Source organism: Salvia miltiorrhiza, chromosome 7 (genome assembly GCF_028751815.1).
Source record: "Salvia miltiorrhiza cultivar Shanhuang (shh) chromosome 7, IMPLAD_Smil_shh, whole genome shotgun sequence".
Classification (NCBI taxonomy): domain Eukaryota; kingdom Viridiplantae; phylum Streptophyta; class Magnoliopsida; order Lamiales; family Lamiaceae; genus Salvia; species Salvia miltiorrhiza.
Window position 1 is genome coordinate 23,166,283 of NC_080393.1, and position 117,109 is coordinate 23,283,391.

Below are 117,109 nucleotides of genomic sequence, written 5' to 3' on the forward strand. Positions count from 1 at the left end.
TTAACATGGTCTGTTTCCATTAAGATTCAGTTACCAGACTATTTAGATCGTCACAAAGCTTCTGTTTGATTGCTTCCTCATCCTGCACATCTTTCGCTGCTGCTTCCCAGGCCTAGTAATAAGCAGAATGTTTATCAGAGAGTACATAGAAAAATGGAACTGATCCATCTGAGACCTTCAAAAGAAAGAAATTTTATAAACTCCAATGTAGGAGAAAAAACAGATCTAATACATGAACTAGATTCCTTTAGATCAAGTAGATACTAAAAACAACATTTTAGGTGAAAAATGAACCCACTACTAAGCATAATACAAATACGGCACATTAAAAATATTATAATGTATTTTTCTGCCCCTTCACGAAGAATAGGACTGGGAAAAGGTGAAAAATCAAGTACAAAATTCTTCAACTTAATAAAACGCACATCATGAATAATGAGGTTATGAGAAGAAGAAATTGAGGTATGCTGACTACTTCTACTTCCCTCTCCAATAGCTGACAATAGAGTCAAAGAAAGAAAATCAGGTTTGTAGTTTACTTAATATTCTGAAGATACCTTTTAAGAAAGATTCCTAAGATACAAACTAGGTGACTAATGAGTAATGACAGCAGCTGAAGATATCTCTTCCCTCTCTCAAATGATCTTTGACTGTGTATTTTAATCTCATTCTTCCCAAGACCTGAGGGAAGACCTGAGGTCTTGGGTTCGAGTCGTCCATCGCGCGGTCTTTAAAATTTCTTTATTTACTTATTTAATTTATCAAAAAAAAAAGTAAATATGTATATTACTAATCAACTAGAAGTTGATAATGATACATCAAACAGATAGAAAGAATTCATTATGTCCCGTACTGTAATTCATAAAGTACATGAAGAAATATGTGATGTTCATGTCATGGACCTTGTAGTAAATATATATACATACAATGGATATATCACAAAGATCAGCTCCTTTATGGAAAGAAGTATACCTTTTTAGCTTGTTCTTCTTTCACCTTAGCCAAGCGAATTCTCTCTGTTGACATTTCTATTTTCTTCCGTAGGTGTTCAAGTGCTAAAAGAGTAAGACAAGAATGACATTATACTCTACAGAACGTGCAAAATTATTCTTAGTACTTGCTGACAAACACATACCAGCCTTCTTTGGACCGGCCGTAAGCTTCATTTCCATTGAGAGGTTCGCAAGTTCTCGTTCAACATCACGAATCTTAGAATAGTTTTCTTCAATGTACCTGAGTGGACATATGATACATTATTCACACACCTGATACATTGATATGGATATTTGCATGATGAGGTAACTGAGACAGGAAATGCTAATGATGAATCTGTCCGGTGTGAAAGGAAAACACATTATGTGTATACACATCTTTGAATCCTAATAACCTCCAATTGTAAATAAAAAGAGAAAGGATTTGCAATGGTAACTCAATTACAGCCAAGAACTGAAGCTTCCTCTGAATTCTTTTATGTGAATCATTATTGGTAGAAAAATAAGTACAATGGTTTCCTTATTGATATGGTAATCTAATCAAACTCTGGCATTCCAATAAACTTAGTTTGGGCGTCAAGAACTTCGAGAGTCGGCGAATCACACTCACTAGTCAAAGACTTTTCCTAAACATCACCTTTTCACACTCGTCAAAATATTTCGCTAAGAAACTTGAAGATCATGAATGCATCTGAACATTGCACGCCATGAAAGCATAATCAACAACTCCACTACTGAATTAAACACAAATAAATTATGCTAGACAGGACACTCTTGATAAGTTCATCACACACTCTCGGATCAGTACTACATTTGAATAAATACGTGATGCTGGCCAAGAGAATGACTTGACCATCAGAGTGTTCATTAATTTAAAACTTGAGATAAAATACAAACTTCACTAGGAGAAATTCACATCAAAGATCAGTAAATATAGAGAGAAATTAGTGGAGGGATGAGAAGCAAGCTAACGTACTTCCTCAACTGAAGCTGCTCTTCCTCAATTATCTGAAACCCAAAATTGAAAACAAAATAAGCAATCAAAACAGTAGTTGGTGATTTGAGGTGTCAGTGAGATCTAAACCAGAATTCCGGCACTATACCTTCTCGGTGTAAGCTATGATAGGAGATTCTCGGGCCAGGCCATCAGGCCCGATCTCCGGAAGCAAGATTGGAGCCGCATTGCTGTTCGGGCTGGGGTTCTGATTCGTTGACATGTCAAACAAATCTCAGCAATCCAACGCCCAAATGAAATAAATTCTTCAAGTGATGCTAGACGCACGTTGATTTTGGGGAAGCTGAATTACTTCCCAATTCTTCTGCGTGACGGAGATATTGCCGGCAGAAGTCAGGGTCACAGCATTGTGGTACAATCTCTTCTCTTTTTTTCTGTACAATCTGCCAAAGCACGATTTCTGGATGAAAATAATGTTCTCCAATTATATATATTTGCATATTGGCCCCCAATTTTTTTATCCATTCTCTTCTTTTTGTGGGATTCATTGACGTATAATAAAAGAAATAGCTTTCTTCAACCATATTCATTTATCTGCAGCAAGCTACGAACTGTAAAACTTCCAAGTTTTCGACATTCTGATTTGTCCGTTTAATCTTTACAAAGGTTTCTGTTTCCATACTTCAGAATCAAAGTACTTTTAGCTTTAAAAAATTATATGACGACCTAAAAGATTTTAATAAGTAAACTTTTAAAAAGAATTTACACACCCACGTAAATTAAGAGATTCCAACACTCAATTTATTAATTGGAGTGATGCTTTTTACATTTTACTAAACTTTTAAAAAGAATTTACACACCCACGTAAATTAAGAGATTCCAACACTCAATTTATTAATTGGAGTGGTGCTTTTTACATTTTACTAGCATTGCATTCCGTGCGATGGATGAAAAAATATTTTTAAATTTTATATTTATATAAAATTAATACTAATTCAATTATTATACTTACAAATATAATAAAAAAATTAATTTTAAATATATTTTAAATGAATATTGAAAAAATAAAAAAAATCACAATCATAAAATTTGATATTATGAAAAACAAAAACAAAAAAATAAGTTTAAAAAATTAAAAATTAAAGTATTAAATTGCGGTTTTATGTAAAAGAAAGAAAAATGAAAAAATTCCTTGAAAGCACAAAGGCGCAGACTAAGGTACCGGACTCAAAAAAGAGTTCGTAAAAAACAAAAAGTTAGCTACTCCAAAAACCTAAAAGGCTTCAGCACCCTAAACACACAACCACCTAATAATAAGGAAATTTCATGCTTGTGTGACGATCGTATTGTTGGCGATAGTATTCATAACCTGCATACTAGCACTTCTGTTATGATCAACAACAAAGTCCCTCGGCTTATAATCCATTTTCACCGCATTCCTGAGGTGACTTTTTATATTATCTTCCGGAGCCTGTGGAACACGCGGAGGCTCCATCCCCTTCAAAGGATGGCCCCATCGCTTAGGCATTGCAACGAGCATTTGCATGCCCTGACTAACTTGCTCTTCTAACCTACTAAGATGACTATCGAAATCTCCCGATGCAGAAGTGGACGGATCCTTGCCGTCCAGGCCAGCTGCCACATTAGTCTGGGCAACCTCCTCTCTCTTACCAGCCACAGCGATATGGTCGACCACACCACCAGCCACTTCGGCCACCATCGCTTCCTTTCTCACCAAATCCGTTTCCTGGGCCATATCGCCATTTGCTCCCAAAACCAAAGCATCAGAAGCATCATCAACGACAAATTCCTCATCCATCTTCTCTTCGCTATCCGACATAGTAACAACCTGCAATAGATCTGGCCCATAAGCATTCTCCACGGATCCCTCTTGCTCCAAACACCAACTTTGCTGCTGACCTTCGACAGTAGCATAAGGCTCTTACCGCGCCTCCTTCCCTGACTTCTTCACCTGCCTCTCTGCCGAACATCCCTCCTTTCTCGGAGATTGAGAATTTCCACCTTCCCTCCCCGCAGAATGCTCCGTCGGCACTTGATTCACCTCCCTTCCCTGCGTAATCAAAGAAATTTCATCCTCATTGAAGACAGCATTTGCTAAAGGGCCAAAAGCATTGGCGTTCGCGAAGACCGCCTCCACCCCTTTTCTTCTTTGATTCAAATCCTCCAGCTCCTTCAAAATATTCTCCTCTGCAGAAAAAGGTTTTCGCTGTTCAACCATAAGAGTTTCCCGGCCTGTTTCCTTAAAATTGTGATCAATAGGCTGCCAGTTTTTGCCTTTTAATCTAGGGGCAGCAAGCCCAACCCCTTTGATGTTGTTGGCTTTATTAGCATCAGTATAATTCATCTTCGGAACAACGTCCGTCGCTGTCACTTTGCATTTATTGCATTTATCCCTATTGTGCCCTGTAATCTTACAAAGAGAGTAATAGAGCGGCAGTTGCTCATAATAAAACTCAATGTAGAAAGAATTAGTACCACACCCAAGAGTCATCGATTCTTGAAGCGGTTGAGCCAAGTCTACCTCCACCAAAATCCGGGCAAAATGCCCAACTTCTTTATACGCCGAGGGGCTATCAAAACGTATCGGGAGACCTATTGTACGACCAATGGCAGCAAACACTTCCGGATGCCATAACTCAATCGGAAGATAATATAACCTGACCCAAACATGGCATAGAGAAGAGATTTCTTTGTAAGGGTCAAAGAATCGAACCCATTCCCTGATTCGGAGAGAGCCTTTGGATAATTCCCATCCAGCTCGTTGCTTCGCCAACGCCTTATCCTCAGCACATGTGAAAACAAGAGTGTAAAACCCTTTGGCCATAGGAATGAGAGACCAACTTTCCTTAACTTGCCAAAGCTGTTATAGTTCTTCTTTAAGGGCAAAAGGGCCGTTATAGGCTTGTCTCCCTTACGTAGCAATAATCTACCAATGAGAGCATGACTGCAATTTTTGACTTGTTTCTTATAGAAATCCATAGGAATATCAAGATTATAAGAGTCACCGATCTTCTCGGATTGCAAAGAAACAAATTTGGTTGCCAAAATATCTGGTTTACGTACCGCACGTGGCCGAACAATTGCAGAGTAAAAAGGCTTAAGCGCATTCTTATCAGCATCATCGATTTCCTGACGATTGTCAGTGGAAGAAGCCGCCACCCCTCTAACTGCGTGCGGTGAAGAACGATCGAAAACGAGGTTTCCGGTCAATCAGGGGACATAGTGCTAGGAATAGGCGTAATCGGCGAAGCCCCATGTGGCAGAAAATTAGACGACACCGGAGGCAAGTTCAGCCTGTCGCTGGCGACAGGTCCGCCGGAAACAAGCGACAGAGAAGCCATCAGTGAAGGCGGCGACCATCAAAGCTAGATGTAGGGTTTTCGCAGCTGTACATAGCGTCTTTCATCCTATAATAGCAAAAAAATAATTAAAATTAAAAATAAATTTATTCAATAAGATGAGAGAGGAGAGAGAAAAATATAAAACTTTAATATTTAAACAAATTTAATTTTTACATTTAAAATCAAATATTTTCATAAAATATATCATATTAAAGCTTTTATCGTGATCTTTAATTTGATATGCATATTAAATATTTTATAATTAATCGAATTCCAAAATTTTGGAAAGAAATGTAACAACAAATAAGATGTTAAAGAAAATGAAAATAAACAGAAAAATACATAGCTTAAACATAAACTTTCTATTTTATTACTAACTATAAAATTGCCACTCAATTTTGAAATTGATTTCAAATTGGAAACTCTCTTTTCAATATAGTATAGATTTATCAATCATTGATGAAGATAGTAATTCTCAAATTTCAGTTTTTTTTTAAAAAAAAAAAAAAAACTCATATTTCGGGTTAATAATTTTTGGCAGTCCATATAATTTATAAAATTAAATCTATATATCTATACATGAAACGCTTACGGATTGTTGAAAATAGTAACTTCAGTTTTCTATTTTTTAATCATTCCATTTTTGGAAATTAATTTGACTAAATAATATATTAAATAATCAATCATTAGCTATATTATTAATTGCCTTTAAAAAATTATATTATTAATTGATTGTTTATCTTTGATTGTATTTTTAATGGTTTTATTAATATCTCCATAAATTAAGTTAATTTGGTAGCATGATTAGTTCAATTGACAAATTCTTAAAATAATACCTTTAACTTTCCCAATTTTCACTATTCTTTTACTTGGAAATTATATATGTAGATGCTACAATTTAATTGTCGGTATTTTTACATCCAGTAGTAGTTAATAACATAAGTTAGAATAGCACAAATCATTACATCAAATTAATTTTAACAATGTATACACATGCCAGCTCCAATATAATTTTTAATAGAAGTTATTTATGTTATATATGTTGTATACATGTATAAACTATATAGTTCATATCATATATTAATTGATTAGCTATCTTTTTCATACTCTCAATTTCATTATTAGCTATTCATATTCAATATAATAATTCAATATCATCCCACAAATTACAGGTTAATTATTTGTAATAGTAAATTCAATTTTTTGTTATTTTTGTATTTCTATTATGAAAAAGCTCTTATTTTACATCTAATATAATTATTATTAATAACACAATTCTCAATTCTCAATTAAATAAATGACCGTGTGTGTGTATATATATATACTCCATGATTTTCGACAAATAGTTGTTTTTTCATATAGAGAGCATTTACTTTGGTTGTAAAATATTCTATTTTTCTCCATTTTTATCATATATTTACTAGAGATGAAAATATTGAAAAATGTTGTAAAATATTTTTACACTAGTATCAAAACATGTGAAAATGAGTGAAAAAGAGCTGCCCGAGAAAATATTCCACCTTACTTGGAGAAAATATCCCACCCTGCACGGAGAAAGTTTCTATCATTGTAAATATGTGAAAATTATGAAAAAATAGTAAATTCTTTCATTTTTCCATCAAAGTAAACGCAACCATAGAAATATATAATTACAATTGAACTGATTAAGAATAACATACTTTTTTCTCTCCAATAAATATTGCAAATTATCGGTGAACTATTCACTAGATTTCAATTTTTTTCTCTCTCTCTCTTTTAAACTATTGTATTAGTATCTCTCCAATGAAGAGCTGAATTCACCTATAAATCCCAATAAAAATCAATGTCTTACGGAATATATCTCTCCATGTTTTGTCTCAATCTAAATCATTCTCTCAAATCTGGGTTGCTCTTCATAATGTCGTCTGAGGTTCGATGACTGTCACGTTGCAATTGAAAAAAGTTTGATGCTTTGGCAGTAATCAAATTACCGAGAACCTGAATTCCAGCCTCACTAGCGGTGGGGGAATGAGAGATGCCTTCATAAAGGAAATGTATTCAACTTTTCTTCACTGCTAATACTACTTTATTTTATCGGCTTCGTTTACGCAGATTACATTAATTTTGTTTTTGTTGTACAATCAGTTAGATGTTATATTGGTATGGAATCTTTGAATTATCATTTGATTTCAAGATTTTTGTCATTTTCGTATGTAATTGTTTTGTTGTTTGAATTACAGTTTATGAAAAAAAATAAAATGGATCCTGTAAGGTTCTGTCAAACTATGTGTGATGATGAGTTTGGAGCTTGAAATGCAGAGAATAAGCTGAAAGTCTTTTCAAGGAGAAAAATGAGGGAATATGCTTGCTTGCAGCTGTTATAGTGTCAACTATAATATCAATTTAATTATTTGTGTTGCAGAAACTAAGCATATGAAATTATGTAGTACTATATATTTTCCCTTCAATGTTCTCAACAAAGCTATCTATTATATAATAGGATTAAGCCTTAACCTATGTGGCATATCTAAAATCTCACCATTTCAAAATTTACCATATATAATCTTCATCATTTATTAATTAATTAACTATTACATTCTATATAAAGATTCATTAATCATAATAAATATAATTAATAATAAATATATATATATATATATAATAATATTAACATTACATATAATCTAAATTAATAAATTTTATTATTTATTTTTTCTAGATAAAAATTATATTTATATGTCTGATAAGAAAAAAATAATTATCTCTAATTGAATGTTAGTGATTAGATGTATATTTGTTATTAATTTTATATTTCTCAATATCGTACATATTATATGTATATGTTGCAATATATTATATTGTGTGTGTATATATATATATATATATATAATATTTATATTCTTAATTTTCAATAAAATTAATTTTAAATTAAGTTTGAATTGAGACATGCACGTATATGTAAATTATAAACGGGTCCGGTCATTGATTTACATGTTTGTATAATAAGGCACAAATTCTATAAACTGATTAATTTAAGACAAAATCTTATTTTATGTCTATCAAAATAATTAAAATTTTATTTTTATTTTTTATAAAATAAATCCATACATTTTATTTATATAGGGAATAAAATTATATTTTTCATTTCTGCAAACTTTATTTGTTTCTGTTCGTCTAATAATAATAATAATAATAATAATAATAATAATAATCTATTCTATAATACGATTAGACCTTAGCCTATGTGGCAGGCCTCAAATTCTTTCTTTTCAATCTCAATCTCCAACATGGCATTTGAGAATCCAATCTATATATTCTCATTCTCACTTTTAAAACAAAAGTAACGCCTCCCTCTTCCTCACCCCATCGCCGTCTTCCCTGAATCCGGTCGGCGTCGTCTCCCCATTCACTGTCTCTCTCTTCTCTCAATCATTTTCTCTCTCTAAAGTCGATTGCACACTCAAATCGAGCCCTAATTTCCCCCTTAAACTTCTCGTCTCTCTCTCCCTCTAAATTCCGGCGTCGCCGCCGTCCTAAGGGCGGCGTTGCTCCGCCTAATCTCTGACTCCCTCTTCCATTCCTTAATTAGTTCGATTCTGTTTCCACTTCTTAAACCCATGAGAATTCTTCATTCGAAGCAGTAAATACAAGAGCCCTAAGATTTATTTTTCCTATAACCTGTTGTCGTTCCTTCTTCTAGACTCTGGCGAAATAGTCGCCGCTGAGCTTGCGGTTCGTCCGCCGCCGAGTCACCGCTGAGCCCTGGAGTTCGTCCACCGTGTCGTCGACCCCCACCCCACCGACGACTTCTCTATTTTGATACCTCCATTTCCGGATCTGCCGTGATTCTTCCTACACACCTATGGTAAGTATTAAATTAGTTTCCTAATTTAATAACACGTTTCACTATTTTAAATATAGAATGATTATTATTTTAGAAAGAACAAATTTTGGAAAGAATTTTAACAATGGAAACTTATAACCTAGATTTTTAGCAGAGTTGCCAGAGCAGAGCTGCCAGAGCCAGAGCTAACCAGAGCAGAACTTTCAGAGCAGAGGGCCAGAGCCAAGTTGCCAGAGTAGAGATGCCAGAGCCAGAGCTAGCCAGAGCAGAGTTGCCAGAGCAAAGCTTCCAGAGAAGAGCTGTCAGAGCAGAGTTGACATAGCAGAGCTTCCAGAGTAGAGCTACCAGAGCCAGAGCAAACCAGACAGAGCTTCCAGAGTAGAGATTCCAGAGCTAAGTCATTATAGTCAGAGCCAGAGCCAAGTCGCCAAATCCAGAGTCAGAGCTAAGTCATTAGAGTCAGAGCCAGAGCCAAATCGCCAGATTAGGCCTTAGTTAATTGCATACCTACATTTTTAATCCTCGATTTTCCGATATTTATAAGTTTTAATTGCATACCTAGATTTTTAGCTATAAATTCCTTAGTTAATAATGATTTACGCTTCATCGTGTTTTTTCAGCCAACACAAGGTACTTTTGTTCTTCCTTTGCTGTGTTTAGGGAGCAAAGCAAACCTTTTGCTGTGTAATTTTAGTGCTTCGTATTTGAATAAAATTTGTTTCTGACTTGTGAAAGATATGTTATAAGCCTTTCGACGGAATATGTAAATTACAGTTGATTGGGTCCATATAATACCATTTTGAGTTGCCAGAGTAAAGCTTCCAGAGCAGAGTTGCCATAGCAGAGCTTCTAGAGCAGAGTTGCCAGAGCCAAAGCTAACCAGAGCAGAGCTTCCGGAGCAGAGGGTCAGAGCCACGTTGCCAGAGCAGAGATGCCAGAGCCAGTGCTAACCAGAGCAGAGCTGACAGAGCCAGAGCTAACCAGAGCAGAGGGCCAGAGCCAAGTTGCCAGAGCAGAGATGCTAGAGCAGAGATTCCAGAGGCCAGAGCCAAGTCGCCAGAACCAGAGTCAGAGCTAAGCTATTGGAGCCAGAGCGCGGAGCCACACGCTAGAGACAATTCGCCAGAAGGCGGAGCTACTTAGCAGAGCGGAGCCAAAGAGTAGAAGTCTGCCCCAAGGAAGGAAATCCAGAGCTACTAGACAGAGCGGGATGATGAGAACAGAATCCAGCTCTGTAATTAGGGGACAACGACCTGACAAGTTATAATCTAATAATAGCCTTAATTAGTTTAATGGCGAGCATGCGGAATAGATGACTAGACGAATTTACTACTTTACCCCGACTGTAATGCCTATAAATACCTACGATGATGAAATAAAGCACACGCTCTCTCTTTTACTGCTTTAAGAACTCTTTTCTTTCCTTTCTCTCTAGAGTTTGAACTAATAAAATTACATATATAAATAAAATATCTAAATTGTTAGAGTTATGTTTGTTAGATAGTTGACAATTGGAGTCATGGTTGAATATAATTTCATATTTGATGATGCTCTCTCAAACTCTAGATGAGATGATGCTCAAAACTCTAGACGAGATGATGCTCTTTCAAGTTTTAGACGAGATTATTCTCTTTCAAGTTTCAGACAAGATGATGCTCAGAAGTTAGAGGTGATTTGTCAAGTTTGCGACGAGCTGGTGCCCACAACTTGGTTGGTCTTAAAACTCCAAATGATACGATGTTCGATAAATCAGTTATGGTCTTTTAAATATCACGCGAGATTATTTTCATAATTAGTTATGCTTTTAGAAGTTCGGAATTAGTTACGCGTTAACTTTTTATAAAATTTCATATGAAAACTAATGGGTATTTTTATGATCTCAACAAAATTAATAATTTAATTGCTAAAAGTTGTTGACATTAATATAATTTAAAATGTATTACTAATTTAATTTAATTTAATTAATTATATAAATAATTTACATAAAAGATTATTTTATATAATTATTATAAGAATAACATAAAATATACTATAAATTACAAGAAAATATTTACCCGTCGAATTTCGACGGGTAATACACTAGTGTATCCGTATGCGATTTTTTTTACAAGTTTAAATACTCAGTGAATGTTTTCAACAAATCTTTTGTCTGAAAAGTTTATATATATATATATATATATATATATATATATATATATATATATATATATCAAATTATGAGATAGTTATATATGCATCAAAATATGAATGAAATAGTTATATATACATATCGTTCCTACGAATAAATTGATGGCACGAAAGAGCCCGGAGAAGAGTGCATAGGTGCGGCTGACACGAAAGCGGACAGATTATATGTGGGAGGTGAAGGAGGCGGTCCAATGTTATTCGAAAAATATTGGTTGGCTTGGACAACGCAGGATGCAAAGCTACCGCCTGATGGGGATCGTGACGGGGAGTGAGAGAAATATTATGGACGAGTTAAGCGGCGGGCTACTGTGATGGCAGAGAACATGTCTGTAATAGACGTGTCGAAAATCTGATACAGGAGAGAGTCTTGGAGGCCCCTAAGGAACATGCCCACATATTCGAAATTTGGCAACTCAGGCAGTTGGGCGACCCGTGCTTCAAAATAGGCGATGTAGTCCTCCAGAGAATCATGTTGGTAAGTCTTGCGCAAAGCCTCATAGGCATTACTTGCAGGATTCTCACCAAAGCGATTAATCAAGGCATTGGAGAAGGATGCCCAAGAAATTATCGGTGAATAGTGCATGACCCATTGGGCCCAGAACTAGGAGACACCTGCCATAACCACAAGGGCAAATTTGACCTTGGTATCGATTGGCATTTCGTGTACCAGGAAATATTACTCGGCACAGGGGGATCCAAGATAAAGGATCGGAACCCTCAAAAGTTGGCAACTCCATCCGTGGAAAGATAAGACTGGGTGAACTAGGTGTATAACCTGAGGTGTCGTTGTTGGTGTTGGAAGAAGACAAACCCCCCGATGGATTGTGGGGAATTTGGCCAACAGCGTTGCGCACTATGCGTCAATGAAAGATTGAATCACCGAAGGGAGTGACTTTTGGAGATCAGCGACCGAGGATTTCAAGTCTGCGACATAGGTTTCTAACTCAGAGACAATGAACTCAAGTTGATCCACTCATTGCTCTCGCATCTGCATGGTCGGGAGTGGTAGGTCGGACTAATTGATAGAGCATAGTTGAAGAGAAAATAAAACGAAAATAATCAATAAAAACGAACTTCTCGAACGAGGTCGCAGGAAAAATCCTACCACATCGAGATGCCGTCAAACAATGAATTTTCTCCCATAAAACCCTAACTCTAGAAACAACTACTCTATCCATCCCACAAGAGTATATATGCATCACTTTTGGTGGCACACGTTTTAATAAAATATTATATGAGTGTATTGAAAGTTGAAAAAGTGATTCACTAGACTATAAAATAAGAGTAAGAAATAAGGAGTTAGTGGAGGGGTAGTGTTCAAAAATGGCAAATGCACACTCTTGTGGGACGTCCCAAAATATAAATAAGGGCATACTCTTATGGAAATGAGAGAGTATTTAATAGAATAAAATCCTAATACTCTGGCCCACATAGAAAGCCTTATTCAAAAAACTCAAATCTAACTAATTAATAAGTAGCAGCCTAATAAATAATAAAACCTAATAGGCGACCATGCCCTCTATCATGATTTTCGACCAAGTGGGAGTTAAGGAGATCAAGGGAGAACAAAAGGATTTAAAAGTGTGCTATCAAACTACTATGAAAACGAAAAACTTGTCCTTAGAGCAATTACAACAAGAAGCTATGTTTTCTTCGAAGATGAATATAGAGTATTAGTCAAGACAATCGATAGAACCAGAATGGACACTAGAATCACTCACCCATATCCTTCAAACCGATTCTACGGTTGGACATGAACACCGCGAATAACACTTCAAAGTGTTCTCAAGACATGAATCATCAGACATAGCATAATGATTGATCTGCATGAACGAATAGACCACGCAGCCTAAACGAAGAAGAGCTGGTGGAGATAGATGAAGTTCGTATTAACATGGACTTTCCAGACCACAAACATTGGATTGGAGCACAACTGTAGGGGGGAGGAATACACCTATAGGCTATTTTAAAAATCTGAAGGATCTCAATACTGAGATCAAAACGAAACTTTAATCACAAACACAAACACCTGTTTATTGAAAAGTGATTTGACCAAAACAGGATTGACGACTGATACTGAAAGACTCTTCAGTAAGGAGTTATCAGTTAAGTCACAAGAACTTAACTGATTCACGTAAAGGCTTCAGTCGAGTTTGATAAAAACAGAGATGTTATAAATCTTCCTGACTATCAGAGGATAGATCAGTCAGACTGATAACATACGCAGCGGAAATATTTTTGTTTCGCAATAGCCTTTGTTGAGCACGTTGTTAGTCTTAAATTTCTCTTTGAAATTAATCAGTATTCAGTTTATCAAAGGTAAGAACACAAGTAGGAAAGTAAAACTGAAAGCTGTAAATAACATAAAGATTTTTACGTGGTTCGGAAAACACTTCCTACATCCACGGTCGGTTGATCAGACCAACAACTTCACTCTGCAAGTGCTTACGGGTGCACTGCAAACCGATGCTAGTGCTTACGGGTGCACAGCAAACCGAATCGTGTGCTTGCGGGTGCACACAACCGAATCCGTGTGCTTGCGGGTGCACACAACCGAATCAACTGAAGATCCAATCTTCAGTACCAACACACCTTGTTGGATTTCTCACTCCTAGCACGAACTGTCACTAGGATCTCACGGAAACAGAGTACCTTCCTGAACTCTTTTGCAACTCAAACATTCGATTCTATCGGTCGAAGGGAGGTTTGAAATCTTGCCAACTAAACTTCAAAGAACAGGTTCTTTGGAGTTAGTTTTGACCTAGGCTCTGGGTAAACAGAGGTTTGCCTAAGGTCTAAGAGAATGTATGTAATCAGCAGTGACTGATTTTTGGCTCTGGGATTCTCTTCTTCGATTCAAGCTTTGGGAATTTGAGCTTTAGGCTGAGACGCAATTTTGGCAAAGCTTCAGCTTATGTTGTTGAATCGATGAAGATTGAAGTGATCCTCGAGCGCTACTTATAGGAGAAGTCTTGAATAGATCCGTTGGCGGAGAAGGTCTTCAAGATTTCTTCCGTTAGAGAGTAATTTGAACTTGGGCTGAGGCTTCAATCTTTGAGGTTCCTTGTTTGGTGAGAACGGCTATGTTGAAGAGCAGGAGATGCGGCGTCTCTGATAAAGTAGTCACCAAATAGGAATGACCTCTGCAGAGAAAGGATGATCCTGAGATCTCTGCATTTAATGCGGCTGTACTTTTGGGAGTACGTGGCTTCCTTTGAATGTTGGATATTCAGTCCGAGGAAGAATGTTTAACTGATACTTGACTTTAGTATCAGTTCGCTGATTCCACGTGGCATGCATTAAGTAATAAGTTCCAGATTGATTCTTCAACTGATACTTCAGTTGGCAACTTCAGTCTTCAGTCTTTAGTCCTCCGTTCTTCAGTCTTTAGTCTTCAGAACAGCAACTAAACTAGAAAAGAACTCTAACACTTGAGTTCGAACAGTTCTAGTCTATTACAAACAAAGCCTATGGATTTTGGTATCATCAAAACAATGATTAGGATATTCCATTAAGTTCCCAACAACAACTCAAACTGGAGCTGAGAGATAAGCTTATCAAGTTTCTATATGATTATTACGATTGTTTTGCTTGGTCCCATGAGGACATGACGGGGATTGACCCATATATTATTATTCACAAGTTACAGGTCGACCCGAATTACCCGTCAAGAAAGCAAAAACGAAGATAATTTGCACCAGAAAGGAACCAAGTCATTAATGATGAAGTTATGAAGCTCATAAAGAATAGGCTCGTTCTAAGAGTCTATTACCCTGAATGGCTCGTCAACGTAGTGGTAGTTAAGAAAAAGAATGGCAAGTGGCAGATGTGCATTGACTTCACAGACCTAAACAAGGTATGCCCGAAAGACTCGTTCTCGCTGCCACACATTGACATATTAGTAGATGCGACAACAGGCCACGAGTTGTTGAGTTTCATAGATACATACTCTGAATATCATCAAATCCGGATGCATCTTGATGACGACGAGAAGGCGACCTTTATGACCAATATAAGGTTGTACTTCTACAAATACATGCCATTCAGATTGAAGAATGCCAGAGCAACCTACCGCGACCTGATCAACCGAATATTTGCAGTCTGCTAAGATAAATAATGAAAAGCTACATCAACGACATGTTGACCAAGTTCATTCATACAAAGGGTCACATAAACCACGCGAGGGAGTATTTAGATTCTTTGAACTGCTGTAGAACATATCCTAGGGTTCGTTTACTAGGCTAGACAAGTAGTAGGAATAATTAGTAGTTTTGTATAATCTATTGATATGTCTTATTGTGTATTATGCTGCTATGTGCCCTATCTTATACTCCCTCCGTCCGCGATATCGTTTCCACATTGTGGACGGCGAGGGTTTTAAAAAAGTGGTAGATAGTAGTAGATAGTTGTGGATATTGTAGTGAGTGAAATTTGGGCTCCACAATAAAGGCACTTTTTGATGAAAATATAAAATTTAAGAGAATAAAGTGTTATGCGAACCCTACAACTATAAATGGAAGTGGAAACGATATCGCGGACATAGGGAGTATATAATCGGAAAACCACTTATTCTATGTGGCATTCTCAAATTCCACCATTTCAAAATCCCACAAATCTCATTCATTTGCAATGATTTACATATATATTCTCCATTATTTATTAACTAATCAACTATTATATTTCATATAAAGATGCATTTATCTTAATAAATATAATTAATAGTATATATATAATATTAACTTTACACTTAATTTAAATTAATAAATTTTATTATTTATTTTATTTAGATAAAAATTAGGTTTATATGTCTGATAAGAAAAAATATATATATAATTTATATACGGCAAATGGTTTTAATTGAACGTTCGTAACTAGATGTATGTTTGTATTAATTTTATGTTTCTCAAAGGTATATATATGAATGTTCTGCAATATGTTATAGTGTATGAATATATATATATATATATATATATAATATTTCCACCAATAATTATTAATACATCAACTTGTTACACACACATATATATATAATATATATGCACACACACACACTCATTGACAATATCTACCTAGCCCGAGGAAAATATATTTATCTTCTCAATTTTTAGGAAGATAAATTTTAAATTAGATTTGAATTGAGACATGTACGTTTATATAAATTATAAACGTGAACATGTCTGCATAGTAAGGCACATTTTTTATAAACTGATTACTTTAAAACAAAATCTTATTTTACGTATAACAAAATAATTAAACTTCTACTTTTATTTATAAAATATATCCATACATTTTATTTGTATCGTGAATAAAAATATATTTTTCACATCTAGAAGATTTATTTGTTCCAATTTCATCTATTACAATCAAAATTGGAATAATAATAATAATAATAATAATAATAATAATAATAATAAAATAATAATAATAATAATAATAATAATAATAATAATAACTATTATTATAAATAAATTATGAAATTTGTAATGCATAAATGAAGAATTTAGATAAAGTAGAATAGGGGATATAATGTTAAAATATATTTGAAATCTTTAATCCTGCATCAAACTTATAATAATCTCCATCGAGTGAAGAATTTATAAATCATCTCATCTCGCATTGATTTTTTGGTGAGATTTCACTTAAATAAAACTTATGTGAGAGGAAATTCTTACTCTCCAAACTAAAAATCTACATTTAATTGGCGAAATGATTGAGATTAATACAATTTGAATTGCTTTGTCAATTTAATTTGATAAAAATTATTTGGTTAAATAAATAATTTAATTAATTTAATTTTAAAAAATAAATTATTGTGATTAAATAAATTATTTCTTCAATTTAATTTGACCATAAAATAAAATATCTTATACAAATTTTTTAAAATAAAATTTGATTCAACAATGATTTTTTTATGAAAATTTACCAATTGAAATTCTAAATAAATTAATATAATTTGTATCCCACATCAATTTTCTTAAGCTTCAGACGAGATGATTCTCAAAACTTAGTTATGGTATTCAAAATTTCAAATAAGATGATGTTCACAAGTCAATTTTGTTCATTCAAACTCCAAACGAAATGATGTTCGAAACTCAGTTATGATATTTCAAGCTCCAAATGAAATAATGCACAAAAGTCTGTCATAATTTTTCAAACTCCATACAAGATGATATTTAAAAGTTAGTTATGATTTTACAAGCTCCTAATGATATAAGCTCACGAGTGATCTTTGATCTTTCAAGTTGCAAATGAAATGATATTCAAATTTCAGTTAAGATCTTTAAAGTCCCAGATAATGATGTTCGAAAGATTGATGCATAAAAGTTAGATATAATATTTCAAGATCTAGATGAGATGATGCTCAAATGTTTGGTACTCAAGAGTCAGATGTCGTCTTTCGAGCTTTAAATGATGATCTAGTCATATATGATTCAGATGACATGATGCTCAGATGACAGATGTTGTATTAACTTAATTCTTATTAGTCAATGTAAACAATTTGCATAAAACCAATAAAAATGTCGTTTATATACAATTGACAACAAATGTGGCTCATTAATCCCTCCATCATATATCCTCCATCAAATTTACATCTTTTTTCTTTTGATTTTTCTAAAATCTTCAATGCTACGTTAACTTTTTCCAAAACTTCATTAAATGAAAACTTATACTCTCTTCGTCCCTTAAAAATTTGCTGCAAGTAGTCATGTATAAAAATAGTGTTTAAAGGATTGTAATTGTAAAGATAGTGTGATCATATACAAAAATAAAAAATATTGAGATTGGGACAAACTTTTTGAGGATACCCTAAAAAGGAAATTGGAACATACTTTTTGGGGACGGGGGAGTATAAAAGGGTAAATCTATTATTCAAGTAAAAAAGTTAACATTTAATTAAGGAATATAGTTGAAATTAATAGAATTTGAACTCTATTGCCTCAAATTAAACAAATTTAAAAATAATTTATATATAAATAATTACATTATATAAAAATTATAGTATAATATAATTTAAAATAATTTCCGTCGAATTTCAATGGGTCACGTACTAGTTATTAATTTTATACCATTTTATATTTAATTGTAGTAATTTTATCTGAAGAACAAATTAGTGCATTCTTTGATAACATTTCACGCCTCTATCCCCTTGCTGATCCAAAAAACTAATGAAATATGTGACTGGCTTTATTTTAACAACAAATTTAAGATGAAGTAAAAGACGGGCTCTAACAACATTGAAGCTCCGAAACCTCAATCTGACCAAAACAATATATCTTCATCTAGATTCTTCTACTCACCAAAATTTCAGCAGCTCACATATGGAAAATTAAGTTCGTTTAGCATCAACAACTCTCGAGAAAGACTTCACATTCCGTGCTTCTTCTCAGGCAGAGATCCCTTCAATAATTTGTTCGATTTCGTGTTTTGTAGGCAGAGCAGGAATGGCGCCACTCTTTGTAACGGTGAGTGCACCACACGCATTCGCAAATAACAAAGCACGTCTCAGCCGCTTCTCGTCCTGTCAGGAGCAAAATAACCAGTCACAGATAGTCTTTAGCTAGCACAGCTTATGCGCATATAAGAACACTCTGTTACCTTCAAAAGATTCGAATCTGCAGCTAAACAATAAAGTATTGCACCAGTAAATGCATCACCAGCACCAGTTGTGTCAACAGCTTTGACTTTAACACCACAAACTCTTCCTTTGAATTGCTGTCAAGGAGTTTGCCTCAATCACACCATGATTGAATATATAATGCAGTTATTTCGAATTCGTGCAATATTTCAGCATGAAGACTTGGTAGTTACAATCATTTTTATATACATGGACTGAATGAAATATCTCAAACAAACCTTAGTGTAATATCTGCAGCCAGCCTTTCCTTCACTTACAAGCAAAAGACTTAGATTGGGATGAAAAAGCTTCTTCAACACCACATCATCGTCATTTGGATTATCACCTTCGGTCAGAAATGAGATTTCATCCTCGCTTATCTGTTATGTTCATATAATGTTATGGTGGGACGATTGAGCCTCTCAACTGGGACATAGATTCTAGGATTCACCTTGATGATATCCGCTTGATCCCATATAGCCATTATACTTTTTCGAGCAGCATCTTCTGAGGGCCACAATGCCATTCTCAGATTTGGGTCGTAAGACAGTAAACTACCGGATTTCTTGGCAATGCGCATGGCAGCAAGATGTGTTGATCTACATGGTTCATCAATCAAACTGATTGACCCGTAGTGAAAAATGGACGCCTGCATCAAATATTTGTAGCTCGGTGAACCATGCAAACTACAAAGCTGAGCAGACTCATTGCTAATCACATTGAGCTTTGAAAATTAAACCTTATTAACAAGATTCAGATCAAGCTCTTGCTCGTGGAAAAGCATGTCAGCGCTCGGATGGCGGTAGAACATGAACTCACGCTCGCCATCTGCTCTGAGTGTGACAAATGCCAGAGCAGTTCTTGCGTAGGGGTCAAATCGCACACCAGAATTGTCAACTTTGTTTTCTTTCAACATGTCAGAAAGCATTTGTCCAAAATCATCCTTGCCTACCTGGGAATGTTCTACTGATTTTCAGATGTGTATATAATGTGAAGTTTTGATAAGAAAAGTATTGTCCCATAATGTATAACATTCAGTGTGTAGAAATTTAAGTAATATAGCAAATAAAGCACTCGGAATTCAAATGGGATTATGAAGCAGAAAATGTGAAAGGCATTACAATGTAGAAAGCAATAGAAGGATGATTCATCAAAGCAATTAAGCTAATACATGATGAATGAAAGGACAGCAATGAGAAAATTGTGGCAGCAATTTGGACTCACTCCTCCTCCTGTGTGCTTTTCTTCCACTAACCAATAACAATACAGATTTATGTTTCTACTTTATGAAAGCATATGCATAGTTAAGGGTAACTTCTTATGTTAAGCATAGTGAAACACCAGCATGCGAAGACTTTGCTAATATCTCATCAAGTAAAGTTACAAATAAAGACAGCAAATAACAAGGCAGGCAATCTCATCATCTACAAAATACTTCAAAGATGTGGTCATTATTTCATATCCTATAACAGTTAATTAGCAGGAGCACAAACAGGTGATAAAAGAGAAGAAAAGAAGTATTTAAAGAAACATGAAAGACGAAGGGACAGAAAAGAAATGCACCTTTCCAATAAAAGCAGCAGATCCTCCTAATTTTGCTACACAAACAGCCACATTTGCAGGAGCACCACCTGGAGCTTTGTGAAAGGCAGGAGCTTCAGCAAGTGAAACTCCACCAACTGTAGGCACAAAATCTATCAACATCTCTCCGAAGCAAACAACAAGATGGCTCGTCTGAACTGAACCTTCACTGTTGATGGACAGTCTACTAATATCACCTACAAAGCATTGAACTAGTCACAACGATGTAGAGTAAGAGTGAACTGTATAGTTACAGCACACAACAAGAATGCATGCGAACTACTCAAGGCACAAGACAAGAAATTATACTCATAATCAGCTGACACATTGACCTTCCTTTTTCAGAAGCTACTCAAGGCAAAAGATAAGAAATGAACATGGTCCCATGGGAGAACTCAGAATCTCATTTATTGACAGGTATCCCAAAATCATAAACGACTCAAGTTTACCACATTAATGGCTATAAGCTTTGTGGTGCAACAAAACAGGAGCCAAAATTGCCCAATCTGAAATCACACCATAAAGTCATAAAGACAATCCAAGAAAGTTGATATATTGGTCAAGATTCAAGAAATAGAAACTAATTTAACTGGCATCTCATCTCATCCAACAATCAACCCCAGTTTTCAAGAAATCATGGCACAATTTTCTCATGTTTATACGAACTTACATTCAGTAAAATAACTACATCCGATCTTTGATCGAATCCCATCTCATCATCTAGAAATGCTACGCACAACTGTTTTTCTCTATAAACACAAAATCGGATCAATCATGCAAGCTAAGACCAATGAAAAAACAAGAACCTGAAATCGAATTTTCAGCCATGTCAAGCGGCTATTGCGGTTGGAGAAATAAGTGAACTTTGAGTGTATCGTCAGGACTTCACACACAAGCACGCTTCCAAATGAGAGACAGAAAGAGAGAGAGAGAGAGAGAGAGAGAGAGAGGTGCCTTGATGGCGTAATTAAAATCGAAAAATACAAAACAATTTTATTTTATCGGCTACGAGCGAGCGAGAATGAGTTCTTGAAGTTGGCAAGCGGGGAGAAAAATAGAAAAGAAAAGAAAGATAAACTTATATGTCGTGTGAAAAGGGCAACTCAGATCTCTAGATTCAATTCACCTTTCTTTTTCTTGGTAGCAATTCGGATTTTTAATTTGTTTTATTTATTGGGAGAGAAGGTGTGTGTTGAATGTCTTTCATTTTTTTTTTCAATATCAAGAATAATTTGGAGTAGATAATTTGATGTTTAAACTTGAGATATTTTGGACAGTAGATGCATCCATCGTGATTCATGAAAGAGCAAATTCCATTTTTGTTACACACCATGAATCCAAGTTGTGTGTGTTCTTTAAGACAAGGGATATTTTTTTATTTTTTAGTTGATATACATGAAAATTATATAAAACGTCAAAAATGAAAACAATCTAATTTTGTTCAACCAAGATCACTTTAAAACTAATTATAAAAATAAAAGAGGCAAAATTGGATATACCCTTTTTGAAAGATGAAACATAAAATGTACTCACTTTTTTTAAAACAATAAAATCTACCCACTTAGGACATTTTTACCTCTATGTGTAATTCGCGCATTGCTCACATTGCTCGACACTGAAGCGTCGAGCATTGAACTGTCGAGCATTGAACTGTCGAGCATCGAGCATGTCGAGCAATAGTTCAAATTGAACTATTGCTCGACGCTTCGACGCCTCGAGCATCGAGTGTCGAGCAATTAAGAACTGTCGAGCATGTCGAGCAATAGTTCAATTGAACTATTGCTCGACATTAAGTGGAGTGTCGAGCAATGTGAACTGTCGAGCACTGAACATTTTTGGCACAAATTCAAAAATCAAACTTCAGATCTTGGCACAATTTCAAAAATCAAACTTCAGATCGAAAATCGTGCGACTTCAGATCGAAAATCGTGCAGGTGGGGGAATCGGTAGAGAGTGAGAAGAAGAAGAAGGAGGAGGTTGCGCCTGCGATTTGGGGAGGAGTCGCGGCGAGGCTGCGGCGGAGGCGTGCGTGGGTGTGCTGGAGAGAAACGACGGCGCGCGACGGAGGCAGATCTGGGCGGCCACGGCGACGAGATCTGTGGCTGCGGCGATGGCGCCAGCGCGGCGGAGGCGGAGACACCCTGGAGGGCGGCGGAGGCGCTTTGAGAGAGAGAGAGATGGGGAGAGGCTGCAAGTTTTTTTGGGGGGAGAGGCTGCGATTTTTTTTTTTTTTTTTGAGAGATGATTTGTTTGGTATTTTCTTTTTGTTTTAAGGGTATCTTAGTCATTTCAACCTCAAAATGGGTACATTTTATATGTTTAATTTTGGATGGGTACATTTTATGTTTTATTTTTTAAATAGGCTAAAAAACACCATTAACCCAAAATAAAATCACTCGTATTCATATGGAATACTCAAGTTCATCCGTCCAAACAACCCAACAACGAATTTATTAGGATCCTAAAAGTTATTGGGGAATAAAAGAGGTCCACAACTTTGATACTTCCTATTCTTTTTCCTTGTATAGATCACAACCTTTTTCTATGTTCGAGAATTAGAGAAATATAAGCTTTTGTCTTTTTTCTGTTTTTTGGGGGAGAATATAAGCTATTCTATAGTTGCAGTTTAACAACAAAATATTTGGTACGTGTCATCTGATGCACTCATCTATATAATATAAACTAGTGCGTAATTCGTCGAAATTCGACGAAAAATTATTTTAAATTATTATTTAAATTAGATGATACTTCATCCATCTTCTAAAATTATGTATATCTTTCCTTTTTGATACGGCCCACATAATTATGCATACCCTATTTTTAGACACTACTTACATATAATTTTTACAATTTTACCTTTTTAACTTACACTATTTACTAATAATCTATTTAACAATACCTTCACTGTGGACCCTTTCTCCACTATCATTATTATAAACTTTCATGCATAATTTTGAGGGACGGGTGAGTATAATTTTTGTATAAATAATTATTTATATATAAATTATTTTTAAATTTATTTAATTTAAGGTAATATAGTTGAAATTATATTAATCTGAATCATATTCCGCAATTAAATGTTAATCTTTGTTAGAATAATAAATATTTTTTATATAAATTTTTATTTAATAATATTTTGGAAGAATGTCAATATTGAAGATTTTATTTCATGTGAGCGTCAACTCGTATGAACCACCCTGTAGGATCATATCATCATCTAAAGCCCGGAAGAAGACATCTAATGTTTGAACAACATCATCTCGTCTAGACCTTAAAATACAAAAAAAAAAATGAACTTTTGTTCGTCAATTTTTTTAACATCACTATCTGGAGGTTTAAAAATCAAATTTGACTTGTGAGATTCTAATATCACAACTAAACTTGTAAACATCATTTTGTATGGAACTTGAAAAAATCTTGACAAACTTTTATGCATTATTATCTTTAAATATTATATTGGGTTCCAAGAATCATCTCGTTTGAAGTTTGAAATAACAAATTTAACTTGTGAGTATCATCATTTAATTGAGTTTCGAGAATCATCTCGCTTGGAGCAATTCAAATTGTATTAGTCTCCATCATTCCGCCAATTAAATATAGATTTTTAATTTGGAAAGCAAGAGTTTCTTCTTGTATAAGTTTTATTTTAGTGAAACCTTATAAAAAAAATCAATGTGAAATGAGGTGATTTATAAATTCTTCACTCGATTGAAATTATTATAAATTTATTACATAATTAAAGATTTCTAATGTATTTTAACATCATATCCTCTATTGTTCTTTATCTAAATTCTTCATTTATGCATTACTAATTTCATAATTTATCTATCTATCTATTATTATTATTATTATTATTATTATTATTGGTGAAACTGAAACAAATAAAGTTTTTAGATATGAAAAATATATTTTTCTTCCCTATACAAATAAAATGTACGGATATATTTTATAAAAAATAAAAATAAAATTTTAATTATTTTGATAGACATAAAATAAGATTTTGTTTTAAAGTAATCAGGTTATAGAATTTGTGCCTTATTATTCAAACATGTAAATCAATGACCGAACCAGTTTATAATTTACATAAACGTGCATGTCTAAATTCAAACTCAATTTATTATTATTACTATTATTATTATTATTATTATTATTATTATTATTATTATTATTATTATTATTATTATTATTATTATTATTATTATTATTATTATTATTATTATTATCGAGATAAAATAAATAATAAAATTTATTAATTTAGATTATATATATATATATATATATATATATATATATATATATATATATATATAGGGAGAGGTTCAAGAAAGAACCATAAATAAAAGAAGACCAGAGAACCATTTTCAGCCATTCGATCATCAAGATCTACGGTGGATGCATCATCTTGTTGGATGAATGCAGATCCTGGGTTCGAATCCTGAAGGGAGCATTTTTTTTTATTTTTTTAGTGCATGAATTTTAACAGCGAATGCATTACTTTTTACAGTGGATGCATTAGATTTGATGGTTCTCCCGTTCTCACAAATAATGTAGTTCTCTCTAGAACCACACCCTATATATATATATATATACTCCATCCGTCCACGAAATGAGTACCCATTTGTGGACGGAACGAGTTTTAAGAAATGTATGGAGTGTAGTGTGAATAGTTTAAGGGTCCCACTTTTTGAGTGTATAAATTAAAGAGATGTGTGGGGTACACTTACCAAAAAGGGAAATGGGTACTCATTTCGTGGACGGACGAAAAAGGAAATATGGGTACTCATTTCGTGGACGGAGGGAGTATTTATTATTAATTATATTTATTAAGATTGATGAATCTTTATATGGAATGTAATAGTTAATTAATTAATAAATGATGAAGATTATATATGGTAAATTATTGAAATGGAACAATTCTAAGCATGCCACATAGGTTAAGGCTTAATCATATTATAAAGAAGATGTTAGATAGATTTATCTCTATTTCTATAGACTTTTCGAAGTCTATAGATTGTTTCATGTAATTGGTAAAACCTGCATACTGAATATTTTCACTCGAAAAATCACCTATTGTGTAGAGATCCCAAAACAGACGCATACACAAACAACAATAGTTAAAATATTTTCAAAGATCTGGAGTAATCTTGAATTCAAATCACTTTATACTCCCTCCGTCCCATAAAAACATGCACAGTATGGGACGACACAGATTTTAAGAAATCATGTAAACTATAATGTGAGTGGAGAAAATGTCTCATATTGACTATAAATGACCTATGCATGTTTTTATGGGACATACGAAAACTGAAAATTATGCATGTTTTTATGGAACAGATAGAGTATATTCTTTCAGGGAAAAGTAAAAATAGCATGCCTCAAATAAAGAAAACGAAATGAGTCATATGTAATTACACATTCTACGATTTCAACTATTTCTCCCATAGTCGCAGTTTCACGTATCCTTCAACACTGAAAAAAAGCAACGCTGCTCAGATTTTGATAGATATCAAGCAACCGACCAAGGTTGATATCTCTCTCTCTCTCTCACTCACTCACACACACACACACACTTCATCAAACAGTTGGGGGAACAGTCAGACTTCCCCTCAAATACACTGAGACAAACACGCTGAAGAAGAAATATGTAGGCAGTAATCGCATCCAGGTGCTCTAGAAACATCAACCACGTTGTGTAGCTCATACACTTCACAAAACGCGTAGGATTCCGCTTTTGTTGAATCTGAAATCTTTCTCAAATTATACAAGCTCTATATCAAACCCTTAAATTTCAATAAAGAAATCTTTCTTGACAGTCACACATAAAAATTCAAACCTAGAAGGAGTGGCATGTCGGCGGTGATGGGATGCCACAACAGCTGAGAGGTGGGGTGCGTCGCGGCAGAGGCAGAGATCGTGCGGCGCTTGCGCTGCACTGGTGGCCGTTGCGGGCTGCCGCTGCTCGACCGATAGAAAAGAGGGAGAGAGGCAGACAGCGGTGGAGAGAAGCTGAATGTGTCAAAATCTCTTACAAAGAGGTAAGATTTTTGGAGGGGATTTGTAGTCATATTAGGACATTAAGAATCCTATAAAATTCATGACATGATAGAATCGTACAAATTTTCAATATCACTAGATTTCGATGGATATTTAAGAGTTATAATTGAATACCAACCAATTTTTAAGAACTGGTTAAAATCTTAATTGAATATCTATAGATTTTTGAAATACAATTTTTTTTTTTTAATTCTCAATTGACTCTTAATTAGAGGTGCATTAGCATATAAATAAAAAATAAAATTAAAGAGATATTTTTTTTTGATTTGACGGCGAGATAATTATAATTATAATAATGAAATTGAAGGAAGTGAGGAACATCGTTGACGTGGGACAAGTGAGACGAAAACCACATAGTTCATGTGGCAGACCCTCAATAGCTCTCTAGATTTGCGAACCACATTGACTCCCTCTCCCCAATTTTCCTCTTCTTAAAAACCTCTAATTTTCAATCACCTTACTCCACTCCACCACCCTACACATCTTTCTCTCCTACATTTCACGGGAACAACACAAAAAGAATAAGTGCGCAAACTTCTGAACAAGTTTATTTCTTTTTACGCATCAGCCATGGCTTTGAACTCCATAGCTTCAAGGCCCTCCTCCTCTTTGTTATCAAGAAAATTGAGGAATTCTTCTGCAAATGATTCGGTTGTAGCCCATTCAGCTAGATTTCTCTGTTTCTTCAATCCCATTCCTCTTTTCTCCAACCTCTCTTTCAAGAATGCTTCACCATCACCAGTTTTGTCTGTCTCGGTTAAGGCGTCCTCTTCATCAACTTCTCCTTCCGCAACTGTCGCTCACTCCCAAGAACTCAAGGTTCATTTTCATTGCAAATTTACTTAAGCCATAGAGAGGGAGACTACGTCTGTCTCTGCGTGCTTATAGCCTTATATCGAAGTGGAGTGTCTGTATTTCACCTTAATTTGATTGATTTATTTATTTCAGATTAAGAGTGTGCCAACGCAGCCAATTGAGGGGCAGAAGACTGGTACAAGTGGGCTTCGGAAAAAGGTACGATCTTTGGGTGCTACATTGGCCAATCATGTTTGGAGACAATTGAATTTTGATTGTTTGATTTTTCCTGCTCTTAGGTGAAAGTGTTCATGCAAGAAAACTATCTCGCCAACTGGATTCAGGTCTGACAGTTTAAATACTGAAGTAGTGAAGTGAATGATAATCTGCTAGATTGGTGGTTTATGATGATAAAGCAAATGGACACATGCTTTGTGCTTGCTTCTAACGAGGGCTTTGTGTTTGATTGAAGGCATTGTTTGATTCATTGCCACCAGAGGATTACAAGAATGGAGTTTTGGTGTTAGGCGGTGATGGTAGATATTTCAACAAGGAGGCTGCACAGGTGTTCAAATTTAAGAATAATTAATATTTCACTAATATTGTGTATTGTTCCAAATGTTGATATTGCTCTAAATCTGAAACGCAGATAATTATCAAAATTGCTGCTGGCAATGGTGTTGGGAAAATCTTGGTTGGCAGGTGAGTTTTTTTCATTTGATTACTCTTAGTTCCCTGCATATGATATATTGTTTTTCCCTTTTTCCTTTTGTCTATTTTGTGAATTTCCAAACCATATATAAACCTCCAAATTTCACCTTAAGTTGTATTTTTCAATATCTCAAAGGCTGCTATTGCTTATCAACATTGCTGATCTCTATGCTCCAAGTGAAACTTTAACTGAGGTTGCCCTCCCTTGTAAACTTATGTAGTAAAAATATGTTTCATTTATCTCCATTTTCACTTGGACTCTGGCCCTATTGGAACTCTTTTGATTAGCTTCCACAATGATTATGTGTTTATGGAAAGCACTGTTGCTGATGATAATAAATAGGGAGTTGAATCTTGTACCTGCAGGAATGGTATACTGTCTACACCAGCTGTATCTGCTGTAATAAGGAAGAGAGAGGCAAGAATCACTCATCTCTTTGTCTGTGTTGTGTATGTTTATTCCTGTGTATGCTTTAGTTGCCAACCCTTATTAGCTCCACTTCTTTTGTTTATATAGGCTAATGGTGGTTTTATTATGAGTGCAAGCCACAATCCTGGTGGTCCTGAATATGATTGGGGTATCAAGGTATATTTTGATCTTAGTAATGAGGCACGAGCTTTGTTTGTATTTTTTCTTTTATCTTTTCCTGCTGCCAGTGGCTTTGCTTCGTGTCTCTCTTGAACCCTACATCATTATGTTCTACTAATTCATTATATTCTCTTGGTTCCTACCTTTTCAGTTTAATTACAGCAGTGGCCAACCTGCACCTGAGTCGATTACTGACAAGATCTATGGAAACACTCTTTCTGTATGTACAATGTATCTTATGCTTTATCTTTTCTTCTGTAGAGCTGTCTACACTATCTTGCTTTAATAAAAAAATGATTCTCTGTGTTAATGTCTGTAAGATATATATCCCTCCATATGTCCTAACAGTATGAATTATCTGTGTTGAAAATGCCTAAAGACAGATTTTGTAAAGCATATGACGGTAGTTGATTCTTTAGCAGACAGTAGTCAGTTCATGATAAAGAGGAATATTCTAGTTCATGTTAAAGAACTGATATTCAAACTGCATGACTAGCCAGTCTTTTTCCTTCTCTCTTCTCAAAGATTAAATCTGCGATGTCTTTCAGGTATACTACTGAAAAAACATTCTGTCAAGTAACTAACTTTTTATAAATGATGCTGAATATGTTGGGTTATTATAATCTTTAAAATAAAATCTTGGATTCAGACAAACAATTAATAAGCTTGGCACCCCTATTTGACATGCCTTAGTGTCCTGCAGATCTCTGAAATAAAAATAGCCGACATTCCAGACATCAATCTCTCTCAGCTCGGTGTAACAAACTGTGGACCTTTTAGTGTAGAGGTAGTTGATCCAGTAGCTGATTATTTGGAGCTTTTGGAGGTGAGCAGTCTAAATTTAAGTGCTTGAAACTTCATCTTTATCGCAATGACATTTTTTTCTATCTAGATCTGTTCCCATTCTACAAATTGAAAGTTTTCTACACAATTTGGATTGGTTTTGTTATTGGATGCAGTTTCAAGTTCATGATCTAAGATACAGAATGAAACTTCCTTCTCAACTCTAGAAGAATATTTATGAAACCCTAACATTTGTTTCTCTTTGATGGGAGTTCACGTTTTAACTTATTTTGCAGCATGTATTTGATTTTTCACTAATCAGGAGCCTTATATCACGGTCAGATTTCAGGTACATGAGTATCCTGCTTCACGATTATAATGCTTTTCGTTGATGCATTGTTCTAAATCGGTTTAGCTATTGCCACTTCTAGTTACTTTTCTTTATCTGTGTCCTATCACAAAAATAAATGGAAGAAGAAGAAGCAGAAGGTCCTTTTGCATTCAAATATTTTCCTGTTGTCAAAGAAAACTGTGAGGCATTTACATTGGAGGATTAGCCTTTGATAGATAAAAATAGTAAGGCTAATCCCTTGTTTACTTAGATGGGTTGAAACTTTGAGGAATTCCAAGGCCCTTGATAATTTCTTCATTTGAGCTAATTTTGCTTGATTAATGTGGTGGGATTGAAGATATCCTAGTAATGAGGATAAAAATACTCAATCATGCATCTTATCAATCATGAAATGTAAATGCCCCCTAAGTGTTATAAAGTGTGTAGCAGAGAGAAAATCAATATTTGCTAAATATAGGCTTCAGATTTCTCAAAGACTTGTTTGGGGCCACCCTGGGGAAAGATATTACTAATTCATTGAATTATCGGTGTCTTGTACTATGGTTCTTGGACATGGTATTGTTTCCCTAACTTAATTGAGAAACTCGTAAATTTTATAATCTTATCACATCTGATGAGATTTTAAAATAGTGTTTACTTCTAGAATCTTGATATGATGCTCTCCTTTTTAATTTGTAATTTCTGTCAACATTTGGGAAGTCTGTGGACATAGCTTCTTCAGCATATGCTGTCACTCGTATACTAGGTCCAGTAAATTACTATGTAATTATATATCTACATGTTTCTTATGTATTGTATCTCCTTTTGCCTCCTAGAACATTCTAAAATGTTCCATGCATTTATGATTTCTCTTACATTGTCTGTCTTGACGTCAACTGAAGAGGAATAACTCCTCATTCTACTCTTTTCAGGTTCATATTTGATGCCATGCATGCTGTCACTGGTGCTTATGCCAAACCAATTTTTGTGGACAAGCTGGGAGCTAGCCCGGTATGTTTGCTTATTTTTTTAAGGATCAAAATTAGCGAACAGTGCAAGATGGTTTCATTTCAAATCACTTCTCAATGTACAGGATTCCATTTTAAATGGGGAGCCTCTAGAAGATTTTGGACATGGCCATCCAGATCCTAATCTCACGTAAGAAGTATGTTATTGAGTAATCTCACATACTTCCAAAAATACTGATATTAGTTTGTTGATCTGGAATAGATATGCCAAGGAATTGGTCGACATAATGTATGGAGAGAACGGACCTGATTTTGGTGCTGCAAGTGATGGTATTTTTAGCTGCTTATTTCAAGCGTGTCAATTTTCATTGTAACAACAACATATTTAGTGAATACTAACAGCAGTAATGGTATTTATTTTTATAATTGTCTTGCCTTTTTTTTTTCTTTTTTCTTTTCAGGAGATGGTGATAGAAACATGGTTCTTGGGAGAGCATTTTTCGTGACTCCTTCAGATTCTGTTGCTATTATTGCTGCCAATGCGGAAAATGCCATCCCGTACTTCAAAACTGGCCCAAAGGTTTGAAAAGCATGAAGATTCTCCACATATATTTTCTCTTCAAAGAGCTTATATATCCCCAGCTTATATAATATAACAGGGTTTGGCTCGATCCATGCCGACTAGTGGTGCTCTGGATCGTGTAGCAGAGAAGTTAAACCTTCCCTTCTATGAGGTTCGATACTCTATAGTTCCTTGTAATGAGTTGTGGCTGATTTATCTTTTAACGAAGGGAAAAAATTCTTCTGCATCAATCATGATCTTAGGTGCCCACTGGTTGGAAATTTTTTGGAAACCTAATGGATGCAGGGAAATTGTCAATTTGTGGAGAAGAAAGTTTTGGAACTGGTTCTGACCACATCCGTGAGAAAGATGGTATCTGGTATGTGCATGCTCATTCACTCATAATATACAGAAATGTTGGAGATTTGCATGTTCATTGTGAAGCCAAATTTTCTTTGATTCCACATTTGTGATGTTTTTTGAGAAGATGAAGTTTGAATTGGTAAACCAAATTTTGCTTATTGACAGGGCTGTTTTAGCTTGGTTGTCGATACTTGCTTTTAGAAATAAGGACAAGAAACCTGGGGAGGAGTTGGTTTCTGTCTCAGATGTTGTGACTGAGCATTGGGCGACTTACGGGAGGAACTTCTTCTCTAGATATGACTACGAGGCAAGCCTTAGATACTCCTCTGCTTCGTTATCTCTCCTAATGCATTTTTTTTGCGGCAACTGAAATACCTTGTTCTTTGTGAGGACCTGCAACAGGAATGTGAGTCCGAAGGGGCTACTAAAATGATAGACTATCTTAGAGACTTGATTTCCAAAGGCAAAACCGGCGATGCATATGGTGAGTTTCAATCATTACCTAGTTGACCAGGAAGTTTCCTCTGTATCTAAATGAGTTATGTTATTGCAGGAGACTACGCTCTACAATTTGCAGACGACTTCACCTACACTGATCCTGTAAGTTGAACCTTACCTGAAATTAATTTTAATCTTAATTTTCGACTAAGGCTTATATTGGTAACACGATCTTCTTGTACTTCCTCAGGTAGATGGCAGTGTAGTTACCAAGCAAGGCGTCCGTTTTGTGTTCACTGATGGATCCAGGATTATATTTAGGTTATCGGTATGTGTCTTCTTTGATCTTGTGCTGAAACTAAGCTCTCTGTTTCAGTTTTCTACGCGTCGACATCAATTTCAGCTACCTTTTTTCCATTTATTTATGTGTACTAATATGATCACGCACAGGGTACCGGGTCTGCTGGTGCAACTGTTCGTATATATATTGAACAATTTGAGCCCGATTCATCTAAACACGACTTGGATGCACAAATAGCACTGAAACCTTTGATAGGTTCGATTTTGTTATTTTGTTACATCTTTGGTGCTTTTTTCAGAGTTTGTAATTATGTGCATGGTTATACATGTTAGATCTGGCTTTATCTACTTCAAAGCTCAAGGAGTTCACTGGAAGGGATCAGCCAACGGTCATCACATAGATCGGACGAAACAACAGCATTTGAGCATACCAGGTTGGGCAGTCATCATCCGAATGTCTGATCTATAAATTATTTAACTTAGTTTTTCTTTTCTTTTTCGTTTTATTATGCATCAAAATGTATAACTGCATATGCGAACTTGATTTGGAACTGAACTATAAAGTCCAAATAGAAAGAAAAAAAGTTACTAAATAAACAATGTTCCTGGTTGAGAAACTCTGTTCACAGGTTGATGCAAAATCGTCTTGCTCTTAGCATAGTTATACAAATCATGGATATGTATCTTTTGTGACACGTGTTTTACCCTTGTCCAGTAGCATGTTCTATATAAGCTATCACTCAAAGTAAACGGAAGCTCGTTCGTGTGTGCGGACATTCTTAGTATAGTTGAGGTGGATGTGATTGAGATTAGTAGTCCTTCTGCTCTGCTACAGGTGTTGATAATGATAGGAGTTGTATTCATGGATCGGAAAAAGATTTGGACATCTTTCTAAGGAGTGTGTGGGTGATGAGATGAGATGATTTGTGTGGAAGTAAGCAAGAAGATCACGTGAATATTCGCCACTTTTGGTTTGAACAGTTGGAAGTAAGAGTTTAGGCACACACTATCTTTGAGGTCATCTTCCATCTCAACAGATTAGTAATAGTAATTGTCCTTCATTTCTTAAATGATGGAAGACTATTAGGCTTATCCTTTCCTTTTTCTGTATAAACTTGTCATTTTCCATTACGAGGTTTGGTGGAGGCCTCAAATTTTGCTCATTTTGTATTTTGGTAAAGACTGTGAGAATAGAGAAAAGTTACAATTATTATTACGAAAAAATGGCATTGTCATGAAGAAAAGTGACATTTATTATTTTTATCCTCTAATTAAGGGGACATTTACATTTGTGGATTAACATTAATACATAAAATGGCAAGGTTAATCCTTGTTTACTAAAATAGATTAGAACTTTGATGTATATCTTAAGCTTTTGATAAAGATTATTTGAGCTAATTTTATTTGATTCATATTTATTGAAATGGTGGGTTCAGAGATTTTCTACTAACTAGGATAAAAATACTTATTTTTTATCAATCAAATGTAAATGCCCCTAAGGATGTGTTCTTTTTATGGAAAAGAGTGGAAAATATATATTTTCACTTTTTTTCACATGTCCTTTAGGTGTAACTTTTCCTAACTCGAATGAAAAAAATTACTCCCTTCGTCTCACTTTAATAGACACATTTTCTTTTTTGAGACGTCCTACTAGAATAGGCTTATTTTTCGTTTTGAATAAAAAAAGTGTACTTAATTGATGTGTATCACACTACTTTTCTCTTAAAAAGTTTTTTAATCTTCGTGCCAAAAAAGTGAGCCTATTAGAATGGGACAGAGGAAGTAAGACTTCTCATTTTGTCTTATTTTCTCTCTAATTTAAAATAATACTCCATCCGTCCTCCAAATAACTTCCTAGTAAGGGACGTCACGAGTTTTAAGAAAAAGTTGTTAAGTCTATTGATAGTGGAAAAAAAATGTTATAATTAGTATTGAAAGTGATCAAAAGATGTTATAATTAGTATTGAGATGAAATGTTGAAAAGTAAAAATAAATAAAGTATTGTTAGTAGTGGAGTAATGTCCCAAAATGGTTAGAAAGTTATTTGAGGGACGGATGGAGTATTTGAGCATTTGCATCCTCCTACCCTTTTAGGGGCTCTATAATAGTGGATTCCACTTAAGAGACTCTCCTCCATATCGGGGGCTCTAAAATGAGTTTTTATTTGTATTTCTCAAAATTAAATGCATACCAAAATTAAAATAAATATTGAATTTTGAAATAAATTTTTTATTAAATTTAAATTCAAACATTACAATATTTTTTTAAAAAATGATAAAACTAAATTAAAATTAGAATAAAAAAAAACCATCCTCGACGTTTGTAAATTTCGGCGACATTTGCAAATTATTAAATCCATTTTGACAAATAATAAGATATATATATATATATATATATATATATATATATATATATATAAAGAGAATCGTTGTTGCAATGGTTGAATTTTTTTTTAAAAAAAGAGGGAAATAGTTGTTGAAAGGGTTGAAATCAAACTTTTATTTATTTATTTTATTTAATATTTTTATATAGTTTCGTGCATAGCTAGCACACGCCATACATAAAATCGTAAGGGCCCGATGCGGAGGAAAGAGTAAATGCTCGTGCTGGGGTGCGACAACGACAATTGGTTCATTGGAGCACGGCTCAAGCTCGTTCAGCGAGCCACGCTGCGTGGTGCTCTTATTTTAGTACGGGATATTGATGTGATAAAATTATCTCATCTTTTCTTATTCTTCATTTTCTTATAATAAATTTACGAAAACATCCTAATTAAAATTTTCTCTATCCTAAAGAAACACATGATCTACTATAAAGAAATGTGACAACACCATATCTATTCGCTTTATGTGCATGTTCGTATATGAATCCCCCTTTTGTATGTTAATCTACAAAATAAATTAATATATATTTTTTAATCGGTTAGATATCACTTCAATCAACAAATTATTTTCATATTATCAATTATATTTTGAAGATAATTTTTTAAATTATAAATTATTGATTTTGTATTAATCATATCTTCTCATTTTTTTTTGCTTCAAAAAATTGACGTGGCTCGCTGGATGCTATAATGTATTTAATTTTTAAAATTATATAACACAAAACAACATGACTTATTAATTGAAAAACACTTATGAAAGAAAAAGAAGTCCACATTAGTGAGGCACAAATAGGGGCGGAGCTAGGGGTGGGGTAGGAGGGTCACTGGGCTCCTCTGGAATTTTAAAAAATACTAGGATATTTCCGTAATTTATATTAAAATAAAAAATATATAATTTTATCTACGTCATTATCTTGTTGAGCTATTTTATATTGTAATTGAGCTGATATGTAAGCTTTAGAGTTAAGACGTTTAGAATAAGTAAACACATAATTAATTTATGTATATCATGCTTGGATTGGTAACTAGAAATTTATTTTTTGAATTTGATATTGAAAGTTACTTTGCCTTACAAAGTTTCATGGGATTTTGGAAAATAAAATCACGAACTATTTTGAATTTGCAATTTTAACGTCTTTTGAGTGTGGCAAATTAAATCACTATTTTTTCAAGTTTTGCGATTTCGTCCCCCAATTTTTTTCGATCGCTAGAGTGTTGAATTGGAGCTTATGTGGATTAGTAAAGACGACGACGTTTTTGTGAGGCCTAAACGACATCGTTTCGTACCATTTCAATTAAAATTTTCTTCAAATTAGAAAGAGACTGTATCATGTATTTGCACTATAATATTTAGTATTTAATAATTTTATTGCAAAATAGATCGTAACATGAATATGAGCTTGAAAATATGTTAAAATGTATTTTTTGTATAATTGTGTTATTGATTATAGTTTATTTTTAATTTAATTTAATTTATTTTATTTTATTTATTTTTAATTTAATTATTAATTTTCTTTTAAAAAAAATTGGACCCCCTGAATCAAAAGTCTGGCTCTGCCCCGGGCACAAGACAAGGTGATTTTATGTGATGTAAGTTATAAAGAGAACAATTAAGCACACTACTAGTTATTTATTTTGATATATAAAATTATTAAAAGTAATGAAAAAGTCGAAGTAAAGTGCAACTGTGCGGAAGAAGGAGGAATAGTCGAGGGAACAAAGTGTCGGCATCTGATATTAAATGTTGTAGTGGATGTAATGTAATGAGTGTTTGAATCCAAAGAATGTAGGTTATGAAGACTAGTGGGACATTACTATAAACGTCAAAGATATTTATGGTCAATCATTAATTCTACTATATATCTCAGTGATGTGCTTCGCAAACTATAGTTGCTATCTCCAATAATTCATGTGCAAAGTGCCCAAGACTATGGTTTCAACAATCAAATTCTACCACTAACACCGCATAACCATTTCGTACTTGAAAGAGGATATATATTTTCTTGCAAGTCAAGCAGATTGTCTTCTCGTTGCTCCTATTAGTCTCTTCACTTGATCATGGAGATTCACGTGTGCATGCCACCAATATGTAGATGTAGTTGACACAAAATTAAGATTCTAAATGTCTAACTTGGTTTCCTCCATATCTTTTTATCTCGTCATATCAAATCAAATACTACTAAGAATGTAAGTCACTATCTGCACTAATGCGCGCATACAAGTAGTTCATCAACTCTATTACATAAGTCTTTGTCTTTTTTGTAAAAGACAAAAATTTACGTAATACAGTTTGATAGGTCAAGATCTAGTTAATTGTTCTTGAATCGAAAACAAAAATTAATAGAAAGATTGTAAATATATCATTGTATGTGAAATCAAATCTGAATATTTGTATTGCTCGATAGATTTTGACCCGTCAAATAATCTTACACAACACAGAAAAAGGTACGTAGATGGAGTAATATTTTGCGCTACTAATGTAAATAAAAAATGTTGGTAGCACCAATGAGCTAGGCTGACAGATTGCAATCATGCTTTTCTTCATTATGGACAAGCATTACAAATTTTTTCTTAGTACTGTGAAAAAATAATAATAATGTTGAGTATGCGTTTACTTGTAATTTGGAGAATCTATATTGAGTTTGGGGATTAACAAATAGAAATGGTAGATGATTGTGCGTGAATCCAACATTAATGACGAAAGGAGGAGGATACGGTCACAGAATTAGACAACGTGAAGCATCTTAACAAACTTGCGGCAATTTTTAATACAGATTAATTCCTTTTCTCGCCTTTGAAATTCTATATACCATTTTTTAGAGTTTTACTTTTGTACCGTTCTCATGTTTCCGATTTTCTCTTCAATTCCAATTTTTTGTGTTTTAATTTTGTTTTACAATTGTTAATTAGGATTGATCGTACACAAATATCAGGATTTACAGCTTTTACTCAATTTTCAATTAACAATTAATTAAGTAATTGGTTTGCTTATTTAATAAGTGTTAATTATGATTGGTTAAAATCATAATTTATACAATTTATAAAATATTTAAGGATTAAGTATCAAATAAGCCCCTAACGTGGAAGCCCTTATTACATCCAGCACCCTATGGCAATGGGTGTGTCAACTAAGCCCCTGAAGTACCTAATTCTCTCCAATTAAACCATCTGTCCTAACGGATAGTTAACTCCGTCAGTTTTTTTTTTTTTTAATTCTCTCCCCTCTTTTGTTTTGTGTCTCCGCCGCCACCAGTCTCCAGATCTCGGCCTCCCTCTCACGATTCCACCGCCGACTCCTCTCTGTTCTCTCCTCTCACTCACCTCTCTCAGATCACCGGCACCTAAATAGTGGCCACCACCGCATCTCTCCAATTTCCGGCAACCATAGTGGGCACCATGGCCGCCGCTCGTGGTTCAAGCCCCGCTGCCGCCTGTAAGCCCTAACCCCAAAACCAGGGCGCCGTCATCTGTCTCTCTTTCTCTCTCCTTGGGTCCGACCGACAGCAGCGAGGATCGTCGTCAATCGACTTATCTCTCCCCCTGGCTCTGACTGGCAGCAGCACTTAGCCCACCGACGGTCGCTCTTGCTCTACTCCAGTGAGCAACAACAGACGGCCACCACCGCCATCCGCCGACTCCAAAATCTCACTATCTCTATCTGGTTTGATAAAATCCGGGTTGTTCAACATAAGGAGGTGCACCAAACGTTCACCAATCATCTTTGGTCCATTTGGTTTGCTCGAAATATTCTCTTATTCCACGGGAAGGTAGAACGTGACTCTGGTCTGGGTGTTTCGTACTCGAGAGGAGCAGATCCGTATTTCTTGCGATGTAGCGGTGGAATGTGACTCTGGTTTGGGTGTTGGGGCGTTCATCTCTGAAGGTTTTGTTGGGAATATCTGCTGTCATTTTAGTTTTATTCAGGGGGCTTTCTCGGCTATGCAGGGTGTGAAGCATTGGCGATTTTGGAAGGTCTCCGGTTGAGAGAGGAACTGGGCGAGTTGTCTGTTCAGTCTGTCTTCCGGTAAGTTGCCTTCTGTTATTTTTTCCTCAAATTAAAAAAATAAAAAAGTTAACGGTGTTAACTCTCCGTTAAGTCGGAGGGCTTAATTGTCCAAAATTACATAATTTAGAGGCTTAGTTGACACACCCCTTACCATAGGAAGCTGGATGTAATAAAAGCTTCCACGTTAGGGGTTTATTTAATACTTAACTTAATATTTAAAATTGATAATGATACACAAGTGAAACTTTATTTTATATCCAAATCCCAAAAATATATATGTTCTTTTTTTTTTTGTCGTCGCTATGCAATGGACCTTGATGTATTCATACTATAATCAAATTAAGAACACTATGACATTGTCATTTGATGTGCACATATATACCGAGATAGGATTTTGAAAATGGGTGCTCGAAATTATAATTTTATTCATAAAAGATTAGAAAAAAAATTAAAACACAACTTAAATATAATAATTAGAAGAAAAAAAAATGCTCGGGTAACCTCCGAGTTGAGCCCAGGTATTGGCTCTGTCTTTGCTGATCTGTCGTGATGACAACATAATACAACATCGATCACATTAATCCTTCACAAATAAACAAGTCGTAAATATTCTTAATAAATACTTCTTTCGTCCCAATTCAATAAGTCATAGAGTCCGGACACAAATATTAAGAAACAAATATTTTATAATAAAATAGAAAAGAGAAAATAATTTTTTTAGAGTATATATATTTGTTAAAAAAGTACGAGAGATAATAAGATTTTTTTTTTAATTGAAAAGATAGATAATTATTTGTGAGCCACAAAATAACATTTTAATATAAATAATGAATTAGAGTGAACGTGTTTATTATGTGTTAATCTTTCATTTTAGAAAGTCACCTATTGAATTGGTACGTACAAATAAGGAAATGTTGCCTATTAAATTAAGACAGAGTAGTAGTTTAATTCAATATTTGCTCTAATGTTTCACATAACAAAAATTAAAAAGATAATTAGTTAATAAGAATTAAGAAATAAATTATGAAAAACAAAAAAAAACAAATATCCATAGTAATCAAGAAATATATATATAGGGGCGCGCTCCAGTGAGACCCCCTATTTTTCGTGTGTTTGTAACATGAGTACAATGAATAAGACATATAATACTAATGAACAAAACGTTTATCTAATGAACAAGATGTATATACTGATGAAAAATAAAATTTAAAAAATTCGTAATGAATAAGACATATATACTGATGAACATGGCCGTATATACTGATGAACAATGCAGTATATGCTGATGAATAACAAAATTTAAAATATTCTGCTCCCTCCAGGATTCGAACCCTGCGAAAAAAAAATCACCCTCCAGATACAATATCAGCCATAGGATTGATAAAATAAACGCACCAGATCGTGCCCTAGATCTCACTAAAATTAGGGGGTCTCATTGGAGCGGCCCCCTATATATATATATATATATATATATATATATATATATATATGGGAAAGTTCAATTAAAAAGGTGTAAATGTAGTGAGAATTGAGAAGGGATCTCACCCATAGAAAACACATAATCGAACGATCAATGAAATGAAATGATTTTAATCACCTTTGTCAAGCGAAAGGTCATATGAGTAATTCAATACTATATATTGTAACGTCCTACATCCTACAATTATGCAAAGATAATCTTCATAATTTTGGTAGATATTATAACATTAATCATATCACTAACAAAATCTTTTATGTGTCAGAAACATATCTTAATTTCACCCGAACTCATCTATGTTCTTCACAGCAGGATTTTCTTGAGTATATACATCAATTATTTACTTTTTATTCTTCTCCTAAACCTGATTTATTCACATAAATTTTCGTGAATTATACGATGATTTTTATTGAACATGTATCACAAAGTAATGAACAACTCCCTTTGTTCGTTATATTTTTTTTATATGTTCGTTAGAATTATACGATGATTTTTATTGAACATGTATCACAAAGTAATGAACAACTCCCTTTGTTCGTTATATTTTTTTATATGTTCGTTAGAATTATACGATGATTTTTATTGAACGTGTATCACAAAGTAACGAAACAACTCCCTTTATTCGTAATATTTTTTTATATGTTCGTTAGAATTATATAATGAACGTTATCTAATTTAATTTACTGAATATGTATGACAAAGTAATGAACTGACGCCTTTGTTCGTTATATAATAAAAAAAAATATTGCATCGTACTGGAAAGTATTTTATGGTTTAAATTTCAATTATTTTTCCTTATTTCATTGTTAGTGTTTCATATTATCACCAATTATGTTGGTATATTGTTATGAACGTCATAGAAAATATGTTGAATAAGTTGTATCATTCTTTCGAACATGAAACCAAAAAGGAAAATGGATTAGAAACAAGAAACACAGGTGTTCGAATGAATGGCTGAACAAATTTAAAAAAAAATGATAAAAATCACAAATCGTATTTCACCGTCCTAATCTTCAAATGGAAATGGAGATTTTTTTTGGGATTTGATATTAATGAAGAATTTGGCAGAAATCAAACTTACGAATATAACCTTTTCGAACAAAACAAATACATTATTTCATAATCTGCTAATTAATAGTAAATCATTAAAAATACTTAATCTAAGCCGTGCAACCTGATTTGATGAATGGATATGATTCATTCTTAATTCTTACTCCAAGAGGCTTTTCTATAGAAGCCAACCCTATATATATATATAGGGTGTTGTTCTAGAGAGAACTACATTATTTGTGAGAACGGGAGAACCATCAAATCCAATGCATCCACTGATAAAAATTAATGCATTCGCTGTTAAAATTAATTGCACTAAAAAAATAAAATAAAATGCTCCATTCAAGATTCGAACCCAGGATCTGCATTCATCCAACAAGATGATGCATCCACCGTAGATCTTGATGATCGAATGGCTGAAAATGGTTTCTCCGGTCTTCTTTTATTTATGGTTCTTTCTTGAACTCTCCCCTATATATATATATATATATATATATATATATATATATATATATAATATAAAGGGGTTATGGCCAAAAATACACGAATTTTGAAAAAAAAATTACAATTTTTACCCAAATTAACTTTCAATTAAGCTAAAAAAAATATGAATTTATATTTTTGTTGCAATTTTCGCCTAAGTTTGACTTTAGAACCGATCACCTACCCACCGTGGGCAGGCATAATGTGTCCACCATTGATGTGGCAATCTTAATTAGAGTAAGATAATTTTAATTAGAGTAAGATATGTTAATTCTCTTTCCAAATTAAAATTGTCACATCAGTGGTGGACACATTATGCTTGCCCACGGTGGGTAGGTGATCGGTTCTGAGTTTGACTTTTAACGAAATTTATAACTTAATTGACAGTTGAAATTAAGTCAAATATATTAATTTTTGCCTTTTTAGACCTCTGAGCTTCTAAATACTCATCATCATCATAAGTTAGACCAACATCAGGTAAACTTTCGACTGTCAGTTAAGCTCTAATTTCGCCGAAAGTCAAATTCAGATGAAAATTGCAAGAAAAATATAAATTCATGTATTTTTTACTTAAATGAAAGTTTAAGTAAAAATTACAATTTTTTCAAAGTTCGTGTATTCGTTTACCATAATCCCAAACATAAATGAACTAATAGTTTAGTGCCGATGCAAATAATTTTACCTTAAAAGATTCAAATGAAGCCCCTAAACAGAAGATTCAAATGAAGAGTTACAATTGATCAGAAGTAAGAACACACAAAGCTTACGAAAGGGTAAAGCAAAGAAATCTACGAAAAGCAAGAAAACTACAGTAAAATTTGAAGTTACAGTGTGTATATGCAGGTTTCACGTGGATTTTGATGATTAATTTTAAGTGGAGTTTTTTTAGAGAGAGAGAGAACGATAAAGGTCCAATGTATTAGTAATAATCATCGCTCACAATGAAAATTTTGTTTGTACGTGCAATTTCAGAAAAAAAAAAAAAAAAAAATTAGATGGTATGAAATTACTAAAACTAGGGATGTGAATCGGGTATATGGATTATTCTGAGTGCAGACTAATTCGGTTGAATTTTTTTTCGCTTGAAAATTTCCAACTATAATCTTAAATATTCTGATTGCGGGCTAGTCGATCTCAAAAATTTATTTAAAAAAAATTAATTCTTGACAATATTATATTTGTAATAAATAAATACAAGCATAAATAAATAACAATTCAACATCGACTTACATAATAACTAATATACAAATTTTAGAGATATAAAAATATAGTATTTTTAATAAGTATTACTCTAAATATTTTATGTTAAGTATATTGAATTAAATATACAAAGAAGTGAATGATGAGTATAACTTTTTAATGTTGAATCAAAATACATTTCACAATTAATTTGAAAAAATATCTTATAATCAAAGCAAAGTCATGAAATTGAAAATCAAATAACGATAAAATTTTCATATAATCACAACCAGAATCTAGCCGAACACCGACGGAATATTCCGTCGGTAATAATCAAAATTCCGTCGGCAAATGGAGATACCGACGGATTTCACCCGTCGTGAAAACGCTCATTTACCGACGAATTTTTTCTGTCCGTCGGTGGATACCGACGGACATCGCCGTCGGTAAGTCTCCGGCGCCGGCGTTGGCCGCGGTAGGTGGCGCGTTTACCGACGGATTACCGACGAAAAATTCAGTAGGTAAATTATTTTAAATTTTTAAATTTTAATTTTTAATTTTTTTTATTATTTTTTTTATCAACCTATCTTCGTATTCTACAAGTATTTCGTATTTCTAATGTATTTTGAACTTAATTGCATATGATTTGGCCAACTTCCCAGTGGGTCACCCAGCTTACTAGTGCTCTGAGTCAAGCACGCTTAACCTTGAAGTTTCTTTCAAGTGGTCGCCAGTAAAGAACACGCGTATTATTGATATAACTAGCACCTATTAATTCATTTAAACTCTATTTCAATATACAATACTGTATCATTTATTCATAACCTTAGAATATGTCGAGATGATATCTAAGACTTGTGGTGCCGGCGAAAAAATGACGGTAAATATATGATCGAATTTAAGATAATAAAAAAAATTAATATTATCGTTTATTAAAAAGAGAAAATATTATTGCTAAAAATAACTATCAATTTTAAAATATTTTCAATAATTTAAAAATAATAATAATATAGAAAATTAATTTAAAATAATTTAAAATAAAAAATAAATAATAAATAATAAAAAATAAAAAATAAAATAATAAAAAAATAATTTACCGATGGACTTTATCCGTCGGTACTAATTTTAAAAATAATTTAAAATAAATAAAATAAATAAAAAAATAAAAAAACAATAAAAATACAAATAATAATATTTATTGAAATTACCGACGGAATATTCCGTCGGTGATCCGTCGGTAACACATAAAAATAATTACTAAATTCGAAATTACCCAATTTTTCCGACTGAGTTTAATCCGTCGGTAAAAAACAAAAATAATTATTAAAATCGAAAATACCGAATTTACCGACGGATATTGTCCGTCGGTATTTTCATCGGAAATAGATGCCGGCTCCGGCGATGTTGCCGGATGACGGTCCGTCGGGGATCCGTCGGTATCTACCGACGGAAAATAGTCCGTCGGTGATTTCCGTCGGTGTTCGACCAGTTTTCTTGTAGTGAATCATGCGAACACATTATTTTCGGGTTAGTCTTATAGAGTTTCAGGTCGACCTTAATAGATGTCGAGCTACTCAGTTACATGTTAATCGGGTTATAATTTTTATAGGATTAAAAAATTTCAATTATAATCCTTTTGAATTAACGGGTGGACCAACCCACAGATTTCGGACTGAATTGACATCCCCGACTAAAACATTACTTCTATTTCATTTCTTCAAGAAGGTCGATGCCCACATATTAAAACACGAGTTATGGTATATAAATTTGTACAAAATGAGCTGATCCGACCGATAAATCGATGTATTGCTAGCCAAATTAATATATATAATCAAAACATTATACAGTCTGTAATTAATATTCAAACTCATACTAATAACTAACACACACACACACACATATATATATATATATATACATATACAATTATTATAATTATTTAATTATATATATTTTTTAAGATTTTAAATATAATCTATATTATATTAAATACTAAAAAGTAACTTTCAATTTGAAACCAATTTCAAAATTGAGTAGCAATTTAATTTGTAGTTATAATAAAATTGAAGGTTTATTTGCAAACTATATTTTCTTTCGTTTTTGTTCTTTTTAAAATTTTAAAATTCGACTAAAATTATAAAATATTTAATATGCATATTTGATGAGGAGTAAATATATTCATCAGCGCAGGTTATTATTTTACACCTCCATTTATCTATTAACTAACATTCCCTTATTGCACAGAACCAAGAAGGACTGTACACATTGCTGGATATTCAAAGGCATGCGCAGACTTAGCTGGCGCTAAGGAGTTCATTCCTGTGCAGGCCCTTCATACGTAGATTCAGCAGATAGCGAAAGGGTTCTTCCTGCACAGACTTCATTCAAAGAAAGGCTGCGCAGGTTAATCGAGCTTTGCTGGTAGTTGGAAAAGCTCCAAATCCGTTAGTAAAAGGACGAATCGCAAGAGATAACGACGACCATCAACTTTTCTGCATGAGGAGTACGTGAGATATCAAAAAGACTACTGTACCCTTCTTCTTTTTAAACTCTATAAATACCCTGTGTAGTTCATTGTAATAGGCAGAGTTTTTTGAGAAATACAAAGTATAAGTGTTCTTCAAGTTCTTGGTTCCCTGAATCGTCTTTGTGCTCTCGGATTTGGACTATTCAGGTTCTCATTTATCCATTAACTCGTTATTAGAAGATAATAAAGGTTTTTGTTTCACCAATATTAAATTAAAGATTACGATAAGAGATTTAATTTGATATATTTTATACATACAAGTTATATTTATTTGAAAATTAAAATTTTAAAAAGTTCTCTCATCTCTATTTTTTTTTAATAATTAATACTCCCCCCGTCCCACTCCAAATGTCCCATTTTCTATTTTGGGTTGTCCCACTCCAAATATCTCATTTCTTTTTTTGGCAATGCACTCTCTCTCTCTATACTTAATACTCCCTCCGTCCACCAATCAACTACCCATTTGCCTCTAAAATTTTGTCCACCAATTAACTAGCTACTCTGCTTTTTGGACATATATACCCTCCCTTACTTTTTAAATTACTACACTTTACCAATTGGACCCACCATACTCTACCATTACTTGTCTACTTAATCCAATTTTGATGTTAATTAAATGGAGTAGGATATTTTAAATTTCCAGTTTATTTATTTTCTGATAATTTTATTTCCAATTTATTTATTTTCTGAATTTTCATATATATATTTATTTATTTTCGAATTTTCAGTTTATTTATTTTCAAAAAAAATTAATTTTCAGTTTATTTATTTATATATTTTCTGAAAATTTTAATTCCAGATTATTTATTCATTTATTTATTTCCAGTTTATTTATTTTCTGAATTTTCAGGTTATTTATTTCGAATTTTCAGTTTATTTATTTATTTCCAGTTTATTTATTTTTCAGTTTTTAGTTTTCAGTTTATTTATTTATTTATTTTCTGAAAATTTTAATTCCAGTTTATTTATTCATTTATTTATTTCCAGTTTATTTATTTTCTGAATTTTCAGTTTATTTATATTCAAATTTTCAGTTTATTTATTTATTTCCAGTTTATTTATTTTTCAGTTTATTTATTTGTTTATATTCTGAAAATTTTAATTCCAGTTTATTTATTCATTTATTTATTTCCAGTTTCTTAATTTTTTATTTATTTTCGAATTTTCGGTTTATTTATTTATTTATTTCCAGTTTATTTATTTTCCAGTTTATTTATTTTCAAATTTTAAGTTTATTTATTTATTTATTTCCAGTTTATTTATTTTATGAATTTTTCAGTTTCTTTATTTATTTAATTCCATTTTATTTATTTTCTGAATTTTCAGTTTATTTATTTTGAATTTTCAGTTTATTTATTTATTTCCAGTTTATTTATTTTCTGAATTTTCAGTTTATTTATTTATTTTCGAACTTTAATTTATTTATTTTCTAAAAAAATAATTTTCCAGATTTTAATTAATTTATTTATTTCCAAATTTTCAGTTTATTTATTTCCAGTTTATTTATTTTCTGAATTTTCAATTTATTTATGTATTTTTGAACTTTAAGTTTATTTATTTTCAAAAAAAATTATTTTCCAGTTTTTAATTTATTTATTTATTTATTTTTGAATTTCAGTTTATTTATTTATTTCCAGTTTATTTATTTCTGAATTTTCAGCTTATTTATTTACTTATTTTCGAATTTTCAGTTTATTTATTTTCCATTTTTCAGTTTATTTAATTAAAGAGTAAAAAAAAGAAAGAAAGAAATAGCTTATATAAAAAAAGAACACTTTAATAAGTCAAGGCATTAAAATAATGTCAAATAGCCAATGAAAGATTAGTAAAAGTAATCAAAATATATTAACACTACCCTTTTAGTCTTTTACACCACTTTTACACCATCTTTTTCAGCTTTCTTAGTTTCCGTGCCGACCATCAAATGGGTAGTTGATTGGTGGACGGAGGGAGTATTTAAACAATTTCCAACAGAAATGAGATATTTGAAGCGGGACGGAGGGAGTATATTTTTATTTTTTTCTTAGTTTTTTAACTTATTATTTTTGCCTTTTCATAATACTCCATCTAGTTTTAGTGTTGTGAATTTTTTTATTTTTATTTTTTCAATATTCACCTTAAATATATTTAATTAAAATTATTTTTTTGTTATATTTATATATATGATATAACTGAATTCGTATTAATTTTATATTAGTATAAAAATATAATTTTTTTTATATATATCATATGGGATGCAAAAGCTAGTTATTTATAAATATTCGCATGCAAATTTGAAATACATCTAGGGGTGTAAACAAACCAAGCCGCTCACGAATTATTTGGAGCTCGGCTTGAAAAAAGCTTGTTCAAGTTCGTTTAGAGAAACTCGATAAATAAACAAACCAAACTTGAGCTTAGTAGTATTCGGCTCGTTAGCTCGTGAACATATTCGTCAAGTGATTCAGCTTGAAAAATATAAATTATTAGTAGATACAACTTATATTTATCCACTAAAATTAATAATAATTGTATTAAATTTTTAATTAATTTTATCTGTCATAAAAAAAATAATTAATATATTTATTATTTTAAATAAAATAATTTATTATTTTAAATAAAATAATTTATTTTTAAAATAAAATAATCAATATTTTGAATATAAATATAAATTTAGAAAGTTCATATAGGCTCGATTAGGCTCGTGAGCCGCTCGTGAGCCTCAAAGTATTCAGTAATTAAAGTTCGGAATTCGATTCGATCCTAAACAAATCAAACTTGAGTACACCGTTATTCGGTTCGATTCGATTCGATTACACCCCTAAATACATATGTACCGAATTTTAACAGCGACAGACTTATAAAATTGTTGTCGCACTGCCACCACAACAATCCATATTCCTCCATTTATAATACAACCAAATCCTTGGGAATTGTTGAAATGGCGAGTCACACTTATTTTGGAAGGAATACTAACACGTACTACAATAGAAACAAAAACCACTTTCTTTTTTATTTTTAAATTTTCACCAACGAAAAGCAAACAAAACCCTTGGAAATGAGAGGACTGGCGGAGCCAGTTGGCTTGTTTAGCCATATATAAAAACTACTAATTGCCTTAAATTTCCCACTAAAAATATACTAATGTGAAATAAATATAGAGGCGCAACTATTATCATTTATTTTAATGTAAGTGATTTTATCCACAATCTTTAAAAATTAAAATAAAATACATCAATTTTAATTTATTTTTTTAATTTAAAATTTTCCTTAAAAAATTGCTACTATAACTCAATACAAAAAGTACATATAATGCATTTAATGACCTCCGCAATTCAATGATTCAATATCAAATTAAATGAAGTTTTCCTTCGCAATCAAATATTAATTCAAAAGAAAATAAAAATAAATTATAACGATCTAAAATTTTGATGTATTTAATTTTAAATTTTAAATGTTGTGAGTAAAATTAAAATTTTATTTTTAATTTCTTATGAATTAATATTTGATTGTAAGGGAAAATTTTATTTTCATATTGAATTATGAGGTTATAACTATTATGTGTAAAATTAGAATTCATCCTAGCTTGATGTTTTTTGTGACAATTTTCCGTTCTTTATATATAGGTGGAACGCAACGAGACTTGGGAACTGAGTTGCCCATTGTATAGACAAACAATATAAAATGGCGAAGCAACTGAAAAGTGAAAACTTCACTCCAACAAGTCAACTACAACCTTATCGAATCCATATATATCATTTCCAATTTGAATATTAAGGATGCCCCAACCTTACAAAGAAGAAAAGGAAAGGCGTTCCCATAAAATAACTTTACAGTATTTTATTATAAGTCGGATATTTTGTTTGTGGTCACCCAATGATTATGAGTATCCAATTCTAGTCTATTACTTTAATTTTTTTTATATAATTAATAGATTAAGAGAATTAATGTATAATTCAACAATTTTGCATGGAAACAAACAAATAGCCATGGTGCTCTGGCGGGTGCAGTAAGAGGTGAGGAGGGATTTCGTCCCAACCAATTTATTTTTTATTTTTATTCTTATAACATCGTTAAATTATTAGAATTTTGTATGAATAATTATACAAAAATCTGTATATCGGAACCATCCAAAAATTTCTATCAATGAACCAAATCGCCAAAAGATTGCAATTTGAAAACTTGGAACTTAAAATTTAATTAGTACTAAGATGATACAACAAAACTTCATTTTTTCCAAAAACAAAACCTTAAAACCATTAGTACTAATAATAATAATCCCTACCAAAGGAAGCGCCAAAAGCCATCGGGAAACGCTTTTCTATCGACATCATAAATGACAAAATAGAAAGGACGTCTCCCTCAATCGACTCAACTACGAGCCCTCTTCTGCAAAAACACTTCTTCTGGAGCCCTTGTTTGCAAAACATCCCTTTTTGTTGTTTGCGAATTTGGTCGAAGAGAGGCTTATAAGAAGTACCTAGTTTTGTTCACTAAATTCTCAAACAAACGGCCTTTTGGCTTTTCTATCATCACACCTCCCAAACTCCTCCGCAAATATTCCTATATAAATCTCCCAAATTACGAAAAAACAAATAATAATAATAATAATACAATATTTTCATGCAAAAATGAGCACCATCACAAGCACGAGCGAGGCCTCCCTCCCCCAACCCGCCTCCAAACACAATTACGAGCAGCCAAACAGGTCACTAATCTTCGACGCGACGGTGTTGAAACACCAGTCCAACATCCCTCCCCAATTCATATGGCCCGATTCCGACCGGCCTAACCCTAATCCGCTGGAGCTCGACGTCCCGCTCATCGACCTCCGCGGCTTCCTCTCCGGCGACCCCTCCGCCTCAGCGCGGGCGTCGCGGCTCGTCGGCGAGGCCTGCCGGAAGCACGGATTCTTCCTCGTCGTCAACCACGGCGTGGATGCGGATCTCATCGACGACGCGCACCATTACATGGATCGCTTCTTCGAGCAGCCTCTTCACGAGAAGCAAAGAGCTCTGCGGAAACAGGGCGAGCATTGCGGCTACGCCAGTAGCTTCACTGGTAGATTCTCGTCCAAGCTTCCATGGAAGGAAACTCTTTCCTTCCAATATTCACCAGAGAAAGCTTCGTCTCATATTGTCGAACACTACTTCTGCACCAAATTGGGGGAAGATTTCGCACACTTAGGGTACGTACGTGAAAATAGTTTTATATATGAGTTCAAATTAACAAAAATCATATGTATATATATATAATTGCAGGAGAATATACCAGGACTACTGCAGTGCAATGAGCAATCTGTCTCTAGGAATCATGGAGCTTTTGGGGATGAGTTTAGGAGTGAGAAGGAGCCATTTCAGAAAGTTTTTCGAAGAAAATGAGTCTATAATGAGACTGAACTATTATCCGCCATGCCAAAGGCCAGACCAGACCTTAGGCACGGGGCCACATTGCGATCCGACATCACTGACCATCCTTCACCAAGACACAGTCGCCGGCCTGCAAGTCCTGGTGGATGATCAATGGCGATCCATACGCCCTAACTCCAAGGCCTTTGTAGTCAACATAGGGGACACTTTCATGGTAATTAACACAGTAATTAATGACAGTGTGAAAAATGAATTATAATTACATACACATACGCATGCAGGCGCTTTCAAATGGGAGATATAAAAGCTGTTTGCACAGAGCGGTGGTGAACAGTGAGAGTCCACGGAAATCTCTGGCTTTCTTCCTGTGCCCGAAGAAGGAGAAGGTGGTGGCGCCGCCGCATGAGTTGGTGGACGACGATAATCCGAGAATGTACCCTGACTTCCAGTGGCCGGCGCTGCTTGAGTTTACGCAGAAGCATTACAGGGCTGATATGAATACGCTGCAGTCTTTCTCGGACTGGATAATATCGGATTCCGCCGGGAATAATTAATCCACTTTTTCTTTGTTTTGTCGTCTTGTCTCCACAACAAAAATAGAGATGCAAGAATTTGGATTAGTTACTTTTGTAGTTTTGGAGAGCTTTGTAATTTCACATATGAATATGATGATATGTATATTTACATCTATCTACCAGGCACAGGCAGGAATCTCCTCAAAATTGAGAACTAAATTCGTCTTTTCCATGCAACATACAGTTAGAGATAGATTCCGGTTCACATTTTTTCACCTTTTAGTCAAACTTCTTAATGAAATTCACGTATTAGCTAAATCTCTTAACCAACTAAACAGCTTGACTAATAGATGGCTAAACAAACGTGATTAAAAAAAATAAAAACCGGCGCCCCAATTGTCTAATACTATAAAATTACACTACATTCTTCTTTGCTATTAGTGACTATCAAATTTACTACTACTATTCTTTCTAACGAACACTAAACCTATATTAATATAAAAGTAGCTTTGTTTACAAAATTTAGTTGCCTATTAGATCATCCCCAGCAGAGAGTGATATCCAACTTTGAGCTTCTCTTTTACCTTGGCAACTCTATAATAAGCTTTATAAATTTTATTTTCATTTTGTTCAAAATGAAATGTATTTTAAGATTAAAATAAATATTTAATTTTAAAATTAAAAATTTCATTATATTTAAATTTTGAGATTACAATAATTAAAAAAAAATACAACAATATAAAAAATACAATAATTAAAAGCTGAAATTTGAACTATGATCGACTGGATAGGACCAACAATTGTGTCCAAATGTGCTCGATTAAATCTTCTTGAAGGTGGTTGTGGATTCGTTTATCGCGAATACTTGTATCTTGAGCCAAATACACTTGAAATTCCAATGGAGCTTCGCACCGAGCCCGAGCTTACTCGATGCCTCGTTGTCCCCCTCATCTTTCCATTCCATCGCATTATTCCTTTCATCCTTAATTATCATATTTTGTAAATAATGCACGCAAACATTATATTGGTCAGTTGCTCCTTTCTCCAGAGAACATGACCTTTGATAATAGCCCAACGAACTTGAAGAATGTCAAAAGCTCGTTTTATATCCTTCCTTGTAGCTTCTTATATCACTTTGAACCCCATCCTTTTCTCGTCAGTCGCAAATGGAACACTCTTGATGAACATTGGTCAATTTGGGTAGATGTCGTCGGTTAAGTAGTGAGAGTCGTTGGCCTCAAATTGCACTTGTGGAGCCCTTCCCGCAAGAAAATCGTTAAATAACATCGATTGATTGAGCATATTGATGTCGTTGTTTGACCTGGGGATCCAAAAAAAACATGTCAGATCACAAATCTTGGGATGCGACCGCTTCGAGGATAATCGTTTGCTCGTCGTGATCACCTCGCCTGTAAGCTCCTTGCCACGTCGTTAGATTCTTCCAACTCCAATCATGCAATTAAGGCTCCCTAGCATTTCATGTTTCGCCTCGTGCATAACAAGCAACCTTCGGCAGTCAACGCTAGTCGGCCTTCTCAAATATTTTTGTGCCGAAGATGTGGATGATTGCTCCACATAATTTATTCAACCACGTCGACTACGCAATACGCATGTACTCGTCGTATTGATCGGCGGCACTGACATTCGCGAGTTGCCGAAGTGAAACCGTACGGTGTGAAGTTGGCTCTCCCCATAGCGTCTTCGCGCTGTTGGAAGTAAGGATCCAGCTCCAACGCATTGACTATGCGCAAGAACAAGGATCTCTGCATACAAAACATCACTAAAAAACTGCTTCGTAGGGGAGAAGTAATCTCCATAAAGTCGTTAAGCGGCGACCTCATCGCGATGAATGTATGCTTTTTTCTTCCCTCTTTTCCTTGGAGGGCTCTTCGGCATTACATAACTCACCGCCTCCAAAAACGTGCTCACAAGCTAGAATATTTTAATGTCGGGATTAACGGCAAGAACCTCGTCGATCAGATTCTCGTCGGCATAAGAATTGAAAAAAAAAAAGTTGGAAGAAGAAGACATATTTTTATAAGAAATATGGAGATTAGGGCTTGGTTGACAACACAGCAGAAGGGCTGGAAAAAAAAGTGCTTTGAAGTAGGTAACAACCAAAACCATCAAATATAATTGTGTGATTAGTAATTGAAAGTTTAGAAAAGATTACAAGTGATGAGAATTTGAGAGAGCAGCAAACAGTAACTAAGGAGTAAAGCGAGGAAATGCATAGAGAGGGAGGCCTTTGTCCATGTGAAGAGTGAACATAGTTCTGTAAGTGGCATTCCTACTCTCCTCCACAAGCTTCCATCTGAAAAACATCACAAGCGTTGCTGCTATAATCTTCATTTGCCTGTATGCAAATTCCTTCCCCAGGCATATTCTAGGCCCACCCTAATCAAATTAATACAAGTTTAATTCATCCTATCAAAAATAAAATTATACAAAATCAGATGGGCTAACCTGAAAGGCAGTGAACTTAAAAGGGCTTTCACCCTGAAAACGCCCATCTTGAAGCCATCTCTCGGGGCGAAATTCCTCAGCATCGTCTCCCCATATATACGGCATTCTCCCCATTGCATACGCCATGTAGCTTATGCCGTCACCTTTCTTTATTCTGTGGCCATCCGGCAGAATGTCATCTTCGTCTGCACACTTCCCATCCTGCAAAAACATAACCAAACATGATAACATTATACGGCATTCCATTTCAGAGTGTCTTATCAAATACACATCCATTGCTGCAGTTTTAAAAGCTATAGGGCAGATAAAAAGCTTTACCACAGGAACTGCAGGATATAGCCTGAGAGTCTCTGTAAGAGCTGCATGTAGATATTGCATCCTATCCACAGCTATCTCGCTCAACTCGAGCACAAATTCATCAACAGATAATTCATCTCTCACCTCTGTAGCTGATTTCACATCTTGTAACACCTTTTCTTGAATCAGTGGATGCTTGCATAACATATAGAAGAACCAAGCAAGAGTGTTTGCTGACGTGTCCTTCCCCGCGATGAGAAAACTGAGAATTATGTCCCTCAAATACTCATCAGTCATGTTCTCTCTATCCTTTTCACTTTCAATTAGAAACCTCGATAGTATGTCCTCTTTTGCACCCTAAAGCCAAGCAAAAGTTATATAAGACATAAGTCACATAAGAAACCATGAGAGTTGGGTTATTCTAGTTCGGACTGACCTCTTCGTTCCTCATCTGGTCCCTCTTGTGGTGGATCAAGTTGTAAACAAAATTGTCGATGACTTTGATGTTCTCCTTGAGATTTCTTTCCAGGCCAATGTTAAGAAACCTTTTCACTTTCCAGAATACATCGACATATCTCCAATATACAATCACATTGGAGTCGTCAAAGGCTTTGATAAATTGATTACTGATTTCATCTGATCCAGATAGAGTATCGAGGTCAACCCCAAATCCCACCTTAAACATTGTATCCATAGCTGATTTCATTAGCATATCCTGTAAATAAGATTTTCAACTTCATTACCATATGCAGTAAACTAAGTTCATAAATTGATATTTCCTTGAAAACCATAACTGCAAGCCTGGTGTAATCTATTGGCATTTCATTATCCAAGTCACTCTTCTAATTTCAGAAGAAGATCAAGAAGTGGTTGACCTAACATAGAAAACATTAGAGAAATAATGTTTAAAATAAATGATGGGAGATGAGCCTCATCAGGAAACCTGTAAATCCATCTCTCTACTAGCCAGTGCTTCTACATGAACCTTGTAAGCAAGTTTAGCAGCATTAGATCGAAACACAGAGCAGCTGAAGTCTCTGAGGACTTTGGCTGAGAACTCATAGCTGGCAAGCTTTCTTTGGTGACGCCATTTCTTCCCATCTACAGCAAAAATCCCTTCACCAAAAAGATCTTTCATTATACCACGATTGTACTTTCCCTGCACAAAACACAGGAGATGGAAACTCAGATATCATTAGCACTCTAATTTAATTGAGCCCAACTCCAAATTACCGTACCTTTCCATAGTTAGGGAAGTTTGTTTTCAGGATGTATTCAACATTTAACGGATCAGCAGTATATACTTCACTGTGCGAATCAGTGATCAGACGGTATGTGCGGTACCTCAGGGCAAGTCTGATCTGGTAATCAAAAAGTCTGTGGAAGTGTATGAGTTGATTTATCATTGGTCCAGCCACAGGTGGTCGATGAGCAGACGATATCAATTCTCTGACATAAGTGACAAGTGAGAACACGATAAAACCACCCACAATGTAAAGTGGAAAACCAAGAAGGGTCAGTGCGTATGATCTTGTGGCAAGAGCACCCAGCAGGAGAAAGAGCAAAGCTAAAATGAACACCGCGATGTCCATCTCAATGCAGTTGTCTCAAACTCAGAGGGAATTGTAATTCTCTGGTAGACTTGTAATAGAATGTGGGAGGAATAGAGAGAGAGAGACCAGAGAGGAGGAGACTTGTTTTGCAGAAAAAATATAATGATTTCCTTTATGCAACTATATTGCCTTCTCAAATACCTTGATATTTTGATATTAGCATATGATGATGGAGGAATATCCAGAAGCCTACACATATTAAAGCTTCTCAAAACAAATATGGATGTAGACTCTTTCATATAAGATAAATACACCATCAAGCCATTGTCTGCATGATAATAACTAAAAGCTTATAATTGCATGTCAAGGTCATCATCAAACTATTTTTTTTAAAGTTTATTTGTCTTATCTTCAGTGTTTTTTTATTAAAAGCATATGCCACATTTTTTGCAGTCTTTTACAGGGACAGGTAAAGCCAACAGCTTGTTTTATTTCATCGTCAACAATTATATCCAACTAGATAAGATTTCTATCCATCGGAGCAAACAGAAGTTTGTTAAAGTCAAAAGAAGAAAAATCTTATCTTCTTTTACAAGCATTATTGTATTAAAGAACCTCTTCTCCCCCTCCATTTATATGGGTCATGAACTTAAATATTTAAGTCATACATCTGCTTCTTGCAATAATTAGGAAAACATCAGGCTCCTTTCAGAAAACGAAAACATCAGGTTTGAACAGATAGAACCAAAACTAAAGAAATATATAAGGGATTGAAATGTGCTAATGAAACCTTATTCTTTAAGCCAATCACCAGTTGAAGATCAAGAGCGGTATTAGGTACCTAATTGGAGATACATTTGCATTTGTCATTCCATGCTCTTACTATGCCCGTCTCTCTTCATCTCATTGCTTAAAAGCAGCAGCACACTCTGTAAGGCCGCGATTGGCATCTCAGGCGATCCCTTAACAGAGAATTCATAGACAAAGCCATCAACTTCAATCATGCTGGAGCCAGGAACTGTCTTCCTCACATTTAGTCCTTTCATCATAGATCTAATTCTTTTCTGATCATCAAATCTACCAGCCTTGGCGTATAAATCACACAAAATAATATAGTATGCATGATTGTGAGGTTCCAAGTCAATCAAGTATCTCGCTACTTTTTCTCCGAGACGAACGACTCCATGCAGTTGACAAGCTCCAAGTAGAGCACCCCAAACAAAAGCATCCGGCCTCATTGGCATGCTATTAATAACATTTTCTGCCTCAGTGAAAAGCCCGGCTCGACCAAGTATATCAATCAAGCAAGCATAGTGCTCCACTTGCGGCTCTATATGGTAATCACGCTTCATTGCATCAAAGCACTGACGACCTTTCTCCACAAGGCCGGAGTGAGCACAGGCAGATAACAATCCTACAAATGTTACAGCATTCGGCCTCACTCCAACTGCTTCCATCTCTTTGAATACCTCAAAAGCCTCGTTTCCATACCCGTTAAGCGCTAGAACTGAAATCATGGCCGTCCATGCTAACACATCCTTACTGCGCATCCCATTGAAAACCTCCAATGCCCTCTTAACATAACCACATTTCCCATACATGTCTACCAAAGCTGTCCCAATCACCATATCACATTCAATCCCACTTCTTTCCAAGTAACTATGAACCCACTTTCCATGATCAATGGCACCAAGAGAAGCACACGCGGAAAGTGCACTCGCCACAGTTATTTTATCCGGCTGTACCGCCTTCTTTTCATCGCCTGAGTTCTGCATTTCATGAAAAATGTCTAGAGCCTCCTTCGCCCTTCCGCCTTGAACCAAACCTGTGATGACCGAATTCCAAGTGATGATATTTTTCCTCTCCTTCATTTCCTTAAACAGCTGCAAAGCTAAATCAACCTCCACATTCCTCAAACACCCAACAATCATCGAATTCCACGAAACCACGTCTCTGTTGGGCATTTCATCAAACACCTTTCTCGCATCTTCCAAAACTCCACACTCTGAGTATAAATTTATGAGAGCATTCTGCACGTAAACATCCCCTTCATACCCAAACTTGACAGCGTGCACATGTATGGCCCGGCCCGTGGGCCCATCAAATCTCTTGGAGCATTCCTTAAGCAGAAAGGGGAGTGTTATGCAATCAGGCACCAAACCGCCGGCCATCATCTCCTTATACAAAGTCAAGCACTCACATGATGTGGAATCTTTTATTTTCGTTGCATTCGCTCTGATCAGCGCGTTGTAGATATAAAGACTCGGTTTCGCAAAGAGATTGAAAAATTTGTTGACGTATTTGAGAGATGCCGGTGACTCGGACGCTGTGCAAAGGTAGAAGAAGAGGCGAGAGATGAGAAAAGATCGATCATCTGCTGATAAATTTGGCGATACTATAATATGGGAATGAATTTGATTGAGCGGTCTAATGTTGTTGCAACCGTGGATTAGGCGCGCCACGTAATTCTTGAGACGCAGCCGTTGGGTTTCAATCATTTGGGGCGAATTCTGGAATTACCTAGTGTTGGAGATTATGCGCTATCGCTTGCAGAAAAGAGAGGTATAGAGATGAAGTTGAAAATTATGAATATTATTTGATCCGAACCCCAACTAGAATTCATCAATCTCTAATTACAATTTTATTAATTCTGAATATGCAAGCAAGTGAATGCAGAAAATGATCTCTAACTTACATGAAAGAAAGAGAGGATGGTAAATAAACTAGTAAAACTTAGAGAAAACCCTCGACACCGTTGCCAGCCTGCGCCTCCCTATATATGGAAAGGGCTTCCTCCATGACTACAGCCTGAGACAGTAGTTGGGCTCTCTTCTTTCCAGAAGGATGAGTAGCGAGATAATCTTGCAATCGCGAACTACCTCCAATTTCACCCAACTTGTCGTACACCTGAGGAGCTACCCGAGGATCATACCCTGCTGAAGCACTTAAAAGCACTCCAATGTAATCCGCTTCCATCTCCATCCTGCCATAAATCAAGCAATCTTAAAAATCTTGCACTAACATAAACAGATATTTGCAACTACGATACATTTTATACCCCAAATCGAAAAAGGAAATTCACCATGTAAACATTACTTATACATGATTCACCAAAGATTTATCATTGACATAAATGAAGCAATCTAACAATAAGTGAGATGATCAAATCACATTAAGCAGCCAAAAACAAACAAGGGAGATGAATGATGTTTTACAAACAAAATTTGCCAGCTAGATAACAATAGCTAATCCATTATCAGCTAATGAAGCAATAGAGCAAAGCAGAGCTCGCCATTGCAAGCAGCACAAGTATCAAACAGAAATTGATCATCAGAAACAAAAAATACCTCCGGGAAAAAGGAAGCCTGAGGAAGAGATTCGACATTGTGTTGACAACATCAGGCATGAAAAATTGGTAAAGAATCAACTGCAAGATTGCTAGCCACACGTTTTTGGAGATATTCTCTGCAGTGTGCCTCGCAACAGCATGTGCAACCTGTTGAGCAAACAAAAATCTTGAATGCACCGAAAGCAAAAACCAAGTTAAGTAGATGCATAAATTCCAAATTCCACCTCATGCCCAAGGATGGTTGCGATTTCAGCATCGGCTCTAAAATGATTAAGCAAGCCAGTGAAAACAACAATCTTGCCACCAGGCAAACAGAAGGCATTAACAGTGGGGTCGTTAACAACGATAACCTCCCATTTGAATCCCTCCAGATGTGCAGTTTGAGATTTGACGCCCGTCTCTTGACCCTTCTTCCTACTCTGTTGAACCCATCCATCATCAAGCATCTCATCCTCCTTACGCCACTTATCCTCACCACTCCACTTCTCCGCCTCATCACCGAATGCTCTCACGGCCTCCTGTTCACGAGCCTCCTGCGGAGGCGCGCTTTCCGATGAGTACCCAATGTCAGTCCACACCTGCTCCTTCCTCAATCCCTTCTTCACAGCCTCAACTATGTCCTGCGCTATCTTCTGAACCCTAATACTCTCTGGGTGAAGAGGGGGAAGAATTTTCCCTTTGTATTCTGATTTAACACTCTTGAAACTTGTCTCGCCTATGTGCTTCTCCAGAGAACTCGAGAGAAGCACGAAATGGGTTCTCTTTGTGTAGGGCACCGTCTCCAAATTCCCAAAATATACAGTGACTACAACACCAGTACCTACCAAAAATATCGAAGATACAACTTTTGGATTCTGACTCCACCGTTTGTATCCCCTGGCTTTGAAGTGGTGAACTTTGTCTCCGTCAACGAAATAGAACCTCTTTGCCCCATCAAAAGGGTTTTTCCGTTGGTTGTTCTTCACCACATTCTGCAGCCTGAAAAACGGTTGACAAATTCTTGACCCGCTTGAAACAGATCTAGAAGAAAATGTATTTGGATAAACAGATTCTTGAACGGGAGTCTTGGAATTGGAGCGACGAAAAGCATCGAAAAGAAATCTTGACGATCTCCGGTACCATCCCATGACGTGGATCGCTCAAATTTACTTGAAATCAGAAAATTTGAGGTCAGGTTCTGATGTATAATGGAAGAGGGAAAGAAGGTAATGGAAGTTTCGAAACTTTGGCTTCACGAAAAAAGAACGCGATAGTGGGACAGGAACCCTCGACCGTCAATTTGACCTGCAGCTCAAACCTTAATTTTAGGTTTTAACTTTGACGTTGTCTTTTGGCAAAATTGCACCTAAATACACAAACTTTGCCAAAAATTCATATTTGACGCAAAGTTAGGATTTTACATTTTAATACACCAATTTTCGTTGTTGTCCAAATTTGACACGACTTAATTCTTAAAAATTCATAAAACAACTCATTTTTGTAAATAATTATACAAAGACTCACTTATGTTATAATTTGGGACATTTAAACCAAAACAAGATATTTCCTTATGAAGTTTTCTTTTAAACCATTTTAGGCGCGAATCAAAGATTAAAAGTAAACATCATAAGGAAATATCTTGTTTTGGTTTAAAGGAGTGGAATTATCATAAGGAATTATCTTTTAAAAGAGTGGAATGGTAACAATAACCATTACTTTTATTGAGTGTTTGGTTTAGCAATGGAAATGATTCATTAGTAAGGGATTTTCTTTCTTTTATTTTCTCTCTATTTTGAGGGGTAACAAATTGGATGATTGTTAAGTGTACTGATCAACTCATGACACAAACCAAACAATAAGTAATTGATTCAATTAATTAAATTATTTTTCAACTTTTAAAAATACCCAACCAAACGTGGGCTTAGAGGGTGAATGGGGGTTGTGCTTCTGTAAACCTAAATATGGAGATGGACTTTTTATTAAGTTAAGAGGTTGTGATGTTTTTTTTGACGGGAGGTTGTGATGCTTTTTAACTAATGATGATTCAGAAAGACAAAAGGTAAAAAAAAAATGCGGTTGAGACAATAGATAATGATTATATTTATTTAATTATTATATTTATTTATTTATTTATTATCTTTTCATTTTATTTTTGATTGTTATGTTTAATTATTTTTTATTATTTGAGCTTTTGATTATGGGCTAATTAAGTATGGACTTTTAATAATAGTATAGTTTGAATTTTTAAGAGTCCAAAATTTTAATATGAAGTATGAGCTATTAAGTTTATTTTATAAAAGCCACAATTATTAAATTAAGGGTGACCTATTTGTTAAATTTATGGGATATTGATTTACTAATAGTTTGATAATGTCTTTAACCTAAAAAATAAAATATATTAAGACAATTTAAAAGATGCGAATCCATCCCACCTTTTTTTTTTTTTTTGAGAAGATCCATCCCACTTTATTGTTACAACATTTTCTCATTTCTATTTCCCTCATTTACTTTTCTTAATTGAGTTTAAAATCATCTTTAAAAGAATGTACAACCAATTATTTAGTAATTAATATTGGCATATATATACATGTATTTTAAAAGATGTGGAATGTATAACTTTTTAATTGTCATTTTTTATACCTTACACAAAGTACAATGTTTACTATTTTCATAATATCTATGGTTCTTATTTTTTCAAATTCATTATTTTAGTAAGAAACTAAATGCATTATTTACGATTTAAAAGATGTATAAAAGTACATATGTAGGCACAACAAGAACATGTGTGTAATGAAGTTTATTTCGAATTCTCATAAAATTTTCAAAATATATAAAACATTAACAACGCATCGCCCTGGTGCAATACTAGTTATGAGTGAAACAAAGAACATCGAAAGATGATACAAACCAAGGAAAACAGCTACAAGCCCACATAGTTCCACTCAACTCAAATATTAATCTAAGAGCATCTGCATTGGGCTACTCAATGCCCCTTACTCGAGTAGTCCAAGCATCGAGTAGCCTAATGCAGGGCTTGCCTACTCGAGGGCTACTCGTTTGTTCGAGTATACCCGATGCCCACGCGCCCAAAAAAAAAATTTGAAATTTGAAATCGGTGGCTTTTGGTAGAATTCAATTTTTTTTCTTTTTTTTTGTTTTGATTTTCGGTCAATTTAAATCAGTACTTCCCTTTCAATAAGAACCAATGCTTTAGATATTTTCTCTTCTTTTTTCTTTTCTTTTTTCTCTTCTTTCTTCTTTGAAATTAGATATTTTAATGGTAGTTTTAATTACGTTTTTTAAGATTTAAGTAATTTTTAATTTATATATTCATGTTCTTTTTTTTATGTAGTAATTTTTAGGATCTTTATTTTAATGCAATTTTAATTATTAATAAATTATGTTATTTAAATTTATGCAAACTTAAATGAAAAATATAAATATCAAAACTAAAAAAATGAAATAGAAAATCAAGTAGGCTATCAAGTAATCACAATGCGTCCTCCTTACTCAATGTGGTCTCCTCCTATCAAGTAAACAATCAAGTAGGCACCAATATGGATGCTCTAACTCCCAAGTTTCATATAAAATCAAATCATTATGAACTCTCAAATAATTAATATATTGTAATTGAGGCGTTTGAGTCATGAAACCATAAATGAGAAACCTACATACGGGACCAAAAATAGGAATAAAGATATTACGAGAACCACATTTTGCAAAACTAATACAAAAAAAAAAACAATAATAATAAATATTATTCGTTGTCAACACCAAAATTTGATGCCCCTTGGGCAATTACATCTGCCAATAGGTTGGTTGTAGACTCGGGCAAATGCTCACCATTTGCTGTTTCTGTTGCCACGACCTCTAGAAAATGATCCTCTACCTCTTCCCCCACCACCACCAGAAAACCTGCCACCACCTCTCCTATCTGAAAAGCCACGGCCACCACCGCCACCATTAAATCTTCCTCTTGATGGCTCTCTTTCTTGCAAATTTGGTAACAATTTTCACCACTTCCAAGCTCACACCAGCAGCATTCTCCTGCCCTGCAAATCATCAATGCAGCAAGACATGTATTTCAAAAACCTCATTTCACAGCCTTTTCAAACTTGACCAGAATTCAAAAACACAAAATATTTCCACAAACTAACCTGCAAGGAAAGTATCAAGATCTTCGGCAGCTACATCAAATACAGCACCCTTTCCGTCTGCTGTCAATGAAAGACCCTTAATTGATTCAACCTTCTCTTCAGGTAAAAACCTCCTCAAAGCTCCATAAGCAAACCTGACAAGTAATTATACAATGAGGGAAATGAAAACAAATAAAGAATAATCAAAGGGATCGATTCTCTTGAATAAGTTACAAATCCAATATTACACTCTAAAGCTACAATTGTATGCTGGGCCTTTCAGATACCAAAAAAAGCGCAGCCATATACACTACAGCACAATAATCCAAGCTCTAACAAATTCATAACTTAATATGTCAATTACTACATCCATTATCCTCTTCTAAATAACAGGGCCCATATCCTCCAAGCAAACAATTGTAATATATATAGTGCAGGGGTCGGATCCCTGACTATAATTGCAACAAAATTACACAAATAACAAAACTAAACTCAACAAGATGATATCCCAAATAGTAAAGCATTATTATCCTCAAACACGAAATGTGAGATTTTGTGAAACAGAGCCAATCCAGCACACAGTAGTGAAGAAAGTCTCCCAATTTAAATCCCTTTGACCAGTGCACATCATATTCACAAACAAAAAAATCACTCAGGCACTCAGTAAAGGGATGAAGATAAAAATAAAATTATTTTCGATCACTCACGATGGTGAGAAGATGGGCTTTCCACACTCGAGAAGTACAGTAACATGGTTCTCCAATGAAGTGAGAAGTGATCGACTCTTAATTTCAGTATAACCCTGTAAAGCACAGATGCACTTATCATGTTAAATATACCAAACTAAAGTCAGTTCGATACAAGTACAAGGAGTAGACTTACAGCAGCATTGGCCAATGCCTTAGCAAGTAGGTCTGTTGGGGTTAAATCAGATGAGTTGAGTAGCTCTTCAGCAGCAGCTTTGAATACCGGAATCACACTGCAAAACTTTAAGAGTTAGAAACCAAGTAGCTTTCAGTGCTAAAGTTTAAACAACTATATGCATAACAGAAATACCTATCAGAAATCTCATTGATTTTTTCTGCAGCTTCAACACCAGCTGATTTAGCTATATCAGATGGCTGTGGAGCACTTATGCGTTCAAATTTCACACCTGATTCTCTTTCTATCCTAGAAAAATTTGACATCCTAGGATCATAAAGCATTACAGCGATGCCACTTTTCCCTGGAGAAGGCAATAAAATGATTAATAGAACTCCAGAAACACCTTGTAAGAATCAAAAATCATCAACTTACCAGCTCTTCCTGTTCTTCCAGACCGATGAATGTACGCCTCTACATCACGAGGCTGGCTCGCACTAGGCACAAAATGAATTTTTATTTAAGTGTTCTCTGAGGAACGCATAATAGCCAAATGAAAACAGCATGCTGATATAAACATACCTGAATAATTAACTGGACATCATCAATGTCTAGCCCTCGTGCTGCTACATTAGTAGCCACAAGCGTAGAAAATTTGCCCGATCTGAACGCAGAAAGAGTTACCTGACAGCATCAAAGGACATAATTACTAAACGAAACCCGTACAAAATATGTGAAGGTCTTTAGTAGGTCGTTAAGCATCCAATGCAATAATTGATCTCAGAGAAACATTTTGGCAGAAACCTACTGGAGCAGTTATACTTAAAAAGACAGAATAGTATTTGATATAAGAACATATATGAAACCAGAAAATTTACCTCACGGGTAGACTGTTGTATGTCACCATGCAACGCACGTGCTCCAGGAAGCACACCCGCAAGTGTCGAAGCAGAATCCTTAGTCTCTGTGAAGATAATAGTTCGACCACCACTGGATTTTATGAGAAGAGAGAGAGAGAGTAAGCTTAAGTCTGACAAGACATTACCAAAAAAGAAAAGAAACAAATTAAGAATAATTTATGGAAAGGACCAAGAGAAGACAAACCTGCTATAACAGCGAATGATATCAGGAATAAGCTGAGCTCTTGCAGATACAGAGCAGGGAAGAACAAAATGCCTTACATTGGTGCTGGCTTTCATTTTCTCATTACCAACAAGGTCAGCAGTTTTCTTGTCTGGTTTCAAAAATTTGGAAGATATCTGATGTTGCAAACAATGTATTATTTTAGAGAACAAGTTGACAGTCTGCAGTCATATATAGATTAAATATACAGCACGGTAAACTAGAAACATACTTGCTTAACCCAGATCGGCAAAGTGGCACTGAAAAGAAGAGTTTGCACTTTGCTAGAATCCTCTACCTTGCCTACAGAAATCATTATGGGAACACTCAGTTTAATTGGATAGTAAGCATTTAAACAAGAGCACTAACAAATATAACTAAGGATGACATCACACTAAACCATATTATATTCATCAATGTGAGCACTTCTTTGCATTAATCATCACGTATAGAAAGAAATAGAAGGCAAGAACCTACATCGAACTTTGTAACATACCTAGGATAAGCTCAACATCCTCAACAAAACCCATCCTCAGCATTTCATCAGCCTCATCAAGCACTCGGAACTTTAAGGAACGGAAGTCAATATTTCCCCTCTCTATGTGATCCTGTCAGATAATTTATCTTAACACAGTAATAATAAAAGGCAGTTGTTCTGAACCAACAGAACAAATAGTGAAAGCAAGGAAACTAATGGAGACCAAACCTTAATGCGACCAGGGGTGCCAACAACTATGTCAACACCTCTTTTCAATTGATTCTGCTGCGCCTGATAAGGAGAACCCCCATACAGGCAACAGCAACTCAACCCTAGAGCTCCACCATAAACTTCAAAGTCGGCAGCCACCTATAACATAAAAAGACATGACATACAACAAAAAATAAGATTAAAATTTGGAAAATGTTTTACCAAAGTTCTATGGGGAAAGCACGAAAAAGTCTGCATGTAACTATACACCCAGCAGGTAGCGTACCTGTGTGGCCAACTCCCTTGTGGGTAAAAGAACAAGAACACTAGGCGCCTTTCCATATCCAGTCTTCCTTGACGCTTTCGCAGGACCATTTGTCAACGATTCCAATATAGGTAACACAAAGGCCAAAGTTTTACCCTGATGGAGGAGTTCAAAGGCAAAATTAGATATGCAAAATGAAGCAGTTGGCCTAAAAGAACAAGAAAAAGTAAAAGGATCATGCATTATAACCAAAAAGATATTCAGAAGATCCATGGTGTACAACAATCTGAGATGTAGTTACAAATCCAACAGCATAACATAGCTACCAAAACCATGCATCTGTTCCAGCAGTAACTAGTTATTTTGGCAATAACTTTTGGACTATTGGTGCCATTGGGCTATAATGTTATAATGATATTCATTCAAAAGTTTCTCTTTGGCAAGTAATAACTGGGAAGAGTACAGACAATAACAACAAGATTTGTGAAAAAATAACCAAAAACTCAGCAATAATAAGCAGTAGAGTTCATTAGTTAAAAGTAGATAAGGGGTCGAGAACCCTAACCTGACCAGTGCGGGCCCGTCCCACCAAATCGGAACCATCAAGAATGGTATCAAACGTCATTGCCTGAATCGGGAACAGAGCCTCAATACCCTTGGCCTTCAAAGTTATCCCTGAGCGGCGCCGAAATTCGGAAATTGGAGACAGCATTGGGGTTCTCCTCTTTTTCCTCCTCTTCGTGTCCGTCCTCAAATTTCATCTTCTTCTTCTTCTTGGCCAAGCTGTTCATCGGCTCACCCATCTCCGAGCTGGTATCGCTCTTCTCCTCCTCATTATCGCCGTCGATTTCCAAAGCCTTCCGCTTCTTTTCTTTTTTAATTTTGACAGAGATATTGGAATTAGAACCATCGAGGTCAGGCTCCGAGGTCAGTTTGGTCTTTTTGCTCGACTTTTTCTCCTTTTTGATCTTTCTCTCAGCGGACTTCTCCTCAACCAGCTCCATCTCCGCAACTTCGGACTTCTTCATGATCTTCTTCTTGTCGGCGGATTGAGCTTCAGCCATAACAACAGAAGGCATCTCAGTCGATAGATATATATTCTGTATGTATAAGTAGTAGGAAAATATGAGGTTGTGTGTAGTATTTTTCTGTGTGCGCGGCCGTCGAGAGTGGGGGCGGAGGTGGCGGTGGGGGCTGTTTTGCTCTGCTGCCGCAACACAAGTTGAAGGCAGTTAGAAGCAGGGAACAGCGGGGGAGAGAGAGGTATCAAGGGTTTAGGGTTTGCACATTTATAGGCTATCTGTCAGCGATTTTGACCCTTGGATTAGAGTTGCTTTCCAATTTAATCGCTGGCCGTTGGATTCTATGATGAATTGGCGGTGGAGTAGTAAAATTGGGCCGCAACCACAAGTCCACGACCGTATTAACGAATTAACTTCTACTAGTTGCTTTCCCATTCCCATACCCACCTCAAAATTTTGCCCTAATACCCATTTCTATGCCCATTTAAATCGAGTTGGGTTCGAGATGAAGATTATCCAACGGAGGAAGAGAACCAGTCGAGTATTCATCAATTTATTTATTTTACAAGATTTTTTTATACAATAAGCATTTTATTCATTTCATCAAACATATAAAATTCAAAATAAATAATGATATTATTTAAGATCAAATAAATTATAAATTTTATAATTAAAACTCAAATATACCTTCATAATTAAAATTTATATTAAAATATGGTATGTGGGTGAAATTTTGGGGGCGGATTCAGAGCGGGTATTTATACCTCCAACCCGACCCGGGTATAAGTTTCGTACCCGCCTCCAAACCCACCCCTGAAATTTCACCTCCATACCCTACCCATTAGGGGCAAGTACCCCCGGGTACACGAACCCACAGATTTTTTTGTCATCCCTAAGTTCCACTTGCATGCTATCTAAAATCAAACTTTTAATACACCCTCTGTCCAATTTATTTTGAGACAAAAATTTTGGGCATGGGATTTAAGAAATTACTCCCTCCGTCCCATTACAAATGTCTCACTTTTCATAATGGATGTCCCATTACAAATGTGTCATTCCTTTTTTGGCAATATATTCTCTCTTTATACCTAATATTTAAATAATATTTACCAACTTACTTTATCTACTTTCTACACATTTTTTAATCTTCGTGCCCAAAAGTAATGGGATGGGGGGAGTGGTATTTAGTGTGCTAAATGTGGTAGGTGAAAAAGTGAAAAACGTAAATAAAGGATAAAATTTATGCCAAATAATGAAATGTCTTAAGATAGATGAGACTGTTCAAAAAGGAAAAAATGTCTCAAGATAGGTGGGACGAATCAAAAAGGGAAATGACTAAAGATAGGTGGGACGAATAGAGTAGCTAATTGAGGAAAGAGTCTCTAGGTTCTTTGTAACAGTTCAGCTCCAGACTTGACGATTGTCCCCACAGACCAACACGAGTCTTTTCTAGCGTGTTTTGTCATCACTCGCACGCTTCCTGAGAAAACTTTCCAGGGGGTCACCGATCCTAAAATTACTCCAGGCCAAACACGCTTAACCTTGGAGTTTCTTCCATGTGGGCACCATAAAAGAAGACGCGGAGTATTCACGGGGGGTACTGCAGAACACGTGCGAGCCCCTTCTAATGGAAAAATAAAATTCAATGAAGATTTGGTTCATCCAACACGTACACGCCATGGACATCCCGCCTTTCTCTGTTATGGTATGAAAATATTTTTCAACATTTTATCATATTTTCATCTCTAGTAAACATAAGATAAAAAATAAAAGAAAGATAATATTTTCTCATCTTTTTTATCCATCCGTTTTTAATGAAAATTTTACAACCAAAATAAACACGCCCTTAAAAATTAGTGTTAATAATGATAATTAATTGTATTGTACCTGGAAAAAAAGGGTCCACTATGTGATAGAAAGTTTTCAAAAATGGAAAGAGGTTAATTTTTTGGGACGTCTCAAAATGACAAAAAATGACTATTTTTTGTGGACGTATGGAATATTACACAAATGATATAAAATGCAAGTTTAATACTCCCTCCGTCCGCCAAAAGTATGACACAATTACTATTGGGCGTCCGCAAAGATTATACAACTTTCCTTTTAAGTTAATGGTCCCACCATCCACTTTTATATTTTATCCTTACAAACACTCTTTATTTACACAAAACTCACCCCAAATTCAATCTCAACCACACATCTCATAAAGTGGTGGGACCCTTTCTCCACTACATCAATATCATCACCAATTTTATTAAATCTCGTGTCAAGCCAAAGTGCCATACTTTTGACGGACGGAGGGAGTATTTATTCTTAAATAAATTAAAATTTAATAATATAACAATAATAATATATTTAAACTTATGATAAGATGAAACAATTAAATAATAATTGAAAATCTAATTACAAAATCTTAGTTGTTATCATAAAGTCTAGTAGTACTATTTAAACTCGTGATAAGATGAAACAATTAAATAACAATTGAAAAACTTAATTACGAAATCTTATATGTTAATAATTGTAATAATAATCATAAATTATTATATTTATCATATCAATGTGTATATAAATATTTATACTTATTGGGTGGATTTTGATTAGAGGTGGAGATAGATTAGAAATTTGGAAGAAAATAACAATGAATGAGAATTGAGAAAAAAAATGGAATAGAATGAATATACAACGTCATATAGGGTAGGATACGTTTTCATATTATAAATATATATGTATATGTATATATAAAATATTTGTATAGATTTTTTAATAGGTAGAGTTTGATTAGAGATGGAGATTGATTAGAGGTTCGAAAAGAATAAGAATGAATGAGAATTGAGAAAAATTGGAGTAAAGTGATTATTTGATGTCATGTAGGATAAGATACGTTTTTGTATTATATAATTTTACAGTAAATTCTTTTTAAAAATGATTTTACCAATTAATATATATATAAAATCATTTTTAAAAAGAATTTACTGTACAATTATCTATAATAACAAAAGTGCCATTAAAATCGATTTGAAACAAATTTTAAATTGAACTTGTTTTTATTTAGTATATTATAGATTATACTTTCAAGAAATTAATCTCAACCTTAGGTACCTGTAATCACTGATCTAATTATGATAAGATTTTTTTTGATAAATTATATAAGTAAATAAAGATTTTCAAAGACCGCGCGACGGAGAACTCGAACCAATAATCTTAGGTTTGGGCATTAATCTCCTCCCGCCAGACCAATACACACACTCCAATGCTAGAGCCAAAGCTCTAAGGAGATGGTACCCACCATAGAGTCTCCACTCCATAGCCACGAGCTCCAATTTTTTCATTTTCATTTCGTTCTATTTTACCTCTTCAATTTTGAAATTCAACATTTCATTAAAATTAAAATTGCCACATTGCATTAATTAAAATAAAATGAAAAAAGATGAGAGGAATGGAGAAGGATTTGATGTAAAATGTGTGTAGGAAGCTGGAATATTTGTAGATAAATAAAATAAATAATTTCATTTTCAAATTTTTTTAATTAAGGCTCGTGCAAGCACGAGCCGGCGCCGCACACAACAACCATAAAGCCGGGTGCAATTTTTGGCGCGGAAGTTTGAGCTGAGGGGGTACCACTTACCAGCATGGTAGGGTGAGACGTGGGGCGACTCAAGCCTTGTATTCGCACCTCACTGTAGGTTGTCTAAAATATCCCGCCAAAATTCAGGTTTCTATATATAAATATATTATAAATTTATTTCCCATTTTCACAAATGACTTAAAAGTTGAGAGTCTTGAGACCATAATCTACGATTCTACGGCTACCCATTATGGATTTTGATGGGATGTTTTAATAATTGAACTTGCGCATGTAAGGCGGAAACCATCCAAGCCAGGCCATTTCTGTCCCGTCCACGATACATAACTGCAAACCCCATAAAACTATCCAACTTACACCATCATTCATTCTTTACTCGATATCTGTTGATTTTACATAAATCACATTGTTACATGACTACATTGTCGAGTAAAACAGAAAATTTTGCATTTACAGATACAAGCAATCAACCAATTTAGCGAGAAGATTAGTGTCAAATTCTATTCTCATCTGATTGCAAAGACCAAGCAGCAGCTCGCATTAATGGTAAGAGAGCGGCTTTTGTAACCTTGAAGGCAGCAGCATATTGCAGGACACCACTGTTTGGTTTTAATGAACCTAGCATTTAAGTGTGTCCCTTTTTGCACCAGACCAACAATGCCTGTTTACCCTGATTCACACACAGAATTTCAACAGGCAGTACTCACAAGAAGCTTGTGGCAAGACTGAGGTCATTCAAGTTGGACATGATCTGCATCCGTGTTGTACCGATCTGATTAGCAATTTCAAGCTGATCTTCTAGTGTCAGCATCTCGAAACTGCAAAAAAAAAGGGGGATGATACCTTTTATTTAGTAGAGAGAGAAATAAGCTAAGTAAATCTGTGTGTGTGACTAGGAGAATGTGCAAAAGAGTGAAATACGTACTGCACAAGCAGCTCACAATCTACAATGCTGTCAGGACCTGGCCGATGAGCCTTTCCATTCGAATGGAAGTGTCTAAAAGATCGTGGATTTAGTCCAGCAACATGGCAAACAGAATCTACAAGCTTTTTCTGCAATGACTGCAGACGACGAAAAGTAAGTTCATCAAGAGGTGCAATACAGCCAATGCTGCCTTCCAGGGTACCAAAAAGTAAGCCAAATCGGTTCGTCTTATCAGAGCCAGGAGTAGTTCGATCAGCAGATGTGGGAAGAAGCTGCAACCGTAAAAATTTGGTGATATGGGCGCCAACATGAAACTCAGCTCTTGACAGAAGTTTCTGTCCTTTCCAGCTCTCTGACACTTTTGGAGCATAATAGAATATCTATATGTTGCAGAAAAGGAAACCAGTTACTCTAGAAAATTGTGTCAAAAAATATCACATATGACCATTTATTACATATATGAGTAAATGTGTACAATAGAGCATGCTACAAACATTCAGAAAGAGAAAGACGAACCACTATATATATATATGTATGTATGTACATGTTATAGCAATGGATTTTAGGGCATGTTATAGCCATGGAATGAAATAAAATTTATCATTTCTATTAGGTATGGTGTCGTTGGTTGTAAGTCAAGTTACAGAAATTCTCATAAATATGCTAACCTGAACATTCTTCTGGTCATCTGAAACAGTGAGGCTGAGTGTGCTTCCATCAATCAAAAATTCAGTTGCCAAACAATCAAGTGAGCCAAAATCTTTTGCCAACAGATTGAGTTGAGAGCCCTGCTCTTTCCAACTAAGAAAATATATGCTTTTGTGAATATCGCCAAGAAGAATAAAATTTTTAACCTGCAGAGATTTCATTATTGAGAGCAAGTCCAGTGAAAAAGCTTGAAAGTTCTTAATGAAGCTACAATGCTGCATCTCTCATAGAGTTTTAGAAAACCAATTAGTATATAACAGATTGCAATACGCAAAATAGAAAAGCATTTTAAGTTGAAAGATGAAGATAGATCGCCCAACCCACAAACCTTTTCAATTTAAGTCTTAACAAAGATGAAAACCTAAGCAATTAAAAGAACTTGTTTGCTCTCTGCATTTAACCTATCTCAACTGGACAGAGATGCATCAACTGAAAATTTGACACAGGCAACATTCAGCTTCCTTGCTACTCAAATTAGAGGATGTTGGCCATACCATATTCAATAATAATATTCTAGATTTGATGTTTATACTGAAACAAGAATGATTGTAGGATGTTCAGCGGATAATAAGCAATCCTGAATAGGACAAGTCATGTCTATCGCTATATAGCAAAATGCACATAAGATAGAATGGCTTGGAACAAAGCATCATTTGAATCTCGAAGAGCTAAATAGATCTGTTTTCAGATAATTATGAGTTCACTGTATATTTATCCTAGACAAGGAGCAGACATATTAAAATTACATATGTTTCATATAGAATGAAGGGGGTCTTACGATGTTTAAGCTCACGACATAGAGAGGCGGAACATCATAGAAGGCAACGCCGTTCAACTCAGAGCCCGTCCATTTGTGTAGAATAATTTTAGGACCTGAAGCAAGTAGTAAATGGCCTTGAAGTGATGCAAGAGCTGATATAGCACCCTTCAACTCCTTGGCGTAGACTTCTGAAACCTGAAAGGACTAGGATAAAGTTATTAAGCATCCATGCAAGATTAGACAGCACTTTGATTGGTTGAAGCTCTGGAATAAGTCTTTTACAGCCTCCTGCAAGTTAAAAGAGTTCAAAATAAAACAGCAAACTACCTTCGCCTGTATACTGTCTGAGTTCCTTTCAACAGAATACAAAAGAATGCGCCCTCTTGCTGCAACATCCTCTCCTTGTACATAAGCAGTTCCAATTGCCAAAAGTGTCTCATTTCTTTGTGCAGTGGTGTTCTGAAATTACATAAAGCACGACAGGGACTATAAAAATTCCACACATATTTGACATCATCATCATCATAACGAAAATGGCACAACCAGATAGCAGAGAGGCAAAATGGAGAAAAGAACAATATCAAATGTCAGTGAAGCAGTAAAATATGTGAAGTTGGACTTACAAATAATGTAACCACTCGTACAGTAATAGCATGTTCAGAACTTTGCATGGGAATAGTAGCCCTAGTCTGCCAGGGGCCATTTATTTTTTCTGGTTCCATAATCCGAACCTCAAATTCTTCCATGGGATATGTCCCCTCTGTATTCATATTATCATGCTCAAATTGATTTCCAACTTCTTGATCAACAAGAGATGAGAGAACTTGATTAAGTGGCTTGAGTACCTACATGAAAAAAATCAAAAGAACGATTGATTAACCCATTCCTTTAAAGCAGACTTGGGTCACATAATAATTCAAGAAAACAGACTACAATATTGAATAACTTTCCTTGCTGAAAAAAAAAAAACTAAATAAGAAACTGATTGCTCATACACTGAAGAAAATGTCCATATAATAAAGACGGCACTTACCGGAACAGAAACTATAACAGGGTACAAGTTCTTCTCTGCAAAATAGGTAACTTGATGTGGAGTCCCCTTCAACCCAATCTGCCAGCTCCCAGTAGAAAATGGAGAGCAAAGGCACCCATAAAAGACAAAGAAAAGCAACTCACATGAGCAAATTAGGCACATATTAGCAATGGCATACAAATTGACTTGTGAAGAAGAAAAAATCTAACACTGATGATCATCCACCTTTTGCACTGGCCAATAATTGTCGTATGATGATAAAGCTGGAAGCTGGCATATTTTCAGAGCACCCTAAAGAGAAGAAAAAATATATATTGCTATTTGATATAGCAAACAAGGTTCTAGCAGAATTACATAATTAGTAAGCTAACCTCTGAAGTTATACATATAAATCCATGATTGCAGTTAACATTGTGAAGAACGGTGAAGGCTACTATAGGTCCATCACACCCCTGAAATGGAAAATGGTAATAGTGATTAATGTGTTCATTAATTACTGGAAAAAACTAGTACATAGAATATAAAAATTTTAGTATTTACAACAAAATCTTATGAGAATAGTTGCTTACTAATGAGCCAAACTAACCTGTGGGTGCATCCGAAGCCTTTCTCGAAACATCATAAACCATGCTGGCCTTGAGCCAGAGAGGAAAAGACCTTGTAGACCACCAACATTCTTGAAAACAGTTATGCGTTGTGAGCAGACTCCAGATGGTGTCTCTTCTTTTGCATATGTGTCCAAGGGGACCCGAACGAATCGTAAATTTCTGAGCCTAGATGCACTCGTACTGCTAAGATTAACGGAGTTCTGAGAAGAAACAACACCCTCGGTCTTCGATGCGTTTTCTGAAACTTCATAAATGTAAGCATGATAACAAAGAATGGTCCCATCAGACAATATTCCAAAAAGAAATGGCCGGTTATGTTCTGAATCCCATCTCTGCATAGACAACTCAACCACCTTTATATTGTGAGTGGCATCTTTCCTGCCTTGTCCGATATCTTCAGAAAATTTGTTTGTGAGGTTTACATGATTATTCGCTGGGCCATGGAAAAATGTATCTAAAATGTGGCTCCTCCCCGATACAAATTTATCAACCAAGAAAACACTGTTAAAATTAGGTACATCAAATATCTCCAGATCTCCATTGTCATAACAAAGAACACAGTACACATCACCATGATCATGTGTTGAACCATCAGCCCCATCAATAGCCTCACCAAGCCCAGTAGAAAGCCAGGCATCAGTACTTGTCTTACGAATCCATGGTTCAGGGCCTTTATCATGATAGAGAGTGCAAGCTAATACCAACTTATCAGAGTTTTCAGATACTGGTGGATTTATGACAGAAACGGAGCAGGTGGATGGATCTGGGACAAAAGAAAGAGAGGTAAAGTTTAACATAGGACGCTTGAAAATAAGTAAAAATGTCTGGTTGTATCCATAAATATCTCTCCGAATCACAAAGCAGAAATGTATATAGATTACAGACTAAGAAGGTTTAGTTTGCAAGATTGAGCTCTAAGGGATACATATTTATTGAAATATGGTTTTGTATATTTACGTAGAAATAAAGAGTCTTGAAAGCAAAGTACATACAACAAACACAACAAAGTAACTGCAACGTGAATCCACGTTCCACAAACAAAGATTAGCTATAAACTTTGTCCAGACATACCTCCGACAAGAAGCTGAATGCTTCCGTCAGTCATTCTCAGCAACACATAAGGATCAGCTATGGAAACTGAGGACACAGTCGCCCCTTCAGAAGCTGCACTCATCTCTGTATTCGAAGATTTTAAGCTCAAATCTTGAGTCATAAAAGCACCATCAAGTATCCGAGCACCACGAGCAAAGATTTGGATAACTCGACGTCTGCTTGAAAAGTTAGCATGAAACATCGTTGCCCATTAGAATTTCCATCAAGGTATTGAGCTAAGATGATTTCATCTATATAAGCGGGAATCTATGCATTCAAAAGCTAAGAAAGGATATCTGCAATCTTATCTATAATCAAGGAACGTCGATGTTCGTAAAACTAATGTCACTCAATCTTTTGATGCATCAAAGTGCCTCATAATCTTATCAAGAAGAGAACCTCTAACTATCAAATCTCCTAATAAAGTATATTTGTGTGCTGACAAAAAACAGCTGATCAATGAGTAATTTCAACCCCCCACATAATTTAGTCTTTAGCAAAAATGTGGCATTATGGCATTTGAAAGTGCATTGTTGCATAATGTTTTGAAGAGATAAGTTACAGTTCAGAATGTGAGAAAATTTCTCTGACTCCAGACTCCGAAAAAGTACATAGAACCATTTTTTAGCTCCCTGTGAAAAAGGACACCCCCCCCCCCCCCCCCCCCCCCCCACACACACACACACATGCACACACAAGCCCCTGCCTGGGATTATGTGAAGCCTGCATTTAATTATAAGAGTGCAGATCTTATCAAATTATAACGAATTTCCCAAAAAGAGAACAGAAAGCCAATCCTAACACCAGAAAGACTAATAAACACACCTTCCAAATAAATTTCCTGCAGCAATTGTAGTTCCTTGGACGTAATAGTCCACATTTTCAGTTACCTCCTCGAGATTATTAGCAGTTTGTAGTACCTGAAGGGAAGAACAAGAACAGAATACAACTCTAAGAAAAAAACAGGTCAAGATTGTGATGAATTCCAAATGTTATCTTCTTCAAAAGCACAAGTCAATCAAGGGCATACCATTGTACGGTTTTCCAAACTAATAATCAAGTATGCATGATATTCATCCTCATCAGCTACTCCTTTTGAGGAGTCACTGCGCAAATTCTTGTGGTAGACAGTCCAAATTCCTTTGCAACCAGGTAATGATTCCTTCAGAAACAAGGTATGAAACAAACTCATGATTCTGTTCATCATATAAAATCAAGGATAAACTATAAAAATACTCTTAAAGCTTTATATTCTACAAAGAAGAAAGAAAAAACTTGTCTTTCAAATAACTAAAATAGCCTTAATTTCTGCATCCAACTCATATATAAGACCTATTTTAGGTACCTTAACAGAAAATGCTAAACATCATAATATAGTTCGCAAGATGAATGGAGACAAAAATACCCATGAGGGACATTTTTAATATTTCAGATTCTACAAAAAGGAGGATGCTTTCAAATAGTGTAGATTCGAACATGTGTTTTGATTTATGTTGTAATTAATTTCTTATATTATGTTTTCTGAGAAGGGATAAGGGTTATCAATCCAGCTCGAGACCAAACCGGTTGGCCTGATTGACATCCCAACTATTAGTTTCAATGTCGAAAGAGAATTTTTACATTCAAAGATTCGAAAAAGAGATATTTGTATGTTTATTATTTCGTATAAGATATAAATGGCCACAAGTGTGTATTCTATTAGTTTTACCAATAAAAAACTAAAACTATAAAACTCAAGGCATCGTGCGACAAGTTAAACAATGTAAGAATGACCAAAACCTACATGATTTTAACTTTGCATTTCCGTTGTAAAAACACATTGACATTTACACATAGCTAAATCATTTATGTTCCTAGACAACAGATAAATCATATCTAGAGGATAACATCTTCGAGAATTGTATAAGGGGGAGTTTAATTTTAGTGATAGGATGGAGAGATAAAAACAATTCATGCTAATCTACCAATTGCTTTCACGGATTGATTAATTTTGAAATTGTTTGACGGTTTGACCATCTTATCCTTCACATATTCAATCCTGTGTTTTATCAATCTATCTTATCACTCAAAGTAAACGCACCCCTAAGAGTTAACGAGAAGGACAGGCAACAACCAGATTTCAAAAGAGCCCACATAGTGAGTAAAAGGAGGTGTACACACTTGAGTTATTGTATCCGGGCGGATTGATTTTTGAAGTACGGTAAGAGCACCATTTTTTCCATGGCCAGAACAGCATACCTGGATAGGTAATATGCAAAAAAGATCCGTACATCAGATAATAAAGAATTGTAAAAGTCTGAAATGGACAATGAATGAAAAATTAATATATCTGGACAATGCAATGCACTAGTTATCAACTTATTGACGCGCAACTGATAAGCCAAGTTAAAATTGAAGTATGAAACTACACTAACCAGTTCATAATTACTTTGCTTCGCAACTCCTGTAGCATTTGGATCAGCACTAATTCTCAAACCATAAGAGAAATCCTTTAGTGGGCCAATATTAAGCAACGAGTCCCGCACTGCAAATGTAAAATTTTTCTGCAAACCAAAATAACAAGGCATTTCTTAGAAAAAGAAAAGCCATGTACATGAAGTAAAAATGCCATTAACACCAAATGCCAATTCAGCAGTTTTGAATGAAATTTATCAGCATGAAAGATCTGACATGACATCCAATCAAGTTCATCAAGGTCAAATTACAACAGAAACAAAAAGCAAGATAGGAAACCATAGGATCTCATGTAGTCAATACTACTCAAACACCAACTTCTCATTTAAATTCGTATGAGCTCACATTCGAGATAAGTACAAGTACAACCTCAAGTTCATAAACATAATATCACTGTTCTACAAGTAAGATTATGCTTCAGTATGAAGCTAAGATGCAAAGTTAAAACAAGCTAGAATTTTGAAAGGCTTGTCAATGTTTGTGGTTATCAATCCTGAGGCATGTGAAGAAAACCTTAAGGTGCCAAAACTACAATGAATGATCCAACAGTAAACTTAAGCCAAGGTGGTCAGTTGAGGTTGAGTTACTACTTGCTGATTCATCCCCAAAGCTATTGTAGAGCCTTCTGATAGAAGTCTTTGATATATAAATCTTAACATGGACCACATTCAAAGGAATTTGTTCTTTAGGCTCTCTTTTGAGAAGATTCACAGAAGCTAGTTAAAGCATTTCCCAAACAAGATTCAAGCTCGCAAAGAGAGGTTAAGAAGCACCGGTACGAATACGATACGATACCCGGACGAAAATACGTCTATTTTCAAAAAATCACAATACGAATACGTTAAAAATATGTTTATATTTTTAAAAAAAATTTATTAATAATAATATTATATAAATTATATAAGCACATTCATAATCAAATAGAGTAAATAACTAAGTTAAATTTAGCCCAAGCACATTCATAACCAAATAGGATAAATAAGTAGTTAAATTTAGCCCAAAAGCCCACTATCAAACCCTAGCTTATTTACTAAGCCACGCAGCCCTTATCCCACACATTCAAATATTAGGATTTCCACCTAATCTGCACAACATACCCAGAATTAGGGTTTCCAGAAGGCGGCGCGCGCGTCGGCGGCCGTCTCGACGGCGGTGAAGAAGGCGCTCCGATGGTGCGACGTGATTGGAGGATTTAGAGATTAGGAAATGGTAGAAATTGAGAGAGATGAAATCTTTTTCATGTAAGTGAGTGAGTTCTATGGTTTTATTTTGAAAAATACGTACTGAAAATGTATGAAAACATATTAAATACGTATTTGCAAAACCCTAATTTCTTTTTTGAAAAAAAGATGAAAAAAAACGTATTTAATACGTATTTTCGGCGTATTTTTTCGTATTGGTATTTTTAAGGTATTAATACTCGGACGCAGGGGTGAAAAACGTACCGGTGCTTCAGAGGTTGCTGTCTCTATAGAGCACCATTTACAGAATACAACCAATCAACTAAACAAACAAACATCATAGATAGGCTGAATAAGCATCTATTATGATCCCACTGAAGCAATATTGTCACACATTACTCATTTCTCCACCCAAGAATAAATCACATCCTCGACGCCTAAGCAATACATGACAGATATAGAATTTTCCTGATGCCAAAAAAATTAAAAACTACTACAGGTTAGTAACTTAGTATAAGAAAAATCAGGCCAGCTCTATTTAAGCACAGTTCTACTTAATAGGAAAAATCATCATAAAATTAACGAATGTAGCTCAGCAATCAGCATAGAATGCAGGTAATGATTTAACCTGAGCTATCTGAGCATTGTTTGGACCTGTGCCATAGAATGAAAGTTCCTCGCTAGTAATCAAATCCTGCAATGCATCAGAAGGAGATCTCCGCAGTCTCTTTATTGTAGGGGCATCACTTTCAATATCCCCAACCTAGGGAAAAGGAGAACATGCATAGCTCATGTTGAGTTAATTGTGCCTTAAGATACATAAACTAATTAGAGACTTGCAAATCCTAAAAAAGAGTAATGGCTAAGATTACAGCAGCACCTACAGAGTTTGCATTTCAAGATCACTCTTATTTTAAGAAAGCCAAGGGGAAATTCAATCATAAGCCATAATCATTATGAGTTCCAAACAGTAAAAATGACAAAACCTCTTCCTTCACACCAGGCGTTAGTGTTGGAGCTCCAAGTCCAGAATAGTACTGTACGAGCAGACTATCACCCAAACGACTGCCCAAGAAGAAAAACGAGCTTCCGATGGTAGTAATGTCCTACAATAAATCGAGTTCAATTGATGAAAAATCTATCGACGTGGATGTTCGTCAGGTAATGTGCAACAACGTGAACTTAATGCGGCTGACCGAAGTAAGTACTGAAGCTCTTGACTTTATAAGTTCAAGCCTTTGAACAACTCTGCAGAATTGAATAGGAGCACATGATTACATGAGAAATACTACCTGCCTAGTATTTACACAATCAAAGGTAAGCCAACAATGCACAGAACAGGCATATTTATGCATCATATTCTCCACATCAATGCTAAGTATCACATTTGCACATACTCCCCAACCAAAAGAAACAACATATGACAAGAAAGTCTTTTAAAAGAAATCTGTAGCACTCATACATTTAATCTGTCAATATATGAAAAGCTCTAACCATAAACTAAAGAAATTCCAGATATTTCCCACTAACACGCTCTACCCAGTACCCATAGATCATTAGATAAAATTGTTGAGCTAGATAAGTCAGCAACAAATCTAAGATAAACTCAGCACAGAAAAGAATCTTCTAAACATCCATATGAGAGCCAGAATGTGCAAAATTAGATGCAAGGGTTGCCTTATGTCTCCAATAAGAGAATAAGTGACAATAAAAAGTTGCCAACCTCCCATCATAAACAAGAGTCAGCAAAAGCAGCTCCCCAGATTTAGTAGAGAACACAGCAACATCATTAGTTAACCACGTCGCAGTGGCGGCATCAAGCTCCGTAGTAAACCCAGATCTAGGCATCTCTTGACTGAAAGAGGAGTGCATATACATTAGAAATAATGTAATTTCTTAGTAATAAAGGCTGGGTGGAGATGTCAAGCATTCTGATCAATTTTTTTAACAGTAAGTACTATGTTTGCAAATATCACCTTTTAGAATTAACAAACCTATATACTAATGCATATGTACAATAAGTAGTTTTTTTAGGGAAGGAAGAGAGGAGAACCATGTATCACATAACCTAGAACTGAGATTTGTGATGCACTTATCCTAGTGTAAATGATACCCTCCAATAGAAGAGGCAGAGTCAACAATGAACCAATAGTTAGTTCAGTAATAAATGCAGACTTAAAAATCTAGTATATCATATCAAACAATAACATATCCTTTCCCATGTATTATAGGAAAAACAATGGAGCAGAAAGAAATAGTAAAGAAGCTTGAAGTTCACCTGCCATCAGCCGGAACAGCAAAATTGTTCAACCCCAAGTGGCATGAAGCAGACTGTCCAATTAAGCATCATGAGATATAGACCAGGAAAAAAAGAATGGAGACGGGGAAAAACAAAAGACCTTCTAGGTGATATTGGAGATGCAATGCCAGAAAGATGCAAACCTGGCTATGATAATGAATTGTATTTGCACCAATTACAAGAACTCCGCCAATTGGTGAAGGAACTGCAAGGAGCTTGTATGCATCATGAGGGAGATTCTGAGAATCATATAGAAAAATATAGTGAATAGTTCAGATTAATAATGGTCAGAAAATTAAAGGGTGGTAAGTGGTTTGCTTTAAGCCAGTGTACAAACTTCAACGTTCTTGCTTTCTAATTTATCAATGCCTAAGCAACGTACAAAGAGAAGATAAACAAAGCATCGTAATGAAGGCTTTCTCACCATAGTAGGGTGAAGGTCATAAAGTATACCTCTAACACCACAAGAATATGCTAAATTTACAGTAGTCATAAACAAGTAAAGGAAAAGAATATCTGAGACGCGATAAGCTCTTAGTAAAGTACCCCACATGCACAGAACAATTTCATGAGATCCTATAGTTAAATAAGAGGATCATAATATAAAAAAAAAAAAAAAAAACTGACCATGGCTGACCATATGAGTGGATGCTGCTTTAGTGTTGTGCTGACGCTGAGTGCTGAAATCATACAAGTGTGATGTTTCCATGAAACCCGACCAGCCCATGTAAGCTCGTGTTCATGAAGGATCACCACAACAGGCTCAATGTAACCTGTCAAATAGCTTTTAATCACTCAAAAAAGGAGTTGCTAGGAATTGGTTCATAATGAAATGAAGTTTCTTGAGAAAACATATACAAACAGATTATAGATTAGTTGCCTGAATCTCAGAGAAATATAATCTGGATAACTGACCTAAAAGCAAAAACAAAATATTAAAGAGAACCACTGATTAGACCACGCAATGGCAACAAATAAAATTACTTTACAGCAAATCAGAAGGCAAGCCCCCTCTAGGGATGTTCGGTATTTGTACCCAAAAAAAAATGTTGAGTTGAAAATTTATTAAAAGTTGATAACCACTGTCCCAGCGATGAAGAGTATCTCACTGAGTTGGAATCGTCTAGAGACTGCACTCACCACAACAAACATAATTATAACTTCTAAATGAAAAAGATGAATATCAGGCAAGTACAACCTTTAAGCATAAAACAGACTGTGTTTCTTTATCACTAGAATCAAATTGTCGAGGCGGGAGAAGGTTTTGATGATTCCACCTCATCAAAGGGAAATATACAGAAAACATCTATCAACCTCATAGACTTCCGAAACTAGCTTTTCTTGCACTGCAATTGAGAAGCTAAACTTCAACTTAAGATGAAAGGAGCAGTGATGAGAAAGTCGAAAACACCAACCAAGCAAAAGTCAGTCCACATAATTTACATGCAAAAACTCCTCAACTGCCTTATGAAGAACCACACTTGATAAAGTTGGATAATGCAGCCATTTATTATCATTAAGAAATCAAAATATCAAACGAGGCATATAGGGAAAACAAAAAACTTACATACTAAGAAGTAATGCTTTTTCATAATGTTCAGCAATTAAACATTAACAGTTATGAGAAGGAAATGTGTCTTATACAGCCCATAGGAAAGAGCTGATTCTCAATCTGGTGCATGCAGTTTCACTGAATATTCTGAAGCATATAATCAAAACTTTCTAGTGAAGTATGGACAAGGAAATTACAAAAATTAGAAAATCCATAGCAACATATATCATAGAACAAATACTTAAGAATATTACTTAGCCATATTGGACTTTTTGAACCAATCTTTATTAAAAAAGGATGGGAGAAAAACCAAATAAGAATTCTCACCATGTATGAAGATGAAATCTTTAACGTGTTTCATATCAAGATCTCGTAAGCCAACAATATACGATGATTCAATTCGGGATGCACCAGCTGCCCTGAAAGTACTGTCCTCCGCAGGTGCAGCTAATCCAGAGCTAGCCTAACATCACGTTTCACAATTGCATTCATAAGAAAAAGACCAATATAAACAGTTACTACTTGAAAGTTGAAAGCAGCAGCAGGCAAAAGCATTTATCTAGCCACATAATTCACATGGCTCAATATTCGTCATCCCCAACCACATAAACAGTTCATGGTACCATAGAAATTTCTAGTAGCAAAAGTTTCAATTCCCATGTTCCTAGTAAACAAAATATTCATATCAAAAGAAGTGTAACAAAGTTAAGACAGATCAGTAACGAACCTCAGCTGCTTTGAGAACTATCATTTGTAATCCATATACAAGCACCGCAGCACACCTCCCCAGTGGATCAACTTTCACTAGTGGCCCTCTTGGAAAAAATTCTCTGCCTCTTCTCAAGTGAATCCAATCAGAACCCTCAAAACAATGCATGGAACTGGAAGAGAAGAAGTACAAGTATCTATAAGTAAAATAGCACCAAACTACATTCTTATAATAGCTCATGTTGAGGCATGTTATAGTAACAATAGACATTCTGTTTGCAACTTCCAATCTGAAATTACTCTTTATATATTCTGGTTCATTAAATATCTTAGCATTTCATTTCATAGGCAGTTAGAGTTCGCAATCCATGTTGAGGAAATATAGCAACATATGTATAAATAAACATAAATCTAAGTTATCTAACACCTATTTTTCATTCATAAATAATGCAAAGAACTACTCATTAATGCATATGAGTGCCACCAATAGCAACATAGAATGGGTTGTGTTCCTTAACATGTGGGAACGGAGTTTGTAATAACAAGATTATATCACACCTGGTGCGTAGCCCATGTATTGAATCATCAAACTCCAAAACTGAGATTTTAGCATCTCGAAAAGTCAATATAATAGAATCTTTCCTCCTTCCACCATCAGCAGCCCCATTTGGTAAAACCCCCAATGACTCCACATTGCCATGCAACCTACACCACATCAACAAAACCAATAAAATCGAAACCACAAATAGAATCTGAAACAACAAATAACAAATAACAAATTAATTGAGGAAAATCATTCTAAAAATTGTGGGTGAAAAAGGATTGTTGCTAATATTAACAAACACAGTTCCGGAAAGAACCTAAATATTAATCCAGAACCACATTAAAATGCTGAGTATTATAATGATGAAGTTATCTAAGCCCAACCACAACAACTGCTTTCCGAATACAATCTTAATGTATATACATGAAGTTTTTATTAATTTACTGAAACTAAGAATTAGAGAAGATCAATTAGTGCGAACAGTGTACAATAACTGACATGGTTAATTTACATTATCTGAAAGTAACAAGGGGCGTCTAAGATCTGGTGGCTCCCTTTGTTTCTTAAGTACAAGTTCTGCAGAGATAATGAAACACAAATTAAGTAATCATGATGGTACATGCATCATATTTGATGAATTAAGCTTCTTATTTAGACTCTATTATGTATGATGGCAGGAAAAATTAAAAATGAGAGGGAGAGAATCGCAAACCAAAAATCGAGCACGATTTTTCTATGTCATTCCTTTCCTCAAATTTCAACTAATGCCCTCAAAATCATCAATTTGAACACATACAACTACTAACTAAACTAAAAACACAGTATAGTTTATCTTCTCCATCAGTGGGAAACAGTTCTTATACAAGCATCAAACTGAAAACTAATAACAGAGGACAATTTCTTAGTACAACATGAACTGCAATACACGATTTTCCTGAAGCAACCACCTAGCAAAAATGTACGACAAATTTTTTGGACATTGCACAGCTGAATTCTTTCCCCTTCCAATAATCCTAATCTCCACGTTAAAGGAAACGCATAATTCAAGTACATACTACGTATAAGAAAAGAAGAAACCTATAATGGCAAACGAGCTCGAGGGAGGCACCGCAAATGCCGGCTAAGACGCCTCCACCCTTGGGCTCGGCAGAAGCTTTGTAAGCTAGGGACGAAGAAGCCTCTTCCTGAATTCTTAGAATGTAAACTTCAAGCACGTTCGCGGCGGCAATGATGAGGTTGGGGACCGATCCAATCGGCTTGCTGGAGGTGGACCAGTCTGAGTCGATGTCGTCGGCAGTGATCGGAGGGATTTTCGGAGTGAAATCTGCGGAGGAATGGGTGATGAAACCCGCGGCGCAGTGCTCGATGCCGGTTGCCCAGTGCATCATCTTGAACGCCGCGAAACTCATGTAAGCAGTTAACTGAGTTCCAGGTGAAGAATTCAGATGATGGAAGTGGGGATGAGAGTTTGTTTAGGATTAGGGTTTTGCACCGAAGCTTAAAACCCCTACTGGCGGGATATTGGGGATTTGGGACTAATTGGGACAGCTGCCAACTGACTTCAAATGAAACGGTATTGTCAACTTAGAATTTTGTCCAAAAACTCACGCAAGGAAAGTTTACCTATGATAAAACAAGGGTTAATGGCATCTAAATTACTCAATTATAGGTCAATTCTGGTTTTGGGTATCGAATTTTAAGGTCTGTAAAGAATAATACTAAATTTTCAATTTGTCTGATTTAGATATTCCGTCCAATTTCCGGCAAGGGTAATTTGGGGATTTTGCATACGTGTTAAATTAATGTTGCGATGGCATCCATGAGTCGTCAAAACATCCATGTGGCGATCCTCTCCATCCTCCAACACACCTCTTGCCCTCAAAATGTCTACCACTTCTGCGACTCTGCGGTGGCGGGCCTCATCTCCACCTCCATCCGCTCCGCCCTGGACTAGTTGGCTGAATCGGTGCTCGGCGGCTGCTGCTGTCCATCGAAGCCAGAGAGAGAAAGGAAGAACAGGGGCACTCCGCATAATCATTTTGCCAATTTCCATCCTTCAATTCCAGATACACACACTGATGACCCACGAGCCTGTTAGCCCGATCCGAATGCTGATGACTCTCATCTCTTATCCCACCATTGCCTTTCTGGATATTCCTTTATTTGATTTGATTCATTGCTTCTGGGCGCATCTTAATTTCCGATGGAAGCAATCGGAAACCCTAACCCTCTATTGGTGGCAATACTCACATCTGGATACACTTCTCCTCCATTGCCATTTAATTCAAAGATGGAATCTCTCATTTAGTCGGATGGTTGCGGAATTAATGAGATTATGAGGATGAATTTTGATGCCGTGAAGAAGGAATTGGTGATCGAGAGCTCTTAAAAGGATGTGGTTTTTCTTTTGACGATCCAGGGATAGATTGTCGTTAGATGAACTCAGATAGTTCTATATAAGCTGCATTCTTTGACGGTAGTTTCTCGTGTATGATTTCTGGTTTAGTTGTGATTTCTCTGTCATTGGGTGTAAAGGGATCGAAATTCACTTTAAGAGCAGTTGGATACTCTGTATTGGAACTTTTGGCTGGAAGATGGGGTGAATTTTGGCTTCTTATATGCTATATTGAATTAACGAAGGCAATGAATGCTATTTCAGTTTAGTATGTGGCGGCGGCGGCGGCGGGAATTCCAGAGGAGGCGGCGGCAGCTGAACTGTGTCAGCAATTGAGAGGCGAGCTTGGGCTTGAAGTTTGAACGGAGGAACAAGAGAGTCTGAGGAAGGAGAGCAGCGCCGACGATTTCATGTCGGTTTCGCCGGAAAGGGAACCGCGGTGGAGGATCTCAGTCGATATGTTAGAAGAGAGAAGGGAGTTGGGCCTAATCAAATCAAAGAGAAACCACTGTGTTTAGGGGCAAAATAAGATTAAATTGATAGTTTGGTAATTTATGCGCTATTATGCGTCTGGCGTATCCACACAGGATTTTTCGTCTTCCACGTCATTAGTTAAGTTGCCGGAAATTGAACGGGGTCGCTAAATCAGACAAATTGAAAGTTTAGTATTATTCTTTACAGATCTTGAAATTCGGTACCCAAACCAGAATTGGCCTATAGTTGAGTAATTTAGATGCCATTAACCCATAAAACAAAGAGTCGATCTCTTGTGAGGCCGGTTTCATTCACGAGGTTGAATTAGATAAAGAGCGCGACCGTGGGCAGTAGGGCGCCAACACGACATAGGGCATGAGTGTGACGGCGGCCCATGGCGTGGCCGCACAAGATGACACGAGCAGCGAAGTAGAGCTCGAATCGAGCACGAGGGTGGCTTTGGCAAAGTTGGGCCGCGGCCACGAAGGGCATCTTTAGGAGGATTGTGGCATTGATTTTTGTGAAAAAATGTAATATAAAAACATTATGGCACGAATTTTTGTGAAAAATGTAATATAAAAATATTATTTTTTTAAATCAATGGTTACTTTTTCTTATGACAATAATTATTTAACCTGCGACCCGCGAAATACAAGTTGCCGTGATTAAAAATAACAATTATTGCAAAAAAAAAAAGTGTCGTTTGACAAATATTACATTTCTTCTGTCGATTATTACTTTTAATCACAATAATAATTACTTTGAATTATCTGTGTTTTTCAACTGACCTGCGACCCGCGCCCAGCTCTCCCCGACCCGTGCCCCTGCCCTAACCTGTCTCACCCAAGTTTTTGCCTAAAAAAATATTTATTTACACTTAAATACATGAATTTTAAGTTATTTTGGTTTTGCCAATAAACTTTGCAATTTTTAATTAAATACATGAATCTATATAATGCTTGAATTTTTCACAATTTTAATTTTTCCGCAAATTAAATTCGAGATGACTTTTTTTGTGGCATCACCTCCAATCAAAACAATGTCGTTTCTCTTATAAAATATTTTTTACAAAATAATTAAATTAAATTTTAATTTTCACATCATCTAATATCATTTTCTATCGATGCCGCTCGGCATTTTTTTCTGCAACTGACACTCGACAAACCACAAGACACTTCATACGAGCAAGCAAGTCTTAGGAATGAGACACCCGCACAAGGTCCTCAATTCTCATTAGAGCATCCAAAATGGTGCACCAAGGTGGGTGCACAATTGTGGTCCCCACTTCTATTGCACCCACTCTCCACAATGGGAGATCCCACTGTTGGTTCAATAGATTTACTTTTCATTTTCTATTTACTTTTATTCTTGTTTTTAATTAAAATTGACAAACTTAAAATTCATTAATATTAAAAATCTAAACATTACAAATTAAAAAAAGCATAAATATTAAATTATTACATTATTTTCGAAAATATTAAATCTACGAGCTATGGGTCGACCGGACCAAAGCGTGCCCATATATGCTCGACTAAATCATCGCGAAGGCAAGCATGCATTCGACTATCCTACAAGCTTGCACTCCAGGCCATACAGGCGGCGAATTCCGGTGGTGCTCCGGAATTGAACTGTGTTTGAGGAAGGGAACTTGATCCCTCATCGCCGTCTCTATCAAAAGTTGTTGCAATTTCTCCTTCATCCTCGATTATCATGTTGTGCAGTTTAATGCACGTAAACATGATAGCGCTCATGTGCTCCTACTTCCATAGACGAGACGAACCTTTGATAATACCCCAACGAGCCTAAAGAACACCGAAAGCTCGTTCCACATCCTTCCTTGTAGCTTCTTGCATCAACTTAAACCTCCACTTCTTCTCATCGTTTGGAAACTGGAAGCTTTTGACGAATACCGGCCAATCCAGATAGATGCCGTCAGTTAAGTTGTAGCCTCTAGTGTGATGAGCATTGTTGACGACGAAGTGCACCGCCGCTTCAGTGTCTGATAAAACGTCATTGAACAGTGTGGACTAGTGGAGTACGTTGATGTCGTTGTTTGAGCCAGCGACTTCGAAGAAGGCGTGCCAGATCCACAAATCTTGTGAAGCAACGGCCTCTAGTATAATTGTTGGCTCGCCTTGATCCCCTCGAGTGTATGCGTCGTGCCAAGCCATGGGGCAATTCTTCCATCCCCAATGCATGCAGTCTAGGCTCCCCAACATTCCTGGGAACCCATGTCTGGCTTCGTGCATTGCAGTGAGTCGTACGCCAATTGTCAAATCGCGGCCGTGCACTTCTGGATCGGAGAGAAGTCGAAGCGGCCGCAAGCATCAGAACGTTGTTGGAAGTAAGGATCGACTTCTAGCGCATTCACAATGCGTAGAAATAACGCCCGACTCATACAAAAATGACGTCGGAAGAATTGTGGCCCATAAACGGGATCAGGAGCAAAATAATCACGATGGAAGCGCTCGGCTCACGATCACGGACAACAACTCTCCACTTCTTCTTCGGTAGTGGAGGAGGCTCGAAACGATAAGAACTCGCCACTTGCATGAAATTCATAGCACATCTCATAAAAAATAAATCGGGATGTAGAGTATGATTGGGAAGAGGAGGAAGTTTGATCACTAAATTATTAGCAACAAATTACCGCAACTAACACGGTGCAATTGTAGCACAAATTAAGTAACCGAGTATCGTATCCACAGGGACTATTATGACGAATCACTCTAAGTAATTCTAATTACACTCTAGTAATATTCAGGCAAACGAAAGAAGGAATGTTTAATTAACTTTAAACTAAAACGCAAATAACAATAATTAAAAACATGTAGGAAAATTCGAATATTAAAAGACAACTGATCCTAGGGTAGTAAATTCATTAACTAAATCCACATAATAAATCTATTAATCCTATGTACCAGTTTAATCCAGTTATGATGAGAGATCACTTAATTAATCAATCACTCTCGCTAGAGCAGCAACGATCGTAGATTAGTAAATTATCTATCTCCGTTAGGTCTCAAGAAAATCTACTAACTCCCAATAGCTCCTAAGAATAGCTCCCTATGATCCACCTATCTCCGCTAGGTCTCAAGGTTAAAATCATATCATACATTCCTGAATCCGCTAAACAGTTATCTCCGCTAGGTCTCAAACCGAATAGCTAAACATGCAAATTATTCGCCAGATAATCCACAAGAAATCAAGCACCAGGAATTATGAATCATAAACTGGAAGGCACAAAGGTATTAACAAATAAATCACATAAATTCAATCAACTATTTACAAACCCTAGAATCAGCTAAAGGGAACTAGCCAGACATGCTAAAATAAAACATAAACATAATTAAATAGAACGCAATTGTAAAAACAAATTATATAAAAACTGAATTAAAACTATTGTAGCGACTTGAATCTTCAGTCTTGATCCAAGCCTTGAAAACTAGAAAGCAATGAAATTCTGAAAGCTAAAAAACTGAAAAATAAAATCTGGGAACCCTGAATAGGTCAAAAGATGACCTATATATAGTGCCAGGGTAAAACTACAGAGTTTGAGCTCGAACAGACTTTGAAAAACGCATAAAAACTCAAAAACCCGGACTCGCGGCGGTCGCACGGCGGGCAGGCGGCGATCGCCGCCTCCTTCTTTAAAAATCCTCATGACGCGGCGGGCGCCCGGCGGGCGCCGCTCGATGGCCAGCCACGTCGATTTCTCGGCGGGCTGCGCGGCGGGCGCCGGCTGGGTCGCCGGTTGCTGCGTAAATTTCCTTCATGAGCCGGCGGTCGCCGGCTGGGTCGCCGGTTGATCGCCGGCAGCTCCGTTTCTTCCTTTTCTCGAGCTCTTCAAGCTCGTTTCGTCGATTTTCGCATCCGAAACACTTGTAACTTGATATTTGGATCTTCAACATCCATATGTAGCTTTCAAAACACTCAAACCTAAAACAAAATAACCAAAACCATACCCAAAAGTAATATCACAAAAGAATATGAAACTTAAACAAAAGATATCACAACTAAGCATAATTCTAGCACTTTGAACACTTAAACACTCCTAAAAACAATGCAAAATGAGTGTTTATCAACTCCCCCAAACTTACATCATTGTTCGTCCTCGAATAATGGAAAGAATAAACTCAATAAACACGAATGGGCAGAAATTTGGATCACAGAGGCCTCAGAAAAATGTAGAAAGTTAGAATTCTCAACTCTCCAACAAATAAACACAAAGTTCACCAATTAAACACAACTTAAAGCAAAATCAACCTTGAATTTCAAACAATTGAATCTCACTATGTATGTGTATCACTCAACTCTCAATGTGTATGATGGGACGTGTATACTCTCATCGAATTCAATGCAATGCAGATCACTTACCATAGGCTTGCCAATCGTCTACAATCTCCATCGCTAAAAGTGTGCCAGGACTAAGATCAAAAAGGTCTTTTTATTCGGGTTATAATGTAGGGACATTGGTTAAGGTAGGGAAATATAGGCTAAGTGACTCAAATAGATCAAGAACACCAACCTTATAGCTTCACTAATCAAGCATGGAATAAATTCCATCTTCCACCCAACTATATCACCATAATCAACACAACTCAAGGGATTTAATCATCACAAAACAGAACTAAACACTCTTTTATGCTCTCCATTTATTTCAACACACAAAGTCGATTTTCAAACAAATATCTCAATAAACTCTCGACTTCACACTTTTTTTTTCTTTTTTTTTTTTTTTTTTTTCACAACTTTCTAGAGCTTATAAGAGTAAATAGTAGCTCAATATCATCCCTTATTTTTCACAACCCACTATGAATATTCACCACACAAAGATTCTCATATACTTCATCACCCCCTATCATCCAGCTAAAGAATAAAAGCTAAATAGGCTCAAAGTGGATAACAAAGGATAATTGTTTTCAAGGACAGTGTTTGGGAAAATAATGTGGCTAACAAAAGATGGCCTAAAATCATCTCCTAATCCTGGGCACAACAACAACCTCGACACAGAAACCATGGCAAGTTCTAGAAGATCACCACATGCATGACAAAACTCACAACAAAGAATAAACTGTGCATAATATACAATTATAGCTCAAATTCTCACAGGTTTATTCAACGTCCCAAAATCAAGGTCAAAATCACCCTAAACTATGCAAATTAGTTCAAATTATGCTCAACTTGTCAAAGAAGATTGAATTCTACCAAATTTTATCAAAGAAATCATCATAAGCCCCTCACCAAAAATCTAATGGAGTAATAACCCGCTCAAAAGCATTCACACACCACCAACCAAACAGGATAAAACAATAAAGCCAACAAAAAGATAAAAGTGATACACATATCTATTCTCACCCCCCTCCCCCAAACTTATTACAGAACATAAGTTCAAAAATAAGTTTGGAGGGATGATGATATGTGTGTCACTACTCACAGAAAAAACATGCTCCATGGTGGTGGTATGAACCAAGCGCGAGTTCTCGCATCTTCCAAGCTCAACGCTGCACTAAAAACCCCAAAACAAAGAAAACAAAGAAAACAAAGAAACAAAAAGAAACTAAACGAAAGGAAAACAAAACAAAGAAACGGTTGGGTTACCTCCCAACAAGTGCTTAATTTAACGTCTAGAGCTCGACGATACCTCAAAAACTCATGGAGGTCGGAAACAGCACTCTAACCATTGGAAAGCTTTTCTACTTTTGGGTGCCATCTCCACCAAAACACTTCTCTTGGCTCGAACATCCTCCACAAGCATTGCCCCCTTCTCATTCTTATTCCGAAAAATTCGGAATTTCACTTTCTTCTTCTTGGGGGTATGGGTTTTCAAAGACCCCCCATCATGCTCCAAAAACAAACACATCTCAAAAGTCAGAACTTCTTTTGGTTTTGGAGTTTTTTTCTTGGCTTCATACTTGGGCAGCTCATTCTTCTCAACCTCTTCATCCTCCGAATTTGCTAGAAAACTGTCAGCCAAATTTATCACTTCATTCTGGGGAACTTCCTTTGGTGGAGGTTTCTTGAAAATCACAGTTTCCCCATAGGCTCCCAATATCATCGTCCCCCTTTGCATATCTAGCTTTGCTCCACATGTGGCAAGGAAAGGTCTTCCTAACAGCAAAGGCATCTTTGGATCCTCCGAAATATCCAACACTACAAAGTCGACTGGGAAGAAAAAATCACTCACTTTCACAAGCACATCTTCCGCTACTCCTAGAGGTTTAGAGCAAGACTTATCAATAAGCTGAATTGTCTTGTTAGTTGGCTTCAAATCCCCCAGTTGCAACTTCCTATACACTTTGAGAGGCATGACATTTATGCTTGCTCCGGTGTCACACATCACTTTCTCAAACAATGACTTTCCAATCTTCACAGGAATATTGAAGCTGCCCGGATCTTCTCTCTTTGGAGCCAACTGATACTCCTTCACTGCGAGCACCTCCTCAAATTCATTGAATGCTCTCTTCTTTTCCATCACAGCCTTCACAATTTGCACCTCATTTGGCTTGTTTCTCAAGATCTCCACGGAAAGAATATTCACAGCCAACTTCTTAAATGTCTCCAAAAACTTCTCATCCATCTTCGGCTTTGCCAGGCTATTCGGGAAGGGTGCTACAGGCTTGTACTCTGGCCTGGGAAACGTAAGAGTTGGAACCGGCTCCTTAACAGCAGAAGAGCTCGAATCCTTTTTAGGGTGAGGCGTCTGTTTCGCTGCAAGCTCCTCCAAGTCATCATCGTCGTCCTCCACTACTTTGCCTTTTCCCTTGTCATTCCTCTGCTCAGTATGATCCCGCTGCTCTGCATCCTCAACTGTAGTATCAACCACCCGTATGGAATGACATTGCTGATTTTGCTGAAATTGTTGATGTTGGCTCTTCGGATTGAACTGAGTGTTGCTAGGAAATTGGCCTGGCTTGTGCTGTGCAGCTGCTTAGTTAGCCATCTAACCAACTTGAATCTCCAACATCTGCACCTGCTTAGACAACGCTGAAAAGTTTTGCTCCATGTTGGAGATTTTGGTCCCCATGTTTGCCGAATTTGTCTCCATCCCAGTGACCTTCACCAATACTTGCTTCATCATTTCCTCCATTGAATCTTTCTTTGGCTCATTGATTACTCCTCCACTAGACACAGAAAACCCAGGTGGAGGCTGCACAACACTGTTGGGATTTGAATAGGAAAAATTTGGATGATTCCTATTATTAGGATGATACGGTGGATTTCCGCTCTGATGCCCCTGATAGTTTGGTCTATTGAATTGGTACTGCTGCTGGACATAATTAGCATCTTCAAATTGTGACACATCAGATAAACTCGGCTGTTGAGGAATTTTAGCTAGCAATGCTTTTCTCTCCAACTCATACTGCTTTTGAAGAGCTTCATATTTCTCCTTAAAATCATCTCTCTCCTCATGCACAGCTGCAATTCTTCCGGTAGAATTTCTGTCATTCGGCCATTGATAACTATTGGAGGCCATCTCTTCTATCACACGATAAGCCTCCCTTGTATTTCTATGGAGAAGACATCCACCTGCAGTAGCATCCACCATACTTTTTGTTAGACCAGTCAAACCATTATAAAAGTGAATGATTTGCTGATCCTCCGTGAAACCATGTTGTGGACAGTTCCTGAGCAGCTCACGAAATCTTTCCCAGGCATCATGAATGGTCTCATCTCCTAGCTGGGAAAAGTGAGAAATCTCCGCAATGATTTTCTGAGCTTTAGAAGCAGGAAAGTATTTTGCCAGGAAAGCTCTACACAAATCCTCCCATCCAGTAATAGCACCTCTGTCCAAACTCTTGAACCACTCCTTCGCTCTGTCCCTGAGAGAGAATCCAAACATCTTCATTCTGATGGCATCTGGTGGCACTCCATTCTGCTTAATAGTGTCGCAGATATCTAGAAACTGAGTAATGTGAGCATGCGGGTTTTCGGAAGCCATTCCACTAAACTGTTCAGCTTGCACCATGTTTATCAATCTCGGCTTCAGCTCGAACGTGGTAGCCTGCACAGTTGGTCCCCATCTGCCTCCTTGAAATTGATCAACCCGAGGCTGATACATGTGATTCAGTGGTGGCTCTGGTGGAGGAGTCCGGTTGCGCTCTCTCTCTTCGTCTAGCTGCCTCTGAAGGTGTGTCACGGTTCGCACAAGAGTTTCAAGGTCCATGTTATTCTGTTGCTCTGCCATTGCTTGCTTCTTCTTTTCGCGGTTGTCTCTTTTGTACTGCTTTTCGATTTCCAAGTTCAAAGGCACTAGATGTTCCGTTCCTTTGGATCTCGTGATCATACACGCCTGAGACAACAAACAAAAATAGAAATTTTAAAAAACTAGAAAAAATAATAAAAAAAAATAAACTTATAACACCTGAAATAATGCTTAAGTCTAATTAGAAATATTAAAGTCAATTCTAAACAGTCCCCGGCAACGGCGCCAAAAAGTTGATCACTAAATTATTAGCAACAAATTACCGCAACTAACACGGTGCAATTGTAGCACAAATTAAGTAACCGAGTATCGTATCCACATGGACTATTATGATGAATCACTCTAAGTAATTCTAATTACACTCTAGTAATATTCAGGCAAACGAAAGAAGGAAGGTTTAATTAACTTTAAACTAAAACGCAAATAACAATAATTAAAAACATGTAGGAAAATTCGAATATTAAAAGACAACTGATCCTAGGGTAGTAAATTCATTAACTAAATCCACATAATAAATCTATTAATCCTATGTACCAGTTTAATCCAGTTATGATGAGAGATCACTTAATTAATCAATCACTCTCGCTAGAGCAGCAACGATCGTAGATTAGTAAATTATCTATCTCCGTTAGGTCTCAAGAAAATCTACTAACTCCCAATAGCTCCTAAGAATAGCTCCCTATGATCCACCTATCTCCGCTAGGTCTCAAGGTTAAAATCATATCATACATTCCTGAATCCGCTAAACAGTTATCTCCGCTAGGTCTCAAACCGAATAGCTAAACATGCAAATTATTCGCCAGATAATCCACAAGAAATCAAGCACCAGGAATTATGAATCATAAACTGGAAGGCACAAAGGTATTAACAAATAAATCACATAAATTCAATCAACTATTTACAAACCCTAGAATCAGCTAAAGGGAACTAGCCAGACATGCTAAAATAAAACATAAACATAATTAAATAGAACGCAATTGTAAAAACAAATTATATAAAAACTGAATTAAAACTATTGTAGCGACTTGAATCTTCAGTCTTGATCCAAGCCTTGAAAACTAGAAAGCAATGAAATTCTGAAAGCTAAAAAACTGAAAAATAAAATCTGGGAACCCTGAATAGGTCAAAAGATGACCTATATATAGTGCCAGGGTAAAACTACAGAGTTTGAGCTCGAACAGACTTTGAAAAACGCATAAAAACTCAAAAACCCGGACTCGCGGCGGTCGCACGGCGGGCAGGCGGCGATCGCCGCCTCCTTCTTTAAAAATCCTCATGACGCGGCGGGCGCCCGGCGGGCGCCGCTCGATGGCCAGCCACGCCGATTTCTCGGCGGGCTGCGCGGCGGGCGCCGGCTGGGTCGCCGGTTGCTGCGTAAATTTCCTTCATGAGCCGACGGTCGCCGACTGGGTCGCCGGTTGATCGCCGGCAGCTCCGTTTCTTCCTTTTCTCGAGCTCTTCAAGCTCGTTTCGTCGATTTTCGCATCCGAAACACTTGTAACTTGATATTTGGATCTTCAACATCCATATGTAGCTTTCAAAACACTCAAACCTAAAACAAAATAACCAAAACCATACCCAAAAGTAATATCACAAAAGAATATGAAACTTAAACAAAAGATATCACAACCAAGCATAATTCTAGCACTTTGAACACTTAAACACTCCTAAAAACAATGCAAAATGAGTGTTTATCAAAGTTGTGCAGGATCGACATGGAATTGTTCGTCTGATGAAGAATTTGAGGAAGAATGATTTGAAGAATTGGTGGATGATGACATTTTTTTTAAGAATTGGTGAATGAATTGGTGGATGATTTGAAGAATTGGTGAATAAATATATGAATTGGGGTTGGGGTATACATAGATGAATATTGAATGAAAAAAAATTAAAAATTAAATGGAAAACAGCCGTTGAGCAACGGTTGTCTCCTCCCAACGGCTCTCAAATTTCTATTTACAATTTTTTTTACAGGCGGTGGGCACACGCACCAAGCATTGCACCGGGGGCGCTGGGGCGTTCCGCCTCATTGTACCGGGGGTGCGGCATTGGTAGCGGAGGCAATAGGAGGGGGTGCGCATCGGTTATTGCACCCCCATTGTGGGTGCTCTTAGGAGGTCAAATTCCTATTTCTTTTTTTCTCTAACCCACCCTTACACTACCCTAACTCTGTCGTCCTTTCTCCAGAAGGTCCAATCATTGCACCCTTTCGTCACATCTTTCTACTCTTTGTAAATGACCATCCGCAGCCATTCATTCTTACTCTACAACCTTCTCTGCACTGACAGTATGTCATCTTCGTCGTCAACATTTTTCTCCCCCACTGTGCCATCCGCTCTATTTTTGGGCTATATATTGAGAGATGTATTATACTTAAAAATATCACAAACTTCTTCCTTCAATCATCATTTCAACTTTAAGCCTTATTCACCAACAAAAGACAATAGATCTTCACCACACCTTATATCTTAGTCATGTCATTTGCATCACATCTTGTCATTTCTAATTTCGATGAAAACTCATCTAGATTAAGATCTTTGAATGTTGTTTGCTTCTCAATCTCATCAATCGACAACATAATAAATGGCGAAAAAGAGGTGCGACGGCTGAACCTTCTAAGAAGAAGGACGACAGAGGTAGGGAGGTGTCGAGGTTGTGCGAGAGAGATAGAGATAGAATAATAAATAGAGGTGAGTTGCAGGAGGGGGAGAGAGAGAGAGAGAGCAAAAATGGGGTATTATATAATGTGAAAATTAAAATTAATTTTGATTTTTTGAAAAATTATTTTATAAGTGAAAAGACATTATCAACGGCAGTGCCTGTTAGTACGCACCGAAAATAATTTTGTAAGTTCATATTACCCACCACATGTGTAGTTCCAATGATAAGTACATGGTCTATTACACGAGGAGTTGGTGTAGCACTCTTTGTCATGGTAACTAAAAGAATATGAGAAATAATTGATGTATCGTTTTGTCACAAGAGACCTGACGAGCTCGCTTTTCATGCTCTTTTTGGTTGTCGTTTAGGTCTAGATCGAGTCATTTTTTATTTATTTCTTGTGTCTTTGTGTCTGGGAGGACACATTTTGGGCAATAGGAAAGGTGAACATGATCTTGGGCAAAGCAGGATGTATTACGCACAAGAGGCAAAAACTTGAAGATCATTCATGGGCACAGTGTTTGTGCACTATTTGCCCAGACCAAGTACCATGTGGAATCCAATTGCATTCAAGGGCAAAGCAATGATCCATACCGTGGGCGAAAATCAGGCAGAGCAACGAGCTAGATTTTAGGCAGAAATTTGGACGTTCAAGGGCAAAGCAGCGCATCCCGTTAATATAAGGAAAGACTTCGGCAAATAGATCATTGCCGAAGCCCGTCGTTATGACTTCGGGCAAATGAATTTGTAATTGTCCTATGCCAGCTATTAGGTTCCACTAATGGCAAGTATAGGGTCGATCCCACAGAGAGTCGGTGTATCTTGATCCTCGATGTCACAATTATAAAAGGTTGCCCTCTCTGGGCAAAGGTATCACTCGCGAGTACTCTGGCCAAATACGGAATGTAAATCTGGGCAATATGTAAAAATTGAAATAAAACAAGAAAAATATCAATAATAAATACAACCTGGTTTGGGCACTGTTTCGTTATGTTTGGGCAAAGTCCTTGTTCATCGGTGCAAAGTTATTTACTGCACTTGTGTGTCATTGGTTATAGGCCGTTGATCAATGAGATGTGCCCCGATTGTCACGGCGTCACGAACACACTCTCACCCAACCCAATCTATTCTTACGTGTAAAGTAATGCAAGAGACACTCTATGCACACTATCTAATCTAACCAACCATCTATGAAGACATTTATATAGACGCTTTGCCCATACAACATTAAGAGAGATAGACCCAATTGGCTATAAGTATGCCCAAAGTGCATACACCACTCACCCACACCAGGCGTACTATTTGGAAGGAGAGACACTCAACACTTTGATCCGATTATTACTTATAACCTAGTCTTACCCAAAATGTTATCGGCCGATTAACACTTTAAGTTTGCCCAGATTGTGTTTAGATTCTGACCTAGTGCTTTGGGAACACACGCACACAGTGACTATGCCCAGATTAGACCTCACAAGTTTACATGTTCAAACTTAACTTAATCTTCGCCCATACCAGGTATAAAAGTGTACTTAGACATAATAAAATAAATAAAAGCAAAGACAATGGAAGAAAATAACATACTTGATTAACGGATTGAAAATCTAAAAGAAAAATACCCTCTGCCCAACAACAACTCTGGACAGAGCAAAGAAAAACATACCAAAATCAAAAGGGCCCTTAGGGCTTGTTTCTTCCTCCCAAAATACTCATAGAATAAACTACAACTAATACATAAAGCTAAACTAAAGGAACTTGGCGTCCAAATTCGGATCTGGAGCTGTAGAATGTAGAGAGTGTCAAAAGTCCTCTTGTTGTCTGTGGGCAGAGCATATATGTAGCAGTCAGCAAGTGCTTCTGGGCATGGCCCATGAAGCTGAGCTCAACTAGTTTTTAGGATTTGTTTCCATGCATAGATGATACAACCCTAGTTCATGTAGTAAGCAATCACATCAGATTTTTGTAAATAAGGCAAGATGAACTATGCCTTCTTCTTTCCTTATACTGACGGAATGCGCTGCTTTGCCCTTGTACGCTAAACTTCTACCCAAAGTCTGGTTCACTTCTCTGCTTAAATTTCGCCCATGGTCTAGCTCACTGCTTTGCCCTTGAACGCGACTGAATTTCGCATGGCACTTGGTCTGGGCAAATGGTGTGCGGACGCTGTGCCCAAGAATGATTTTCAAGTTTTTATCTCTTGTGCGAAATACATCATGCTTTGCCCCTGTACGGCCCTGCACACTCCTGTGCCCAATATATGTCCTCCCAGGCACAAACACACAAAAAAACATGCAAAACGATTCGATCTAAACCTAAAAACAAACTAAAAAAGAGCACGAAAAATAGGCTCATCAATTATCTTGCCTTATTTACGAAAATCTGGTGTGATTACTTACCAAATGAATTAGGGCTGTATCAGTTATGCATGGAAACAAATCCCAGAAACCCTAGTTGCGCCCATAAGCCCTAGTTGAGCCCAGCTGCATGGGCCAAGCCCAAGAGTACTTGCTGACTGCTATATATATGCTCTGTCCGTAGACAGTAAAATGACTTTTGACACTCTCAACACTCTACAGTCATAGATCTGAATTTTGACGTCTATCTCCTTTAGCTTAGCTTTATGTATTAGTTGTAGTTTATTTTATGAGTATTTCGGGAGGAAGGAACAAGCCCTACGGGCTCTTTTAATTTTGGTATGTTTTTATTTGCTCTGCCTAAAGTTGGCATTGGGCAAAGGTTTACTTTTTGTTTAGACATTTAATTACTTTATCAAGTATGTTATTTTCTTTCATTCTCTTTGCCTTAATTTATCTTATTATGTCTAGGTAAACTTTTATACCTGGTTTGGGCGAAGATTGAATTAAGCATGGGCATGAAAACTTGTGAAGGTCTAATCTGGGCATAGTCACTGTGTGCGTATGTTCCCAAAGCACTAGGTCGGAATCTAAATACAATCTGCGCAAACCTGAAGGTGTTAACCGACCGGTATCATTTTGGGCAAAACTAGGTTACAAGCAATAATCAGATCAAAGTGTTTAGTGTCTCTCACTCCGAATAATACGACTGGTGTGGGCGAGTGGTGTATGCACTTTGGGCATAATTATGGCCAATTGGGTCTCTCTTAATGTTGTCTGGGGCAAAGCGTTTATTGAAGTGTCTTTGTAGATGGTTGGTCAGATTAAATAGTGTGCATAGAGTGTCTCTTAATTACTTTACACGTAATGATAGATTGGGCTGAGTGAAAGTGTGTTCGTGACGCCGTGACAATCGGGGGCACATCTAATTGATCAACAACCTATAATCAATGACACACAAGCACAGTAAATAACTTTGCACCGATGAACGAAATCGTGCCCAAACCAGGTTGTCTTTATTATTGATATTTTTCTTGTTTTATTTTAGCTTTTACTTATTGCCCAGATTTACATTCCATATTTGGCCAGAGTACTGGCGAGTGACACATTTCCCGATAGAGGGCAACCTTTTATAATTGTGACTCTGTGACATCGAGGATCAAGATACACCGACTATCTATGAAATCGACCATATACTTGCCATTAGCGGAACCTAATAGTGGGCATAGGACAATTACAAATTCATTTGCCCGATGTCTTAAAGACGGGCTTCGGCAAGACCATATCGCGGTCTCAAGAAATAGTATCACGATTAGAAGAAAAATGGAAAGAAAACTGAAAACACTAAATGAAATAATCAATATAAAAGGATAACCTGGACAAGGATAATAAATCAATAAATATAAACTCAGTCGGTCATCGGTCAAGATATTCATCATAGTGTGTCTACCAACTATAAACTACAGATGACATGTAACATCATTCTCACTTGTAATATACACTTTCATTTTTAGTAAAATCTATCATTATAGTGTGTTAACGCCTTAACGGGTAAGGGACACGCTATACAAGTTAACCATCCACGAGGATACCTCAATTATTAAAATCAATAAATATTGAGCCCTATAAAGACCTGTTATTACTCAGGTAGACTGTTGTCTACTTCAACCTTTCGTGCTCACAATATTCTCAAAGCGCATAGTGATCGTACACACCTTATAACCTCGATTTATTATTGATCTAAGTCTATTCAATTAATTAATGTGGTATTAGTTAGTAAATATGATTTAGACCTTTTTAAAATAAAACAATATTTTCGGAACACAGATTATCATGCCAAATTCGACATCACGATTTATGAGTTTATGTTGGTATGTCCCGACTCCCGAGGTGAGTATGAACTAAAGTATGGAGGAATATACTAGTAAACGTTTTTTTTCTTCTCATTTTTTAGATTAAGTGTTCTAAGGTAGGCTAACGAATCAGTTGAGAGGCAATCAACAAACTGAAGTTAGCTGACTGAAGTCCAAATAAATCCTACCTATCAGAGTGATCACTTAGCAATCATACTGACTGCTCGTAAGCTAGTCAGTTGGACTAATAACTGAAGCATGTGCGGCATGTGGTGAAAAGTTTTAACTCGCTTAGAAAATCTTTTTCAAGTTTAACTTTTTAACTTGTCAGTATTCAGTTTATGATCAGTGACTTGAGTCAGACTGATGAATAGTAAGAATTAGTTTTATGTTGATCGCGTTACTTGTGATCAATATGCTGAAATAAAGTGCAGATTGTAAAAACATAATCAGTTTTACGTGGTTTGCTGATGATTAGTTTGAAAACAAGTTAAAGCAAAAACTAAAGTAAAGACTGAAAGTACGATCACAAGCAGTTTTACGCGGTTCAGAAAACACTCCTACATCCACAATCCTGATATACATGAGAATCCTGTAACTTTGGATTATTTATTTTATGGCTGCAAGTCATCTCGAGCAGTCATTTATGTTAGAGTGATCACACGGGCCACGCGGTGGTGACCGTAATTAACAATTTACACGGATTGTTACCGTACAATATTTCCCGGTAGCACCCATTACTTGCCAACTTTCACACTTCGAACTTGAAGCTTATTTGATGAATTCTTCCTTACTTCTACACCAATATTTTACAATGGGTGGGAGGTTAAAAAAGGGGGTTCTCCAACTATATATGTGAATACACTATTACAATGAAGAACAATTTGGTATATTCAGTGTGTTCAAATCTAGGCTAAGGATCCACCTAAAAAAAATAAACTATGCTAAGGATGTTTACAATGAAGATTGCATTGTTTAGGAACTACAAATTTATTCACAAGTAAGAAATTCGAATTTTACAATGAAGAGTGGGTTCCTTATCAGACAATTTTTGTAAATGAGAGATAAACAACAAAGATTAGAATATTAAAGAACTTAGCAATGTCGGAGAGCCACACGCGTATCTTGATCTTCCGTCGTATTTAACATGAATTGAATAGAGTCGTTGGAGAGAGTATAACACTCAATTTTCTATGATTTTAAATGTTCTTATGATGTCAATTTTATAGTGAATTGAGTGTTTGATAGTTGTTTTATACTTTAAATTGTTTTATCTTGTGAAATGTGATATTTGCTCGTACTTTGGTGAAATCTACAGAAATATTGAAGCTGAATTTGGAAGAATGGTCTGAATGGAATGAAAGTTGTAGATCATCGCGATACGAGTTCATGAGCACAAACGGACCGCAAATTAAAGTTCGAACAAGGGAAAAATGACCGAAACAAGAAAGTCACGCGCAGTAGTGAAAAATGCGACCAGAATCAGCGATCGCTGGTCCGATCATGGATTTCGTTGTTTTCTTTACATTTTTGCCAATTTACGGGCTTTTATCAGTATTTTTTTAGTTCTGTATTGTGTTTATCCTTGTGTCTATATATAGGTCCTTTTTTTATCTATTACACATTTCTCTTCTCCATCTTTTCATATTTTTCAGTTTTTAGATTAATAATTTATTATTTTCTTAGTTTTTATAACTTAGATTTATTTATGCAAAGATTGAAGATTCAAGAGATATTAATTCCGAATTTTTTGCGGCTTTTACCAAATTTGTTTAGTTCAATTGATTTATTTAATTATGTCGTCTATTTATTTAATTATGCATAGTTAGTTTTCTTTTCTGATTATAGGGTTTTGCATGTAGTTGATAGAATTTATGGGCTAGGTACCAATTTTCCCCCTAATGTTGTCCCCCATATCGTCTTTAGCACCCTATACACAGGGTCACCGCTGTTTACTACCTCAACGTGACAAAACTGCACCAAGTCTCTCCCTCCTGCGTTTTAACTGTGCTTAACACCGTTAGAAAAATTATTTTTGTTTGTTTTTCTCAAATTCTCACACTGAATAGATCAATGCAACCATCTCTCTCTCTTCTCCGGTGGCGCCAGCCGCCGTGGCTGAATTCGGCGAGGCTGGCTCCGCCTTCTCCATGTCCGCTCAGTTTTCCCAATCTCTCACTCTTAATTCTTCGCTGGAAAACATAGGCGATTCTTCCCCTTTCCAATCTCTCGCTTTAATTCTTTACAGGAAAACATAAGCTAGCGAAAATTCTTTCATATCACGAGAATTTCTCTGATCTCTTGAAGGATAGGAAATTGTTTCATATAATGCTATAGAACTTTTTGCCAACGGAGAGGTGGCATGCCGGTTTCGAGCATGCTCCGAATCATCACGGACATCTGGCTCAACGTTAGTATTAGCAAGAGTATCTCTTGGTTTACGGCTCATAGACGAATCAGTTTGTTTCTTCAGGCCTTCGGCCCTTGCAATGCTAGACGAATTTGATACTTGGTTAGTAGCAGTGTCTTTCGAATTCTCTTCTGTCTGGCTTTTACCTACTTGCTTTATGTATTTATGGAATTTCAACGGGCACTTAACATCATAAAGGTTGGAAAGAAAGACCTTCTCATGCTCCACGTCGTTACCATTCTCACCACATTCTTGACTTTGGACAGAGTGGTTGAAAATGAGAACTCTGAAGTCTTCTTCATCCGATTTCTTATTCTGACCCTCTTGTGTCAATGGAGTAACAAAATCAAAAAATTGGTTGTATAGCTTCTCCGATGGATATCTGGTAGGCAGCTGATACGAGAATTTGAGAAAAACAAAAACAATAATTTTTCTGACGGTGTTAACCACCGTTGAAATGCCGAGGGAGAGGGGATTCGGTGTTGTTTTCATACGTTGAGGTAGTAAATAGCTGACCCTGAGTATAGGGTGCTAAAGGTGATATGGGTGACAACGTTGAGGGGAAAATTGGTACTTAACCCTTAATTTATTAATACCTTATTGTCTTTCAGTTTCTGATTCACAATTCATGGTGCTTGATTACTTGTGAATAGAGCTGTCAAAATTGGCCCGGCCCGATGGGCCGTCCCAACCCGCCCGAATTTAGGGTTGGTTGGGCTCGATAAAATAGAGGCCCAAAAAAACAGGACCTAAAAAACCCGCCCAGATGGCCCGCTGGGCCGAATGGGCTTCAGGGCTAAAATGCCCAAGGTTTTTGAGCTTTTTGGCCCGCCCGATTTTTTTAATTATTAATTTATAATATTTACTTATATATTTATATATTTTAAATTTTAAAATAAAAAAAATTAAAAATATATTCATGTTCATATTTCACTCTTATCAGTTTATGCAATATCAGTTTCAGAGTTTTCAAGTATATGTATAAAATCATTCAATTATCGAGTACATCAGAATCAGAAGTAAGCAGTATGCAGTATCAACAGTATGCAATATGCAGTATCAGCAGTATGCAATATCAGTAGTATGCAGTATCAGTAGTATGCAGTATCAACAGTATCATTGTCAGCTGCCATCCGGACCAAGAAATCTAGTTGCTCAAACCTTTTCAGCATCCACCAAGAAATTTAGTTGCTCAAACCTTCTCAGTTTTCATTCTGATGGGCATATCCTCTTTCAGCTAGCTCGGCAAGGCCGGACAACGGTATAGGTCAAGCCTATCTCCGACGTTCAAGGTTGCCACTAGAATCGCAAATTGAACCACATTTTGGGCATACCTTAACCTCAGCCACCAACATTCTCTATATGCGCCCACCCACATAAACCTCCTCCACCATTTCAAGATGTACAACTATTGTGTGTTGTAGTAAATCTTCAGGGAACCTAAAAAATTTAAGGTCCTTCATTGAGATATTTTAGCTTATGAATTAAATATAAAAAATATTATATTTTGAATTAAATACTTGGTATAAATTATATATATATATATATATATGTGTGTGTGTGTGTGTGTGTGTGCATGTGTCTATATATATATATATATATTCATATTTATTTAATTAAATTATTTATTTTTGTGAACCCTTTCATGATTTAATGAGTATTATCATTTCTCTTTGAATTTGCCGTGACTGTGAGTTTGCCCCTTTTTAGAATAGACTTTAATTAGTGCAGTGTGGAATATTTTGCTAATTTTATAGTTTAAAATGGGTGCTTTTTTTATTTGGATACAATATTTTGAGTTTGCTTAATATTTACTATTAAGCAAACTTTGGGGTGACAAACAATCACCCCAATGATTAGGCATGATTGATAAAATAATCCACCTTAATCAAGTGTTTGATTTACATGATTGGGCTCGTGATTGATAACTCAGTCCGCATCTAATCACTCAAATGAGTGATTGTTTGCCACCCCAAAGTTGGGTGGATTGTTTAATCACTCATCCAATCCTATCAATCTCATCAATCTTATACATCCAATCCACCAAACCAAATGCCTGACTTTATATTTGTTGAAATACTTTGAAGTGTTATTTAATAAATCATCTATTATAGGATTTTCATTTATTTTTTGCTGTGTTTTGACATACAATAGTATGATTTAAATTTTTTATTTTATCTTTAATTATATTTGTGAATTGATGATTTGATTTGATGTTAGCAGATTTATTTTTTTTTTCATTTTTATAGCAAAAAAATAGAATTTAAGAAAAAAAAATTATTGGGCGGGTTTGGCCCGATAGGGGTTGGGTTGGGCTTGCTATTTTGAGGCCCGGTCATATTTTGGCCCGGCCCGGTATAATTCGAAAGCCCAGTGGGCTGGGCAGGGCTGGCCCGACCCGGCCCATTTAACAACTATACTTGTGAATTACGTGATCAATAATTTACATGTTTAGCTATTGTGTTTGAGACATAGTGAAGATAATTGTTTAGTAGAGTCAGGAAAGTGTGATATGATTTTAACCTTGAGACCCCATAGAGATTGGTTAATCATATGGAGTTGTTCTTAAGTGCTTCTGGAGTTAGTAGATTTTCTTGAGATCTAGCGAAGATAGAGAATTTACTAATCAGCTATCATAAACTGAGTTGGCTAGAGTGTATTATTATTTATGTGATATCTCATCAAGACCGAATTAAATTGGTAATTTAGATTAATAGGTTAGTTCTGTAGATTCAATTGATGAAAATCCATTCCCTAGGATCATTATTTTTTGACACGCACCCGTTGTGCGGTACGATCAAAAAACTGTGTATGCCCTAGATGGACAATACACACTCCTATGCTTACAACAGACTGGCTAGTCTTAGTAGCAAGTATAGGGTCGAATCCCACAAGGAGTGAGAAACCACTTTGTTCACCAAACAACAAACTGAGGTGTCACAAGTCTCAATCTGTATAATCTGCGCAATTAAACTTAAAACAAAGATCAAATATAACAAGGGGTAAGATTTGAGTTAGGGCCTGACTATTGTCGATATTGGATTTCGGTCATAGGCATACTGATGATCCATCCATGATCCATATAACCTCAAGGCATGGCCCAAAGACATTGGGGCGTTTCAGAAGGGTATACTTCACACTTAGGATGGTTGAGTCCATTGTAGTCACTTGGTCCGAAGATCACGATTTTTCCCCGGTCACAAGGCTGTGCTTCACTTATTCTGAGGTAATAGTCATACATGTTATCCACCAAGTATGTCCCTCACCAACCTTCTCTCCTGACGTCCCCGTCTCTATACCCTTTGAAGGTATATCTCATGGGCTATTCATTTCCAAAACTACGTCCAACCACTCATCTTATATACCGACGATGCATCAGTGCTTTTCTCATTCGATAACGATGGCTTTATACCCCTTCACAGTTGGTGGGTAGTTGCTAGAGAAGCCCAAGACCGAGGAGGGATAATGTATCTCATCAGTCATTTCTCCGCCTTCCGGATCTACAGCATCCTTTATGGATGCTGCTCAGCTACTCGGTCATGGGCATACCGGTTGTCACTCCCTGGTATGCCTGGCCTTTGCTTAACATGAACAACATGATACTGAACAGAGATCACCCTTAAGGTTCATACCATCCATGATTCGGCACAGATCCATCCAGAACTACGAGACTCAACCGAAAGCACAAATGCCTCACGAAAGATTTTACATATCAACAACAATCATTTCCACAACTCAAATCTCACCTAAGAGACTACTCACACATAATGAAATAAACAAACACGAATGTAAATAAACTCATGATGTATATAAAATAGAAATATAATACAAAGTACCCGGAACCAAATAAGCCGAGCTTCGTGTTCTTTGAATCACAAAATAACTAGACGGAAGATAAAATTGTTCCAACAACCAAACAAAATGTAAAAATGTTTTTGGAGCAATAAACAAACAGGAAAATATGTTAGCACTAAAGTTCCCAAAAGTTCAAAAGTTCTTTCCCGCTTGTTCTTGTTCTTCATAAATACTGACGTCTAGTGGAGGGTGTTTAGCCCTATTTTGTGATGAATATCTGGGTGTTTACGTGTTATATTGACTTTTATTTTGGTCTCTTTCACTCAAGAGTTGACTGATTTGAGCTTTTGTGCTAATTTTGTTGTCTCAGGATTTTATGCTCAAATTGGTTGATATGTGGACAAAAATAAATTCAGAATTTAGTTGAATGGTCTGCAAAAGAATCGAAGTTCGTCTCGATACGAGTTCGTAGGCGAAAATGGATCTAAAATCTGACTTGAAACGAGGGAGAACGGACCAAAACAAAAACGTTGCGCATTGCAGTGGCCGGCGCCCGCCGTGCCCATTCTGCGAAGGGCATAGGCGGCGGCGGCACCTGGCGGCGGCCGCTGCCCGGGCGACCATGGCCGCCTGCGCGATCTGGAAGTTACATTTTTAGGGTTTAAAGCCCATTTTTTTAGGGGTTTTTGTGCCATTATCGACCCATCCAGCCTCCAGCTCCATTTTTACTGTATTTCCTTAGAGTTTTGGTAGGGAGAAACACATTAAAAACTCTCAGATTACACTAGATCGTCGTTTCCTTTAATCAATTGTAAGTTCTATCTATTGATTTATCGAATTCTACAAGCTTTCTTGGTTGCTCTTTTCCTAGATAATTGAACACGTTTTGATAATGATATTTAGCATTGATTTATACTTTGTTAATCTTATTGCCTAGTTAGTATAGTTAGATCGTTGGTTGATTTGTTAGAGTAATACTCGGTTGAATTTGTGTCGCTTTTCATTTACATGTTCCTTAGGAAAAATCATGATTAGTGTTTGCCATAGATTTGAATGCTTGTTGATTTTCCTTGCCTAGATAATTATTGCTTTATGATTTTGGATTTACTTATTGATTTTAGATTGTTAGATTAAAATCCTAGTTCTTTATGTTGTCGGGGAAGGCTTTAGGCATTTGGTTGTGCTACTTTGTTTTCCGTGTTTATTTTATTTTTATTTTTGCTCGGTTATTTTCTTTCTCCCACCGGTGCGTTTGATCTGTTTTGTTGAGTGTTGTGTTGCTAGGGAGTTAAAGTCTTAATAGGAATTTGGCATACTACTTGACAACACTCACCGTGCACGCGAGGTGCTTGAAGCCTAGGAGAGGGTACCGAGTCTCCTTTGTCTAGCGTTGGAGTTGAGGAGATGGCAGGAATTGAAAAGGCTGAAGATAGATACTGAAGTATTTAAAGGACGAAAACTTCGTTGAGGATTCAATTATAACTGAATAACTAATGCTGGCCACGTGGGAATAGCGGACTGATACATAAGTCAAGCATTAGTGGACATTTTTCATCGGACTGAAGACTTAAGTTTAAAAGGAGCCACGTATTCATGCCAAGTACAACCGCATTAAATGCGAAGATATGAAGATCGTCCTCACCTGAGCAGAGCTTTCCTATTTCGTGCTAACTTTTCAGAAGCACTATGCTCCTACTACTAGAGACGCTCATTCCTCAATAAATCAGGAACCTCGAAGATTGAAGCCTCAGCCCAAGATTCAAATCTATCTCACAACGGCCGAATTATTGAAGACCATCTCACCAACGGATCTATTCAAGACTTCGCCTATAAATAGAGCTCGAGGATCATCTTCAATCGTCATCGATTCAAACACTCAAGCTGAAGCTCTGCCAAATTTGCGACTCAACACATTCACTGCTATCCCAAGTTTCAATCGAAGAAGAGAATATCCAAAGCCCAAATCAGTTCACTGATTACTTACATTCTCTTACATCCTTAAGCAATTTCATTGTAAATCCCTAGCCTAAGTTTCGATTACTAAGAGTTTGTTCTTAGTAATCCAGTTGGTACTCGAACCCTTTTCTAAAAGAGCGAAAAGTAAGTTTGAGAGAGAGAGTTCTAGACAGTTGTCTGAACTCAAGAGTTCTTAACCCCCGCATGCAAGACGTTTGTTGTGTTTGCAACTGCGAGTTAAGAAGAAGACGAGAAGTCCAATCCAGTTGTTGTGGTAAAATCGGATTAACACAATTCAATACGCAAGTGCACGTAGTCTCAACAAGTAATAAGAGGAAGTATTCCAAGATCGTCTCCACAGGGAATGCAAATTAGAACTTAAACTATCTCAGCTACAAAGAAATAAGCAAAATAACAACTACTTGAAAACTAGAAATTAAATAAAGCTTTAAATCAAGAGGATGGTTTTCTAACAAACTAAAATTAAACTAAGGTTGGTTAAAATCTTAACTAAAGTTAACTAGACAGAAGATAAAAGATTAAACGAAGAAAATATATAAGAGAAACGGACTTGGATTGATGAATCCATCTATGTCTTTCACACTGAACAGATTGCTGCAGCAATATTCAAGCAAAACCTCACAGTTACGAAAATTCACCAACATTCATAGAACTTTCCCAAATCCTATGGTTTTTCATTCTACAACTTTTTCGAGCATATTCCTATGCCAAGTCCAGCCTAGAACAACAGATACATAGCTCCAATTTTTAACCGCACACAAGGCAAATAACATATTCTTATGCCACATGCTCTTATGCCATTCAACCTAGTCCACTACTCCCAACCTTTCCAGAATCAAGAAGTAGCTAAATATCTTGCACAAGATGGCCAGTCAAGAGCAAGAAATAACATGAAGCATAGCTGAATGGAAAATGAGAGATTCACTAAAATAAAGTGCAAAGAAATTACAAATCTAAGACATAGAGTTCATCAACAATCCAAGCCTCAAAAGTTTAGCTCATGCTTAACATAAAGAAAGAGAAAATGAACTCAAAGCTAAGCATGATGCAAACAGTAGCCAACACTATAGTTTGCAGATTGAAAATAATGAGTAAGAGAAAGAAAGGAAGCTAGAAATGGTAAGGATTAATGATGTCCTCTGCTTCTTTCTTTTCTTCCTCCAAAAATATGGTCCTTGTCTTTAATTTCAGGTGCTCCTTCTCTCTCCCTCGTGCTCCCCCTGATTTCCTCTTGTTTTCTGTGTTATTCCCCTCAATTGCGGCTGCCTTCCCGATGTAGCAGCTAGGTTTCCCCAAAAATAGCCCATGAAAAGACCATGTTGCCCTCAATTGTTGTAGACTTCAGGTGCTCCTCTTTCTCCCTTCGATTTTTGCTGAGAGAAGTTCAACTTTTGTGCCAAATAAGCTAACTTTCACTTTTAGCAAGTGGTCCCCTCTCTTTTGCACATGAAAATCTCGTCCAAGTCATCTGAGCAGAATGCTGCATCAAAATGCCAGCAATGCTGTAGTCCCTACACAAAACCAACAAATCTCTCATTTGTCTATTTTTATATGAGATTAGCTAACTTTTGGCATCAGTTTTCATACATCTCAAATCTCAACCCAAAAGACGAAAGAGCGAAACGATAATAAAACGTAAAAGAAAACCTAAAGAACTACACAAAACATGCATCAAACTCTTCATAAAAGCTTAAAAGAATGAGTAATAACTCTTAATACAAGAGTTATCACCAGTGTATTGGCATTGAACCCTAGTTTCAGTTTAAGGTTTGTTGTGCACCCATAAGCAGAAGTTTAAGGAAGTAACAAGTTCTTGACAATAAACCAATATCCACTCAGATAAACCATCAAATGCAAAAAATCCTCACAACTAAGCGTCAAATAAGACACCAAAAGGCAAAAATGCATGTTTTTCAAAATCAAGTCCAGTTAGAAATTTAATTTCCTAACTAATAGGAGATATCCTACTATATGTCAACGAAAACTATTAACAATGCTCAAAACATAACAATGAAATGGATATAAAATGAAAAAAATAATAGATTCTGATGATGAGACGATATTGGGGTTGCTCGAATATGAAATTTGCCAAAGTTTCTGTATGTATTTTAAGCGTGTCTATTTGTACATTGAAAACCCTCTTATTTATTGATATTCCGAGACTAAGAGTAAAATGAAAATTTTAAATTATGTGGATGGCTGGGTAAATCCATCATTTCAGGCCTATCGTGCCTTATGTTTGAAGTGCAACTTCGTCTTTTTAGATTTCACGTGTTTTGCACTAGATAACGACATTAACTGACATCATACATTTTTTGTAACGAAATTCAATTAAAAGATCCCTCAAGAACCAATGAGAAGCCTACACGTGTTACCGCTGGTAGTGTCTTCTTTATTAATATTTTATGATGGAGATCTATCACTAGTGATCGAAGGTCATCAGCACTGCGGTGCCCCATTGGAATGGTTCCTTTCAAACATGCTTCGAATCGCTTACACTTCTATTCTATTTACAAACTTCTATTCACATGTCAAACATACTTTCATATGTTGCCTCTTAGTTTTGATCATGTCACATGCTTTTGTTATTTCAAAAAATATTTCCATGATACTATGAAATGTAGTCACAAAATTACTAATATTGGTTTTTCCAAGAAAGGTAAGAAAGATTCCTCACAAAACACATTCCAAATCGAGAGAATTAAAGTAATGCTCCCTTCGTTCTAATAATCATGGCACGTTTCTTTCTGACACATGTATTTAGAAGAGTTAAATTAGAGAGAAAAATGTGAAGGCCCACATGTTTAAAGGGATTATTAATAAAATTAATTGCTATTTAATGTAGTCAAATAAAGACAACTAGTTCATCCCACAGTATACAAGGTAAATTGTTAGAGACTGAATAATCAAGAGTATGAGGGGATATATTCAGAGTATAACCGGTGCTCCTCACATCGAAACAAGAGCGACGAACGAATGGAGATAGGACCATGGGTGAAGCTCGACCTCGTGCATCTCCACACCTTGCTTCGATCACCTCCGTGCCGATCCATGCCTCATCATTGTCCTCAGTTTGTATGAATGACATTGACTGAGGGAAATCAACCTCTGACGCTGGTGACCAAAGTGACAACGAGTCTTCAGAGTTTGGAACAAACTCACAACTCAAGTAATCATCCCAATTAGATTTCATCACGATAGTGAATGGAGAGGCAACTCTAGGGTGGACAAAAATTAGGATTTAAGGTCACATCTTCTCTGTCTCGGGCCATGATGGTGAAAGCGGCAGGATGGGGGAAATGACGGTCAGATGGTGATAAATAACTGGTTTACGGGTTTTCAGACAAGAGGGGGAAATCATGGCGCGAGGAGAGAGCCGAATGGAAAGAGGCGAGTGTGTTTAGGTTTAGCGTAGGCTTATAGGTATAAATAGGTAGATTAATTAATTTTTAATGAAACAAATATGGCCCAGTTTAGAAACAATCTATTACTCCCATCAGTCCCAGCTTTTAGTATCCATATTTTTTTTTTGTCGTCCCATATTTTGGTATCCATTCTATTTTTAGTAAAAGTATGTGGGACCATTGCTCCAGTTTAATTATTTTAACACTCACATAAAATGTGAGACCCTTATTCCACTCACAACACATCCAACCACTTTATTAAAACTCATGCCACTCTCAAATAGGGCTGAGCATCGGTTCAAAACTGAACCGAACCGACCCATTTGAAAGAAACCGAAACCAAACCGATCTTGGCAGTAGGCGGACCGAACCAAATCGACTGCACCTTGAAAACCGACCAGAACCGAACCGGTCGAAACCGATCGGTTTCGATCGGTTACCGAACCGACCGATACTTTTTTTTCTTCAAAAAAATAATTAATCTACCAATTTTTTTTTCAAAATCAGCCTGTAATCGAAAAAATACAAAAATTCAGGCTTCCAGCTTCATAAGTTAACTGTAAATCTAAACAACTCATAGAAATTGGCTTACCTTTCGGAGGAGGGGAGAAAGGTGGCGGGGGGAGGTCTGCGTCAAGCTCCAGCGGCGGTCCGACGGAGGAGAAGCCAGTCGGCTCGTGCTGGAGTCTGGAGAAGTCAGACGCGGGCGGCTGCCGGCGGGTCTGCTCTGCTCGTGAGTCGCGGCTACTGTGCAGCCCGTGCTGGTCGCCCTGGAGGAAAAGCGGCGCGGAGAATGGAGGCGGTGGGGGAGGTCGCCGGTCAGAGAAGCGCCGGCAGGGCAGTGTGGAGAATGGAGGCGCGGTTGGGACTGGGAGGGAGGAGAATAGGGTTTCGATTTTGAAATGGAGAAGGGAGGGGAGGCGCGCAGGCACCAATTTGGGGGGGGGGGAAATAAGAAATAGACTAGCTAGGGTTTTAGTTTTACTAATATAAAATATATAATAAATCTCCGTCCACAATTTAATGCCCTGTTTGGCTTTAAAAAACTGTCCACAAATTAATGCCCTGTTTTGCTTTTTGTACCCTTTTACTCTCCTACTTTTTCTATATTTACTACCCTTTGCCACTAATGGACCCACCTTCAAACACCTTTTTCACTTTTATATTCTATATTTACTACGCTTTATCACTTTATCACTTTAGTCAACTACTTTATCACTTTAGTCAACTACCCTTATATTTCATCAACATCACCTTTTTCAGCTTTCTTAGTCTCCGTGCCAGGACCCAAGTAGGGCATTAATTTGTGGACGGAGGGAGTATATATTAAGTATCGGTTCGGTTCGGTTAATAACCGAACCAAAATATGAAACCGAAACCGAACCGATATAGCATCGATTTTTTACTCTAAAAACCGAACCAAAAACCAAACCAGAAAACCGAAAACCGAACCGAACCAAAATTGGTCGGTTCAGTCGGTTTTTTCGGTCCGATTCGATTCATGCTCAGCCCTACGCTCAAATGGATACTAAAAATTGGGACGAAGGAAGTATATTTGGGACAACCCAATAAATAATACTCCCTCCGTCACAAACGAAATGTCCTATTTCTTTTCGACACGGAGATTAAGAAATGTGTATAAAGTAGATAAAGTGGGTTGGTGGAAATTATTTAAATATTAAGTATAGAGAGAGTGTGTATTGCCAAAAAAGGAAACAAGACATTTCGTTTGGGACGGAGGGAGTACATGCCATGAATATTAGGACGAAAGAAGTAATATCTTTTGGGCCTTACTGAACTTAATCTTTCATCACAGATTCAGATATCATAATATCATCCACATTAACAACAAATTACAAAATTGTACTAATCTACAACATTTAAAAAATCATACTAAAATTATAAAATAAATATTCAATGCATTATTTAACAATTAATTCCTTATCTCACCATCTCCTTCAATTTTTCTAAGGTGAATATTCGATTTTGTCCTAACGTATTAGCGTTTTAACAAAAATGTCACACCGTTAGAATAAGTGCATATAAGCACCCATCATATCAAATTTCGGCTATTTGTGTCCCGAAAAAAAAAATTATGGTGCTTGACAAGTTAGTGAAAATTTTGTTAGAAAAAAGCCATGTAATTAAAACGATGTTTTTTACATAAACACACGTACACATACACACACGAGTAGATACACCAACATACAAAGCGTCGTTGCCTTCTTCTTCTCCGGCGGAAGCGGCCGCCTTTACGTCTACCGCCACCATCAGTGCTCATTCGTCTAACTCTCTCATTGTTCACCACACACAAACAAAACCTAAACTCTCTCATTAAATGAATGTCGCCACATTCCTTCTTCGGCGGCAACAACCGTCTCAGGTCAAGCCACGCCCTCGTCTCACATTCTCTGTATAAACTATAAACCCTAGATCCCCAAATTTTACTATTGTTGCCACCACTTACTATTTCTTTTCCGGTGAAACAACGCCCCTCTATCTGTTTCTCACATCCATCCACCACAAACACACACAACATCCCGCTTCCATCCCTCTTCGGCGACAGCAGTCACGCTGCCGTACCAACCTTCGTCTCCAACTTCACGTCTCTCTCTCTTTTCGATCTCTCTCTCTCTATCTCACCCTCATCTATGAAATCTTAGATCCCCAAATCATCACCACCCACTACAAAAAAACGCGTGAATAGCGACGACAATTATCGGCGGCAATTTTGCCGTCGGTAATTACCGGCGGCACGGCGGCGGCATTTCAGGCAACCCGCCCTTTCGCAATCATCGGCCAATTACCGACGGCAAAATCGCCGCCGGTAATTAGCAACGGCCGATCGCCGTCGATAATGTTGTTACCGACGAGTCGATTAGCGGTGGTAAATTGCCGACGGCACTGCCGCCGGTAGCATAATTTACCGGCGGCCGTTCTTTATTACCGACGGCATTCTGCCGTCGGTAATCTCTTGATTTTTTGTAGTGACCTTCTCTCTCGATTTTCGATGATCGACCT

At 36.1% G+C, this 117,109-nt stretch overlaps 10 protein-coding genes and 1 non-coding gene across 17 annotated transcripts in view; 3 read left to right on the forward strand and 8 right to left on the reverse strand.

Moving 5' to 3' along the window:
- LOC130993541 (uncharacterized) overlaps positions 1–2,566 on the reverse strand; it is a 3,542-nt gene extending 976 nt beyond the window's left edge. Inside the window, exons 1-5 of the mRNA XM_057918466.1 lie at positions 2,096–2,566; positions 1,969–2,000; positions 1,136–1,233; positions 973–1,055; positions 35–112 (exon numbers count right to left, since the gene is read on the reverse strand). Of these exons, the coding sequence (XP_057774449.1) occupies positions 35–112; positions 973–1,055; positions 1,136–1,233; positions 1,969–2,000; positions 2,096–2,209 (405 nt within the window). The 5' untranslated portion in view covers positions 2,210–2,566. The remainder of the gene's footprint in view (positions 1–34; positions 113–972; positions 1,056–1,135; positions 1,234–1,968; positions 2,001–2,095) is intronic.
- A 1,323-nt stretch (positions 2,567–3,889) lies between these two features.
- On the reverse strand, positions 3,890–4,792 carry LOC130993982 (uncharacterized). The gene has a single exon (XM_057919021.1). It carries the CDS (start codon positions 4,790–4,792, stop codon positions 3,890–3,892), a length of 903 nt encoding a protein of 300 aa, XP_057775004.1.
- Positions 4,793–18,470: 13,678 nt separating this feature from the next.
- LOC130993543 (probable fructokinase-7) lies at positions 18,471–21,839 on the reverse strand. Its single transcript, XM_057918470.1, has 7 exons — positions 21,322–21,839; positions 20,498–20,712; positions 19,674–19,886; positions 19,386–19,583; positions 19,174–19,314; positions 18,916–19,032; positions 18,471–18,838 (listed from the first exon to the last, which is right to left on the reverse strand). The coding sequence occupies exons 1-7, from the start codon at positions 21,341–21,343 to the stop codon at positions 18,704–18,706; spliced, it is 1,041 nt and encodes a 346-aa protein (XP_057774453.1). The 5' UTR covers positions 21,344–21,839; the 3' UTR covers positions 18,471–18,703.
- A 5,068-nt stretch (positions 21,840–26,907) lies between these two features.
- LOC130993542 (phosphoglucomutase, chloroplastic) lies at positions 26,908–33,653 on the forward strand. 3 transcript variants are annotated; one of them, XM_057918468.1, is made up of 23 exons: positions 26,937–27,388; positions 27,518–27,583; positions 27,664–27,708; positions 27,837–27,929; positions 28,014–28,066; positions 28,442–28,493; positions 28,593–28,661; positions 28,816–28,884; positions 29,368–29,490; positions 29,744–29,796; positions 30,711–30,789; positions 30,872–30,936; positions 31,009–31,076; positions 31,208–31,326; positions 31,406–31,480; positions 31,572–31,687; positions 31,837–31,978; positions 32,074–32,155; positions 32,225–32,271; positions 32,360–32,437; positions 32,560–32,665; positions 32,743–32,843; positions 33,125–33,653. In XM_057918468.1, the coding sequence occupies exons 1-22, from the start codon at positions 27,140–27,142 to the stop codon at positions 32,808–32,810; spliced, it is 1,917 nt and encodes a 638-aa protein (XP_057774451.1). In that variant the 5' UTR covers positions 26,937–27,139; the 3' UTR covers positions 32,811–32,843; positions 33,125–33,653. The 3 variants fall into 3 exon arrangements, with proteins under 3 accessions (XP_057774450.1, XP_057774451.1, XP_057774452.1); XM_057918469.1 differs by having other exon boundaries at positions 33,245–33,653; XM_057918467.1 differs by lacking the exon at positions 33,125–33,653 and having other exon boundaries at positions 26,908–27,388; positions 32,743–33,026.
- A 16,343-nt stretch (positions 33,654–49,996) lies between these two features.
- Positions 49,997–51,681, forward strand: LOC130993545 (gibberellin 20 oxidase 1). Its single transcript, XM_057918471.1, has 3 exons — positions 49,997–50,681; positions 50,755–51,076; positions 51,144–51,681. Exons 1-3 carry the CDS (start codon positions 50,125–50,127, stop codon positions 51,414–51,416), a joined length of 1,152 nt encoding a protein of 383 aa, XP_057774454.1. The 5' UTR covers positions 49,997–50,124; the 3' UTR covers positions 51,417–51,681.
- A 1,799-nt stretch (positions 51,682–53,480) lies between these two features.
- LOC130993547 (cytochrome P450 704C1-like) lies at positions 53,481–56,669 on the reverse strand. 4 transcript variants are annotated; one of them, XM_057918475.1, is made up of 8 exons: positions 56,535–56,669; positions 55,895–55,942; positions 55,379–55,589; positions 55,084–55,299; positions 54,577–54,855; positions 54,162–54,497; positions 53,844–54,044; positions 53,481–53,774 (listed from the first exon to the last, which is right to left on the reverse strand). In XM_057918475.1, exons 1-8 carry the CDS (start codon positions 56,561–56,563, stop codon positions 53,586–53,588), a joined length of 1,509 nt encoding a protein of 502 aa, XP_057774458.1. In that variant the 5' UTR covers positions 56,564–56,669; the 3' UTR covers positions 53,481–53,585. The 4 variants fall into 4 exon arrangements, with proteins under 4 accessions (XP_057774458.1, XP_057774457.1, XP_057774459.1 ...); XM_057918474.1 differs by lacking the exon at positions 56,535–56,669 and having other exon boundaries at positions 55,895–56,292; XM_057918476.1 differs by lacking the exons at positions 55,895–55,942; positions 56,535–56,669 and having other exon boundaries at positions 53,481–53,763; positions 55,379–55,738.
- Positions 56,560–58,191, reverse strand: LOC130993546 (pentatricopeptide repeat-containing protein At5g66520-like). Its single transcript, XM_057918472.1, has one exon. It carries the CDS (start codon positions 58,189–58,191, stop codon positions 56,560–56,562), a length of 1,632 nt encoding a protein of 543 aa, XP_057774455.1.
- A 73-nt stretch (positions 58,192–58,264) lies between these two features.
- Positions 58,265–60,333, reverse strand: LOC130993548 (mitochondrial metalloendopeptidase OMA1). Its single transcript, XM_057918477.1, has 3 exons — positions 59,267–60,333; positions 59,041–59,189; positions 58,265–58,676 (listed from the first exon to the last, which is right to left on the reverse strand). Exons 1-3 carry the CDS (start codon positions 60,167–60,169, stop codon positions 58,427–58,429), a joined length of 1,302 nt encoding a protein of 433 aa, XP_057774460.1. The 5' UTR covers positions 60,170–60,333; the 3' UTR covers positions 58,265–58,426.
- A 2,266-nt stretch (positions 60,334–62,599) lies between these two features.
- Positions 62,600–67,427, reverse strand: LOC130993550 (DEAD-box ATP-dependent RNA helicase 7-like). The gene is given in 17 exon segments (XM_057918478.1): positions 62,600–63,028; positions 63,030–63,073; positions 63,179–63,312; positions 63,865–63,959; positions 64,040–64,136; positions 64,214–64,382; positions 64,454–64,505; positions 64,507–64,515; positions 64,601–64,702; positions 64,897–65,008; positions 65,123–65,277; positions 65,373–65,443; positions 65,637–65,748; positions 65,847–65,987; positions 66,115–66,249; positions 66,659–66,760; positions 66,762–67,427. Coding segments are annotated over 17 exon segments (2,109 nt in total). The 5' UTR covers positions 67,173–67,427; the 3' UTR covers positions 62,600–62,860.
- A 3,616-nt stretch (positions 67,428–71,043) lies between these two features.
- Positions 71,044–86,141, reverse strand: LOC130993551 (cleavage and polyadenylation specificity factor subunit 1). Of its 2 annotated transcripts, none has more exons than XM_057918480.1 (26): positions 85,640–86,141; positions 84,577–84,723; positions 84,038–84,191; positions 83,638–83,773; positions 82,386–82,531; positions 81,902–81,997; positions 81,738–81,790; positions 81,183–81,314; positions 80,656–80,707; positions 80,446–80,565; positions 80,088–80,222; positions 78,239–78,367; positions 77,985–78,062; positions 76,855–76,986; positions 76,650–76,744; positions 75,804–76,000; positions 74,711–75,495; positions 74,496–74,576; positions 74,350–74,415; positions 74,125–74,202; positions 73,715–73,936; positions 73,419–73,550; positions 73,110–73,286; positions 72,292–72,477; positions 71,624–72,003; positions 71,044–71,516 (listed from the first exon to the last, which is right to left on the reverse strand). In XM_057918480.1, the coding sequence occupies exons 1-26, from the start codon at positions 85,969–85,971 to the stop codon at positions 71,402–71,404; spliced, it is 4,356 nt and encodes a 1,451-aa protein (XP_057774463.1). In that variant the 5' UTR covers positions 85,972–86,141; the 3' UTR covers positions 71,044–71,401. The 2 variants fall into 2 exon arrangements, with proteins under 2 accessions (XP_057774463.1, XP_057774462.1); XM_057918479.1 differs by having other exon boundaries at positions 73,110–73,295.
- Positions 86,142–95,038: 8,897 nt separating this feature from the next.
- LOC130996490 (small nucleolar RNA R71) lies at positions 95,039–95,145 on the forward strand. Its single transcript, XR_009092659.1, has one exon. It is a non-coding gene; the product is annotated as a small nucleolar RNA R71 (small nucleolar RNA).
- The last annotated feature ends 21,964 nt before the right edge of the window (positions 95,146–117,109 follow it).

What these genes read in the sequence shown, in the direction of transcription:
- LOC130993982 (XM_057919021.1), bottom strand. Translation starts at nt 4,792, where the DNA reads ATGGCCAAAGGGTTTTACACTCTTGTTTTCACATGTGCTGAGGATAAG.
- LOC130993543 (XM_057918470.1), bottom strand. Translation starts at nt 21,343, where the DNA reads ATGGCTGAAAATTCGATTTCAG. An exon ending in GCTGCAGATATTACACTAAG is followed by an intron (nt 19,033 to 19,173) that starts GTTTGTTTGAGA and finishes ACTCCTTGACAG; the next exon opens with CAATTCAAAGGAAGAGTTTG. An exon ending in CAGATTCGAATCTTTTGAAG is followed by an intron (nt 18,839 to 18,915) that starts GTAACAGAGTGT and finishes TGCTCCTGACAG; the next exon opens with GACGAGAAGCGGCTGAGACG.
- LOC130993542 (XM_057918467.1), top strand. Translation starts at nt 27,140, where the DNA reads ATGGCTTTGAACTCCATAGCTTCAAGGCCCTCCTCCTCTTTGTTATCA. An exon ending in AATATGATTGGGGTATCAAG is followed by an intron (nt 28,662 to 28,815) that starts GTATATTTTGAT and finishes CTACCTTTTCAG; the next exon opens with TTTAATTACAGCAGTGGCCA. An exon ending in TCTATGGAAACACTCTTTCT is followed by an intron (nt 28,885 to 29,367) that starts GTATGTACAATG and finishes AGTGTCCTGCAG; the next exon opens with ATCTCTGAAATAAAAATAGC.
- LOC130993545 (XM_057918471.1), top strand. Translation starts at nt 50,125, where the DNA reads ATGAGCACCATCACAAGCACGAGCGAGGCCTCCCTCCCCCAACCCGCC. An exon ending in GAAGATTTCGCACACTTAGG is followed by an intron (nt 50,682 to 50,754) that starts GTACGTACGTGA and finishes ATATAATTGCAG; the next exon opens with GAGAATATACCAGGACTACT. An exon ending in ACATAGGGGACACTTTCATG is followed by an intron (nt 51,077 to 51,143) that starts GTAATTAACACA and finishes ATACGCATGCAG; the next exon opens with GCGCTTTCAAATGGGAGATA.
- LOC130993547 (XM_057918473.1), bottom strand. Translation starts at nt 55,732, where the DNA reads ATGGACATCGCGGTGTTCATTTTAGCTTTGCTCTTTCTCCTGCTGGGT. An exon ending in GTAGAGAGATGGATTTACAG is followed by an intron (nt 54,856 to 55,083) that starts GTTTCCTGATGA and finishes TCTTATTTACAG; the next exon opens with GATATGCTAATGAAATCAGC. An exon ending in TATATCCTGCAGTTCCTGTG is followed by an intron (nt 54,045 to 54,161) that starts GTAAAGCTTTTT and finishes ATGTTTTTGCAG; the next exon opens with GATGGGAAGTGTGCAGACGA.
- LOC130993546 (XM_057918472.1), bottom strand. Translation starts at nt 58,191, where the DNA reads ATGATTGAAACCCAACGGCTGCGTCTCAAGAATTACGTGGCGCGCCTA.
- LOC130993548 (XM_057918477.1), bottom strand. Translation starts at nt 60,169, where the DNA reads ATGGGATGGTACCGGAGATCGTCAAGATTTCTTTTCGATGCTTTTCGT. An exon ending in CAACCATCCTTGGGCATGAG is followed by an intron (nt 59,190 to 59,266) that starts GTGGAATTTGGA and finishes TTTGCTCAACAG; the next exon opens with GTTGCACATGCTGTTGCGAG. An exon ending in AGGCTTCCTTTTTCCCGGAG is followed by an intron (nt 58,677 to 59,040) that starts GTATTTTTTGTT and finishes GATTTATGGCAG; the next exon opens with GATGGAGATGGAAGCGGATT.
- LOC130993551 (XM_057918479.1), bottom strand. Translation starts at nt 85,971, where the DNA reads ATGAGTTTCGCGGCGTTCAAGATGATGCACTGGGCAACCGGCATCGAG. An exon ending in GAGCTCGTTTGCCATTATAG is followed by an intron (nt 84,724 to 85,639) that starts GTTTCTTCTTTT and finishes GATGTGGTGTAG; the next exon opens with GTTGCATGGCAATGTGGAGT. An exon ending in TACGAGTGGTTACATTATTT is followed by an intron (nt 73,551 to 73,714) that starts GTAAGTCCAACT and finishes ATGTAATTTCAG; the next exon opens with AACACCACTGCACAAAGAAA.